The 144,179-nt window shown below is 42.9% G+C and overlaps 1 protein-coding gene across 1 annotated transcript; it reads left to right on the top strand.

The window, feature by feature from the left end:
- Positions 1-3,042: 3,042 nt before the first annotated feature.
- On the top strand, positions 3,043-114,051 carry LOC132832145 (androgen-dependent TFPI-regulating protein-like). The gene is made up of 5 exons (XM_060849890.1): positions 3,043-3,198; positions 51,854-51,970; positions 80,090-80,191; positions 112,790-112,905; positions 113,892-114,051. Exons 1-5 carry the CDS (start codon positions 3,043-3,045, stop codon positions 114,049-114,051), a joined length of 651 nt encoding a protein of 216 aa, XP_060705873.1.
- Positions 114,052-144,179: the final 30,128 nt, after the last annotated feature.

Consider the following 144,179-nt stretch of genomic DNA (forward strand, 5'->3'; position numbering starts at 1 on the left):
GTATGCACCCCTCGGGGGCTCCAGTGGTGAGTGTTAGTGAGGATGAAATATTGTCCCCAAACTTCACTGATTGTGACCTGTGGGTCAGGAAACTGAGGATCCAGTTGCAGAGAATGGGGCTTAGTTTGAGATCACTAAGTTTAGTAATCAGTCTCGAGGGGATAATAGTGTCGAAGGCTGAACTGTAGTCAACGAGTAGGATTCTTACGTAGCTGTTCTTGGTGTCAAGATGTTCTCGGGAGGAGTAAAGAGCAACAAATGGCATCTGACATGAATCTGTTGGTCCGATAGGCAAATTGAAGTGGTTCAAGAGTAGTGGGGAGGCTGAAGTTGATTAATGCCTTTCAGAGCACGTTATGGTTACTGAAATTAGGGCCATTGAGCGGTAGTCAGCTCCCTCAAAGTTGTCCACAAGGGAAAGCTTGAATTGCCGGAACACCTGACCGATTCAAATAGATTAAAGGAATTTAGAACAAAGTGTTGTATTTATTTCAATAATGTTGTGAGGAACATTGACACCTGTTCACCCAAAGTGACTTAAACGTTGTGTAATCTTTCTTGGTACCATTCCAGCTGACAGACCTCAGCTTGAGGAAGCCTGTTGAGTACTTTATTAACTTATCTTGGATGACTTTATCTTCTGGTAGTCAGGGGCATAGAGGGATCTAGCAGAGGTTGCAGACACAATCTCTTCAGCCTGACCTGATGCAGGCATTTTGGTCCATTGCAGAGGGGAGGCGGTGTGACAACAACCCCCAGCTTATTGTAAGGTAACAACCACTTGGTGACCAAGTCACTCCTCCACCTTGTCAAAGTACAAAGGTATCTTCCTAATCCCTTGTGGGGATGGAGCATTTTGAGAGTGCAAAATGTTCCTGGGATCCCTCTTACCTAACCATTGAATGAATGCATACGTTACCTGCACAATGGAGTGAAAGTCCCTGCACATATCGAGCAGACACAGATCATTCTGCTGGACCTAGTTCTCCATTGTAGGTGTCCCCGTTCATTCCATAAAGGCAGCTATGCCCTTACATGATGGAGCTGCAATATCAGACAAACTCTGGTCTGATTCCTCTTCCTTTCACCACAGTCTGCACATGATCTCTGATTGCTTCTGTACCTCTGGCAGCTCATTAGCGGCAAGTCTGGGGGTTCATCATCATCTGTATTAGGCTCACAGGAGCATGTTGTCCAGCAGTCCTCCGAGAGTCAGAGGCCTGTTTCTTCCTCCTTTAACTGTGGGTCTTTGTTAGTGCTGTGCTCACCAGGATGTGAACCGGATCCCATTCTAGATCCATGACCCAGTAGAGTGAATGTCTGCACTAGTGGAGAGTTGAGAGGAAGGCCTGAACTCTGGAGGCTACATGTAAAAATGTACCAATTTATTCATGTTGTGAAATGCTTTATCAAAGGTTTTATTTCAAAATTAATGTATGGAGTGCAGCTGGAAATAGTTGCTTTGTAACTTGGTCACTCTATTGTTGTAAATATTCAATCTCCCTTTGAGTAGGCACATGTCCTTAGTCAACTGCCAGCTCAGTGGTCTGCTCCTTGAAGTCCGTTGGAAGCCTTTTGTCAGCCTCCCTGCTTTCTCAATGCACACTCATCCTTATTATTCTCTTGCAGAAAAAGAGAAGCATTGAGAAATATTAGCATAGATAAGAAGCACTGAATTGCTCAACACAGACACAGATGTGAACCCCTGATCCATTTGTATTAATTGTGAGAAAAACGTGGAATGGAAGACATTAGGAATTAAATTGCTCTAAGTGAAAAGCAATTCAGTATCTTAAAAGAACCAAAGTTGATACAAATCACTAAAGCTTGGTATGATGCATGTGCCTGAGATCCCTGTAACGTGTTCATCCTGGGGACACTTCTTGTATTTGTGACCTTATTATATTCAAGTCTTTGATGAAAATCTATCAGCTGTGTGCAGTTCTTAGTTTGGAAGAAAGGTCACGAGCTGCTGAACATTATAGTTCTGTTTACTCATTGTTCATAAAGCATTGAATAGACTCAATATGGTGACACTTCCCCTGGCAATGTCCAGCGGATTACCAGTGCAGAACCATTCTTGGCATGGATCCAGTCTCTCTTGATGCTCTTAAGGGTGCTGCCCTCCTGATGGGGAGCTACCTTATTCCAGGTTACATTGGTAACTAGGGACGACCTGTTGCAGCCATCCCTTGGAAACAATATAAGCCTTCTCTCCTGGATGGCCTACAGAAGAACTTCTAGGGAGGTATCACTAGTTTCTTTTGTTGGTCACTGACATCTCCAATGGTGTCTCGGTGTGACGATAAGATGTTGAATGACTGCAGAGATGAAGTGTTGTCTCGATGCCTTTTAAATATGACACCAAAGTTTCAAATCCAGAAGGTCCTGGCAACGGCAGACTTTCCGCCCATGCACCCATAACGTTTGGAATTATTTCCATGTACAAATATGCAATGAGGTGAGTAGAATATAATTATGTGGGAAAATTTGACTCGCCTGCTTTTGAATCCTGCTTTTACATCCCCTCCAGATATAATCACAAAAAGAACCTTGCAAGCATTGTGTAGTTTCATTTTGTGCTAAATACCAACTATTAAGCAAGTTGTTATTCAACTTCCACAGTGCAGGCTTTCAGGTTGTTAAAAGCTTTACCTTACATTCGGAAACATTACAAAGAGTGCCACTGTATGAATAACAAACAAATGGCCTTTTGTATCCTATGTCCACTGATTTATACTGCATTAGCACTGAACTTAAAAAAATGTGTTGACTGTTCTATTTATAATAGTGAGTAATGTTCACATTTGAGCACTCTCAATATTTAACTGACGTGCAACTGATTTCACTGTTGTTTGGAGAAATGGGAAAACCAGAGATTTTAGAGAGGGGCTGATGATTTTCCTTTGTGAGAATTGAAATATATGTTATTTGTTCAAATGTCAGATTAGTCTCACCTGTGCCTGGTGGTAAATGGTAGGATCCAATGAGCTTATAAGATTAGCATCTTGCTCATGCTATCACTTCACCATAGGCACAAACATGCTTCCAACAATAGTTTCTAGAGTGTATCACATCACCACTTTTGTGTGGTACCTTTTGCTCATTTATTTGCTTCTCAACACTCAGTACAGCCACCCGCTTCCAGGAGTATTCTTATATGCTGGTCAGTGGAAGTATCTCACATTCCTCAATTTGGTAAGTGATTCTTTGGTTTTATATGTTTGCTTTAATCAAGTAACTGTGAACCAAGTAAGAGAAAATTATGGAAATTGCTCAGTTCTAGTTGAGATGGACGTAAACAAAATACTTTTTGAAAATGGAGTGTACCTGCTAGGAGTTCCTGTTGGGAATTTAGGCACAGGATCCAGTGATGTTTCACTCACCCACATTGTCACAATGAACAGGACTTCTCGAAACAATTACACTTTCTACATCATTGTTTTCTTTTGACCTGCTAATTTCAAGAGATTTAATGTAAACTGCACTTTAAACCATTCATTTTAATTCATTTTTCCAAAAGATACAAACACCATATTTTGAAGAAATCTGCAAATCTTATGAAATATGTAATTGATTATTCCAATGGTGTCTCGGTGTGATGATAAGATGTTGAATGACTGCAGAGATGAAGTGTTATCTCGATGCCTTTTAAATATGACACCGAGACACCATTGGAGCTAGAAATAACCTTATGGGAATTACTAACCTTTGGAAAGGTTTGATATTTCCGCTGGGTCAGTATATTTATTTGCCTCTAGGTGACATAGTTTGAGAATTTGAGCCCCCAAAATTAACACATTATCTGGGCATACACTTCAGTGCAGTTTTGAAGAATGCATCCATTGTTAGAAATATCACCTTTCAGGTGAGCCATTAAATCAAGGAAGTGCCTCTGTGAACTATTATTTCTGATAAATTAGAAATTCTCCTGGTCGATGTATACCTCTCAACTGACAGCACTTTGTTTCTCCTTTAATCATCTTTGCCTCTCGTCAATACACGTGAGGCAAAAAGCGTCATTCTCGGTACATAAATGTATCAGAAGCAATGCATTCAAATACAACAGCCGAAAAGCAAGTAATTGACTTTTAAAAATGTATCCCAATTATTCAATGAGTTATATCACATTTATATTTCATTTCATTTAATGATGTATGTCTAGCAATGTAAAAAAAATTATAATGGTTTTTGCAAAAGGACAATACTAGCAAGACCACAATTAATATCTGATTAAAGTGAGAAACATTTTTTGTAAACTTACACTTGACATGTGCTGGCTGAGCCAGTATTTACTGTCCATCCCCAGTTGCCCTTCAGGAGGTGATGTAGAGCTACCTTCTTAAACTGCTGTTGAATGTTAAGAGGTGATGGTTAGATTCTCCCTTATTGGAGCTGGTCATTGGTTGACATTTTTGTTGTAGTGGTTCTGTTCGCCGAGCTGGAAGTTTTAGTTGCAAACGTTTCGACCCCTGGCTAGGAGACATCATCAGTGCTCTGGAGCCTCCTGCGAAGCGCTTCTTTGATGTTTCTTCCGGCATTTATAGTGGTCTGTCCTTGCCGCTTCCGGGTGTCAGTTTCAGCTGTCCGCTGTAGTGATTTGTATATTGGGTCCAGGTCGATGTGTCTGTTGATGGAGTTTGTGGATGAATGCCATGCCTCTAGGAATTCCCTGACTGTTCTCTGTCTGGCTTGCCCTATGATAGTAGTGTTTTCCCAGTCGAATTCATGTTGCTTGTTGTCTGAGTGTGTGGCTACTAGGGATAGCTGGTCGTGTCGTTTCGTGGCTAGTTGGTGTTCATGTATGCGGATTGTTAGCTGTCTTCCTGTTTGTCCTATATAGTGTTTTGTGCAGTCCTTGCATGGTATTTTATAAACTACATTAGTTTTGCTCATGTTGGGTATTGGCTCCTTTGTTCTAGTAAGTTGTTGTCTGAGCGTGGCTGTTGGTTTGTGTGCTGTTATGAGTCCTCGGGGTCGCAGTAGTCTGGCTGTCAGTTCTGAAACGCTCCTGATGTATGGTAGTGTGGCTAGTCCTTTTGGTTGTGGCATGTCCTCGTTCCGTGGTCTATCTCTTAGGCATCTGTTGATAAAGTTGCGCGGGTATCCGTTTTTGGCGAATACCTTGTATAGGTGTTCCTCTTCCTCTTTTCGCAGTTCTGGTGTACTGCAGTGTGTTGTAGCTCTTTTGAATAGTGTCCTGATGCAGCTTCGTTTGCGTGTGTTGGGGTGGTTACTTTCATAGTTTAGGACTTGGTCTGTGTGTGTTGTTTTTCTGTGTACCCTTGTGGCGAATTCTCCGTTCGGTGTTCTCTGTACTATCACATCTAGGAATGGGAGTTGGCTATCCTTTTCTACTTCTCTCGTGAATCGGATGCCTGTGAGTGTGGCGTTGATGATCCGGTGTGTTTTTTCTATTTCCGTGTTTTTGATGATTACGAAAGTGTCATCGACATATCTGACCCAGAGTTTGGGTTGAATTTGTGGTAGGGCTGTTTGTTCTAACCTTTGCATAACTGCCTCTGCTATGAGTCCCGAGATTGGTGATCCCATGGGTGTTCCGTTGATTTGTTCGTATATCTGATTGTTGAATGTAAAGTGTGTAGTGAGGCATAAGTCCAGTAGTTTAAGTATGCCGTCTTTGTTGATAGGTTCCACCTCCTGTTTTCTGTTATGTATGTCCAGTAGGTTGGCTATTGTTTCTCTGGCTAGGGTTTTGTCAATCGAAGTGAACAGTGCCGTCACGTCGAAATGAAGGATTCGGACTCCACACCACAACTCACCAATAGAATAAATAACACTCTAAGGAATCTACAAAACAACGGACAGATAACCAAAGCGGACCTACGAAGAATGAAACCGGAAAGCAACAACACCCCCAGATTCTATGGACTACCCAAAGTACACAAACCAGACATCCCACTCAGACCCATAGTATCACTACCAGGGACACCAGCATACAAACTGGCCAAAGAACTACAACAGAAACTGAAACACCTGGTCAGCGGATCCAAACACTCCATACAATCAACACAGGAATTCTTGGACGCCATCAGGAATACACACATAGACAAAGAAGAAACCATGATCTCATTCGACGTGACGGCACTGTTCACTTCGATTGACAAAACCCTAGCCAGAGAAACAATAGCCAACCTACTGGACATACATAACAGAAAACAGGAGGCGGAACCTATCAACAAAGACGGCATACTTAAACTACTGGACTTAAGCCTCATTACACACTTTACATTCAACAATCAGATATACGAACAAATCAACGGAACACCCATGGGATCACCAATCTCGGGACTCATAGCAGAGGCAGTTATGCAAAGGTTAGAACAAACAGCCCTACCACAAATTCAACCCAAACTCTGGGTCAGATATGTCGATGACACTTTCGTAATCATCAAAAACACGGAAATAGAAAAAACACACTGGATCATCAACGCCACATACACAGGCATCCGATTCACGAGAGAAGTAGAAAAGGATAGCCAACACCCATTCCTAGATGTGATAGTACAGAGAACACCGAACGGAGAATTCGCCACAAGGGTACACAGAAAAACAACACACACAGACCAAGTCCTAAACTATGAAAGTAACCACCCCAACACACGCAAACGAAGCTGCATCAGGACACTATTCAAAAGAGCTACAACACACTGCAGTACACCAGAACTGCGAAAAGAGGAAGAGGAACACCTATACAAGGTATTCGCCAAAAACGGATACCCGCGCAACTTTATCAACAGATGCCTAAGAGATAGACCACGGAACGAGGACATGCCACAACCAAAAGGACTAGCCACACTACCATACATCAGGAGCGTTTCAGAACTGACAGCCAGACTACTGCGACCCCTAGGACTCATAACAGCACACAAACCAACAGCCACGCTCAGACAACAACTTACTAGAACAAAGGAGCCAATACCCAACATGAGCAAAACTAATGTAGTTTATAAAATACCATGCAAGGACTGCACAAAACACTATATAGGACAAACAGGAAGACAGCTAACAATCCGCATACATGAACACCAACTAGCCACGAAACGACACGACCAGCTATCCCTAGTAGCCACACACTCAGACAACAAGCAACATGAATTCGACTGGGAAAACACTACTATCATAGGGCAAGCCAGACAGAGAACAGTCAGGGAATTCCTAGAGGCATGGCATTCATCCACAAACTCCATCAACAGACACATCGACCTGGACCCAATATACAAATCACTACAGCGGACAGCTGAAACTGACACCCGGAAGCGGCAAGGACAGACCACTATAAATGCCGGAAGAAACATCAAAGAAGCGCTTCGCAGGAGGCTCCAGAGCACTGATGATGTCTCCTAGCCAGGGGTCGAAACGTTTGCAACTAAAACTTCCAGCTCGGCGAACAGAACCACTACAACAAGCACCCGAGCTACAAATCTTTGCACAAACTTTGACATTTTTGTAGCATGAATATTAATGCTGCTAGGGATGGAGTTCCAGGATTTTGTCCCAGTGGTGATATATTTCCAAATCAGGATGGTGAGTGTTTTGGAGGGGAACTTTCAGATTGTGAAATATAAATACCAAACTTTGTCCCTTGAGATGATGGTGGTCATGAGTTGGATGGTGCTCTCTAAGGATCTTTTGTGAATTTCTCAAGTGGTATACACTGATGCTACTGAGAGCTGTTGGTGGAGGGAATGGATGTTCTTTTGATGTGGTACCAATCAAGCAGGCTGCTTTGTTTTGGATGGTGTCAAGCTTCTTGTGTTGTTAGAGGTGTACTCACCCAGGCAAGTGGAAAGTGTTCCATCATACTCGTGACTTGTGTCTTGTAGATGGTGGACAAGCTTTTGAGTAAATTGCTGTAATACTGCTAGCCTCTAATATGCTCTTCTAGCCATTGTGTTTATGTGGAGAGTCCTGTTGAGTTTCTGGTCAATGATAACCTCTGAGGATTTAATGAAGGTAATGCTATTGAATGTTAAGAAGTGATGGTTAGATTCTCTCTTAATCGAGCGGGTCATTGTTTGACATTTTTGTGGCATGAATATTAATTGCCATTTGTCAGCCCAAACCAGATTATTGTCCAGGTCCTGCTGTATTTGGACATTGACTGCTTCAATATTTGAGGAGTCGTGAATGGTGCTGAGCATTGTGCAACCATTGGTGAACATCCCTACCTCTGACCTTATGATGGACAAAAGGTCATTGATGAAACAACTAAAGTTGGTTCAGCCAAGGAGATTATCCTGAGGAGCTCTACAGAGATGTCCTGGAGCTGAGATAACTGACCTCCAATAACTACCACTGTCTTTCTATGTGCCAGGTATGACTCCAAACAATGGACACATTTTCCCCTGATTCGTATTGACTCCAGTTTTGCTGGGCTCCTCGATGCCACTCTCAATCAAATGTGACCTTGATGTCGAGGACAGTCACTTTCCTTTTACCTTTGATCTGTTTTGCTTGATGATTGACCTTAATGATAAAGAATAATCTTGGGTAAGAGGTACAGATGATGAAAACAATTCAATTTTCATTAGCTATCGGGTAGAAACTGCACTTCAAGGATGAATAACATTTTCAACTTTATACTAATCTTTGGTCTGCTAACATGGTATTTGTGTTCTCATCTCTGATCTGTTTTGTAGCCACAGTTCATCTATATGATTGTCTACTTCAGTTTTTTGTCAATGCTAACCCTGGGTATGTTAATAGTGGGTTATTCATGTATAGTATTCATTGAATTCAAGAGCAATGGTTGATTTTTCCCTTGTTAGAGATGCTTATTACTTTGCACTTGTGTAGCACACATGTTACTTGTAACCTACCAGTCCAAGTTAATTGATTCTTGCTAAATATGGACAAAGACTGCTTCACAATTTGAGGAGTTATAAATGCTACTCAACATTAATCATCAGTAAATGTCCCCACTTGTGAACTTGAATGGGGAGAAGACCATTGAAGCAGCTGAAAATGTTTGAGCCTACTATACAACCATGAGGAACTCCTGCAGAGGTGTACTGGACCTTCAACAACTATCAATATTCCAAACTATTATCTTTATGCTAGGTATGGTTCCAATTAGTAGATTTTTTTCCCCTAATTCTAATTGATTGATGCCATACTCAGTCATATGTTGCCTAGATGGCAAAGACAATCACTTACTCCTAACCTCTGAATTAAATTCAGATGCCTAGGTGTTTGCAGCAGAGAAGAGGCCATTTGGCTTATTGTGTTTATGGCAGTCAATGAAAATCTGATTACATAATCTCATTATTCATCTTTTATCCTGTAGCCCTAGAGGTTATGGCAATGCAAGTGAATATCTAATTACTGCTTAAACATTACAAAAATTTCTGGCTTAACTACCTTTCAGGCAATGAGTTTGACTCCCAACACCCTTTGTGTGAAATAACTTCTCCACAAGTGTCCCCACAGACCTCTTACCTTTAAATCTATGCATCCAGTTATTGACCCCTCTATTAATTAAAAAGTATCTTCCTATCCAACCTATCAATGCTCTTTATATTCTTATACACCTCTGACAGGTCCCCAGTCAACTTCCACTGTTTCAAGGAAAACAACTCCAGCATATTCAATCTTTCCTCAGCACTCAGATTCATAGGAAACACCCTCTGCACAATCTCTAGTGCTATTCTTCCTGTAATGTGATGATCAGAACTTCACACAGTAGTCCAGTTGTAGCCTAAACAGCATTTTCAACATAATCTCCTTGATCTTGTATTTTATGTCTCAGCAAATAAAAGTAAATATCATCATATGCTTCTTGAATCACCTTATCTACAGGGATATACAAACGAAAGTCTCTCTGACATTCAGTGCTTACGAGGATCCTATTATTCTTTCTGTAATCCCATTCCTTGTTAGCCCTCATCAAGTGCATTACCTCAATTTATCCAAGTTTGAATTCTTTAGTCACTTGACTGTCTTGCAGTTTCTCACTATTTACCAACCTGCCAATTTTAGTGTCATCCATGAAATTTTAGATCATAATGATCAAAATCATTTAAGTCCAAGTCACCAGTGTTTACCACAAACGAAAAGGGTCCCAACATGGACTCCTGCAGAGCCCCACTGGGAACAGGTGTCCCATCAGAGAAACATCTTTCTGCCATTATCTTGTGCGATCTGCCTCTCAGCCAGTTTTGGATTCAATATGCCACTTTTCCTTGGATCCCAACGGCTCTTACTTTCCTGACCAGTCTACCATGAGAGACCTGATCAAACATTTGGCTAAAGCTATGTTGACCACATTAAATGCAGTACCTTCATCATCACGCCTGGTTGCTGACTCAAAAAAATTGATTTCACATTCCTTTAACAAGTCCATGCTGACTATTCCTGATTAATCCATAATCTCTCTAAGTGTAGATGTTTTAAGTCCCTGAGAATCCTTTCTAAGATGCTCCACGCCATGAGGTTAGATTCATTGGCCTGTAATTTCTTGAACTCTTGTTTCCTCACTTTTTAAAATAATTGTCCAAGTTTGCAGTGCTCTAGTTGTCTGGCAACTCACTTTTGGCCACAGATGATTGAAAGTTGCTGTCATTACCCTTGGCATCCCCTCCTTTGCCATCCCTAACAATCTGGGGTACATTTCATCCAGGCCTTCAGATCTATCCACTTTTCAGGCTGCTAAACCTGATAGAGGGCGAGGAGCTACTATGTTCTTCCAATTTTCCACAGCTCTGACGTCCATACTTACATCATCCTTTTTCATTGTGAAGCCGGACACAAAGATTCACTGTACCAACATCTTCAGGGATCATAGGCCCTCCTGTTTCCCAATTTGTTCTCTTCCGTCTTACAGGAAAAACCAAAATTTTTTTTAAAAAATTCTACCTGCCAATGCTTTCTCATGTCCTCTCTTTGCTTTGCTAAATTCCTTTTCAAGCTCCCTCCTGCAGTTTTGTAGGAACCTTGCCATATCGGGCTCTCACTATGTGCCATAACCTCATCTTTTCTTCTTAATCTTAACTTTAATTTCCCTTGACATCCAGGATTCTCCGCTCTTGGGCCCAACTGTTGTCTCTTTGGGAACATATTTGCCTGTACTCTTGGTATTTTCTCCCAACTTATCTGTCACACATCATACTACCCAACTACTACACCACCTTTCCACCATCCTACTTAGCTACCACACTAACAAGCTGTCACCCACCCTCTTAAACACTTGCCTCATCCATCCTACATTCTAGAATGTGAGTATTCATTGAAGCAGTATGTGACATAACAGTTTTAGAGGGGGTTTCAAGGCAATGCCTTTCAAATTTGAAGAAACATAATTCCTTGTGAAGTTTTAATAAGATTTGGTGACCCACAGTAGCATTAACATCTGGAGGAAATTGCTGAGCAATCCATGGAATCTGTTTGATGTTTTCTATGGGATATTTGAACATAATTTGTTTGTTACCCATATTTGCCTCATTCTAAGGATGTTAAAATGTAAGTAGTTTTAATCTTTGCATAGATGAAGCTTTATTTTGTCTAAAATCTTTAGATAGTCATACAGCACGGAAATAGATCATTCGGTCCAACCAGTCCATGAATAATATAATCCCAAATCAAACTAGTCCCACCTGCCTGCTCATGGCCCATATCCCACCAAACGTTTCCTATTCATATAACCATCCAAATGTCTTTTAAACATTGCAATTGTACCCATATCCACCACTTCCTCAGGAAGTTCATTTCACACGCGAACCATAGAGTCATAGAATCCTATAGCATGGAGATAAGGCCTTTGGTCTAAACTGGTCCATGCCAACCAAAATGTCCATTAACACTAACCCCATTTCCCTGCACTTGGTCCATATCCTTCAAAACCTTTTCTATCCATGTATTTGTCCAAAAGCTTTGTAAATGTTGCTAATGTAGCTGCCTCAACCACTTCCCCTGGCAGCTCATTCCACATGTCTACCATCTGTGTGTAAAAAAAGTTGCCCCTCGGGCTCCCCTCTAACCTTAAACTGATGACTTCTAGTCCTTGATTCCCCAACTCTGGGAAAAACACTGAGTACATTCGTCCAATCATGCCTCTCATGATCTTATGCACTTCTATAAGATCCCCCTTGGTCTCCTAAACTCTAAAGAAAAAGGTCCTGGTTTGTCCAACATTTCCTTTTACTCAGGCCCTTGAGTCCTGGCAACAGCATTGTAAATTTCTTTTGCATTCTTTCCAGTTTAATAACATCCTTCCTTTAGCAAGGTGACTAAAACTGAACACAATACACCGAGTGCGGCCTCACCAACATCCTATACAGCTGCAACATAACTTCCCAACTTCTACACTCAATGCCCTGACTGATGAAGGCCAGTGTGCCAAAAGCCTTCTTCACTGCCCTGTGACTCCATTTTGAGAGAACTGTGCAGCTGAACTGCAAGGTCCCTCTGTTCCACTACACTCCTTAAGGCCCTCTCATTCACCATGAAATCCTACCTTGATTTGACTTTCCAAAATGCAAGATTCACACTTATCTATAATAAACTCCATTTGCCATTTCTGAGCCCACTTCCCCAGCTGATCAAATCCTGCTGCAATTTTTGATAATTTTCCACACTGTCCATGATACCTCCTTTTTTAGCATAATCTTTTTAGAATTATCATGCCTTGTCCATTCTCATCCAAATCATTGATATTGATCATGAATAGCAATGGGCCCAGCACCGACCTCCAATCCAATAAGCATGCTTCCACTATTACCCATTACATCCTACCATCAAGCCAATTATGTATCCAATTTGCCAGCTTCCCCTGGATTCCATGTGATCTAACTTTCCAGAGCAGCCTACCATGTGCAACCTTAACAAAAGCCTTTCAGAAATCCATACAGACTAAGTCTACCACCCTGCCTTCAGTAACCTTCCTGGTCAGATCATCAAAGCACTTTAACAAATTTGAGATATGATCTCCCACACACAAAACCATGCTGACTATTTCTAATCAAACCTTATCTTTCCAAATGCATGTATATCTTATCTCAGAATCTTTTCGGGTAACTTATCCAGCACAGATGTTAGACTTGCTAATCTATAGTTCCCAGGTTTTTCTGTGCAGCCTTTCTTGAGTAAGGGCACAACGTTCACTACCGTCTGGTAAACAATTTGCCTCTTATGTCTTTATTAAATCTCTCTCCTATCACCTTAAACCTGTGCCCCTCGTCTTGAAATTCCCCATCTTAGGGAGAAAAACAACTATCATCAACTCTATCTATACCTCTCTTTTTTTTATAAACTTCTATCAGGTCACTTCTAGACCTCCTGCATTACAATGAGAAAAGTCCCAGCCTGTCCAGCCTTTCTTTATAATTAAACCTTCCATCCCCAGCTGTTTGTTTCATATTTTATTTGAAATAAACTAATTATTCTTTGAAAGAAACCTAGCTGAATTGTTTCTAATGGTGTTTATTCCTCCATATCTTTCCCACTAGCTGGTGGTCTATACAGAGGAACCTCGATTATCCACAGGCAGGGAGTATTTCGTTCAGATAATCAAATGCTGGATAACATAGTTATCAGAAACTTGCTATCTTGCCGGATAATCTGATATTCGGATAATCGAATTCTGGATAATCGAGGTTCCTCTGTATATTACCCCAAGTAATGCAGAGTGTAGGTCTGTGTAAAAGCAGGTGTGTACAAGGAACTTTGTGTGAGAAATGGTGTTCATATCTGCATTAGAACATGTGCTGGTGCTGAGTTGGGCATAGGACCTATAAATGGCAAGGGTGGTCCAGAAACATATCTTATGGGGATGCTGTGGAGATAACAGGAGGTTCATACAGAGACAAAGGTTGGCATGGATGGACCATGGGGAGTGTGTCAGGGTGGAGAGAATTGAGGGTGATGGCTGGAGAAATGTTTTATTTTTAATATTTATGTTTGAATGTCAGATAAGTTGCCTGAACTCAGATGCAGGTATTCCACCCATCCTGCCTATTCATGGGTGTCCTCCTCAGTATTCTTGAGTGTCTAGCTCACTCCCAGTGTCAGGTTTCCATTAACTCAGTCTCCACTATCAATTCATACCGACAGCATTGTGTACCATCTACAAGATGTTATACAACAACTTACCAAGGTTCCTGAGGTAGCACCTTCCAAACCCATGACCACTGGCACCAGAAAATACAAGGGCAGCCGATAGATGGGAAATTAACCACCTGCACGTTCCTGTCCAATTCACACAATGAACTTGTCATTCTTTCACTCATTATCATCATCATTGGCGGTACCTCACAGACAAGGGATGACACTCTTCCACTCCCAGGGTGAGTCCGTAGGTGGCTGTACAGACTGATGTGACTACTGCAGGCTCTGTTACACTTGGGGCAGAAGGTAGTCACGGGAAAGGGTGGGTGAGTCGTTGATGTGGCAGCATGCTCATTTCACTATTTTCGCTTGGCTTCTGCTTTTGCCTGAAGGCAAGTTTCAAGATGGTCAATGCCTTCCCGGATAATTCTCCTTCACTTTGGACAGTCTTGGGATTCCCAGGTGTCTGTGAGAATGCCACATTTTGCCAGTGAGGCCTTGAGGTTATTACTGAAGTTCTTCCTCTGTCTACCCAAGGCTCGCCTGTCATTTGAAATCTAGGAGTAGGGCACCTGCTTGGGGATTCTCGTGTCAGTCATGCTGAGCCCACATAACCGATCAAGGGTGGTCAGTGCTTCAGCCTGGTTGAGGACACTGGTGTTGGTGCATCTTTCTTCCCAGTGAATCTGCAGGATCTTGTGTCGGTAGTACTGTTCCAGGACAGTGAGGTACCTGCTTTAGACAATCCAAGTCTGAGGGCAATAGAGAATGGAAGCCACCATAGTTCTGTAAACCATGAGCTTGGTGTCAGATCTAATGTTGTTGTCCTTGAACAACCTTTTCCTTAGGCAGCCAAAGGCTGTGCTAGCATACTGGAGACAGTGCTGGATCTCTTCTTCAATAGCTGCTTAGGCTGACAGAACACTCCCAAGGCATTGGAAGGAGTTAACATTCTCTAAGGCTTCCCTGTGGACTTTGATGACTGCACGAGCTCCACAATTCCAGGCCAAGTTGGTGGAGGACTTCATCTTCTGGATGTTCAGGGTGAGACCCAAGCTCCAAAATGCCTCTGTAAAGGTGCTGACGATGGACTGGAGTACATCCTCTGAAATTGCACATATGCAAGCACCATCTGCATACTGCAGCTCAATGGCACTGGTTGGGGTAACTATGGTTTTTGCTTGAAAGCAAAAGTCTCAATAATTTCCTGTGAGGTCTGCAGATTAGCTTCACTCCAGCGGAGAGCTGATCAGCAGTGCAGTGAAGCATTGCAGCGAGGTAGATCAAGAATAGTGTTGAGGTGATAATGCAGCCCTGTTTCACACCAGTCCGAAAGGGAAAGGGCCAGTCATGAAGCCATTTATCATTTTCATGACTTCTAAGTCATCTGAGCATGTGAAGAAAGGTGACAAACTTCATGGTGCAATCAAAGCAGAGAAGGATGCTCCATTATGCTCCCCAATTGACAGTGTCAAAGGCCTTTGTAGGTCAAAGAAAGCTATGTACTTTTCTTTTCTCGAAATTTCTCCTGCAGCTGTTGCATGGTGAAAATCAAGCCCGTTGTACCCTTTCATGGCCAGTAGCACACTAAAACTCAGGGAAGAATTCCTCCGTCACAGGGAAGAGACAGTTGAGGAGGACCTTGGCGATGAATTTTCCAATGGTCAACAGCAGGGAGATTCCCCTGTAGTTACCACAATCGGACTTGTTCCCTTTCTGAAAATGCTCATGACTGACCTCTCAGAGTTCTCCTCCTTCCTGATCAGACAAACAAAAGTGTGTAGCTACAGCAAGAGCAATCTTTGCCTCCACAGTGCCTCAGTGAGGATACTGTTCCAGCAGCCTTGTTGCTTCTAAGTTAGTGGATGGTTTCTCTACTTGGTGCAGGCCTGAGATTTTGCTGAGCTCTTGGCATGTACCATACTATAGGATGCATTCAAGGACGCTTGGATCGATAACAGAGCCCTGGTTGAGGAGATCTCTGAAGTGCTTCCCCCAGTGTTGTTTGATGGATTCTTTATCTTTGTGTTGACAGTCACTGTGTCCTTGGCCAGCCATGGGGTCAGATCTTGGGTGTTTTGTCTGTATGTGGTCTTGACAGCACAGAAGAAACTATGCGTATCATGGTGGTCAGCATTCATTGACCTCCACTCTTTTCTCAACTCATCATCCGTTCTTTATGTCACGGATTGTTGTTGGACCTTGGCCTTCAATCACCTATAGGCTTGCCTTTTCTTTTCCGAGTATGGTTGTTGTTTTACGCTCAGAAATACCATGCATGTCCGGCTTAACAGTTCTTGGGCTGTCACAATTCTTTTAGTATCACACTTTCCTCAGATCCCAAGGAACTCCCTTCCCAACAGAAGTGTGCAATTACTCCACATGCTTAACAACAGCTCAAGAGGGCTGCTCACTTTCTCAAAGATGTGGAGGAGCCAATGTTGGACTAGGGTGGACAACGTAACACCAGGATATAGTCCGGCAGGTTTATTTGGAAGCACTAGCTTTCAGAGCGCTGCTCCTTCGTCAGGTAGTTGTGGAGCAAGACCAAAGGCACAGAATTTATCGCAAAAGATCACAGTGTCATTGAAGACTTAAAAGAAATTCTGGGATTTACATATTAACAAACCAAAACCTGCAACCTATTCTAGAAGATGAAAGACTTAACAGCAATCTAGGTTTATTCAATATAACGTTTCAGTTGTGTGACACTGTAATCTTTTGCTTTAAATTCTGTGCCTTAGGTCCTACTCCACAATTTCCACAATTACCTGATGAAGAAGCAGCTCTCCAAAAGCTAGTGCTTCCAAATAAACCTGTAATACTTTTTCTCAAAGGCAGTTAACAATGGGAAGAACAGTAGGCCTAGACACCCAGATCCTGTGAATTAATTTTTTAAAACTCTCCTAAACTCAACAGTGGATGCCCCGACTTCCCTGGTCACTGGAACTTGGGACTTAGTTTGTTAATCTCTAGCTTTTGTTTCTTAAATAAAAAGGCAACAAAGATTGTATTAATTAGCTCTTCTGCTTGTTACTTTTTAATGAACATCTTTAATAATGACTCATTATTACAAATTACCAACGTAATCATCTGCCATTTTTTGCCCAAATTATTTACGCTTTCTTCATACGTAACTCCTCCTTTTGAAATTTGTATGTAATATGTGTCAGACCTTGTCTTTCTAAGTATGCATATCAGCCCCTTAAGTGAGAAACGAGGAACTGTGACTCCTTACACAAAGCTTGGATAGCCCTGGATTAGAATATATTCTCTCCTTCTTTGAAGCAGACAATTCCAAAGATTTCATTGAGTGAAGAATTTTCTGCTCATCTCAGTTCTATACTTTAGTGTGGCTGAAGGTAACAAGCCCAATCAATCAGGAAAGGCCTGGCTGACCAATATAATTGGAGATTTAGAATCTCCTCAGTTTAGGGGATTGACTCTGTGCTGGCTGGGTCACAGTACGTGTGTTACTGTTGCTGCTGTTGGTTTCTGCTTTTCTGGGGGAAACCTGATGCCTGAACTGGCTGAATTATTTAGCCAATTTGTTAACTGGTATTCCTTCTTTATTGAGGACTGAATTTTAAACTGCCTGATCCACACAGTCAATGTGTTTCAGGTATTCCTCAGTTCTTGTTAGAGGAATTGTTGTTTCACTGACTGCTTACAGCCTGTGTGTTACTGTTTTCTCAATGTTGATTTTGTGGCAGGGCTTAGCCCTTTGACTCTAGTTTTCTTGTTTTTGTATGTGTCTTCACTGTTTTTTGTTGTTTTGGACTGAGCCTTTGTGAGAAAATACAACTTTCCAGATGAGCTGTTACTGTGGGTAGGCCTGACCCTAGGACTAGGCCTCTGCAAATTCTGAACACCGAGAGTGTGCTGGGAGTTAAGCAATTGCTGCATCATGGAGTGGTTTCTGCATCCTGGAATGGACCAAACCCCTGTGAGTTAACTGCACCTTTACAATGTACTTGTTTCTGTGAGTTGGCCTGGTCCTTTGGATGGACCAGGCCTCTGTGGGTGGCACAGTGGTTAGCCCTGCTGCCTCACAGCGCCAGAGACCCAGGTTCAATTCCCGGCTCAGGCGTATCTCTGTGTGGAGTTTGCACATTCTCCCCGTGTCTGCGTGCGTTTCCTCCGGGTGCTCTGGTTTCCTCCCACAGTCCAAAAATGTGCAGGTTAGGTGAATTGGCTGTGCTAAATTGCCCGTAGTGTTAGGTGAAGGGGTAAATGTAGGGGAATGGGTCTGGGTGGGTTGCGCTTTGGAGGGTCGGTGTGGACATGTTGGGCTGAAGGGCCTGTTTCCACACTGTTAGTAATCTAATCTAATGTAATCTAACCGGTGTGTGCTATGGGGTGTGCATTTGCTGCCTTAGGGAGTGGATGCTGCCTTGTTACTGGAAACTATACTGTGAGGATTTTGGGAATTCTGTTAATGCATGTGGATTTTGTAATTAATTGTGTTTGAGTGTGGGCCAGAGTGGGCTAGTTAGTACATGGGGCAACCACGGGTCTGTTAGTACGCAGGGGGGCTGAAGACTAGGCAGCCAACAACGTGCCCATAGGAAAGCTGGTCAGGGGAGGGGTAGCCAGTATGCATGGTGGCTGGGGCCGGAGGGTCCTGTAAGTACTCAGGGTGGGCGGAGCCAGGCAACTGATAGCGTCCTTGCAGGAGATCTGGTATAGGGCAGGCCGGTCAGTACATGGGGAGGCTGAGCCTGGCAGCTGACAGCAGCCCATAGGAAGGCTGACCGGGGGAGTGGCAGTCAGTACACAGGGAGACTGAGAGCTGGACAGCTGATGGCTGGTCTGTCAGAACGCCGGCCAGGAGTAAGGGTCAGACAATATGTGAAGCGGCCGGGTGCTTGAAGGCTGACAGCCCGATGGTAGGAGAGTGGATTGGGGGTGGTTTGGTTAGTATGTGGGGTGACCGAGAGCCGGTGGCTGATGTCCGCCCCGGAGGAAAGCAGGCTTGGGGAGGGTCAGTCAATACACGGAGTGGTCAGAGACTGTAAGACCGACAGCCAGCTCATAGGAAAGCAGCCTGGGATGGTCCAGTCAGTACACGGGGCGATTGGGAGCTGGGTGGTCGACGACCAGCCTAGAGGAATGTGGGGCTGGGGAGGATCAGTCAGTACACAGGGCAGCTGGAGACCAGAAGGCTGACAACATTCCTGCAGGCAAGCTAGCCAAGGATGGTCTGAGGATTGGTATAAGGTGTCTTTTTTATTATGTAGCTATATTGGGTCTGTGTTTTATGCACTGTTGCTCATTTGATTGCACTGTCTTATCTGTTTGTTACTGTTACCATTGACTGAAAATGGGACTTGAGGTTAGTCCTCATCTCCCTGGAAACTGGTTGAACAGTGAGGTTTGGGATTTGGCTTTTCTTCCCCTTCCCCTGCATATAATGTATTTTTTGTGAACTGCTGTTTTCTGTTTACTGTCAACTGTATTTTGTCCTGGTTATTTTAATAAACAGTAGAAAGCAAATCTTAGCGGGACTTACACACTTAATGGTAAGGTCCTAGGGAATGTTGTGGAACAAAGAGACCTTAGAGTGCAGGTTCATAACTCCTTGAAAGTGGAGTCGCAGGAAGATAGGATAGTGAAGAAGGCATTTGGTATGCTTTCCTTTATTGGTCAGATTATTGAGTCCAGGAGTTGGGAGGTCATGTTGCAGCTGCACAGGACATTGGTTAGGCCTCTATTGGAATATTGCGTGCAATTCTGGTCTCCTTCCCATTGGAAGGATGTTGTGAAACTTGAAAGAGTTCAGAAAAGATTTATAAGGATGTTGCCAGGGTTGATGGGTTTGAGCCATAAAGAGACGTTGAATAGGGTAGGGCTGTTTTCCCTGGAGCATTAGAGGCTGAGGGGTGACCTTATGGAGGTTTATAAAATCATGAGGGGCATGGATAGGATAAATAGACAAAGTCTTTTCCATGGCATTGGGGAGTCCAGAACTAGAGGGCATGTGCTTCCTTTGTCTGTTATTCTCCCTTTTTAAAACTGCTGTTGTTTTGACTTTTTTTTCCCCCCAAAGTTCCAAAACAATGCAACAGCATATAAAACCGTAATTGCTGCTCCTGGAATTCAAGGAAATCACCTCCAACACCTAAAATACTTCAATAAGGGAGCAGCTGTTACAGCCAGAAATTTTTCTCGTTCTTCATCTTGTATTTCCCAGAATCTAATGAATGATTTGATGATCAGAGACCAGCCTCTATGCAGTTATTTCATGGATGATCAATCCTTTTCTCTCAGCCAGCCAGCTCTAATTCTGGACTCCTGAGTCAAGGTAAATATTTACCCAACATAAACACTGTCAAGCTTCTTAAGAATTTTAAATATTTCAATGAGATCATGTCTGCCAACTGATGGGACAACTTCTTCACAAGCTTTCAGAGCTTGGAAACTTCACAAATTGAAACCCTTATCGGGTGAAACTGTTCTCTTGAACTGCAACTTGATTCCGAACTGAGTTCAAATCACTGGCTCCTGGTCTCTTTTTTCTCTTGTCTGTCATAAAAAATCCACCGTTGTAAACATTTCATCACTTAAAGCACAAGCATCCAGCTAGGCCTGAAGTGATATATTTTCTTGGATATGGTGCAGTTAATGGTATAGTTCAATGACTTTCTGTCCTTTTTCTAAAAGAAAATATATTTATTTTCACAGAAGTGAAACCAAAAGTCTAATTTACCTTTACTTAAAACTTCAAGTTTCAAATGTTAAAAATATATTATGCTTCTTTCTCACACTAGTCTGTTTGATCTTTTCTCAGAAGATAAAGCCCTCATTCCTGGAATCTTAAATTAGGTTAGCTTCTCTACAGTGTGGAAACAGGCCCTTCAGCCCAACATCAACCCTCCAAAGAGTAACCCACCCAGACTATCCGATATTTACCCCTGACTAATCCATCAAACACTATGGGCAATTCAGCATGACCAATTCACCTGACCTGCACATCTTTGGATTGTGGGAGGAAACTGGAGCACCCGGAGGAAACCCACGCAGACACAGGGTGACATGCAAACTCCACACAGACAGTCACCCGAGGCAGGAGTTGAACCTGGGTCCCTGGCGCTGTGAGACAGCAGTGCTAACCACTGAGCCACCATGCCACTTTGTTGCCAACTCAGTTTGGTTAATCTAGAATGTGGCTCTACTCTTCTCATTGAACCAGGGCTGTTCTGCTGGCTTGAGGAGAATGTTAAAGTGAGAGCTGTGAAGTGTCATGAGGTTTCAGATTGTAATTGACATAATTCTGTTGTTGCAGAATTTATTTCAAGCTTATGACTAGGTTATTCATTTATTGTCACATTGTGCAACACTAGATCTAAAATGACTTGTTACTTAATGGTTATTTAGCATTCTGATCTAGAAAAGTCTCATGAATATGTTCCAATAACTACTGCCAATTTTGGTTTTCCCCTTCCATACAATATAATTGAAGTTGTCCATCAGTACTACATTAAATTATGTAGGAGGAGAAAGTGAGGTCTGCAGATACTTAAATTATATAAACCTCTAAGTTCCTATTTATGCTCTGCTAAAATTACTGTTTGGTCCTTTCAACTATTCTTCAAGCTTGTCCTTTTCATTTTAAGGTGTTTTCTGGTGGAGCTTCTTCCTGTTGAAAATTAACTAGGTATTAGCATGGGAGATAGAAGTTGGAAATTTGCAAGTGATAGTGTGGAGGAGAACAAAAAGCTTCAGTAGCCCATCATGCTATATTTTACTGAGTTAGAAATATAGCCAGTATTGTAGGTATCCAGCTCTGGTGTGGTCCCACCACCTCATTTTACTGTGGTGCTGGCTTTCTTCTGAGCCAATGATCTCCAGGTCCATCCTGTACCATTGGGTGCAGTGATATGGCAAAATAAAAGCAAGAAAACAGCACCTCCCTCACCTTCCTGTCAAGGTGAAGTGTGGGACCAGCAAGTCAAGGAAACCTGGATATCACTGGACATACAGGATTTGTTCTAGAATAAAGGAAGGTTATGATAGATGCCTAAGGTTAAAAACAGTGGTTGCTTGAGAGGAATACAGAAAATGCAGGGGATTGCTGAGAAAGGAAGTTAGCAGAGCAAAGAGGGAACAGGAGAAAACACCAGCAGGTAACAGTAAAGAAAATCCAAAGGGATTTAAAGCATACAGAGGAATCTTGATTATCCAAATATCGGTTTAGCCGGCTAAATCCTAATAATTAGCTAAACTATGATATCCAGCAATGATCATCCGAAAATCAATTAATCAAACAAAATACTCCCCACCCATGTCCTTCGGATAGTTGATGTTCCTCTGTAACAGGGTGAGAGAATAAGCATGGAAAAAATACAATGTATTAGGGACCAATGTGTCAATCAATGTGTGCAGGTAGAAGACAGAGCTGCAGTTTTACATGAGTTCTTTGCATCTAAATTCCTTGGAGAGAAGTATAATGTAGGTACAGAAATCAGAAAGGATCCGTGATATAATTGAATAAATAAGCATTGAGAGAGAAGGTGTTAATGATTTTAGCAGGTTTGAAAATGAATAAATGTCCAGATCCAGATGAAATGAAATTCAGGATGCTGTGGGAGGCAAGGGAGGAAATTGCAGAGACTCTGATGTTAATTTTCAAATTCTCTCCGGTCAGAGGACTGGAGGATAGCCAATGTGCTACCATTATTCAAGAAGGGTACTATGGATAAACTGGAAATTATAAGCCAATGAGTAAACTGTAGTCACCCATGATCAGGAAACAATTGGGAAAACATTTTTCAAGGACAGAATTAATTTCCATTCAGAATGTCAAGGAATAATCAGGGATAGTCAGCATGGCTTTGTGAGGAAGTATCATGTACAACAAATTTTGAATTTTTCATGCAGGTGTGTAGAAGAGGATAATGCAGTTAATGTCCACATGTAATGTGATAAGATGTTTGACAAGGTAATGCATGGCAAACTGGTTAAGAAGCTAAGAGCCCATGAGATCCAGGGCAATTTGGCAATTTGGATCCAAAACTGGTTTAATAGCAAGAACCAGAGAGTAATGGTCAGAGGATGGTTTTGTCTGGAAGCCTGTGTTTAATGGCTTGTCACAGGGCTCAATGCTGGATCTTTTGCAGTTTGTTGTACGCATTGATGATCTAGGTGTATATAAGAGACGTATGATCAGTAAGTTTGCAGATGACACAAAAATTAATAATGTGTTGAGTAGTGAGGAGGAATGCTTTGTAATACAGACAATATAGATGGGCTGGCTCGACAGGCTGAACAGTGGCAAATAGAACTTAATCCTGAAAAGCGAGGTGATGCATTTTGGGAGGACTAACATGGCAAAGAAGCTATATGGGATATTTGCCTTTATTAGTCAAGGTATTGAATACAAGAGCAAGGCAGTTATGATGGAGTCATCTACAGTAGTAGACAGACCACAGCTGTGCTGCTGTGTGCAGTTCTTGTTGCCACACTATAGGAAGGATATGCTTGTGCTGGAGAGGGTGCAGAAAGAATTCAACAGGATATTGTGGTGGACAGATTCGTGTATGAAAATCAAAAAGGTCAGGGTTATTTTCCTTACAACAGAAAAGGCTAAGAGGTGGATCAAACTGAGGTGATCAAAGTTTTGAGGAGCATAAACAGTAGAGAGGGAGAAACTTTTCCCTTTTGCAAAGGGGTCAATAACTAAGATGCAAATTTTAAGGCAAAGAGTAGAAGGTTTCGAGGGGATTTAAGCAAACATTCTTTTTACCCGGGGTTTTATGTATATGGAACCCTGTGCCTAGAAGAGTGGTGGAGGCAGGAACCTTCAAGACTGTAAGAAGTATCACATGAGCACTTGAAATGCCTGAGCTGCAAGACTATAGACTAAGTGCTGAGAAAATTTAAATAAGACCATAAGACATAAGAACAGAGAAATTAGACCATTCGTCCTATTGAGTCTGCTCTGCCATTCAGTCAGGGCTGATAACTTTCTCAACCTTCCTTCCACCATAACCCTTGATCCCCTTGACAAACAAGAACCTATGTATCTCCACCTTTGAATATATTCAATGACCTGGCCTCCACAACCTTCTGTGGCAGTGAATTCCATAGATTCCCCACTCTCTGTCTGAAGACGCTGCTCCTTAGTCAGGTCCTAGTCTCTCCTACCAATCGAACTCATAATTTGAAGATGCCGGTGTTGGACTGGGGTGAACAAAGTTAAAAATCTCAAGGTTATCGTCCAACAGGTTTATTTGGAGGCACTAGCTTTCAAAGCAATGCTTTCTCATCAGGTGGTTCATCAACCCCCTGATGACGAAGCAGCACTTCAAGAGCTAGTGCCTAGAAATAAACCTGTTGGACTATAACCTAGTGTTGTGATTTTTAACTTTGTCGTACTAATGGAAACATTGTCCCAACATCCACTCTGTCCAAACCATTCAGTATTCCGTAAGTTTCCAATAGATCGTCCCTCATCCTTCTAAACTCCATCGAGTATAGACCCAGAGTCCTCAAATGTTCATGTGTTAAGATTTTCATTCCTGGGACCATGCAAGTGAACCTCCTCTGAACATGCTCCAGGGCCAGTACATCCTTCCTGAGATATGGGGCCCAAAGCTACACCCAATACTCCAAACCTGGTCTGACCACAGCCTTATACAGCCTCAGAAGTACCTCACTGCTTTTATATTGAAGTCCTTTCAAAACAAATGTCATTGTTGCATTTGCCTTTCTAACTGCCACCTGAACTTGCATGTCAACCTTAAGAGAATTCTGAACGAGGACTCCTCATTCCCTTTGTGTTTCAGATTTTCAAAGTTTTTCCCTATTTTAAAAAATAACTCATGCCTCTATTCTTCCAACTGAAGTGCATGATCTCACACTTGCCCATGTTGTACTCCATCTGTCACTTCTTTGCCCACTCTCCTAACCTGTCCAAATCATTCTGCAGCCTCCCCACCTCCTCAATGCTACTTATCCCTCTACCTAGCTTTGTAATGTTTCATGCAGAGCAATTAGTATGCCAATATAGATCCTCAGAATTGACTTCCAGTTCCAGCAATTGCTGCCACAAACATCTGACATCTGCACAGAAGAAAAATGACTTAGGACACAGAGGCATGGATACATTAAGTGGCATTTTCAAGACCATAGCTCTAATGAAGCCATGAAACCACCTCCTCCATTGCAGTGAGGTCTTGGGTTGTTACGCAACTTACTTTATCCCACTCATCTCTCCACCTGTTTCTCTTAGACCTTATAAGCACCTTTACATGTTGTGTGGATGTGATCCCCCTTTCCCTTCGCTTAACTAAATACTTAATAAAAACTGCAATGAGATAGGAGAAAATCATGATGCTGATTTTCTAAGCATCCAAAGTATTTACAAGACTTTTTGGTTTGAGGTATTTTGGTTTGGTTCCAGGCATTGTGGTGTTTAAACTCTGTGGTCTTGTCCTCAAGGATTTACCCACCATGAGGACTGGATGTTGGATAACTGTACTGCACTCTTGAGGCGGGTCCACTTAGCTAGGCTGTCCATACTCTGAATCTACCGCATCTCAGTTTCGGTCTTACCTCAGTATGACTATTAGGTGGATTTGCCATGCTAAATTTCCTGTAGTGTGCAGGGATGAGCAGACTAGGTATGTTAGCTATGTTAACTGCTGGGTTACAGGGAAAAGTTAGGAGATGGGTCTGGGAGGTATGCTCTTTGGAGGGTCACTGTGGATTTGATGGGCTGAATGGCCTGCTTCCACACCGTAGGAATTCTATGATTCTATTGTCCAACTCTCAGGAATTCTGAAAAACTCTTATATCAATGTGCACATTGCAAATTCATCAAAATTACTGAGTACGTTACTTCCATACCTCTCTTCCATACTTCTCTACCTCACTCCTAAGTGATTGCTGATATCAGAGTTTCATTGTCATGTCTATCATCAACACTAACATATTAATTGACATTATAAGACATTTTGTGAAAAAAGTAAGCAGTGAATGAAAGCAAGGAATGTAACCTGACTTATATTGACACTTCTGCCAAAGATTGTGCCTGGAACAAGACATTGTCCAATATATTTTAATAACTCCTGGAGTTAAACGGCTGCTTACTCAGTGTAATGAAACCTCCAGCAGGTGATAATATTGAGGAAGGCTATTGAACGTGGCAACTGGAGCAGTTGAACAGTGGGGAAAAGAGGCCTTGTGGGTAGAAAGGTCAGACAGTGAAAATTTCCACAATCAGATGTAAACCACAGGTACAATTTCTTGCATAAACTGTAACTTTCTTGTTTAACCTTACTTTTCCTTCATGTTTGAATTACTTGATGCCAGTGGAACTAAGAATTCCTGTTTTAATAAACTTTGGGTTATCCATGTGTTTAAATCTCATGTTATACCACCTTAGCATTACAAATACCTTTATCAACTCCTCATTTGCAAATAATTTCATCAGTCATGTATAATGTTTGCTTTCACTTCTCTGACTCTCTTCTCAAGAAAGTAGTTTTTTCACTGTCTTCTAAGATTGCATGGGTTTTAAGTTTTATGTCTATATTGTAATTGAAGTAATATCTGGCTGAGTCCCAGACCTGTTGCATCCCACTTCTCCATCAGCCCTCTGTTCTTGTAGGATAACTTCTACCAAATCAATAGCTCATCAATAATATTTTCAACTTGGTCTTGAGTAACCTACTGTGTATAAATTGAGTCTGTTTCAACTTCATTGTGAATGTGCTCAAGTCTTGTTTTAATATGAAAGCAGAGCATTATTGATTTTAAGTTTTTGGTTGAATTAATAATGCTTTATTCTGTACATTAATCAACAAAGTAGGTCTTTGCCCAAAATAGACTTTACATGATTAACAATGCTACAGACAGGAAGATTCAGTGGTCAAGACTGCTCTGCTGGTATCCATCCCCACCCCCAGAAAGCATGAGAGGAATCTATGAAACAGCTGGAAGAACATTTTTGCTGGAAAATGTTTGGGCCTGTTCAAATTTTTTTTTAAGAAAAGTTCGTCTGCTAGTGAGATTCCCTATAACATATTTTGAAGTTCCTTCAAGCTGTTTTTCCTTAATTTTTGCAAAAACAAACTGAGGTGTGTCCATCTTCTTAAACCATTGTGTGCTTGTCTGTATGTCTGTGTAAGTGAAGTGAGAAAGTGGCTAAGAAAAGACAGACTACTGATTATTGCCCATTCTAAGACCTTCATGAAGAAGATAGCAGTTGGTTTGAATGTGATGAGAAGTGTGTGACTTATATATGTTTAAGTTTTTTTCAGTGTTTAGATTTCAAGCTAGTGCCTTTGGGTGTTGGTATTTTTTTGTAAAAGGTTTAAAAATTAATTAGTCTTTCCAGAACCATGACTTTTAAACTAGTATGTCTCAAGATGCAGGTGACTACATGTCTCCTGGAGTATAGATAGCAGTTTATTTATATTACGTGGATTTCCAACAGGAAAGAATAAAATTCTAAAGATATTAGATTGCTTTTGGGTTTAAAGGATTGATTTTATCTTAGGAAAACTTTTGGACAGTTTGAAGCAAACCTGACTGTATCCAAATGCAAGTATAATTTCTCCTACTATCAAAAAATAGTTACTTGATGCTAATGAAATTGTCCCTGAAGCTTATCAATTAAAATTTAGGATACAAGAAAAAAACCCAATTTGTAATTTGTGCAATTTGCAAAGGAAAACAAAATACAATGGTATCATTGGTTTTGATTACTAAGCCAGTAGAATAGTTTTGGCAATGTGAGGGAAATTATGGATGTGAATCTTAGCTTTTTTATATGGGATATGAGCATCATTACCTGGGCTACCATTTGCCCCTAATTACCATTTGAGTGGCTTATTAAGGCATTTCAGAATCAATCATATTGCTGTGAGTTTGGAGACACATGGACCAAACTGCGTAAGGATAGTGGATTTCCTTCCCTAAGGGACACTAATAAACTAGATATGTTTTTTTTTAAAAATACAATTGATAATGGTTACTAGATTTTTATTGACTTCAAAGGCTGAATTGTATGATATTTTTGGCTAAATGTAAGTTTGGTTGAATGCTTAGAAATGAGTTTACCCACCACTTCTTGTTGAACTCATTGTCATAATTAGTGGTTTAGCCCTTGTACATACCACGTCTGATTTCAACCTCACCTTATCTGGCGCTGATCCTGGAGCAACTTGGCACTTACCAGAGGTCCCAGAATTGACCGACATTCCCAGTGCCAACACCATTTTTCAAAGGCCACTTTGCAGCTGACAAGCACCGTCAATCTGGAGCTGTCCTGCTAGTTGTGGACCTTCGCCCAGGAAATTGCAGACTGGGAAAATTGTTACCTCATTGTGAAGAAAGTGAGGACTGCAGATGTTGGAGAGTCAGTCAGAAAGTATGGTGCTGGAAAAGCACAGCAGGTCAGGCAGCAACCGAGGAGCAGGATCGTCAATGTTTCGGGCATAAGATGAAGGGCTTATGCCTGAAACGTTGGCTGTCTTGCTACTTGCATGCTTCCTGGGCTGCTGTGCTTTTCCAGCACCACACCTCCTATTGTGGGCCATGGTTCTAGAGCTTCTACTGGAAGAGGAGGTGTGCAGTTGACACTTCATCCTCTCCCAGGACTAACAGTGGTGGCTGTGACACTAGACTCACGCTCTACCACCCACATGAATGAATAAAACGTTTTCCCGTTTGCCCTCATCCACCTGAAATTGCAGCACCACTGACCCTGCCACCCTCTGCATTGCCTGCTCACTCATTTGGGAAACTTCCACACCAGACCATTAGTAATAACTCTGCTATCCATTTTTGTCTGTTGTAATACTTGCCTCTCATTCCTTGAGGAAAACTGCCCACAATGGGTGGAAAAAAAGTCACGATGGGTGGCACTTCATTTGGCTCCTTATCACTCTTCAACAGAGGATCCTGTGAGGGATCTGTGGTATTTAACTATTCCTCTTGACTTGGCCAAGGTTTACTGATAACTATGACAAACATCCTGGCTATATGACTGTGTTAATTGACATGGTAAGACAGTAGTAATATTAGCCTGATCCATCTGGCTGAAGATCCAATGTGTAAAAAGGTAGGTTTTGCACAGTGTCCTTGCAGTAGTTTTACAATGCATTTTTAGTGCAGCACTGAGGTTGTAGAATCGCCATGTTTGTGCATTAAAGATGTACAATGAATGGTGTTGAGGTCTGGCATATTTTGGATGCCAATGTCCATTGATATAAGATGCGTATGGACAGTGGCCATGGAACATAACCTGAGATGTTGATGCCCAGTTTTCAACGTGGATGTATCTGGAGCAAGTGGAAATCGGAATCAGCCAGGTGCTCACTCTGGTTTCCTTGTCAGATTTTCCTAAAGTTGAGCTTGTTGTGTGAATTTGGAAGTAAAAAATGAGGTCTGCAGATGCTGGAGATCACAGCTGCAAATGTGTTGCTGGTCAAAGCACAGCAGGTTAGGCAGCATCTCAGGAATAGAGAATTCGACGTTTCGAGCATAAGCCCTTCATCAGGAATAAGAGAGAGAGAGCCAAGCAGGCTGAGATAAAAGGTAGGGAGGAGGGACTAGGGGGAGGAGCGATGGAGGTGGGATAGGTGGAAGGAGGTCAAGGTGAGGGTGATAGGCCGGAGTGGGGTGGGGGCGGAGAGGTCAGGAAGAGGATTGCAGGTTAGGAGGGCGGTGCTGAGTTGAGGGAACCGACTGAGACAAGGTGGGGGGAGGGGAAATGAGGAAGCTGGAGAAATCTGAATTCATACCTTGTGGTTGGAGGGTTCCCAGGCGGAAGATGAGGCGCTCCTCCTCCAGCCGTCGTGTAGTTGTGTTCTGCCGGTGGAGGAGTCCAAGGACCTGCATGTCCTCGGTGGAGTGGGAGGGGGAGTTAAAGTGTTGAGCCACGGGGTGATTGGGTTGGTTGGTTCGGGCGGCCCAGAGGTGTTCTCTGAAGCGTTCCGCAAGTAAGCGGCCTGTCTCACCAATATAGAGGAGGCCACATCGGGTGCAGCGGATGCAATAGATGATGTGTGTGGAGGTACAGGTGAACTTGTGGCGGATATGGAAGGATCCCTTGGGGCCTTGGAGGGAAGTGAGTGTGGAGGTGTGGGCGCAAGTTTTACATTTCCTGCGGTTGCAGGGGAAGGTGCCGGGGGTGGAGGTTGGGTTGGTGGGGGGTGTGGATCTGACAAGGGAGTCACGAAGGGAGTGGTCCTTGCGGAACGCTGATAGGGGAGGGGAGGGAAATATATCCTTGGTGGTGGGGTCCGTTTGGAGGTGGCGGAAATGGCGGCGGATAATACGTTGTATGCGCAGGTTGGTGGGGTGGTAGGTGAGAACCAGTGGGGTTCTGTCTTGGTGGCGGTTGGAGGAGTGGGGCTCAAGGGCGGAGGAGCGGGAAGTGGAGGAGATGCGGTGGAGGGCATCGTCGATCACGTCTGGGGGGAATCTGCGGTCCTTGAAGAAGGAGGCCATCTGGGTTGTGCGGTGTTGGAATTGGTCCTCCTGGGAGCAGATGCGGCGGAGACGAAGGAATTGGGAATATGGGATGGCGTTTTTACAGGGGGCAGGGTGGGAGGAGGTGTAGTCCAGGTAGCTGTGGGAGTCAGTCGGTTTATAATAGATGTCTGTGTTGAGTCGGTCGCCCGAGATAGAAATGGAAAGGTCTAGGAAGGGGAGGGAGGAGTCTGAGACAGTCCAGGTGAATTTCAGGTCGGGATGGAAGGTGTTAGTAAAGTTGATGAACTGTTCAACCTCCTCGTGGGAGCACGAGGCAGCGCCGATACAGTCATCGATGTAGCGGAGGAAAAGGTGGGGGGTGGTGCCAGTGTAGTTGCGGAAGATGGACTGTTCCACGTATCCTACGAAGAGGCAGGCATAGCTGGGGCCCATGCGGGTGCCCATGGCAACTCCTTTAGTTTGGAGGAAGTGGGAGGATTGAAAAGAGAAGTTATTCAGGGTGAGGACCAGTTCAGTCAGTCGAAGGAGGGTGTCAGTGGAAGGGTACTGGTTAGTGCGGCGGGAAAGGAAGAAGCGGAGGGCTTTGAGTCCTTCGTGATGGGGGATGGAGGTGTACAGGGACTGGATGTCCATAGTGAAAATAAGGCGTTGGGGACCGGGGAAGCGAAAATCCTGGAGGAGGTGGAGTGCGTGGGTGGTGTCCCGAACGTAGGTGGGGAGTTCTTGGACTAAAGGGGACAGGACCGTGTCGAGGTATTGGGAGATGAGTTCGGTGGGGCAGGAGCAGGCTGAGACAATGGGTCGGCCGGGGCAGGCAGGTTTGTGGATTTTGGGCAGGAGGTAGAAACGGGCGGTGCGGGGTTGTGGGACTATGAGGTTGGAGGCGGTGGATGGGAGATCCCCTGAGGTGATGAGGTCCTGGATGGTCTGGGAGATGATGGTTTGGTGGTGGGAGGTGGGGTCGTGGTCAAGGGGGCGATAGGAGGAGGCGTCCGCGAGCTGGCGTTTGGCTTCAGCGGTGTACAGGTCAGTGCGCCAAACTACCACCGCGCCTCCCTTGTCTGCGGGTTTGATGGTGAGGTTGGGATTGGAGCGGAGGGAGTGGAGGGCTGCACGTTCTGAGGGTGAGAGGTTGGAGTGGGTGAGAGGGGTGGACAGGTTGAGTCGGTTGATGTCACGGCGGCAGTTGGCTATAAAGAGGTCGAGGGCGGGTAGGAGGCCTGCACGTCTCTCTCTTATTCCTGATGAAGGGCTTATGCTCGAAACGTTGAATTCTCTATTCCTGAGATGCTGCCTAACCTGCTGTGCTTTGACCAGCAACACATTTGCAGGTGTGAATTTGGAAGATGTGAGACTGAGTATTACTGAGTAGTTTTTTGTTACCAAAGCACTTAACCAGTGTTGATCCCCTTCAGTTGTTGTTTTGCCCATGCCCTATGAGAATCTTGGCACATGGCTTGTGCAAAGCATGAAACATGGAGAGACAGGATCCTGCCTCATCCATTGTTACCATCAAATTCTGCTACACATCTTGTCATAGCCCATGTCGCTTAGAGCCCTATAAGAATTTGCATCATTCTAAAGTGAACGAAGCTAGGAAGTGATTATTCTAGGGAATACAACATGTTGAATAGACGATCAGAATTGGAAAGTAAAAGTAGCCCTGATAGTAAATGATATAAGGAACATTGGTTCATTAAAAATGCATCAATCTATGCAAGGAAGTTATGGGTAGTATTAGACTTTCAAAAGTATTTTGCAAAGGTAGGAAGTTGGAGAATTAGTAATATTGTAAAAATCAACAAAATCCAAACACCTGAAAAATATTATAAAATGAGAGTACCAATCCAGAACTAGGGAAACAGTTTGTAGGTGATCTTAGAAGTATTTGCAAATATGGATGTAGCTGCAAATGTGTTGCTGGTCAAAGCACAGCAGGTTAGGCAGCATCTCAGGAATAGAGAATTCGACGTTTCGAGCATAAGCCCTTCATCAGGAATAAGAGAGAGAGAGCCAAGCCGGCTGAGATAAAAGGTAGGGAGGAGGGACTAGGGGGAGGGGCGATGGAGGTGGGATAGGTGGAAGGAGGTCAAGGTGAGGGTGATAGGCCGGAGTGGGGTGGGGGCGGAGAGGTCAGGAAGAGGATTGCAGGTTAGGAGGGCGGTGCTGAGTTGAGGGAACCGACTGAGACAAGGTGGGGGGAGGGGAAATGAGGAAGCTGGAGAAATCTGAATTCATACCTTGTGGTTGGAGGGTTCCCAGGCGGAAGATGAGGCGCTCCTCCTCCAGCCGTCGTGTAGTTGTGTTCTGCCGGTGGAGGAGTCCAAGGACCTGCATGTCCTCGGTGGAGTGGGAGGGGGAGTTAAAGTGTTGAGCCACGGGGTGATTGGGTTGGTTGGTTCGGGCGGCCCAGAGGTGTTCTCTGAAGCGTTCCGCAAGTAAGCGGCCTGTCTCACCAATATAGAGGAGGCCACATCGGGTGCAGCGGATGCAATAGATGATGTGTGTGGAGGTACAGGTGAACTTGTGGCGGATATGGAAGGATCCCTTGGGGCCTTGGAGGGAAGTGAGTGTGGAGGTGTGGGCGCAAGTTTTACATTTCCTGCGGTTGCAGGGGAAGGTGCCGGGGGTGGAGGTTGGGTTGGTGGGGGGTGTGGATCTGACAAGGGAGTCACGAAGGGAGTGGTCCTTGCGGAACGCTGATAGGGGAGGGGAGGGAAATATATCCTTGGTGGTGGGGTCCGTTTGGAGGTGGCGGAAATGGCGGCACCTTCCATCCCGACCTGAAATTCACCTGGACTGTCTCAGACTCCTCCCTCCCCTTCCTAGACCTTTCCATTTCTATCTCGGGCGACCGACTCAACACAGACATCTATTATAAACCGACTGACTCCCACAGCTACCTGGACTACACCTCCTCCCACCCTGCCCCCTGTAAAAACGCCATCCCATATTCCCAATTCCTTCGTCTCCGCCGCATCTGCTCCCAGGAGGACCAATTCCAACACCGCACAACCCAGATGGCCTCCTTCTTCAAGGACCGCAGATTCCCCCCAGACGTGATCGACGATGCCCTCCACCGCATCTCCTCCACTTCCCGCTCCTCCGCCCTTGAGCCCCACTCCTCCAACCGCCACCAAGACAGAACCCCACTGGTTCTCACCTACCACCCCACCAACCTGCGCATACAACGTATTATCCGCCGCCATTTCCGCCACCTCCAAACGGACCCCACCACCAAGGATATATTTCCCTCCCCTCCCCTATCAGCGTTCCGCAAGGACCACTCCCTTCGTGACTCCCTTGTCAGATCCACACCCCCCACCAACCCAACCTCCACCCCCGGCACCTTCCCCTGCAACCGCAGGAAATGTAAAACTTGCGCCCACACCTCCACACTCACTTCCCTCCAAGGCCCCAAGGGATCCTTCCATATCCGCCACAAGTTCACCTGTACCTCCACACACATCATCTATTGCATCCGCTGCACCCGATGTGGCCTCCTCTATATTGGTGAGACAGGCCGCTTACTTGCGGAACGCTTCAGAGAACACCTCTGGGCCGCCCGAACCAACCAACCCAATCACCCCGTGGCTCAACACTTTAACTCCCCCTCCCACTCCACCGAGGACATGCAGGTCCTTGGACTCCTCCACCGGCAGAACACAACTACACGACGGCTGGAGGAGGAGCGCCTCATCTTCCGCCTGGGAACCCTCCAACCACAAGGTATGAATTCAGATTTCTCCAGCTTCCTCATTTCCCCTCCCCCCACCTTGTCTCAGTCGGTTCCCTCAACTCAGCACCGCCCTCCTAACCTGCAATCCTCTTCCTGACCTCTCCGCCCCCACCCCACTCCGGCCTATCACCCTCACCTTGACCTCCTTCCACCTATCCCACCTCCATCGCCCCTCCCCCTAGTCCCTCCTCCCTACCTTTTATCTCAGCCGGCTTGGCTCTCTCTCTCCTATTCCTGATGAAGGGCTTATGCTCGAAACGTCGAATTCTCTATTCCTGAGATGCTGCCTAACCTGCTGTGCTTTGACCAGCAACACATTTGCAGCTGTGATCTCCAGCATCTGCAGACCTCATTTTTTACTCGAAAATATGGATGTAGCTCAGTAAAGATTGATCTATTAAAAGGCAGTGACAGAAGTTATCATAAAGAATGAGTCGGTGCTGGGTGGGAAGGAAGGAAGATGGACAGGTAGGACCTGTCAAGGGTGCCGAGTTGGAGACTTGGGACTGGGATAAGTTTGGGGGAGGAGAAATGAGGAAACTGGTGAAATCCACATTGATCCCGTGTGGTTGAAGTGTCCCAAGGTTGGAGGATGAGGTGTTCTTTCTCCAGGGATCGGGTGGTAAGGGTTTGGCGATGGAGGAGGCCCAGGACCTGCATGTCCTTGGTGGAGTGGGAGAGGGAGTTAAGTGTTCAGCCACAGGCCATTGGGGTTGGTGGGTGTGGGCGTCCCAGAGATGTTCTCTGAAACGATCCACAGGAAGGCGTCCTGTCTCCCCGATGCAGAGGAGACCACACCGGGTGCAACAGATACGGTGGATAATGTATGTGGAAGTACAGTTAAATTTGTCAGATGTGGAAATATCCTTTTGGGGCCTTGGACAGTGGTGAGGGGAGAAGTGTGGGCGCAGGTTTTGCACATCCTGTGGTGGCAGGGGAATGTGCCGGGGGTAGGGTGTTTGGGGATGTTATGGATCTGACAAGGGAGTCGCAGAGGGAATGGTCTCTCCAGGAAGCTGATAGGGGTGGGGAGAGAAATATATCCGTAGTGGTGGGGTTTGTTTACAGTTGATGGATGATGTGACCTATGTAGAGGATGATGTGATGTATGTGGAGGTTGGTGGGGTGGAAGGTAGGGGACTTCTATCCCTGTTACGATTGGAGGGGCGGGGTTCAAGGGCAGAGGAGCGGGAAGCCCGAAACTTTGATTCTCCTGATCTTTGGATACTGCCTGACCTGCTGTGCTTTTCCAGCACCACACTATCAACTCTGAACTCTAGCACCTGCAGGCCTCACTTTCTCTCAGTATTCACCATAGGCAGATTTGCAGATTTATTTTCTTTAAGAAAACACATTCATAAAGACAATCATTTGATGTAATTTCCTTTAACAGCAGAAATCCTTATAACTGTTGCTGTTAATTTGAAGTGTATTATCCTGTATAAAGCATTTGAAATGGTCCTCAGCCAAAATGGATGATCTATCGTGGCCTCCATCAGAGATTCCCAGCATCACTAATGCCAGTCTTCAGCCAATTTGAATCACTCCACGTGATATCAAAAAACAGTTGGAGGCACTGGATACTGCAAAGGCTATAGATCCTGACAACATGTCAACAATGTTACGAAGGACATTTGCACCAATATTTGCCATGCCTGTAGCCCGCCTATTCCAGTACAGCTACAAACCTGATCTCCATGTGATAATGTGGCAAAATGGCCAGGCATTCCTGCACATGAAAAGCAGGACAATCTAACCAAGCCAATAGCTATCAGTCATCAGTAAAGTGATAGCACTGTTGATGAGACTTTCCATCATGCACACTGCCTAAGCAACAACCTGTTCACTGGTGTCCAGATTAAGTTCCATTGTGGCCACTTCACTCCTGACCTCAACACAGCCTTGGTTCAAACATGGATAAAAGGGCACAATTCCAGAGATGAGGTGACTAAGTTTGCAGATGACACCAAATTGGAGGTGTAGCAGACAGCAAAGAGGGTTACCTCAGATTACAACAGGATCTGGACCAGATGGGCCAATGGGCTGCGAAGTTGCAGATGGAGTTTAATTCAGATAAATGCGAGGTGCTGCATTTTGGGAAAGCAAATCTTAGCAGGATTTATACACTTAATGGTAATGTCTTAGAGAGTGTTGCTGAACAAAGAGACCTTGGAGTGCAGGTTCATAGCTCCTTGAAAGTGGAGTCGCAGGTAGATAGGATAGTGAAGAAGGCATTTGGAATGCTTTCCTTTATTGGTCAGAGTATTGAGTACAGGAGTTGGGAGGTCATGTTGCAGCTGTACAGGACATTGGTTATGCCACTGTTGGAATATTGCATGCAATTCTGGTCACCTTCCTATTGGAAAAATGTTGTGAAACTTGAAAGGGTTCAGAAAAGATTTACAAGGATGTTGCCAGGGTTGGAGGATCTGAGCTATAGGGAGAGGCTGAACAGGTTAGAGCTGTTTTCCCTGGAGCGTCGGAGGCTGAGGGGTGACCTTATAGAGGTTTATAAAATGGAGGGGCATGGATAGGATAAATAGACAAAGTCTTTTCCCTGGCTGGGGGAGTCCAGAACTAGAGGACATAGGTTTAGGGTGAGAGGAGAAAGATATAAAAGAGACCTAAGGGGCAACGTTTTCACGCAGAGGGTGGTACGTGTATGGAATGAGCTGCCAGAGGATGTGGTGGAGGCTGGTACAATTGCAACATTTAAGAGGCATTTGGATGGGTATATGAATAGGAAGGGTTTGGAGGGATATGGGCCGGGCACTGTCAGGTGGGACTAGATTGGATTGGGATATCTGGTCGGCATGGATGGGTTGGACTGGAGGTCCTGTTTCCATGCTGTACATCTCTATGACTCTATGACTCTGAGTATGATAGTCCTTGATATTTCACCAGCTTTGGCTGAGTTATCAGGTGTCCGAGCTACACAATTCAATGGGAGTTGGAAGAATACTCCCTGCTGATTGGAGTCATACCTGACACAAAGGAGGATGGTCATAGTTGTTGGAAGTTTGTCATCTCAGCTTCAGGACATGTCTGCAGGAGTTCCTCCAGGTAGAGCCTGAAGCCCAACTGTCTTCAGCTGCTACCACGAGTTTTCCTTCAACATAAAGTCAGAATTAGCATGTACTTATACTGAACATCATTCAGTGCTATTTGTGACTCCTCAGGTACTGAAGCTGTTCAGGTCCAAATGCAGCATGACCTGGACAACATCCTGGTTTGCATTTACTGGTGGCAAGGAATATGTCTGTGTGGAGTTTGCACATTCTCCCTGTGTCTGTGTGGATTTCTTCTGGTGCTCCATTTTCTTCCCACAGTCCAAAGATGAGCACGTTAGGTGGATTAGCTTAGCTAAATTGTCCATAGTGTGCAGGAATGTGCAAGCTTGGTGAATTAGCCATGGCAAATGCAGGGTTACAGGGATAAGATAGGGGGTGCATTTGGGTTGGGATGCTCTTTAGGAGGGTCTATGTGAATTCAATGGACTGGCCTGATCCCACATTGTAAGGATTCTATGATTTGTTCCACACAAGCACCAGACAATGACTCTCTCCAGTAAGAGACAATCTAACAATGATCCCAAAGACAGACATTCCATGGTGCTACCATCGCTGAACCATCACTGTCAACATCCTGCGATTATTGTTTATCAGAAACTGAGTTGGACTAGACGTATGAATACAACGGCTACAAGAGCAAGCTAGGAGGACTCCTGCATTGGGGAACTCAGTTCTGAGGGTCACTGAACCCAAACGTTAACTCTAATTTCTCTTCACAGATGCTGCCAGATCCACTGAGCTTCAGCAATTTCTGTTTTTGTTTTTCATTCACAGCATCCGCATCTTTCAACTTAGTATTTAATTCACTCCAACATCTCTTCTAGGCATGCATACCTTCAAGATGTTCTGGTCCTCCCTCTGACAGGATTTTCATTTTAATCCTTTTTTCTTGTCCACCAGCATTAATTTCACTATCGCTCCTAGTGTCTGACCAGATATTTGTTAAATCTTGTTTCCACAGCCACATCACATTCCAGCTCAGACTCTCCACGTGGATTCCAAGTGAAGTTTCATCCCTTGTGCTTTGAATCTACGCAGGATCACCACATTCTGAGATTAACACCCAGTGCCATGTGGTATCACATACACGCTCTCAATCTCTCTCTAGCAGCAATGTGTCACACTGGCTCAAGGCTGCATACTCTATAGTTCCACTTCATTCTGCAGCTCATTCATTGTGCTACAAGCATTAAGGCAGACAAGATGCAACAACTTAGAGATACCATCACCCTTTGGAAACTTCCTCCCCTTCCCTTCCCTCTAGCTCCATCCCCTCCCACAGCTCCACCTCCTGTCAGGTATCCACCTTCCCTCCTAACCTTGCTGTCTCCGAGGCTGTACTTAGCAAAGGTCTCAGCTTTATCCCTCTGCATCCCCACCTTAATGAATTTGGGGCATGATATGATGTTGAACTCTTCTGTTGTCTTCACCATTGTGCCCATTTAATTGGTCAAGAGTCCTCTCCCCATCACATAGAACCAGTTGCCCAGCTCCAACACTCTCCCTCCACCTGGATCCTCTTCCTTCACTTAAGCATGCCCTCACAGCCATATGGTGCCTTTCCCTGCAACCGCTGAAGATGTAACACCTGTCCATTTACCTCCTCCCTCCAGTATCCAAGGACCCAAACGTACCTTCCAGGTGTAGCAGCACTTTACCTGCACTTCACTCAATTTAGTCTATTGTATCCATTGCTGACAATATGATCGCATCTACATTGGAGAAATAAATTATTCTGCCAGGAAAAAAGACCCTGAGCTTCCAGTTGCCTGCCACTTTAACATACCACCCTGTTCCCTTGCCAACATCTGTCTCAGGCTTACTGAAATGCTACATTGAGGGCCACAGCAAGCTGGAAGAATAACATCTCATTTTCCTTTGCCCTCTAGTTCTTGACTCCCCACCCTATTCATGCCCCTCATAATTTTATAAACTCAGTCACCCCTTAGCCTCTGATGCTCCAGGGAAAATAGCCCCAGCTTATTCAGTCTCTCCCTATAGCTCAAACCCTTCAACCCTGGCAACATCCTTGTAAATCTTTCCTAAACACTTTTCAAATTTCACAACATCGTTCCAGTAGGAGGGAGATCAGAATTGCACACAGTATTCCAAAACCAATGCTCTGTGCAGCCACAATATGACCTCCCAACTTCTATATTCAATGCTCTGACCAAAAAAAAAAGCATATTGAATGTCATTTTCACGATCCTATCTATTGGCCACTCCACTTTCAAGGAACTATAGACCTGCATTCCAAGGACGTTTTGTTCAGCAACATTCCCTAGAACCTTACCATTAAATGTATAATTCCTGCCCTGATTTGCCTTTCTAAATCATGCACCTCACATTTATCTAAATTAAACTCCATCTGCCATTCCTTGGCCCATCTGATTAAGATCACATCGTAATCTGAGGTAACCTTCTTCGCTGTCAACTAATCCTCCAATTTTGGCGTCATCTGCAAACTTACTAACTACACTTCCTATGTTTACATCCAGGTCATTTGGGTAAATGACAAAAAGCAGTGGATCCAACACTGATCCTTGTGGCACACCACTGGTCACAGGCCTCCAGTCCGAAAAGCAACCCTTGACCACTACCCTTTGTCTTCTAACTTTGAGCCAAATGGCTAGTTCTCTCTGTATCCCTTGTGATTTAACCTTGCTAATCAGTCTACCTTGAGGATCCCTGTTGAATGTCTTAGTGAAGTTTAAATAGGTCATGTCTACTGCTCTTCCTTCATCAATGCTCTTTACTACTTCAAAAAAAAATCAATCAGGTTCGTGAGACATGATTTCCCACGCACAAAGCCATGTTGGCTATCCCTAATCAGTCCTTGCCTTTCCAAATACATGTTCATCCTGTCCCTCAGAATTCCCTCCAACAACTTGCCCACCACCGACATCAGGCTCACCAGTCTATGGTTCCCTGGCTTTTCCTTACCACCTTTCTTAAATAGTGGCACCATGTTAGTGGCTCCAGTCTATCGGCACCTCACCTATGATTATCGATGATACAAATATCTCAGCAAACAGGCCCAGTAATCACTTCTCTATCTTCCCACAGAGTTGTGGGGTACACCTGATCAGGTCCTGGGGATTTATCCATCTTTTATGCATTTTAAAACATTTAGCTCCTCCTCCTCCTCTGTAATATGGACATTTTCAAGATGTCATCATCTATTTGCCCACATTTTATATCCTCCATGCCTTTCTTTCATAGTAAAGACTGATGCAAAATATTTGTTCAGTGTTTCCTCCATCTCCTGCTGTTCGACACATAGGGTGCCTTGCTGATCTTTGAGGGGCCCTATTCTCTCCCTAGTTACCCTTTTGTCCCTAATGTATTTATAAAATCCCTTTAGAGTCTCCTACATCCTATTTGCCAAAGCTATCTCTTCTACTCTACTAAGGATTCACTCGAGCTCTGTTGTCGATACCTGACATTTGCTTCCTCCTTCTTCTTGATCAAAACCTCAATTTTTCTAATCAGCCAGCATTCCCTACACCTACCAGCCTTTCCTTTCACCCGAACAGGAATGTACTGTCTCTGGATTCTCGTTATCTCATTTTTGAAGGCGTCCCATTTTCCAACTATCCCTTTACGTGCGAACATCTGCCCCCAATCAACTTTTGAAAATTCTTGCCTAATACCATCAAAGTTAACCTTCTTCCAATTTAGAACTTCAATTTTTAGATCTGGTCTATCCTTTTCCATCACTATTTTAAAACTAATAGAATTATGGTCACTGGTCCAAAGTGCTCCCCGAATGATATCTCAGTCACTTGCCCTGCCTGATTTCCCAAGAGTAGGTCAGGTTTTGTACCTTCTCTAGTAGGTATATCCACATTCTGAATCAGAAAATTTCCTTGTATACGTTTAACAAATCCCTTTCCATCTAAACCTTTTAATAGTATGGCAGTCCCAATCTATGTTTGGAAAGTTAAAATTTCTCTCCCATAACCACCCTATTATTCTTAGAGATAACTGATATCTCCTTACAAATATATTTTTCGATTTCCTGCTCACTACTGTGGGGTCTCTAGTACTAGAAGAAAATGAGGACTACAGATGCTGGAGATCAGAGTCAAAAAGTGTGGTGCTGGAAAACACAACAGATTAGAAGCATCTGAGAAGCAGAAGAATTTACTTTTCAGGGGTAACCCCTTCATTAGGAATGTGGGTGAGGGCGGAGGGAAGGGGGCTGAGTGATTAAATAGGAATGTGGGGTTGAAATATATCTCTGCTGGGGTCCGATTGTAACTGGCAGAAGTGGTGGAGAATGATACAATGCTTACGAAGGTTGGTGAGGTGGAAGAGAAGGACCAGGAGGGTTAGATCCTTGTTGTGGTTGGAGGGGTGAGGTTCAAAGGTGGAGGTGCAGGAACTGGAACAGATGCGCTGGAGAGAATCGTTGATTACACGGGAAGGGAAATTGCAGTCCTTGAAATAGGAGGCCACCTGGGATGTCCTGGAGCAGAATTTCTCCTCCTGGGAGCAGATGCAGCAGAGGCACAAGAGTTTGGGAGTTAGGGATAGTGTTTTTTTTAAACAGGAGGGGGTGTTGGGAGGAAGTGTAGTCCAAGTAGATGTGGGAATTGGTGAGTTTAAAGTAGATGTCTATGTTGAGTTGGTCTCCGGAAATGGGGACGGAGAAGTCCAGGAAGGGGAGGGAAGTGTCCGAGATGGTCTAGGTGAACTCAATGTCAGGATGGAAAGTGTTACTGAAGTTGATGAACTGTTCAACCTCCTCATGGGAGCTTGAGGTGGCGTTGATACAATCATCAGTGCAATGAAAGAAAAGGTGGGGAATGGTGCCAGTGTGGCTGCAGAAGATGAACTGTACAAAGTATCCAATGAAGAGGCAGGCATAGCTGGCGGAAATGAGGGCTGAGGCTACCCCTTCAGCCTTAAGGAAGTAGGAGGATTCAAAGGCAAAGTTGTTGAGGGTGAGGACCAGTTCCACCAATCAAATGCGTGTCAGTGGAGGGATACTGTGCCAATCAAATGAGTCTATATTACAATCCCAATATGGTGACCATCCCTTTCTTATTTCTCCGTTCCATCCAAATAACTTCCCTGGATGTATTCCCAGGAATGTCCTCCCTAAGTACAGCCAAAATGTTATGCCTTATTAAAAATGCCATTCCTCCTCCTCTCTTGCCCCTCTTTTGATCCTTCCTGTAGCATCTATACCCTAGAACATTTATTTGCCAATCCTGTTCATCCCTGAGCCACGTCTCTGTAATTGCTATGATACTCCAGTCCTAATTTCCTAACCATGCCCTCAGTTCATTTGCCTTCCCTGTTAGGCCTTTTGCATTGAAATAAATGCAGTTTAACTTATCAGTCCTACCTTGTTCTCTGCTTTGTCCCTGCCTGCCCTGACTGTTTGACTTGCTCCTTTTCCCAACTGTACCAGTCTCAGACTGATCTCTTTCCTCACTAACTCCCTGAGTCCCAACCTTCCACCTTACTAGTTGAAATCCTCCCGAGCAGCTCCAGCAAACTTCCCTACCAGTGTATTAGTCCCTTTCCAATTTAGGTGCAATCCATCTTTCTTGTACAGGTCACATCTACCTCAGAAGAAATTCCAATGATCCAAAAATGTGATTCCTTCTCCAATATACCAGCTCCTCAACCATGTATTCATCTACTCTATTCTCATATTCCCACCCTCACTAGCTCGTAGCACCAGGAGTAATCCAGATATTACTACCCTTAAGGACCTTCTTTTTAAATTCCTGCCTAACTTCCTATATTTTCCCTTTGGAATCTCATCCTTTTCCCTTCCTACATCATTAGTTCCAATGTATACAATGACCTTCTGCTGATCCTTCTCCCCTTTGGCAATATTCTGCAAACTTTCTGAGATATCCTTGATCCTGGCACCTGGGCAGGGATGTGTCAAGAAATATATTTTCTCATCAAGAGGAGTGGAAATCTGAACTATTCTACACAAAGCAGTTGAAGCTGTGTCAATTGAATCTTTCAAAGTTTTTTTTCATTAAACAGGGAAATGAAAACTAGGTAGACATTATAAAGTTGAGATATAGATGAGCTATTAAAGACCTATCTTCTCATTCTGCTGTATATTTGGCTGTGGACTGAATGTGAAAAAGAACTGTTTATTTAAAAAAAAATGATTGAAGTAATTGTTGCATGTTTTAAAAACAAGTAGCTGAAACGTTTTGTAATTGATGTTTAACCTGTTATATTCAAGCATTGGGAGAGGCTGCCTACAGATGGGCTGATACACTGGGATGTACAAAGTGAGATTCGTCCAGTAACAAGCAACTGATTAGTTTCTGGAGTAGTGACCAGTTATTCATTGAAAAAAGCCATTAGATTAAAAGGAAATGATTTGCCCCTGAGTAGCTGAACAGCTTGTAGGTCTGAACAAGCTTTGTTCAGACCTACAAGCCTTTGGTACTCTGGAAAGAGAGGATGGTGTTTCTCTCCCTACAGTGGCAAATAACTGAAGCTTAAAGAAAGTCACTTAATTTTCCTTACCTTGCTGTAAGCTATTATTTTTATCCAATAAATCAGAGATGTTATAATATGTAAAGCAGTCACACTATGTCTGCTGCAAGGCCGTGGTAGGTACCTGGAGAGGAGAAATTGAAGAACAGCAAGTCCTGGCAAGCGAAAAGAGCATTTTAGTGAACCGTGTGGACAGGGGTCATTGAACTACATTCCTAGTTTTTCCCTCCAGCCATAGCACCAATGTTTTTTTTTGTCTATGTATGCATAGGGAGAGTTTCATAATTTGGGGTTGCAGTTGTAACTGGTATAGTTAGTGGTCGGCAGTTCATTATTGTTTACCTGTAGCTAGAATGTATTTATTTTAATAAATAAAAATTAATGTTAAGAACAGAAATCTGGTCTGTTTTCTGTTCATCTAGGTCTTAAACAAATAAATTGGGGAAATGTTACAAAATTTGTAATCTTTAATTGCTGCCGAGCAAGATTTATTGCCAGCTTCCCAGAGAATCTCTCTCTCTGGGAAGTCAGGGAGGAGATTGCAAAGCCTTTGGCTTTGATCTTTGTTGTCATTGCCTACAGGAATAGTGCCAGAAGACTGAAGGATAGCAAATGTTGTTCCCTTGTTCAAGGGAAGTAGAGACAACCCTGGTAATTACAGTCCAGTGAGTCTTAGTTCAGTTGTAGATAAAATGTTGGAAAAGGTTGTAAGAGATAGGATTTATAATCATCAAGAAAGGAATAAGTTGATTAGGGATGGTCAACAAGGTTTTGTGAAGGGTAGGTAATTCCCCATAAACCTTAATAAGTTCTTTGAGATGGTGACCAAACCTTAAGTTCTTTGAGATGGATAAGGATAAAGCAATTGACATGGTTTATATGAATTTCAGTAAGGCATTTAATAAGGTTCCCATGATAGGCTATTGCACAAAATACAGAGGCATGGCATTGATGGTGATTTAGCAGATTGGATCAGAAATTGGCTAGCTGAAAAAGTCAGTGTGGTAGTTAATGGGAAATGTTCATCCTGGAGTACAGTTATTACTGGTGTAACGCAAGGAACTGTTTTGGGGCCAGTGCTGTTTCACATTTTTATATGTGACCTGGATAAGGGCATGGAAGGATGTGTTTATGAATTTGCAGATGACACTAAGGTCAGTGGAGTTGTGAATTGTGCTGAAGGGTTTTGCAAGTTACAGAGGGACATAGATAAACTAAAGAGTTGGGCTGAGAGGTGGTAAATGGAGTTTAATGAGGGAACGTGAGGTGATTCACTTTGGAAGGTGGAACAGGAATGCACAGTACTGGATTAATGGTAAGATTCTTGGTAGTGTAGATGAACAGAGAGATCTGTGTCCATGTACACAGATCCCTGGAAGTTGCCACCCAGGTTGATAGGTTTGTTAAGAAGGCATACGGTGGAGGAATTGAGTTTCTGAGCCATGAGGTCATGTTACAGCTGTACAAAACTCTGGGCTGGTTGCACTTGGAGTATTGTATGCAGTTCTCATCACTGCATTACAGGAACAGGAAGCTTTGGAAAGGGTTCAGAGGCGATTAACTAAGACGTTATCTGTTATGGAGGGAAGGTCTTACCAGGAAAGGCTGAGGGACTAAGGCTGTTTTCAATAGAGGTTGAAAGGTGACTTAATTGAGACATAAGGTAGAGAGTTAGATCAGGTGGACAGTGAGAGCCTTTTTCCTTGAATGATGATGGCTTGCACAAAGTGACATGGCTTTAAATTGAGGGGTGATAGATGTAGGACAGTTGTCCGAGGTAGTTTCTTTACTCGGAGTGTAGTAGGGGTGTGGAATGCTGCAACAGTAGTAGAATCGCCAACTTTAAGGGCACTTAAATGATCATTGGATAAACATACGGATGAAAATGGAATAGTGTAGCATAGATAGGCTTCAGATTTGTTCCACAGGTTGGTGCAACATAGACGGCCGAAGTGCCTGTACTGCGCTGTCATGTTTAATGTTCTATTTGTGATAACTCTGGGAACAGCAGTGCTTGACTTCCAAGTGTTACCCCAGCGAGGCGTGAGAAGCCACATTTACTTGAATGGTGACATAAGCTATTCCTGATCCCATATTCCTAATTTGTCATTGGATTTTGTTGAGCAAGAATATCATTGTTTCTTTGTTAAATGTTACCTCTTTAGTCTGTCACACTCTTTTCATTTTAGTTACTATAGTAACATGAATCATACCACTGCTCATTATGTTGTAAGGGAAATTGCTGCCACTGTTCTCTGTCCAGGTAGAGATCTACAAGGCCTGATTGGTCTAGTGGTGTTGAGGAAAATCACCTGGTGGTCCAAAGAGAAGAGACATTTCCTTTAAATTAGATGTAGTTCATTGCATGATAGCAACCAGGTGCAATACTAAGATAGACATTGATAATGAGACGAAAGGGAGACCTTGATGTTAGATCTTATTCCTTCAAGATCCACAGCTGTTTCTCTTCCCAAATCCATTTGACATTAACAATTCTAAAAGCATTCCTCAGCATAATCTTCATACAACAGTTACATTTTTGAGGGAAGCTGAGAGCTACTTTTAACTTTTTTTTAATTCATGCCTTTGGCAACATATCTTCAAATATGTGTCCCAGTACTATATTAGCTATTGTTGACATGTGAGATTAATCCATATAATTACAACTGACACCCAAGATGAATTTGGTGCTACAATTTTTTTCATAGTAATAGAAAACATTGAGCTTGGTCACACTCACAGGAAATGCACACGGTTGGAAATATTTTTAAAGACTTTTTGAAATCAGCGATAAGCCTTTAGGGATAAGAGTGACCTAGTTTTAACTAAAAAAGCCATGCTGTATTTCAATGCAGTCTTTGTTTGTTTGAAGGAGAAGGATCAGTTCAGTCATGTGGTTATTTTTGGTTTTGTGAGCTTGTTGGAAAATGTACATTTTGATTCTCCGAGTTGATGTATCGGTTCTCAAGGTAGGTACCTTTCTAAGCAATGCTGTGAAAAAGTGAGAATGAAATGAAGCAGAAAGCTCAGGTATAATATTAACAGTCCAAACAATTTAATTGTATTCAACATCTTGAGTGCTTGTCGCCTATATTCTGTTGTTCACAAGACAAACATGCCACATTAAAATTCCATTTCGCGAGCAATCCTACCCATTTACACATACAGACATTGTAATTATTTTAAGCAACCTGTTTAATCATGCTATGACACATATGTGAGACAAATAATCTTGAATAGTTGCAGATAATAACTCAGTTTCAATCTGGTGCATTCTCTCAACCAATCACTATCAACTTGACACTTTTAAACTTATTTAAATGCTTTGGAGTAAGTGTTCCTTGTGCATTCTCCGTGGCACACACCAACCAATTGGTCATCTTGCCAATGAAGCAGCACCTGCTCACTTATGAAGCATAAATTATTGTTTCCCCTGAAATGTGGTATTCTTGTATTTATCCTGATGAGTGCAAAATGAAAAGCTTTGACAGCATGTCTCCTTTATCAGCAAAGGCCTGGTTTGGGAGTCCTGGTCTTTCCTCCTTTATTTGTTTTGCCCTTCTACTGAGAATTATTTGCTGCCATGTCATTACGTTACCACATATTTTGGACTCTGAAATTCCTCTCCTCCCTCACCAATAATGAGTTGCTTTCCCTTCCTGCTGAGCAAGATAATGAATCATTCTAGCCTGGGCAGCATGGTGGCTCAGTGAGTAGCACTGCTGCCTCACAGCACCAGGAATCTGGGAAGGAAATTTTCCAGGTTTATCTTGCCTATATGTGACTCCAGACTTACAGCAATGTGGCTGGCTCTTAAACTCCCTCAGAAATCTCTAGCAAACTCAATGGCAAGCATAGATGCGAAACTTCTGGCCTACCAGTGATGCCCACATCCCATAAAAGAATAAAAATGTATTGAATATACGTGTTGTGGTTTTACAAAGAAGTGTAAACCTTAAAACATGCATAGGGCTGGAATGATACAGTTCATTGGATGTGAGAAGGTGGAAGGTGGTGAGGAAGAAAAGGCACCCTGGTCATATGGGGGTTGATGAAGTCCAGCTCAGGAGTCAAAGCTGTCAGCAAGATGGATTCAAGGTCTGCAATATGTGACTCAGCCATGTTTCAGTCTTTGACCAGCAAAATTCCATTCTCTGAAGTCTCTTTGAGCAATTTTATGAAACTATTTCTTGAAGTATGGATTGATCTACTCTTAAACCCATTGCTAATGTCTTGTGTAGATCTCTCCAGCAATATCTCTGTCTCACTGGCACCATTCAACACCCATTGTTTCCCTTCATCACTTCATACTCTCTTCAAAGTGTTTTGGCTCTAAAGAATGGAAGCTCCCATGCCTGGGCTCATGTCAAAATTTACAGTCAACAACAAGTTTTAATATGAAAATGAACAAATTAAAGAAACCTCAGTGAATCACCTAAGGTTCTGACTGGCGTAGTGGTCTCTGCTTATGGCCAATTGTTTCAGTGCTTCCTTTGTCTCCTCAGATGAGTGGGAGACAGCCTTTGTATCTGTGTATACCAATGAGGGCATCTCCCTCCAGAGGCTGCTTCAGTAGCATCAATACAGTGGCTCTCAGTGGCCTGTCATCATGTGCCAGAGCAAAGAAGGCAATTACATTGCTAACGGCACGATAGCCTGTTTCTCTGATCACATTGTCAGCTATTCATTAAATCTATGATGAAGAAACCTGCTTTGTTGGCTTGGTGAGCTACTCCTTCCAACCTTTGCAACAGCATCTTATGCATCTCTCTCTCTCCCTCACAGCTTCCAGCAGCACCCCAAGGTTTGCAGTTGGAAAGAATAGGCTGGCCTTGTCCCTCATGCCCATCTTTTGCCTGCTCCTCTTGATGAGTTCCAGATCAGGTGCATCCAGATCCAAAATGGCTGTCAGTGATGACTGGCAGGATGCCTGAAGTGGGCAGTCCTCATCCCTCCGGCAGATGTCATCATGAAGTGGCTGCCAGATCTACCTTCCGGCTAACTCGTAGCTGGGAAAATTGAGGGCGATGACACCTGCTTCGTCCATCCACAGTGAGATTGCAATCTGGGAATAGTTCAAAAATTATTAAATTCGTGACTCCAGAGGTAGAATCCTGCATGGATGTTAGATGGAAGCCTTCAGTGCCAGGGAATACAGTTGGGTGAACATACTTTCATCAATATGAACCCTCAATGGTGAGTTGAGAGTGACTGCCCTTGACATCAAGGTGGCAGTTGACTGAGTCTGGCAACAAGAAGCCCTAGCAAAACTAGAATCGAAGGGAATTGGGGAAATCTTGGCTCTGTTTGTAATCATTCCTGTCATAAAGGAAGATAATTGTGGCTGTTGGAGGTCCGTCATGTCAGCTACAGAACATCCCTGTTGGAATTCCTTCGTATAGTGCCCAAGGTCCAACCATCTTCAGCTGCTTCATTTAGGATCTTCTCTACATCATAACGTCGGAATTGGGGATGTGTGCTAATTATGCAACGTTCAGCACCGTTCATGACCCTTCACATAATAAAGTCCATGTATAAATGCAACAAGACTTGGACAATATCCAGATTTGGGCTGACAAATCGCAAGTTACATTTATGCCACACATCCTGCTAACGACCATCTTCAACAAGAGCGAATCTAACCACCATCCCTTTGCATTAATGGCATTATCTTCACTGAATTCTCCATTATCAACATCCTAAGGGTTACCATTGACCAGAAACAGAACTGGATCTGCCATATAAATACTGTGATAACAAGAGCAAGTCAGAGGCTAAGCATCCTATACCATAGCTCCTGCCCGCCGAAAGCCTGTCTACCATTTACAAATCACAGGTGAGGAGTGAATTACCTGGAGTGAACAACACTTGAAGCTTAACATCATCCAGGCCAAAACAGCCTGGTTGATTTGGGATGGCATCCACAAACATTCACTCCCTCCCACCATTGCTGCACAGTAGCAGCAGTATGTAAAATCCAAAAGATGTACTTCAAAAATTCAACAAGGGTCTGAAGACAGCACCCTCCAAATCCATAGACCATTATCATGAAACATAAAGTCAGAGACATGGGAACACCAACCCCTTGTAAATTCTGCCCTGGTGAGATGGGAACCCATGTGCCCAAAATATTTTGTAAGTTTTGGATTGCTAGACATTACCACTATGCCACCAGCTCCCTAACATACAGGTCATTCATAAACATTGAAAAATATGACTTTTCTAGAACAGCACTATGAACCAAACCCTATCTTAAAAGCCTCTGCTCTCTGTTATTGAGCCATTAAGCCACTATTGCCCTAAATCCACAGAGTTCTATCTTTTTAACAAGTCTTCTGTGTAGCAATACAAGCAGAAAGCACTGCAGGGGTTGAATTGTGAATACTATTGGAAGTGAGTTTGCCTTTGTTAGCCAGCTCACTCCACAACCATTCAGTAGTCATCGGGCCATAAATGTGACTGACTCAGGACTTCAGACCCTCATCTGAGAATTTCTGGCTAATCAAATAGTTTACGATTCCCTTTTCCAGCAATACCACCAGATGTGACGGATCTACAGATCCATGAGTTGCCATGGATCAGTACAAAGTTAAGCCTGGGGTGTGGCTAGGGCCAGATTGGCAGACCTTAGTGAGCAGGTCAAAACCTTGCCTTGGGGAGGGAAGAATGAATTGGTTGCAACAGACACTGAGCCTGAATAGAAGGTATCCTCCCTTGTTCTGCCAGGTTTCACCTACATGGGCAAAATCTCGGCAGTGACCAAAGGAAGCCCTAAACTTCCCATTAATGACTCATAGCTGAATGAACCACCAGATGTGTCTTTGTTGTCCGTTGAATGGCAGTGGGCTGGGTGGTTGGTGAACATGGTGCCATAGTCTTGGCATCCAATTTTATGGCCTCCATGCCTGATATGGGGTCTGTAACATTCCAGGCCAGATACTGTAAATCTGAATTATTCAGAACCTGTAATGTTTCAGGTCAATGATGACTCTTCATTAGAATGCACTTAGTCAAAGGCCCTCTGAAATTATACATCTACAATATTTATTGAACTACTTTGACTAATACTCTGAAGTCACTGATGTATAACATCAATTCGCTGAGACCCAATTTACTCTCAGCAAATTCCTGCTATTTCTTCTTAATCAACTCAATCTTTTCCAAATGAAAGTTTATTTTGCATCTTTATGTTTTCTAATATTGCCCCAACACAGGTGTTAGCACGGTTGAGTGGTACCTTTCTTGATTTACCCCCCTCCCCCGCCCTTTCGTGAATAGTCTTAGTGTTAGCAAACCTCTACTTCTCTGACTCTATTCTGTACATAGTGAGGATTGAAAGATTGTGATCAATGTCTCTGTTATTTCTAACTCTGCATCTTTCCATTATTTTGGATGCATTCTATCTGAAGCAGATGGTTTCCCTTTTAAGTCCCTCTAATATGTCTTCCATATCTATTGAGATTTTCTCTAGAATCTCTTTCCTTTTTGTCTTAGTGTAATCTTACCACACCCTTCCTTACTCTAACAGTGTAAGAGTAGGAGATGAAAAAGACCCTGGAATGTTTTGAACTGCTCTGCCATCTAATGAGATTAAAGCTGTTCCTTGACCTCAACTTCATTTCCCACCTAATTCTTGATTCCCTTAGAGTTCATGCAAATGCTTTTCCACTGACCTATCTTTCTTGTCACTCAAACTTTTTTCTAGTCCTTACTTCATCAACCTCTTCCCTTCCCTTCCAATTCCCACGTTACCTATCTTCTTGTTAGCCCCTTTCTCAGCTCCTTCTCTTTCTCTCATCCTTTCTCTCCCATTTCCCCAGCTTCACTCACCAAACTTTTTTTTGTTCCCCAACCTTTTTACTTCCCATCTTCCTCTTCTGCTCTGCTTCCCATACAGTTAGACCTGAAAGCCTCGGTCTCCACACCTTGTATGTAACATCAGGAGAGATAACATAACTAACTGGATAAAGTGGGTCTTGGGAGCCTGCACTGTACCTTGGCAACAATGCTGTTTATGTACTGCACTTAAATTTTCTGATTATTTTTCTAGTTTCTGCAGACATTTTTCAATGGGTTGAGTATCCTGGTAGATATATTGGGACCTGTGATGTGGATTCGGTCACTAAGAGATCTCTTTTTCTCAGTTCTGGCGTTTCCTGTTGGCACTGTAAGTAGAAATTATACTAATTGTTCTGGAAATCTATATGTTTTTGCAAGAAAAGAGGAACAAAAGTGTTTTTTTTTATGTTAATCTACTGTACTTTGAAATTCAAAGTCTGGAAACATGTGTTTCCCAGATTTTGGTGGGTTAGGAGGTAATGTACTTTACTGGTATACATTTGGCTGGCTAGTTCAGTTTTGGGTCAATGGTAACCCCCTGGATTTTGAGATTCAGCAATTGTCATTTCATTGATCATCAAGGGTCAATGGTTGGATTCCCTTTTACTGGAACAGATCATTGCCTTACACATATATAGCACAAATGTTACTTGCCTGGGTACTGTTCAGATCTTGTTGCATATAGATACAGACATCTTCCATATCGGAGGAGTTGTGACTTGTATTGAGCATTGTGCAATCACCAGCAAGCACCTCAACTTATGATCTTTTGTTGAAGGTTTCATTGATGGCCAGGCCTATGACATTACTCTGACAAATTGCTGCAGTGTTGTTCTGGGCCCGAGAGGATTGAGCTACAGTCATCCTCTGCTCTAAACAACCAAGGGTTTACCCCTAATTTCTATTGACTTTGGTTTCTCTGAGGCTTCTTGATTACACTCTTTGTCAAATGCTGTCCCAATGTCAAAGGCAGTTATTCTTGCCTCTCTGCTGAAATTCAGCTGTTTCTATCCATGTTTTGACCAAGTCTGGAATTTGGTCAGGAACTGAATGGCCATAGTGGAGCCCAAGCAGGTACGTGTATAGATTATTCCTTTGTAAAAGCCACTTCATAACACTGTTGATGACCTCTTCCACCACTTTGTTGATGATTTAGAGTAGACTCATAGGTGGTAACTTGTCAATTGAGATTTGTTCTGCTTGTTGTAGATAAGTCAATCCTGGGCGATTTTTCATATAACTGGGTAGATACCCAGTTCGGGAGGCAGAGGAGGTCATAGATCGGAGCTTTAGGCAAGTAGTTACTCCGAAAGTTCAAGATAGATGGGTGACAGTGAGGGGGAGTGGGAGGAGGAAGCCAGTGCAGGGACCCCCTGCGGTCATTCCCCTCAAGAACAAGTATACCGTTTTGGATACTTGTGGGGGGGATGACTTACCAGGGGCAAGCAACGAGGTTCAGGCCTCTGGCACGGAGCCTGGCCCCGTTGCTCAGAAGGGTAGGGTGGAGAAAGGTAGAGCAATAGTTCTTGGGGACTCGATAGTGAGGGGTACAGACAGACGGTTTTGTGGGGGCGACAGGGACTCACGTTTGGTATGTTGCCTCCCAGGTGCAAGGGTACGTGATGTCGCTGATCGTGTTTTCCGGGTCCTTAAGGGGGAGGGGGAGCAGCCCCAGATCGTGGTCCACGTTGGCACCAACGATATAGGTAGGAAGAAGGGTGAGGATGTCAGACAGGCTTTCAGGGAGCTAGGTTGGAAGCTCAGAGTTAGAACAAACAGAGTTGTAGTCTCTGGTTTGTTACCCATGCCACGTGATAGAGAGTCGAGGAATAGGGAGAGAGAGCAGTTAAATGCGTGGCTACAGGGATGGTGCAGGAGGGAGGGATTCCGGTTTCTGGACAACTGGGGTCCTTTCTGGGGAAGGTGGGACCTCTATAAAAAGGATGGGCTACACCTGAACCTGAGGGGCACCAGTATCCTTGGGGGGAGGTTTGCTAGTGCTCTTTGGGAGGGTTTAAACTAACTCCGTGGGGGCATGGGAACCAGGACTGTAGCTTTAGGGTACAGGACCTTGAGTGTAGGGAGGTTAGGAATAATGCAGTGATCTCTAAGGAGGGTGCCTGTAACCAGAAGGGTGGATTGAAGTGTGTATACTTCAATGCCAGAAGTATAAGGAATAAGGTAGGTGAACTTGCAGCGTGGGTTGGTACCTGGGACTTCGATGTTGTGGCCATTACAGAGACGTGGGTAGAACAGGGACAAGAATGGCTGTTGCACGTTCCAGGGTTCAAATGTTTTAGTAGGATCAGACATGGGGGTAAAAAAGGGGGAGGCGTGGCATTACTTGTCAAAGATAGTATCACAGCAGTGGAATGGACGATGGAAGAGGACTTGCCATCTGAGGTAGTTTGGGCTGAGGTTAGAAATAGGAAAGGTGAGGTCACCCTGTTAGGTGTTTTCTACAGGCCTCCTAATAGTCCTAGAGAAGTAGAGGATAATATTGCGAGGATGATTCAGGAAAAGAGTGAAGGTAGCAGGGTGGTTGTTATGGGGGACTTTAACTTCCCAGATATTGACTGGGAGAGCTATAGCTCGAGTTCATTAGATGGGTCGGTGTTTGTACAATGTGTGCAGGAGGGTTTCCTGACACAATATGTCGACAGGCCAACAAGAGGGGAGGCTATATTGGATTTGGTTCTAGGTAATGAACCAGGCCAGGTGTTAGACTTGGAGGTAGGTGAGCACTTCGGGGACAGTGACCACAACTCGGTGACTTTTACTTTAGTGATGGAGAGGGATAATCGTGCGTCGCAGGGCAAGAGTTATAGCTGGGGGCAGGGAAATTATGATGCAGTGAGGCATGACTTAGGATGTGTGGATTGGAAAAACAGGCTTCAAGAGAAGAACACTAATGAGATGTGGGGATTGTTCAAGGAGCAGCTACTGCGTGTCCTCGATAGGTATGTACCAGTCAGGCATGGTGTAAAGGGCCTTGTGAGGCAGCCGTGGTTTAGTAAGGAATTGGAGTCCCTTGTGAAAGGGAAGAAGGCGGCATATGTAAAGATGAGGCGTGAAGGTTCAGTAGGGGCGATTGAGAGTTATAAGGTAGCCAGGAAGGAGCTAAAGAGGGAGCTAAGAGAAGTGAGAAGGGGACATGAAAAGTCTTTAGCTGGTAGGATTAGGGAAAACCCAAAGGCTTTCTATAGGTATGTCAAGAATAAAAGGATGACTAGGGTAGGTATCGGTCCAGTCAAGGATAGTAGTGGGAAGTTGTGTGTGGAGGCGGAGGAGATTGGAGAGACATTAAATCAGTACTTTTCATCAGTATTCACTCTGGAACAGGACACTGTTGCTGATGTGAATATGGAATCACAAATAATTAGAATGGATGCCCTGGAAATATGCAGGGAAGAGGTTTTGGGAATATTGGAAAGGATGAATATAGATAAGTCTCCTGGGCCTGATGGCATTTACCCCAGGATCCTATGGGAAGCTAGGGAGGAGATAGCAGAGCCATTGGCCTGGATTTTTATGTCGTCATTGTCAACGGGAATAGTACCAGAGGACTGGAGGATAGCGAATGTGGTCCCATTGTTCAAGAAAGGGAGTAGGGATAGCCCTAGTAACTATAGGCCAGTGAGTCTGACTTCAGTGGTGGGCAAAGTCTTAGAGAGAATGGTAAGGGATAAGATTTATGAACATCTGGGTAGGAATAACGTGATCAGGGATAGCCAGCGTGGTTTTGTGAAGGGCAGGTCATGCCTCACAAACCTTATTGAGTTCTTTGAGAAGGTGACTAAGGAAGTGGACGAGGGTAAAGCAGTAGATGTTGTGTATATGGATTTTAGTAAGGCGTTCGATAAGGTTCCCCATGGTAGGCTAATGCTAAAACTACGGAGGTATGGCATTGAGGATACATTAGAGGTTTGGATTAGGAATTGGCTGGCTGGAAGGAGACAGAGGGTAGTAGTTGATGGATTATGTTCATCTTGGAGCGCAGTTACTAGCGGTGTACCACAAGGATCTGTTTTGGGACCATTGCTTTTTGTTATCTTTATAAATGATCTAGAGGAAGGACTTGAAAGCTGGGTAAGCAAGTTTGCGGATGACACAAAAGTCGGTGGAGTTGTGGATAGTGAGGAAGGAAGTGGTAGGTTACAGCGGGATATAGATAAGTTGCAGAGCTGGGCGGAAATGTGGCAAATGGAATTCAATGTAGCTAAGTGCGAAGTCGTTCACTTTGGTAGGAATAACAAGATGATGGATTACTGGGCTAATGGTAGGCTACTTGGTAGTGTGGATGAGCAGAGGGATCTTGGTGTCCATGTACACAGATCTCTGAAAGTTGCCACCCAGGTAAATAGTGCTGTGAGGAAGGCATATGGTGTACTGGGCTTTATTGGCAGAGGAATTGAGTTCCGGAGTCCTGAGGTCATGTTGCAGTTGTATAAGACTCTGGTGAGGCCTCATCTGGAGTATTGTGTGCAGTTTTGGTCGCCATACTATAGGAAGGATGTGGAAGCTTTAGAACGAGTGCAGAGGAGGTTTACCAGGATGTTGCCTGGAATGGTAGGAAAATCTTATGAGGAAAGGCTGAGGCACTTGGGGCTGTTCTCATTGGAGAAGAGAAGGTTTAGGGGAGATCTGATAGAAGTGTATAAGATGATTAGGGGTTTAGATAGGGTAGATACTAAGAACCTTTTACCGCTAATGGAGTCAGGTGTTACTAGGGGACATAGCTTTAAATTAAGGGGTGGTAGGTATAGGACAGATGTTAGGGGTAGATTCTTCACACAGCGGGTTGTGAGTTCATGGAATGCCCTGCCCGTATCAGTGGTGAACTCTCCTTCTTTATGGTCATTTAAGCGGGCATTGGATAGGCATTTGGAAGTTATTGGGCTAGTATAGGTTAGGTAGGATTCGGTCGGCGCAACATCGAGGGCCGAAGGGCCTGTACTGCGCTGTATCCTTCTATGTTCTATGTTCTATACCATTGTTGAACCTGGAACAGCTTTTCCAGGGACATAGCTATGTCTTCTTCAGTACTCTTGCTGGAATGTTGTCAAATCTCCTAGTCTTTGAAGTATCCAGTGCCTTTAGTCATGTTTTGATGTCACTTAGGGTGAATTTAAATAGTTTAAAACTAGTGTCCCTGCTGCTGGGAACTTCAGGAAGAACCTGAGATGAATCATTCACTTGACACTTCTGACTGAGGATTGAAGCAAATTCTTCAACCTTGCTATTGGTTCTGAAGAAAGGTCACTGGATTTGAGATATTAACTCTGGTGTTTCTGCATAGATGCTGCCAGGCCAACACTTTCTCTTTGTGTGTGTTTCAAAAAGCTTTGGTTCTGGAAACACATGTAGGACAGGAGGTATCTTCCATTAGATGCATTGTGTTCTGAACTGGAGGAGAAATAGTGGATAGCATAGAAGCACAGAGCCATAGAAATGAAACAGCACCATAAGGGATCACTCAGTCCATCTTGTCCATGCTAACCCAAAGACACCCAGATGCCCTTTCTAATGCCATTTTCCTGCACATGTCTGATAGCCGTGCAGCTTACAGCATTTAAGGTGTTGGTCCAGGTACATTTTGAAAGAGTTTTGGGTCTCTGCCACCACCACCTACTCAGCCAGCAAATTCCAGACACCCACCACCCTATACGTAAAAATGTTTTTCCTCCCATACCCTCTAATCCTTCTGCCACTTAACTCGAATTTATGACTCCTAGTTTTTGAACTTTCAGCCAAGGGAAAAAGGTTCCCCCTGCCTACCCCTCATAATTTTGTATACCTCAATCATGTCACTTCTTAGCCTTCTCTGTATTCCAAGATAAACAACCCCACCTTCTCCTCATGGCTACAATTCTCTAGCCCTGACAACATTCTAACAAATCTCCAGAGCAATGTCCTCCTTCCTGCAGAGTGGTGACCAGAACTGCACACAATATTCAAGTTGTGGCCTTACCAATGCGTTATACAAATTCAGATCATGCTATGGTACGATTTGAACCCACAATTAGCTTGGAGATGTTGACTACTAATCTCGTGACATGACCACTGTGCCATCATCTCCCCAGTCAATGTCCCCAGATTGAAGAACTCATAGATTTTGAAAAAATGCAGATGTAGAAAGGTTGTTGTTATGGGTGATTTCAACTTTCCCAATATCAATTGGAACCTCCTTAGTGCAGATGGTTTAGATGAAGCCGTTTTTGTCAGGTGTGTTCAGGAGGGTTTCCTTACTCAGTGTGTAGACAGATTGACGAGGGGAGAGGCCATTTTGGATTTGGTGCTCAACAATGAGTAAGGACAGGTGTCAGATCTCCTTGTAGGACAGTACTTTGTTGACAGTGATCACAACTGTCTCACATTTACCATAATTTGGAGATGCCGATGTTGGACTGGGGTGTACGATGTTAAAAATCACACCACCGGGTTATAGTCCAACAGGAGTAATTGGAAGCACTAGCTTTTGGAGCGCTGCTCCTTCATCAGGTGGTTGAAGGAGCAGCGCTCCGAAAGCTAGTGCTTCCAATTAATCCTGTTGGACTATAATCTGGTTTGTGTGATTTTTAACATTTACCATAGCCTTGTGGAGGGAAAGGAGCATTTACTGAGGGAAGATATTTAATTGGGGAAAAGGAAATTATGACACTATCAGACAGGAGTTGGGAAGAACAGATTGGGAGTAATTGTTCCACAGAAAGGGCACAGCAGACATGTGGAGACTGTTTAAGGTGCAGTTGTTGGGAGTGATGCACGAATTTGTTCCTCTGGGACAGATAAGAAGGGCTATGATTAAGGAACCTTGGATGACGAGAACAGAGGAGCTTCTCGTCAAAAGGAAGAAGGCAGCTTACATAAGGTGAAGAAAGCAAGGATCTAGCACAGCTTTAGAGGATTACAGGCTTGCTAGAAAGGAGCTTAGAAATGGACTGAGGAGAGCCAGGAGGGGGCACGAGAAAGGCTTGGCAAGAAGGATCAGCGAGAGCCCATAGGCATTTTACTCCTACGTGAGGAATAAAAGAATGATCAGGGAAAAGGTAGGGCCAGTCAGGGATAGCGTAGGAAACTTGTGCATGGAGTCTGAGCAGATAGGGGAAGCCCTATATGAGTTTTTTTGCTTCAGTTTTCACTAAGGAAAGGGACCTTGTTGTGAATGACAACTTTGAGAAGCTGGGATATAAGCTTGACCAGATCAAGATTGATGAAGTTGATGTGCTGGTAATTTTGGCAAATATTAAGATTAATAAGTCCCCCGGGCCAGACCAGATTTATCCTAGGTTACTCTGGAAAGCGAGAAAGGAGGTTGCTAAGCCGCTGGCGAGGATCTTTGCCTCCTCACCCTCCATAGGAGTCAAACCAGAGGATTGGAATGAGGTGAATGTTGTTCCTCTTTTCAAGAAAGATAATAGGGAAGTCCCTGGTAATTACAGACCAGTTAGTCTTATGTTTGTGGTCAGCAGGGCTTGGAAAGAATTCTGAGGGGTAGGATTTATGACCATTTGGAAAAGCGTAGCATGATTGAAGGCAGTCAGCATGGCTTTATGAGGGGCAGGTCATGCTTCGCAAATCTTTTGAGTTCTTTGAGGAGGTGACAAGACAGATCGTTGAAGGTTAGGCAGTGGATGTGGTGTATATGGACTTCAGCAAGGCATTTGATAAGGTACCCCATGGTAGGCCCATTCATAAAACCAGGGAGCATAGGATACAGGGAGATTTGGCTATCTGGATTCAGAATTGGTTGGCTGACAGAAGGCAGAGAATGGTTGTAGATGGAAAGTATTCTGCCTGGAGGTCAGAGTTGAGAGGGGTCCCACGGGGCTGATTAGGGATAATCGACATGGCTTTGTGCATGGGAAAACATGTCTCTCAAACGTAATTGAGTTTTTTGAAGAAGTAACAAAGAGGACTGATGACAGCAAGCAATAGATGTGATCTATAGGGACTTCAGTAAGGTGTTCAACAAGGTTTCCCATGGGAGACTGGTTAGCAAGGCTAGATCTCACTGAATAAAGGAAGAACTATCCATTTGCATACAGAACTGGCTCAAAGGTAGAAGACAGAGGATGGTGGTGGAGGGTTGTTTTTCAGACTGGAGGCCTGTGACCCATTGCAGTGCTACAAGGATCGGTGCTGAGTCCTCTACTTTTTGCCATTTACATAAATGATTTGGATGCAAGCATAAGAGGTACAGTTAGTAAGTTTGCAGATGAAACCAAAAGTGTAGGTGGAGAAGAAGGTTACCTCAGATTACAACAGGATCTGGACCAGCTGGGCCAATTGGCTGAGAAGTGGCAGATGGAGTTTAATTCAGATAAATGCGAGGTGCTGCATTTTGGAAAAGCAAATCCTAACAGGACGTATACACTTAATGGTAAGGTCCTAGAGTGTGTTGCTGAACAAAGAGGCCTTGGAGTGCAGGTTCATAGCTCCTTGAAAGTGGAGTCGCCGGTAGATAGAATAGTGAAGAAGGTGTTTGGTATGCTTTCTTTTATTGGTCAGAGTATTGAGCACAGGAGTTGGGAGGTCATTTTGCAGTTGTACAGGACATTGGTTAGGCCACTGTTGGAATATTGTGTGCAATTCTGGTCTCCTTTCTATCGGAAAGATATTATGAAACTTGAAAGGGCTCAGAAAAGATTTACAAGGATGTTGCCAGTGTTGGAAGATTTGAGCTACAGGGAGAGGCTGAACATAGAACATAGAACATAGAAGGATACAGCGCAGTACAGGCCCTTTGGCCCTCGATGTTGCGCCGACCGAGTCCTACCTAACCTATACTAGCCCAATAACTTCCAAATGCCTATCCAATGCCCGCTTAAATGAACATAAAGAAGGAGAGTTCACCACTGATACGGGCAGGGCATTCCATGAACTCACAACCCGCTGTGTGAAGAATCTACCCCTAACATCTGTCCTATACCTACCACCCCTTAATTTAAAGCTATGTCCCCTAGTAACACCTGACTCCATTAGCGGTAAACCTGACTCCATTAGCGGTAAAGCCTGACTCCATTAGCGGTAAAACCTGACTCCATTAGCGGTAAAACAGGCTGGGACTGTTTTCCTTAGAGTGTCGGAGGCTGAGGGGGTGACCTTTATAGAGGCTTATAAAATCATGAGGGGCATGGATAGGATAGGGAGTCCAGAACGAGAGGGCATAGCCTTAAGGTGAAAGGGGAAAAATATAAAAGAGACCTACGGGGCAACGTTTTCACACAGGGTGGTACGTGTATGGAATGGGCTGCCAGAGGAAGTGGCGGAGGCTGGTACAATTGCAACATTTAAAAGGCATCTGGATGGGTATATGAATAGGAAGGGTTTGGAGGGATATGGGCCGGGTGATGGCAGGTGGGACTAGATTGGGTTGGGATATCTGGTCGGCATGGACAGGTTGGACCAAAGGGTCTGTTTCTATGCTGTATATTTCTATGACTCTGTCTTGGGCCCCTGCTCTTTGTATTTTTTATAAATGACTCAAACGAGGAGGTTGAGGGCTGGGTTAGTAAATTTGCAGATGACACAAAAGTTGGAGCTGCCTTTGATAATATTGAGGGCTTTTGCAGGCTGCAGCGCGACATAGACAGGATGCAGAGCTGGGCTGAGAAATGGCAGGTGGAATTCAACCTGGATAAATGCGAAGTGGTGCATTTTGGAAGGTTGAACCCGAATGCTGAATATAGGATTAAAGACAGGATTCTTGGCAGTGCGGAGGAACAGAGAGATCTAGGTGTGCAAGTACATCGATCCCTCAAAGTTGCCACTCAAGTGGATAGGGTTGTTAAGAAAGCCTATGGTGTTTCGGCTTTCATTAACAGGGGGATAGAGTTTAAGAGCCGTGGGGTTTTGCTACAGCTCTACAAGTTCCTGGTGAGATAACACTTGGAATATTGTGTCCAGTTCTAGTCGCCTTACTATAGGAAAGATACAGAGGCTTTGGAGACAGTGCAAAGAAGGTTTAACAGGATGCTGCCTGGACTGGAGGGCTTGCCTTATGAAAAGAAGTTGACTAAGATCGGACGTTTCTCTCTGGAGAGACCGAGGAAGACGGGAGACTTGATCGAGGTATACAAGATAATGAGAGGCATGGATAGAGTCAATAGCCACAGACTTTTCCCCAGGATAGGAATGACTGGCACGAGGGGTCATAGTTTTAAGATATTAGGAGAAAGGTATAGAAGAGATATCAGAGGTAAGTTCTTTATGCAGAGAGTTGTGAATGCATGGAATGCATTGCCAGCAGTGGTGGTGGAATCATTGGGGACATTTAAGTGACTGCTGGACATGCACATGGATAACAGAGAATTGAGGGATGCATAGGTTAAGTTATTTTATTTTACATTAGGATTAAGTCTCGGCATAACATCGTGGCCCAAAGGGCCTGTTCTGTGCTGTACTTTTCTATGTTCTATTACATATTAGTTGGTAAGTTGAAGCACGTCTGTGCTGTTTCGAAGAATTCAACTATTAACTTAAAAAAAGTGAGGTTTAAATATTTTTTTTGCTAATACTTCATCAAGATATTTACAATTTTGTGGTCACCAGTTTATGCTGAACAGTGATTTTTGCCAAGAAACCCTGAATGACCATGATAGATATTTGATTTGTAAGACAACGTTGCATTCTTTACTTTCAAGTTGAGTTACCCACATACATTTCACAGAACAATCACAGCCTGTAAAGAGAAGGGCTCAACAAATCAGCTCTTAACTCTTTTATCATACCATATCCAGTTGTGAATAGTGGTAGATAATTAAATAACTCTCTGGAGGATGATGATGTACCATCCTCAATGATGGAGTGCCCAGTATGGTAGCGCAAAAGATAGGACTGAACCTTCCACAACAACCTTCAGTTGGAAGTGCCGAGTGGCTGATTCAATTTAGCCTCCTCCCCAGCCTTGCAGTGTTCAACCAATTTAATTGACACCAGGTGATATCAAGAAATGATTGGAGCCACTGAATTCTGCAAAGGCTATGGGCCCTGACAATATGCCAATATTTGTAGTGAAGAGCTGTGCTCCAAAATGTGCTGTACATGCACCAAGTTGTTCCATACAGTCACAACACTGGCATCTACCCAACAATGTGGAAAATTGCCCAGGTATGTCCTGCACAGAAAAACTAGGACAAATGTATCTAGCCAATTACTGCTCCAACAGTCTATTCTCAGTCATCAGTAAAGCAATGGGAAGTGTCATCAGCAGATTATCAATCAGCATTTGCTCAGCAATAACCTGTTCACTGTTGCCCAGTTTGGGTTTAACCAGGTCAATTTGGCTCCTAACCTCAGTACAGTCATGATTCAAGCATGAACAAAACAGCTGAATTCCAGAAATGAGAGGGAAGTAACTGCCCTTGACATCAAGGCCACATTTGATCCAGTGTGGCATCAAAGAACCCCACCAAAACTGGGCCCAATGGAAATCCAGAGAAAACTCTCCACTGGTTGGAGCCATACCAATACACGGGAAGATGGTTATGGTGGTTGGATGTCAATCATTTCAGCTCCAGGCCACCTCTACAGGAGTTCCTCAGAGTAGTGTCCTCATTTCAACCAAATTTAACTTCTTCATCAACAACCTCCATTATGAGGTTAGAATTGGGGATGTTTGCCAATGATTGATTACATACTGCTCAGCCCTCCTCAGATTGTAAAGCAGTTCATGTCCAATGTAACAAACCTGGAAAACAATCAGACTTGGGCTAAAGAGTGTAAATAACATTTCAGTTGGAAAACGTGACTGAAAGTAATCATATTGCTAGTGCTAAAACTGACAAAATGATGTTCAGGGTTCATAAATTAAGATTGTGTGGATTTTACTTCATTAAACAAAAGAATTAGAAAAGAAATCCCTCGTTTTTTTGTCAGGTGACAATAGTTTGGCAACATTTTTAAAAAACTGAATGTAGACAGTGAACTCTGGCAGATGGTCTTGGATCAACAGTCAAGATTGAATACATTTATTACAATTTAGATGTTATTACTTCTGCTGTTTGGGATGGCCTCCACATCAGAAATTTTCCAAAAGGCAACATTTAAAATCCGGGAAAAGAATGAAAGCCTAATACATGGTAAAATGAAGAAAGCACATGATCAGTGTGTCAGGGACATGTTAGAGGCAGTACAGAATATAAGTCCAGGAATGAAAATCTTAACATACAAGGAAGGTTTGAGGACTCTGGGTCGATACTTGATAGAGTTTAGAAGGATGAAGCAGAATCTAATAGAATACTGAATGGCCTGGACAGAGTGGATGTTGAGAAGATGTTTCCATTGGTAGGAGAAACTAAGACATGAGGGGATAGTCTTAGAGTAAAGGGAAGACCTTTTAGAATGAAGATGTGGAGAAATGTCTTTAGACAGAGAGTGGGGATTCTATGGAATCCACTGCCACAGAAGTCTGTGGAGGCCAGATCATTGAATATATTCAAGACGTCCACATCCTACACCTCCACCCTCAGACCCCACCCCTCCAATCGTAACAAGGACAGAATGCCCCTGGTGCTCACCTTCCACCCTCCCAACCTTCGCATAAACCAAATCATCCGCCGACATTTCCACCACCTCCAAGAAGACCCCATCACCAGGGATATATTTCCCTCCCCACCCCTTTCCGCCTTCCGCAAAGACCGTTCCTTCCGTGACTACCTGGTCAGGTTCACGCCCCCCCTACAATCCACCCTCCCATCCTGGCACCTTCCCCAGCCACCGCAGGAACTGTAAAACCTGTGCCCAAACCTCTTCCCTCACCTCTATCCAAGGCCCAAAAGGAGCCTTCCACATCCATCAAAGTTTTACCTGCACATCCACTAATATCATTTACTGCATCCGTTGCTCCTGATGCAGTCTCCTCTACATTGGGGAGACTGGGCACCTCCTAGCAGAGCACTTTAGGGAACATCCCCGGGACACCCGCACCCATCAACCACACTGCCCCGTGGCCCAACATTTCAACTCCCTCTCCCACTCTGCCGAGGGCATGGAGGTCCTGGGCCTCCTTCACTGCTGCTCCCTCACCACCAGACGCCTGGAGGAAGAACGCCTCATCTTCCGCCTCAGAACACTTCAACCCCAGGGCATCAATGTGGACTTCAACAGTTTCCTCATTTCCCCTTCCTCCACCTCACCCTAGTTCCAAATTTCCAGCTCAGCACTGTCCCCATGACTTGTCTGGACTTGTCCTACCTGCCTATCTCCTTTTCCACCTATCCACTCCACCCTCTCCTCCCTGACCTATCACCTTCATCCCCTCCCCCACTCACCTATTGTACTTTATGCTACTTTCTCCCCACCCCCACCCTCCTCTAGCTTATCTCTCCACACTTCAGGCTCACTGCCTTTATTCCTGATGAAGGGCTTTTGCCTGAAATGTCAATTTTGCTGCTCCTTGGATGCTGCCTGAACTGGTGTGCTCTTCCAGCACCACTAATCCTGAAATAGGTTCTTGAATATAAAGGGTTACGGGGAGAAAGCAGGAGAATGGGGTTGAGAAACGTTTCAGCCATGATTGAATGGTGAAGCAGACTCGATGGGCTGAATGGCCTAATTTCTGCTCCTATGTCTTATGGTCTTTGTAAGTCTTACACTAAATGTTTCTGAAACACCAATGCATTTTTAGGGTTTACAATCCAAAGGACACGAAATCATGGTGAAATAAAATGCCAACAATGGTCTTGTAGTCAGTGCTGTGGAGGTGCCATTATTGGACTGGGGTGGATAAAGACAGACTCTAACCTCACACCTTTAATGCATTGCCTGAGCTGACATAACACCTTTTTTTTTGTAAAACTTTACATTATCTCAAGAATGTGATTTGAAAGAAGTTCTGGAATTTACATACTAATGAACCAAAACCTGCATTTTAAAAGATGGAAGACTTAACAGCACTCTAAGTTTGTTCAATATATCATTTCAGCTGCATGACACTATGATCTTTTGCTATAAATTCTGTGTCTTACAATCCTGCTCCATTGCTACCTGATGAAAGAGCAGCGCTCCGAAAGCTAGTGCTTCCAAATGAACCTCTTGGACCATAACCTGGTGCTGTGTGATTTTTAACCTTATTGTCAACAGCAGACTGCTGCTTTTGAAAAGATTACAGCAAAGCTACTTTCTACTGATGTTTCAGCAGGTTTATTCACACTAGCAATGACAGATGCCTCATGAGAAGGAGCAATTCTCAGTCAAGTGCAAACTGATGGAATGTGAAACCTGTTCCATTTTATGTTGATAGCTTTGACAGAGATTGAACAGCTGAAAACCAGGGAAGTGTTACTAGTTACACAGAGCTTTGAAAGATTCACAGACTATCTCACGGAACTTCAATTCCAAGTTGAACCTTTACCAACATTATTAGGACCCAAAAAAAGTCTTTAAAAAAAATCTTCTATTCATACAAGAATTCAGACTTGGCTGAAGCCATTTGACCAGACAAGACCCCAAGTAACAGCAGATTTACTATTGAGAGGAGCAAAGGATCAAATTGATAAAGACCTTATGTTTGTAGAAGAAATATAGAGTCTTAATGCATGGCTGTAACCAACATTTTATCATCAACAGAGGATAAGTTTATTGATTTGTGTAGTTTCAAAGTCTGACAAAAATATACACAAAATCAGACAACTCTACTTGCCAGAGTATTGAAATGTAGTCCAGAAGACTGAGTGCTGAAAACACTCTTGAAATTAGTGGAAGATTTATTGGTTTACGATCAAAGAATGATTATACCAAAGTCACTGTGATGAGAAATGTTAGATACTCCATGGGGGTATCTAGGCATCACAAAATGCAGAGTATAAACCCAGATATCAGTTTGGCACCCAGTCATTTTGAAAGATGTTTAGGATAACATTTCATCATACCTGACATGTGTTATACATAGGCAGAAGTGGGTACTGCAGATGCTGGAGATAAGAGTAAAAAGTGAGGTCTGCAGATGCTGGAGATCAGAGCTGAAAATGTGTTGCTGGTTAAAGCGCAGCAGGTCAGGCAGCATCCAAGGAACAGGAAATTCGACGTTTTGAGGAAAAGCCCTTCATCGGGAATGAGGGACACACTTTCCTCATTCCTGATGAAGGGCTTTTGCCCGAAATGTCGAATTTCCTGTTCCTTGGAAGCTGCCTGACCTGCTGCGCTTTGACCAGCAACACATTTTCAGCTGCTGGAGATAAGAGTCAAAATTAGAGTGGTGCTGAAAAAGCACAGTAGGTCAGGCAGCATCCAAGGAGCAGGAAACTCGACAACTCAAAAGCCCTTCATCAGGAATGAGGCCGAGAGCATCGGGGGTGGAAAGATAAATGGGAGGGGGTTGGGGCTGAGGGGAAGGTAGCTGACAGTGCAATGGGTGGATGGAAGTGCGGGTAAAGATGATAAATCAGAGAGGAGGATGGAGTGGATAGGTGGGAATGAAGATTGATGGGTGGGGAAGGTCATGAGGGCAGCACTGAGCTGGAAGGTTGGAACTGGGATAAGGTGGGGGGAGAGGAAATGAGGAAACTGGTGATATCCACATTGATACCATGGGATTGAAGGGTTCCGAGGTGGAAGATGAAGTGTTCTTCCTCCAGGCATCAAGTAGTAAGGGAGTGGCGATGGAGGAGGCCCAGGACCTGCAGGAGAGCATAAGCCCTTTATCAGGAATGACAAGACAGAACACAGGAAGGGATAGAGTGCTTTGTGAAAACACTACAATCTCTCAATGTCAGCGAAACCAAAGAGCTGGTCATTGACTTCAGGAAGCGAGGAGGAGGGAATGTGCCCCACCCTTCCACCCATTTACGGAGCTGAGGTAGAGAGGGTTGAGCAATCTGTCCTGGGCCATGCACGTTGATGGGACGGTCAAGAAGGCACAACTTCGCCTCTTCTTCCTCTGGAGGCCCTGGAAATTCAGCCTGTCCACGAGGACCCTCACCCACTTTTACAGATCCACCAGAGAAAATGTTCTGTCTGGATGAATCATGGCTTAGAGTCTTGCAGCATGAAGACAGGCCCTTTGGCCCAAACAGGTCCGTGATGACCGAAATGTCCATCCACACTAACCCCACTTCCCCGCACTTAGTCCATATCCTTCTAGACCTTGAGGTGTCAACCGTTCTGCCCAGGACTACGGTAAGAGACTACAGAGAGTTGTGGACACAGCCCAGACCATCCCACAAGCCACAGACTCCATCCACACTTTCTGCTGCCTCAGAAAGCAGCCAACATCATCAAAGATTCCTCCCATCCCGGTTATAACCTCTTCCAACTTTTTCCATCAGGCAGAAGATACAACAGCTTAAATGCATGTCCCAACAAGTTCAGGAACAGCTTCTTCCCCACTGTTATCCAACTTCGGAATGGACCTCCCATAATCTAATGTTGATCTCCCCATGGCTGAACACTTTAACTCCCCTCCCTTTCCGCCAAGGACATGCAGGTCCTTGGCCTCCTCCACCGCTAGACCCTGGCCACATGACGCCTGGAGGAAGAGCGCCTCATCTTCCGCCTAGGAACCCTCCAACCACACGGGATGAATGTAGATTTCTCCAGCTTCCTCATTTCCCCTCCCCCATCTTATTTCAGTCCCTACCCCCGGATTCAGCACTGCCCTCTTGACCTGCAATCTTCTTCCCGATCTCTCCGGCCTATCAGCCTCGCCCTCACCTCCTTCTACCTATCGTATTCCCAGCCAAACCTTTTATCTCAGCCTGCTTGGCACACCACCCTCATTCCTGAAGAAAGGCTTATGTCTGAAACGTCAATTCTCCTGCTTCTTGGATGCTGCCTGGCCTGCTGTGCTTTTCCAGCAACACACTTCAACTCTGGTCTCCAGCATCTGCAGTCCTCACTTTCTCCTATTCGTAACCTATGCCCGCTGGGCTAATGGTTTCATGACTGTTTCCAAAGGCTAAATTTTAGAGGGACGATGTATTTAATTCTAATCAACTAATATTCAAGATTCAAGTGGCAAATCTAATTCCAGCACTGCAGACTCCGTTATCTGAGCTCTGTAAAGGATCTCTGTGATAAGTGGTTTTCCTGAAAGAACTAGTATTAGACAATAGACATCAATTTGTGATTAAAGTTTTCAACACATTCACTTTGGTGACAGGGATTAGCTGGGTGAAAAGTTCTCCATTGCATTCTCAGTTGAATAGGGAGGCAGATGAACCAGTCAAGTTACTGATGCGGAAGAACTCAGGAACAATGTTGAAAAATGGGAACATGTCAGCAAAATTGTAAATGGGAAAGAAGTATTGGTTTTAGAACACAGTATCGCACTAATCATAATGTTTCAAAATCAGGAGCAAGTAAAACAATTGAGAAAATCCATGGCAAAAAGCAACAGAGGGGGCACAACTCTGCAAAAAACACTGGTTCACCATCAAACCCGCTGACTAAGGCGGGATGATGCTAGACTGAAGAATGAACCTCTATATCACAGAGGCCAAACACCAACTCTCCGACACCACATCCTACCTCCCTCTTGCTCACAACCCAACCGCGACCCATCAGACCCAAATCCAAGACCCCATCAATGCCCTCATTGCCTCTGGTGATCTTTTCTCCACTGCCTCCAAACTCATAGTCCCCCAGCCTTGAACTGCCCAGTTCTACCTGATCCCCAAGATCCACAAGTCTGACTACCCTGGCCTACCCATCGTCTCGGCATGGTCCTGCCCAACTGAACTCACTTCGTCCTACCTTGATTCCATCCTCTCCCCATTAGTTCAGGCACTATGGCACTAACCATGCCCTCCATATCCTCAAAAACTTCCAGTTCCCTGGTCCACCGCGCTTTCTCTTCATTATGGATGTGCAGTATTTATACATGTCCATACCCCAAAAGAATGGCCTCCAGGCTCTCTGTTTCTTCCTCCCCAATAGTCCCATCCAGTCTCCCTCCACCAATACCCTTTTCCACCTCACCCAACTGGTCCTCACCCTCAATAACTTTTCCTTTAACTCCTCCCATTTCCTCCAAATCTGGGGGTGGCCATGGGTACCTGGATGGGCCCAGCTACACCTGCCTCTTTGTCGGCTATATTGAATAATCCCTCTTCAGTACCTACACAGGCACTGTACCCCAATTCTTCTGCTGTTACATCAATGACTGCATTGGTGCAGTGTCCTGCACTCAGGCTGAACTGGACCAGTTCATCGACTTCACCCACAACTTCCATCCTACCCTCAAGTTCACTTGGTCTATCTCAGACACCTCCCTCCCCTTTCTTGACCTCACCATTTCCATCTCCGGTTACAGTTTCCAGATGGATGTCTACTACAAACCTACAGACTTCCATAACTACCTGGATTACACCACCTCCCGCCCAGTATCCTGCAAGAATTCAACCCATACTTCCTCCATTTCTGCCGCATCTGCTCAGACAGGGAGACATTCCACTCCCAAGTATCCCAGATGTCCACCTATTTTGAACAACGTGCCTTTCCTCCCTCTGTATTTCCAGACAGCTCTCTACTGCACCACCTCCATTCCCCGTTCCACTGCCCTAGCCTCCGCCCATGCAATAAAGACAGAGTCCCCTTTGTCCTCACCTACCACCCCACCAGTCTCCACACCCAACACAGCATCCTCAAACACGTTCATCAATTCCAAATAGACCCCACCACCAGGAACATTTTCCCCTCCCCATTCCTCTCTGCCTTCTGCAAGGACCGTTCCCTTTGCCAATCCTTGGTTTGCGCCACTCTCCCCACCGAGCCCCCGAAACCCCAGGTACCCTCCCCTGCAAATGGAAAAGATGCAAAACCTGCTGGTACACAACCCCCCCCTCCTCTCCAACCAAGGCCCCCAAACAGACCTTCCAGGTGAGACACAGGTTCACTTTCCTCTCTTCCAACCTAGTTTACTGCATCAGGTGCTCCCAATGTGGTCTTCTCTACATCGGGGAGACTAAACGTAAACTAAGGGACATTTCACTGAGCATCTCAGCCAGGCCTGCTGGGGCCGACCTGACCTCCCAGTCACCACCCATTTCAATTCCCCCAACCACTCCCTTTCCAACCTGACCGTAATTGGCTTCTTCCATTGCCAAAACAAACCACAGTTCCTACTGAAGGAACAACACCTTATCTTCCACTTGGGCTCCCTAAGCCTGGAGGACACAACATTGAGTTCTCCAATTTCAAATAACTTCCCTCCCCATTCCCTGACTCCCTTCCCAGTACTTTCCTCCCCCTTCCACTTCTTCCAGCCACCTACTGAACCAACCAGGTCATACCGTCTACTTGCCTTCACCTGTCCCCATTTCACCACCCTATCCTTGCTACCCCCTTTATCTGTAGCTCCCCCCCAAATCCACCCCTAGTCCTGAAGAAAGATACACCCGAAACATTGACTTCTCCACCTCCTGATGCTGCCTGGCCTCCTGCCTGTCTACTAAAGTACCAGATAAAGCATAGGTGTTCAATTCTTCTGGTATTTTGTCAGTTTAGCATCTAATCCATTTTTGTCATTATTTCAGGTGAAAATAATGCCTGTCCATATATTTGTTATTACTCCTTTATGTAGGCTTATTTCTAGTCTTGCCTATATTGCATTAAGAGAGTGACTCTGTTTGCTCATGTGGATGGTGCACCTTAATTACCCTGTTGTATCTTGAATACAGAATTTTGCCAATTAGCAGGCTTTCCTCTCATGCAGGATACATTGCACCATTTTGCCATACAAAACTTCGCCAACTAAATATCCTTCCGCCAACTCCATGTTCCAGGTGTTTTGTAATCATAACAATGTTTTCCTTCAAGTGTGTGCAAGATTCCCTAGTAGCTGCTGTTGTTTCTTAATACTTAAGCATTTTTAAATCTCTAAGCTATTTCAGCCACTTTCACAGACACACAGTTGGATTCTTGGGAATGAAGGATGCTTCTTAAGAACTTAATGACCACCTTTTGGAGCCCTCAATTTGAAATTGTGCATAACTATAACAGCAGCCATGTTGTCCAGGGAAAAGCGCTCCAGCCTATTCAGCCTCTCCATATAACTCAAATCCTCCAACCCTGGCAACATGCTTGTAAGTCTTTTCTGAACCCTTTCAAGTTTCACATCATTCTTCCTATAGCAAGGAGACCAGAATTGCATGCAGTATTCCAAAAATGTCCTGTACAGCCACAACATGACCTCCCAATTGCTATACTCAATGCTCTGACCAATAAAGGCAAGCAAACCAAACGCCACTTCACTATCCTGTCTACCTGTGACTCAACGTTCAAAGAACTATGAACTGAACAAGGTTTCTTCGTTCAGCAACACTCCCAGGACCTTACCATTAAGTGTATAAGTCCTGCTCTGATTTGACTTTCCAAAATGCAGCACCTCGCATTTATCTAAATTAAACTCCATCTGCCACTTCTCAGCCCGTTGTCCCATCTGAGGTAACCCTTTCGTTGTCCACTATACCTCCAATTTTGGTGTTATCTACAAACGTGCGAACATAGGAGGTATAGTTAGTATCTAAATAATTTATGTAAATGGTGAAAAGCAGTTGACCTAGCATGAATCCTTGTGGCACACCACTGGTCACAGGCCTCCGGTCTGAAAAGCAACCCTTCACCACCACCCTTTGTCCTCTACCTTCAAATCAATTCTGTATCTAAATGGCTAGTTGTCCCTGTATTTCATGTGATGTAACCAAGTCTATCATGAGGAACCTTGTCAAATGCCTTACTGAAGTCCATATTGAATACATTCACCACTCTGCCCCACCAGTCCACTTCATTACTTCCTCAAAAAACTCAATCATGTTAGTGAGATATGATTTCCCACACACAATGCTGTGTTATTTATCCCTAATCAGCCTTTCAAAACATGTGATTTGAGTTACCCAGTTGTCACATGATTGCCAATTTCTGTACTCAATCCTGACTGATGGAGAGGCATGTCATATGCCTTTTTTACTACCTTACATTGCGCTTTTCAGGCAGTTTTCCTCTATATCAGTGCTCATTCAGGTCTGATTGTGTACAGTTTTGTAGTGATTGGAGCAAGGTGGACCTTGTTAACTACAAGGTTCTTGATTGGGAATGTTAACCTGGGCGAACCAAGAAAGCCTTGACTGATCAATATTACCAGGAAATTAGAATCTCCTCAGTTGAGGACTGACTCTAAGCTGGCTAGAGTGTATCATCAGTCAATACATCCAGTGCATTTTAGTTTCCTTTTAGAGAGTATGTATCTCTTGGCTATGTTGAGCCACTACCATTACTAGTACTATTACTGCTGCTACTACTACAACTGTTGCTGCCCGGGCTATCCAGTTCTTCTGCTGCTGGAGCCTGGGCCTCCCTGGATCCTCTGCTGGCTGGCCTAGTTCTGCTGCTGCTGCCTGGACCTATGAGCTCTGCTGCTGCACTGGCCAGGGCAGCCCTGAGCTTATTACTGCTACCCAGACCTCGCTCAGCTGATGCTGCTGACTGAGCCCCTGATTATGCTGCTTTTGATGCCGTTGCCTAGGCCTTGCTAACTACTACCACTGCCTGGGACTCCCACCTCTGTTGCTGCTGTCTGGGCCCAGCCTCAGGCTCCATCCAAGGACTGTTGTTGTTGCCTTGTGCCTTCCTGTAACCTGTTCACCTGAGAACTGTTGCTGCTCCCCAGCAGTTGACTTTCTGCAGCATTAGTCTTCCCCCACCTCACTCCCTCCCCTGGTGACATGGCTAGCCTCAAGGTAGGAGGGCCTAGCCATACCTATGCTGGGTCAGCCATGACCTTCGGCCTGGCTCCTTCAGCCTCAGCTGTGACCCATCCCCTTTAGGCCCCTTACAAAAGGCCTAAGAGTTAAGGCCTATCCCCATCCGATAGGACCATTGAGACCTGCAGCAGGGTCATGGTTGGCATTATTGGTCCACTAGCCATTGTTGCTGCAGCCAAAAAGTATGGGAAGGCCAATTACATTCTGTGGTCTGAGCAGTCAGTACCCCTGCCCATGAAGAGGAGCCCCACTGGGGGTGGTACATTTCTGTCTGTTGATCCTCTGGAGGTCACAGCCCAGAGGATTGTGATTTTCAATGTCCTGCCCTTTCTTGAGAGTGAGCCTCTCCTCCCCCACCTGGGTCAAATCTGGTCAGGTGTCAGACCGCTCCCGCTTGGACTAAAGGACCCTGCTCTTAAGTACGTCTCCTCTTCCAGTGCCAGGTGTTAATTTGCTTGGCCTGGAAGAAGGTGACCAAGGCACCGTGATCCATGAGGGTGCATCCCACCACATCTTCTGGTCGGCAGACAGTGAGCGATGACACCGATGCTGAGAGGTAGAACATGTAAGGGGGAACTGCCCCACAATGAAGACTGCCCAGCAGCCATGTTGACACTGCCTCACATGCACCTCTTTCCCCCAAAGCAACACAGGGTACTCCACATTGGAGCCCAAGCAGAGTTTGCCATCACTGTGGCCTCTGATGGGGAGGGGAGTGGGCATCCGGCTGGAAAGAAAGTGCAGGAGAAAGGTGTGTAGAGATTACCCCGTGGATGTGCCTGCCAACACCCCGATCACATTTACCCCATTACTCCCTCCCTCAAGGTCAGAACTGCAGGCCACCCCACTCTGGTGTGATAATGCTGTGCCAGCATTGTCCTGGCATGGGAACCCCCGACTTCAAAAACCCCAACACTGTGCCCGAACACCCTCGCCCTTGGGAGCTTCATGCCCGACCCTGACCCAATTCCCCAGACCTCAGGAGCTCCACTGCTGGCCCCCATCTCCAGGCACATGCTTGTGAAAAATAGATCCACTTTAGATCATTTGTGACAACAAAGCTAACTTCATTCAATTCAATTCAATTCAATTCACCTGCCAATAGTCAACTCCTGGTTAAAAGTTTCCAAGTAAATCAGGATATTGCAGACATACACAGGGAGAAGACCAACGGTGTTTAGCTTTTTTTTTTAGCTTACTTACAGTGTGGAAACAGGCCCTTTAGCCCAACAAGTCCACACCGACCCGCTGAAGTGCAACCCACCCATACCCCTACATTTACCCCTTACCTAACACTACGGGCAATTTAGCATGGCCAATTCACCTGACCTGCACATCTTTGGATTGTGGGAGGAAACTGGAGCACCCGGAGGAAACCCACGCAGACACGGGGAGAACGTGCAAACTCCACACAGTCAGTCGCCTGAGGCTGTACATTGTAAACGGGCAGCAATGATGACAATTTGTTTCTGATTGGGAAGACGAGCGATCACACTTCTTTTCCACAGTCCGTTAACACACGTAGAGAGTTTCCACTCAGCTGACAGGTCAATGACCTCTCCTCAAAACACAGGGACCTCACCCTATCTGACCTAAATCTCAAAAGGGCCTTTCTAAACATTCACTTTTCACATGAGTCCGAGTCACCTGCCTCAACCGTTAATTTGACATGATTCATTATTGTCATATATATCTAAGCACAGAGAAAAGTTTTGTTTTGTGTGCAGTAAAGGCAGATCATAGGTGTTTAGACAGAGGGCGGCACACAGGATTATAGCTGCACAGGAGGGGCACAAAAACAAGATCAACATTAGATTTGAATTTAAGTCCATTCCACAGTCTAATCACAGCAGGGAAGAAGCTGTCCTTGAACCTGTTGGTGTCTGTGTTTAAGCTTCTGTATTTTCTACCTGATGAAAGAGAACACAGCCTGGCCTCAGTCTGAAAACCAGATGCCACATTTAAAGAAGTTAGGTTCATGGAGTTAAGACTTCTCCCAACTCTCTGCACTCGAAATGAGGATGAAGATCCAGGCATAATATTTAATTGTTGGCACTTCATCAATAGAAATAATGATGCTAGTTTTGGTTTGCTACAAGCTTTCCAGCCCTGATGGGCAGAATCACAATCAAAGTTATTTCTGACTCTGAGTTCACCCAAAATATTCTGTCGAGACTTTCTTAAGAAGTTACATTGTGATTAACACTTATTACATTTAATGGCTATCACTCCCAGAAAATCAACATTTCAATGTTTGATGTAAGATCACTTCAACTTTTTTTTAAGTTTGATCACTAGGTTATGAGCACGGTTTAATTTTATTCCATGTTCCAAGCTTCTTTGAGCAATTTTTTTCTCAACTGAGTGGAATGTGTTACATACCTTGAAGTTGACTTTTAATGACAAAGAAATGTTGATTAACCAATTCAGAAATCTGTTGGTTATATTTTACCAGTACCCATCATTTCAAGGCAACCAAGTAATTTTAAACATAAAGAAGAGCTAGGTTTCTTCCCAAGTGGTGTGTTAGCTTCTGGATGGGAAAAGATGAAAAATGATGGCTGTACTATACTGAAGGTTTACAATTAAACCTTTGTTGAATTCTGACAGTCAACATGGTCGCAGAAGATTAAACTCATTTCTTCAGGAGGTAAGATAAAAACGTAATACCTGTTTCTGGCAGATGCCAAGTTTCCAGCGGCCTTTAAAAGTGAAATTGCTGAGACACGCTGCAGGACCACGAATTGAGTGTTCATCTTTTGTTTAGAATTGGAGCTGTTTGAGCATTGGGGAGAACGAGGTGGAGGTGTGTTCAGTCCGTCTCGAAACAAGAAAAAACAAAATATGATGTTAGCTTTCTGCTTACTAGAAAGGAATAGAATTAGAGACTAGGTGTAACAGATCTAAATACTGTAGAGATGTTGAAGATTCTATTACAATTTATGAACAGGGTTTACAAAAAGATATCTTGTTTGAAGCATACAAGGTATTGTCAATATTTGATCAATTGAATATGGTAGATAATTAGCCCATGGAGGTATTTATCATGTAATTTGAGAGGTTCTGTAAAACTAAAGAAATTTGATTTAGAAGTTCTGGAGTAAGTACTAGTATTTAAACTATTAGATTGTGCTCAAATCTCACTCACAGACCTTTGGGTTTGGCCTGTGTTCAAATTCATTGTTCTGACTTTCCTCTTGAACAAGTGTCTGCTGCCCTAAAAAAATGAGGGGCAATAATTTCCATCCACCTATCAAGGACAGTTTGGGGGTTCTGCACCAATGCAGAGAATGAAAGACTCTCAAATTCAAATGTTACTTTGTTGTAAACGTCCATATAAGATTTGAATTGCTGAAAGACATTTTGCAAAGGTGTCATACCTTTAACAGATTTCTGAATCAAGGAAAAATGAAGGATTCGGGTGATAGCCAACAATAAGTGGCATCCATGGGAAATAGAAAATGGATGTTTCCAGTGTGACTCTACATATCACAATGTCAAAAATTGTCCAAAGTTAAAGAGTCAAGTATTTAAAGGAATTCATGAAACATACAGTTCTGAGGGTGAATATGATAAGGATAAATAAAGGGGCAAGGCTTAAGATTTCAAACTAGAAAAAACCTGAGCGGGGAGAACTGGCCACTTCCTTGCCATTGTTAAACTAGATACTTTGACACCTATGCCTTTATGACGTCTCTTGAAACATATCAAAATCAAAATAACCTTGTTAAAGTGACAGCATTGTCACCTAATCCCTCAGGACATATCCTGCATGTGATAGTGAGATGAACAAGTTTATGTGACATGGGTGTATGGTGACAGAGTTAGACTCTATGATGCCCTGATGAGTCTGAGGTTACAGTGAGAAGATGGTGGCACCTACCCTTGCAGAGTTGAAGAGATTGTTCATTTTCAGTTTCTTTCACATTTGCATGTATTACTGACTCCTCAGGTTGCCTAAGACAGACTTCTTTCAGCCATCACGAAGGAAGACTCCCGATCTGACCAAATTGACCTGCAACATGACGCATCATTAAAGTATGCAGTCATCTTTTGTCAAATTGGAGAAATCTCTGGGAATGGGTGAGAAATGCAAGTGGTTTGGGACTGATGACTATAAGTGGCTGACGTGTTGTATTGAGAGAAGAGATGCCTAGATGACTTTTAAATATGGTGCCAGAGCCTTCAACAGGTCCTTGTAGAGGCAAGGATTTGTGCCCATCAGTTACATGTGATTCTCTATTTAACTCTATTGTTTGCATACAAAATTATCTGAAACTCAATTGATTGCATGAGGAAGTGCACTATGGACCATGGCAGAATTGAAGGCACCAAGTAGCAATTGCCATGTTTTAACTCCAAAATGAAAAATCCTGGACGGTTAGGATGGATGTGAGACCCTATCTGCTGAGCTCCCATTTAACTCCCATGATCTCTATCCTACTGAGCCATTGTACCACCCCATTACACATCTCACTCTCTTTTCCAAATCCTTCCAAGTGATTACTGCTGTAACAGTTTTACCAGTCTACTTACCAGGATCCCAGCTCTTTGTAATTTGAGGAGAATGCGATTTTAAATCCTCCACAGAAGCTTTTGGATTCTGTTGGACAGAATGAGAATTGTCTGATCATTCAGTTCTTTATTCAGGCTGTCATTTTGATCTGCAATCTCTGGTCAGCCAAACACTGTTGATGGTTGCTTCTTCAGTATAGAAGGTTGTTCTGATATTTAATCCATGGGTGTGGCATTAGTCTAAGCACTTGATCATGACAAGCTTGATCATGAATTCACACTGGATCAAGGTCTGGTTTTCTACGTGTTCTGTGGTGCTTGTTGGGGCGTCACCTTTGATTAGAACAGGACCATTCATGTTATTCCCTCACCTTGTTCACGCCCTCTGTTTGTAGATGCAACTTGAGTGCATGTGGGAGAATGGAAATAGAGATTTCAACTTCCTTCCCATTTGGAGCAAACTATTTTGAAGTGGGGTTGCATAGCGATCGAAGCGTGCAAGATAAAGGTCATTGCTCTCTGAGAAAACACCTTGATCATTTGCAGTCTGGTTTCAGCTTCACTATCAGCCTGTGGATATCTTGGTGAACTAGTAATCTGGTGAAAATCAATATGATACTGTGAATTCCGTGAAATGCTTGACAGCAAATTATGGCTCCTTTTGTTAAATGACAAGGACTGGGATTCCTTTTGTGTGAATGTTTCTTTCAGTAATGTTCCAGGCAGGTGATTACAAGTGACCCTATAGGTCCTAATAGGGAGCTGTGGATTGCAGGAGGAAGGGACTGCAGGAGTGAATGGAAGCTATGATAATGGGGAGGCTCACCATGGTCCTTAATTAGCCATTTAAGTGCTGCAAATGAAGTCAGGTCAACTATGGGACAGTGATGGGTATAAGGTAAGCCACCACCTAATTCAATGACCTTCCCCCTGGCAGTTTGTACCAGCCCTTCTTTTTTCCTAATTGCAGCATCTAATTTGTAACACCAAAATTCAATATTATGGGTTCAGGTAAGGAACACACATAGCAGGTTCACGTAGGAACTAGAAGGACATTCCTGATAAACAGCTTAAGCTCGAAACATCGATTTTCCTGCTTCTCGGATGCTGCCTGACCTGCTGTGCTTTTCCAGAGCTGTACGTTTTGACTCTGATCTTCAACATCTGCAGTCCTCACTTTCTCCTTTATATGACAGGTATCTCTGAATATCTGAAAATGTTTCTAAATTAATTAATTACTTTTGAAGTGAAGTGACTTTTGTTGTTGAGCAAATGGGAATGATACCTTTCTGATTAGATTAGATTAGATTTAGATTAGATTAGATTAGATTTACAGTGTGGAAACAGGCCCTTCGGCCCAACAAGTCCACACCGACCCGCCGAAGCGCAACCCACCCATACCCCTACATTTACCCCTTACCTAACACTATGGGCAATTTAGCTTGGCCAATTCACCTGACCCGCACATCTTTGGACTGTGGGAGGAAACCGGAGCACCCGGAGGAAACCCACGCAGACACGGGGAGAACGTGCAAACTCCACACAGTCAGTCGCCTGAGTCGGGAATTGAACCCGGGTCTACAGGCGCTGTGAGGCAGCAGTGCTAACCACTGTGCCACCGTGCCGCCCACTGTCGGTAAAGGACAAATAACTGAACAGTCAAATAGGCTGCTTTCGATTGGTGTTGGACTGTGCACCTGGAAGACTAAGAGAACTCTGCCATTAGTACTTCTATAGCTGGTATTCATAGAATCTCTACATTGTGGATACAGGCCATTCAACCCAACAAGTGCGCACTAACCCTCTGAAGAGTAACCCACCCAGATCCATTCCCTTACCCGAATACTCTACATTTATCCCTGACTAACGCACCTAACCTATACATTCCTGAACACTATGCGCAATTTCCCATGGCCAATTCACCTACCCTGCTGAGGTTGGAATTGAACCCAGGTCCTTTGCATTATGAGGCAACAGTGCTAACCACTGAGCCGCTGTACCGCCCAAGCTGTAAGAAGCCACAGATCAGTGTAATGTATGTACACTTTTATCTTAGACTTAATTCTAATTTTAATTCTACTTCTTAATTTGCATTTCTAAAAATCCAATTGAATAGTTAAATGAATCAATTGCAACTTCTAATTGAATAGCTTCTGGTTTAACTGAATTTATGTTAGCAACTATTATAACTTGGCTTCTGTATTGTTAATTTTTAATGTGACCTTTTTCAGTTCGTTGTCACATCCTTTTGGCTTTTGTTCACGTATGACAGAGCACTGGTATACCCTGAAGATCTTGATGCATTCATTCCTCTATGGCTGAACCATGCTGTGGTAAGTGCACAAATATTCACAATTCAAGTCCCTCAGGATAGATAGAAAAATTAGAGCACATGGGCTAGGTGGTACTATATTGTTTGGATTAATAAATGACTAGTAGAAAACAGTAGGAATAAATGGGTCATTCTCTCGTTGCCAGACTGTGACTAATGGGATATAACAAGGATCACTACTTGGGCCACAAGCTGTTCACAATATATTTGAAGTTGGGGATCGAAAATAATAGTTTCACATTTGGGGGTGATACAAGGTTAAGTTGGAATGGATGTTGTGGGGAAGCGATAAAATGGCTTCAGGAGGATTTGAACAGGCTTAGTGAATGAGTAAGAATGTGACAGATGGAATATAACATTGAAAAATGTGAGGCTAACTACTTCAGTGTGAGAAACAGACGTGCAGAATATTTCTTAAATGGTAAGAGGTTGGAAAGTGTGAATGTACAAAGAGACCTAGGTGTTCTTGTTGACAAGCCATTGAAGGCTAACATGAAAGTACAGAAAGCTATTAGGAAGGCTAATGGAATCTTTATCTTTATTGGAAGAGGATTTGAGTACAGGAGCTTCATTAGACTTAATCTGGAGTAGTGTGTGCAATTTTGATCTCATTATTTAAGGAAAGATATTATTGCCATAGAGGCAGTGCAACAAAGCTTCATCAGACTCTTTTCCAGGTTGGTGGGACTCCATTAAGAAAAGAGATTGGACAAACTTGACCTGTAATCCCTTGAGCTGTGAAGAATGATCTCGTTGATGCCAAGAAAATATATAAAAGGGCAGACATAATAGATACATATAAAATGTTCCCCTGATTGAGGAGGCTAGAACCAGGTGCACAATTTAAAAGTAAGGAGTCTCAAATGAGGAGAATGTTTTTAATCAGAGGTTTGTAAATCTTTGGAATTCTCTACCACAGATAGGTCATACAATTTCTATAGTATAGGAATAGGCCATTCAGCCCAACGAGTCCACACCAATCCTCCAAAGAACATCCCAACCAGACCCATAGTCCCACTTCGTTTCCTTTGGCTAATCCACCTAATGTGCACATCCTAGGACACAATGGGTTGTTTAGCATGGCCAGTCCACCTAACCTACATAACTTTGGACTATGGGAGGAAACCAGAGCACCTGGAGGAACCCCACACAGACACTGGGAGAATGTGCAAAATTCACACAGACAGTTGTCTGAGGTGAGAATTGAACCTGGGTCCCTAGTGCTGTGAGGCAGCAGTGCTAGCCACTGAGCCACTGTGCCACCATTGTAATGAACCACTAGATATTTATTTATTTTATCTGTAGACAGGCAATGAGTGTTATTAATCCATGTGTTTAAGTTTTACATGATAGAAACAGGCAATACTCAGTAGGTCAGCCACTAGTTGTAGAAGAAGAGTTAACAGGCCAGACGTTTGCAAAGTGTCAAGACCTACACACATTTTATATTCTGGACTCTGCAAACACGTCTCCATTATGGAATTCCCTGTCTGCCTCTTCCCAGCTGGGTGGATGAGTGCAGGCATGAGTCAAGAAATTGCCAGCTCTGGAGGCAGGGTGAGAGCAGAAATGGAGCTGTGTAAGACCTGTAAGCTAGAGATCCGAATTCTATTTACTGGGGCACTGCTAGATGCAATCATGGCCAAACCCTCACTTCCTCTCACACACACATGCATACCTGTACTCCCTTATATCCCTTATTCCCCTTCCATGCCATCATCTATCCTCATCACCTAATGTCCTCTTTATACAGAACAGGCATAATACTCTTTTCTAGGAATCCCCTTGAGGGTCACTAATAGTTTTTGGTGATTACTTTTACATTCTCACTAACTTCTTTATAAGGCACTGCAGTTGTGTAGTAATATTATTTTCTGTATTTGTGTTGTTGCATGAGACATTTAAACTTACAAAGAAGTAGAATAAGATCACATTAATATCCTCAATAATTAACCATTTAAATTTAAAGCTACAACACAAGGAAAGCATTTATTTCCTAGGCACCACATTCGAATTGGCACAATATAATATGTATAATTTAGCAACAATTTTTTGTTTCCAAAATCATTAACATGCATGTCTACACACAAAAAGCTAACAGCTTAGACACTCATTGGAGATTAGTGTGGTCACAGCTAATGTGCTTTCATTGCCTATTTGCAAAGTTGGAACATTTTAACCAGGCAATTATTCCTATTTCTTTTAACTGCACCTCAGACCTTAACCTCTGATTTAAATTTAACTATTGACACAGTGTGCATTAGAATAACATGTACTGTATTTTTTCCCACACAGTAGTTCCTGAAACATTAAGCTAGGCATATCATGTCCATTTGCAAAAGTTCATTATCTTAGTGATTTAAAACTTTCCTAGTACCTAATTAGCTAAATATTCCTTTGTTGCTAGGTTTGAAACTGTTCTCTCTTATTGAAATCTCTCTCTCTCTCTCTCTCTCTCTCTCTCTCTTTCTCTCTCTCTCTCTCTCACTCACGCTCTCTCTCTCTCTCTCTCTCACTTCCCTTGCTGCCTACTTCTCTATCTTCCTCTCTCTTTCATCATACTTACTACCACTCCCCCTGTCTTTTGCTATTGCTGCCTCTCTCTCTGCCTCCCCCCCCCCCACCTCTCTCTTCCCCCTTCTATATCTTTTCCATCCATGTCTCTGTCTCTATCTCTCTCTGTCTACACCAAGGCTTCTTCATCTTCCATTGCCTACTGCCAACTTTGCAGCCTTACTATAACACCCTTTACTTCCTTGTTTACCTGCAGCCTTCCTGTCTCCCACCTGGCTCTTTGAGGCCCCCACTGTCTCCCACCAATCTCAGTGTAGAAGGCCTTGCATCCTACCTGCCTCTCCCAACCACTTTGGTCCCCCTGTCTCTGCACAGAGAGAATGTGTATGAGAGAAGGTCTGCGTGAGTGTGTGCGTGCGTGTGTGTGTGTGTAAGTGTAATGGGGTCACCTGTATTGTGACACAAACCCAAGGTCCCAGTTGAGGCCATCCTCATGGGTACCAAACTTGGCTATCAGCCTCTGCTCAGCCACTCTGTGTTGTTGCATACTCAACTGGTACTCAACAGGGATCTTGGGTTCATGTCACACTACAGGTGACCCACTATACTATACACTCTCACACACACAAACAAGCACACATACGCACACCCTTACATACTCACACACTCAGGCAGACCCTCTCTCATACACAAATATATACACCCCGACACTCTCACCCATCCTCTCACAGACTTATACTCTGTCACACTCACACGCACACTTTGCCAAACATGCACACAAGCAAACACACACACTCTCTCTTGCACACTCACATGCTTACACTCTGTAACTTTCTCATGCACACACACACAGATACATCTATATTTTGATGTATCTACATCTATATTGACACAGATATATCTATGGGGTAAATTTGTATTTGCAGAATTGTATTTACAGATACATTCTATTTTGCTCAACAAGCACACACCCTGCAGGCAGTCAATGCAGACAGTCCATCCATAAAATAGTTTGTAAATTCCACTTTGGAGATAGGACCAGTCTGTCTCAAAATTAGGATACAAACAGACTCTAACCTCACACCTTGTTTTTTTAATAAAACCTTAAGTTATCTCGAGAATGTGACATAAAATTTGTCCTAGGATTTACATATTAATGAACTGAAATCTGCAACCCATTCTAAAAGATGAAAAATTTAACAGCAATGTAGGTTTGTTCAATATATCATTTCTATGCATGACACTGTAATCTTTTGCTATAAATCCTGTGTCTTATGGTCCTGCTCCACAGCTACCTGATGAAGGAGCAGCGTTCCAAAAGCTAGTGCTTCTAAATAAACCTGTTGGACTGTAACCTGGTGTTATATGATTTTTGACTTTGGTTCAGTGATAGCACACTATAATTTCTGAGTCATATGGTTGTGATTCGACTAGACTCCAGAGACTTCATAACCTATGGTTATACTTCAGTGTAATACTGAGGAAATGGTTTACTGTTAAGGACTCTGGGCTAGAAATCATTGCTCTGATTTTGGATGTGTAAACTTTGATTCCCAACTTTCTGTACTTGTTCAGATCAAGGTGTAAAAGAAATAATTTGTCTACCCACCTCTTGTGAATTTTAGTGATGCTCCCCAGCAGGCACCCAAAGTTGCCTGGTAATGAGGACTCAGCAATGTTTTTTGTAAGTTGTGTGGTACAGGTATCCTGTGTTTCTGAAAGAAAGACTATGTTTAGAGGGAAGACAAAAAAAAATGTGGTTACAATGCAACTTTTTGGAAATTGAACACCAGGCAGACAAAGAGATCCAGCCTGGCAAGTAGAGTACTGAGATACATTAATGGTGCAGGTGGGTAGGAGAGTGGACACCACAGGCTTACAGGAGGTCATGAGAGCCTTAAGGACCACCCTAAGGAGAGAATAGGCCGAAGTAGCCAGAAAGGTCACATTCTAGAGGGCCTAGCAGGAGGATCAGAAGGGGCTTTATGATTTTGCACAGATGATCAGTGTCAGTGAATATGCCTTCACATGAATTCTATCCAGCATACCTCTCAAGCTATTCAATGAACTATTTTTCATTTCATTTGCATAACAACACGTCCTGGAACTCAGGACTTGGATCTACCAAGCTTATATTTCACTTCATCTTCTCTCACTTACCAATACTGAGAACCTCACCTTTATCTTTCACTCCTTCCATTTACTTTCAGCTGTTCAGCCTTGGTAGACACTTCACCCAAAAACTGGCATTTTGCCTTATGGCTATTACATAACAAAAGGGAACAGTACAGAGTCAGCAGGGACTTCCATTTCCTCAGACCCACAGAGGAGACACTTCTCTGAATCACTGTGCTAATTGAAACATAACATTTAATATCACTGAGACGAAGATGGTACTTTCTTGCTTTATGCTCTTTCTCAATTCAATGTCATCCTTCTGCAATTTTCCAAATGTATGTAAGCTGCTGTTGATGTGAACAGAAACCACCTGCTGCCTTCACATCCCTCTCCTGATTTTCAGTTTTTTGACACCAAGGTGCTGTCACTTGCTCATCCCTAAGCCCTGGGAGAATAAAAGAGTCCAACAGCATAGCACTTAAAAAAAAAGAACAAAGAATAATACACGCCCGGAACAGGCCCTTCGGCCCTCCAGGCCTGCGATGACACATTTTGCCTTTCCATATTAAAACTGTCTTCACTGATAGGATCCATCTCCCTCTATTCCCTTCTTATTCATGCATTCTTCCGGATGCTTCTTGAATGCTACCAATGTGTCTACATTTTCTGGCAGCACATTCCATGCACTCTTTGGGTGAACAATGTGTTTTTTTTTAAATTAGATTAGATTACTTACAGTGTGGAAACAGGCCCTTCAGCCCAACAAGTCCACACTGACCCGCAACCCACCCATACATTTACCCCTTACCTAACACTACGGGCAATTTAGCATGGCCAATTCACATGGCCTGCACATCTTTGGACTGTGGGAGGAAACCGGAGCAAACACGGGGAAAACGTGCAAACTCCACACAGTCAGTCGCCTGAGGTGGGAATTGAACCCAGATCTCTGGCACTGTGAGGCAGCAGTGCTAACAACTGTGCCACCGTGTCTTGTACATCTCTTTTAAATATCCACCCTTTTGCATATTGAACTTGTGTCACCTAGTAATTTACCCCTCCACCCTGGGAAAATGCCTCATACTTTCCACCTTATCCATGCCATTTACAATCTTATAAACTTCCATCAGGTCACTCCTCAACCTCTTGTGTTCCAGTGAAAACAAACCCAGCCTATCCAACCATTTTTCATCGTTAAAATCCTCCATACCAGGCAACATCTTGCTAAACCATTTCTGTACCCTCTTCAAAGCACCCACATCCTTCTGGTAGTGTGGTGAACAGAACTGTATGCAATATTCCACGTATGACCTAATTAAAGCTCTATAAAGCTGTAGCATATCTTGCCTACCCTTATACTGAATGCCCCTTCCAATGGGAGAATATTTTAACCTACTGCAAATCCTCTTACAAGGATGCTTTCCTTGAAGAAGCTCACTTCCTCCCTCTACAAGGATTTCAGTGAGTCCCTCTCTCACTGCACCCCCAGGTCATCTCCTCTGCACAGAAGCTCTTCAGCCACATTCTCAAACAGACTTGCTGCCACAGCCATATCTCCTTCCTCAGCACCTGCCTACGGAACCGACTGACCCCGCATGGACTCCGGACTACGTTCAGACCAACAAAATTTGGACCCAACCAGGACAACCGGTACCTAAAACAAATCCGAAGCCTCCAGCAACAGACCTCTCTCCAGATCCTCCACTCCACGCATGCAGCCATGTGCCACTACCTACATTCCCTGCAGTTAGCCCTACCCCAGCTCAGGACAACACTCTCTCACAGACTTGCAAAGGACCTCCACTGTTCTTCATCCACAGAAGAATCCATACCCTAAACAAACAGTTCTTCCTAGCCATATCGGAAATTAAAGACAGTAAGTACCAAAAACTTTCATGTACTTACCCCCACACATCGCGTTCCTCAACTGTTCCAGAATCTTCCATCGGCCAAAGGATCCTTCCATATCCGCCATAAATTCACCTGCACCTCCACACACATCATTTACTGCATCTGCTGCACTCGATGTGGCCTCCTCTATATTGGGGAGACAGGCCGCCTACTTGCAGAACTTTTCAGAGAACACCTCTGGGACACCCGGACCAACCAACCCAACCACCCCGTGGTTCAACACTTCAACTCCCCCTCTCACTCCACCAAGGACATGCAGGTCCTCAGACTCCTCCATCGCCAGACCATAGCAACATGACGGCTGGAGGAAGAGCGCCTCATCTTCCGCCTAGGAACCCTTCAACCACAAAGGATGAACTCAGATTTCTCCAGTTTCCTCATTTCCCCTCCCCTCATCTTGTCTCAGTCCCAATCCTCGAACTCAGCACCACCTTCCTAACTTGCAATCATCTTCCTAACCTCTCCGCCCCCACCCCCACTCCGGCCTATCACCCTCACCTTATCACCCTCACCTTAACCTCCTTCCACCTATCGCATTTCAAATGCCCCTCCCCCAAGTTCCTCCTCCCTAGCTTTTATCTTAGCCTACTTGGCATACTTTCCTCATTCCTGAAGAAAGGCTCATGCCCGAAACATCAATTCTCCTGCTCCTTGGATGCTGCCTGACCTGCTGCACTTTTCCAGCAACACATTTTCAGCCCCTTCCAATGGGCCTTGTTTACTAGCTTATCTACTTACACTGCCACCATCAACAATTAGTGGACCTACACACCTAGATCTCTTTGCATATCAATACTCCCAAGGGTTCTGCTATTCATTGTATAATTGGCACCTGTATTTGACCTTCCAAAATGCATCACCTCACACTTGTCCAGATTACACTCCATTTGCTGTTTTTCTGCTCATGCCTCCACTTGATCTATACAATGCTGTATTTTCTGACATACCACCTCACTATCAACATCTCCAATCTTTGTAAGGTCAGCAAACGTACTAATTAGACCAGCCACTTATGAAATGGCCCCTGAAAAGTCTTCATTCTTCTATTTCTGTCCCATTTTAATCTCAATATCTTGAGTGATTGGGCAGGTTGTTATTTTGGCTGACTCTACTTTCACTTCATAATTGAAAGACAAAAGAGAGCGGTGCCTGTAATGTAACAGTTGCCACTTATTTTCAAGAAAGCAGTGCCTCATTGTTCTCATGCTGTTTTTATAAAGTTAAGCAGCAAAACAAGTCTGGACTTAAAATACTTGACTTTAAGCACAATACTGCACTAGATACAGTTCCTAAATACTAGATTATGATCACTGTCAAGTGTGTAGATTAATCATTCACAGATGACATTCTTCCTCTCTATATGGGATATCTGGGGGTTTGATTCATGATCAGTTTCAATTGTTAATGTTATCATTTTAAAGAACAATTTACAGACAATATTAATGAAGCATTTAACAATTAATTAGGCTTTATGTTGAGATTTTCTCCTTGCTGACAAGTTTAGAGCCAGGCATCATGTATGTCAAAGATAAGGAAAAGGTTCTTCATTCAGATTTGTGAATTTTGTAATTCAGTATCCCAGACAACTATGAGTTCTTGGTCTTTTGGAATTTTCAGGACAGAGATAAACAGATGAAGGGAATTAAGAAAAATATTGATGGCGCATGGAGATGGAATTAAGATAGATTTTTATTTATTCGTTTGCAGGATGTACATGGATGTGCTAGCATACCTTAGTCTTATCTAACTGCCATGAGAAGGTAATGAAGAGCTATCTGGGGTGTTTGGGGTGAGATGATGAAACATGTTTGTAGTGCTGTTAAGAAGGGAGTCTCATGACTTTGACCTAACAACTATAAATGGATGATGAAATGATTTCAAGTCAGGATAGTGTGATGCTTTGGAGGGGAGTTTGCAAATGGTGATTTCTGCTGTCCTTATCTTTTTATGTAGTAGAACTAGTAGGTTTGGAAGTTACTGTTGAAGTTGAGGAGTTACTGCAATGTATCTTGTGGATGGTACACATTGCTGCCCTGTACATTGTTGAAAGAAGTGAATGTTGAATGTGGTAGATTGGATACTAAACCAACATGCTTTGTCCTGAAGAAGGGTCACTGGATCCAAAATGTTAACTCTTTCTCTCCACAGGTGCTGCCAGACCTGCTGAGTTTTCCCAGTAATTTCAGATTTTGTTTCTGCCTTGTCCTGGATGCTATTGAGTGTTGTTGTACTCATCAAGCCATCTGGGGAGTATTCCATGACACTCCTGACTTGTGTCTTGTAGGTGATTGACAGGATTTGTCCTACGTAGGACAAACAGGAAGACAGCTAACAACCCGCATCCACGAACATCAACTAGCCACGAAACGACATGACCAGCTATCCCTAGTAGCCATACACTCAGATGACAAACAACATGAATTTGATTGGGACAACACCACCATTATAGGACAGGCCAAACAGAGAACAGCCTGGGAATTCCTAGAAACATGGCACTCATCCACGAATTCTATCAACAGACACATCGACCTAGACCATATATACCAGCCACTGCAACGGACAGCAACTGACAACCGGAAGCGGCAGATTCAAACCAGTATAAATGCCGGAGGAATCAGCACAGAAGCGCTTCACAGGCGGCTCCCAAGCACTGAATATGTCACCTAGAAAGGGGACGAAACGTTTGCTAGAAAAACTCCCAGCTCGGTGAACAGAACCACAACAACGAGCACCCGAGCTACAAATCTTCTCACAAACGTTGTTCATCCATAGTCCCCAGCCCCTCCACAAATCCCATCCCCTAGCCATTATGATGATTCCTCTTCCTGCAATGTTCTGAGGCTGGACTGAACCATTTTTGGCCTTGGCACCATATTTCTCCCTGAAATGATCATTCATCAAAATGATCACTCAGACCATCTATTTTATCCTCCATGATATCATCCAACTCTGTCTTTGCATCAGCTTATATGCTGCTGGAACCCTCATCCATGTCATTATTATCTCTATACTTAACTATCCGAAATACTCTAGCCTTGTCTCTCACATTCCATCTCTGTAAATTCGAGGGCACTCAAAAATCTGCTGCCCATGTCCTAATTTGCATCACATTCCATCAGCAGTCTGCTTATTAATTTACACAGGCTCCTGGTTAATAACCAAAGCCTTGATTTAAAAATTTTCACCTTTTTAAAAGGATCACCTTGTTTTCACTTTCCTTATGGCTTTGTCCCTCCTTATCTCTATAAACTTCTTCAACCACATAACATTCCATCGTCCTCAAATCCTAACCTCTTGAGCCTTCCTAATGTTAATATCTTCACCATTACTGACCATTACTTCAGCTGCCAAGGGGCTAAGGTCTGGAATTTTCTCCCCAGCTTTCTCCATCTCTCTACTTTGTATTTTCTTTTAAGGTGCTCATTAAAATTGACTACTTTGAGCAATGTTTTAGTCATCTACTCTAATACAGGTTGTGAATCCTTTATTCAAAAATGTTGGAACCAACTGTATTGTGCGTAAAGGATGTTTTCAGTTTGTGGACACTTTGGAAAAAAAACTTTGCTTAACCCGAACTGGCCTAAAAGCAAATGTTTTTTCCATAGAGCATGAATGGACCTGTTGACACGCTGAGCTCAGCCCTTTAGAAAGAAAACTGACTGTTAGGTCCATTTGGGTTTGTTCAGGCTGAGCAAAGTTTTCTTTTTCCCAAAAGGTCTGAAATCAGTGTGTCTGCAGGTCCACTCAGGCACGCTTCTGAACAGACCTTCAGGACTACAGGTCCACTCAGGTACGCTTCTGGCCAGACCTTCAGGACTACAGGTCCACTCAGGCACGCATCTAAAGAGACCTTCAGTGTTTAGGTCTTTTTGCTTTTTAGACACCTGACCTTTATCAGTGTTTGGTGTCAAATCTGTTTGGTACGACTCCTGTGAAGTGCCTTGGGATGATTTTAAAGATGCTGTACATGACACCGTTGTGGTCATGCTTTGGTTGGTTGTTTGTATCAGTCTTTGAGAGCCAAACCTCTTGGCAGGACTTCATACCATAGAATCTTAAAGCACAGGAGGAGGCCATTTGCCATTCCTGTCTGTGGCAGCTGTTTGAAAGAATTAATCTAATTAGTTCCACTGCCTGCTCTTTTTTTCTCTGTACTGTTTATCTTTCTTTTCAAGTATATATGCAGTTCTCTTTTTCAGTGTCTCAGTGAAACAATGTGTTTCAACGTGCCTTTCATTTCAGATCTCAGCTACTTGCTGTTTTAAAAAAAACCCAGCATCTTTCCTCTGGCTGTTTTGCCACTTGTTTTAAATCTTTGTTGTCATAGTTACTGATCCTCTGCCTGTGAAAACAGTTCTCATAATTTACTAATTTCATAGCTAACACCTCTATTCAATGTTTCCATAACCTTCTTTGTTCTAATGAGAACAATCCCAGCTCTGCTAGTCTATCCATTTTACAGAAGTTCTTCATGTCATCCTAATAAATCTTCTTTGCACTCTATCTAAGGCCTACAGCCCATCACTGCTAACTGGCCTGACAGTTCAATACAGTGCAATGGGAATACACAGGATGAAATTTTAAACTGAGTTTGAAGATATAGGGAATAGAATTAACTCATGAAGGTAGCTCTTAGCTTGATCATTCCACACAACCATTTATCATCCATTTAAAGTGTTTAGTTCACAACTGTTACCAAAAGATTGTCCCATGAGGTTGTATGACAACTCTGCATAAAAAGATTACAAAGGAGCATCAAACGGGACAGAAACACCTTTTTCTGATAGTTTTAATTTGCATTTTTCAATTTTCTAAAATCAGAGCATGTATAATTTATATGTTAATAGAAAAATAGTCAAGTATTGAAAATAAATCCTTAAGCAAGGGGTAGTAAAGTTATCAGGGTAGGTGAAAATGTGATTTACAGGTTACATGGGCGGCACAGTGGCTCAGTGGTTAGGACTGTTGCCTCACAATGCCAGGGACCTGGGTTCGATTCCAGTCTCCGGTGACTGTCTGTATGGTGTTTGCACATTCTCTCTGTGTCCGCGTGGGTTTCCTCTGGGTGCTCCGGTTTCCTCCCACAATCCAAAGCTGTCCAGGATGGATCAATTGGCGATGCTAAATTGCCAATTGTCAGAGGGAAATGGGACTGGGTGGGTTACTCTTCGGAGGGTCGGTGTGGACTTGTTGGGCCAAATGGCCTGTTTCCACACTGTAAGGAATTTAATCTAATCAGATCAGCCATGTTACCAGAATGGTGGAGCATTCTTGAGTAGCTGAATGGCTCATATATAAATCAGTTATGATAAAGAAAACTCATACAATACATAGTGCCCATGACAGTTAAATATATAAAAGGTGAGAGAGGCAAGAGTGGGCACCAGGACACTGGAAAATGGGGTTGGAGCAGTACTAGGGAAGAAAGAAATGGTGGAGGAACTGAATAGGTACTTTTCACTAGTTTGCACAGTAAAATATACCAGCAACATACTAGAGCCTCAAGAGGTTGAAGGTGCAGAGATGAGAATGTTTTCATTACTAAGGAGAAGATGCTGGGGAAGCTGAAAAGTCTGAAGGCGGATAAATCACCCAAATGGATGGACGACACCCCAGAATTCTGAAGGAGATAGTTAAGGAGATTCTGGAGGATTAATGGTGATCTTTCAGGAATCATTGGAGTCAGGGAAGGTGCCAGAGGAGTTGAAAGTTGCTAACATTATACCACTGTTTAAGAAGGGAGAGAGGCAGAAAACAGGAAGCTATAGGCCAGTTCGCCTGACCTCGACTGTTGGTCAGATGTTAGAGATCATTATAAAGGATGAGGTTGTGCAGTAATTGGAAGTGTACGGTAAAATATGACAAAATAATCCTGATCAGTCAATGAGTATCTTTGATTGGGTATCCCCCAGCCTGCGACCAGCAGCTACACTCTGACAGTTTCCAGGATCACCAGATGTTACCAGACCATCAACAGCTGGGTTAATCTCAGCAGCTGTGAGGATAGGCCAACTAAAGGCCTCAATTAGTGGTAGGACCAGAGGGTCAACCATGGGTTTTCCTGCCAGAATTTCATTCCAGACAAGGTGGAAGGTAGCAATGATCAGAGATGCCACCACCTCACCTATTAAATGCACTGTCTGCTTTCTGCCTTCCTACCTCTGAACCACAGTATTCTACTGCAACTTTACTCTTCAGTGACCTGGCTATGATTTTAAGACTATTGACTTTGTCCTATATGTTGTGTTATGACTTGTGATCATTATGTCAGTTACATCTTTATGAAACATGTTCATAATATCATCACTGTAACATAGGTTGTGACCTGAGGGTATAAAAGACTCATACTCCATATTAGCCTGAATGACTTGATGTATGACGCTCTTCTGGAAGCAAGGTCCACTATTGTAAATCAACAGCTGAAGTTTAGTCCAGACACTTATGTGTCTGACAAATACAATGTTGATACCAAATAATTAGTTGTAATAAATCTCTGGATATTTTAATACGACAATATCCATGGTCAGTTTCAAGGGATAATATGAGTCTTCTGCATCAGAAAAAAAAAGCCCTTATGTAGGCGATGCCACATTCCTAAGCTCCCCCACTATTAGAAAATGTTAGTCCACTTCTCAGCTATCAATTGCATTTAGCATCCTATAATTTTCAATTGATTCACATTTAACTGTCTATATTCCAGGGAGTAAAAGCATTTGTTTATGTAATCTCTCCTAATCTAACATTTACAGCCATTGTGATAGTCAGACATTTCTTCTAATATCAACTTTCCAAGGGGCAGTTTTCAGAATTTAAAAAATGGTATGGTCTAAAATAGAGCTTTTAGAGCTGCAAAAAATCTCTCTTGTTTATATTCCAACTTCATAGTTATAAATGTGAATGTATTAACCCATTCATGTTTGTTTTCCTTGCTGACTACTTGAAAGTGAGCAGAGTTTATAGAGATTAACAGCATGGAAAGAGGCCCTTTGGCCTATCATGTACTTGCTGGGCATGAGACATTATCTATTCTAATTTCACTTTTTCAGCACTTGCCCAGTAGCTTTGTATTCTATGATTTTGGTATTCAAGAAGCAAAAGGACATCATAGATGGTGAGTCTAGAGGGGGCATGTTGATATTCCCAGGCATTTGGATATAAAAATGGAGGTGTTGGGTGTTTGAAATGAATTAAAGTAGACAAATCCCCAGGACCTAATGGGATCCATCCCAGAATGCAGTGGGAGGAAATTGCTGTGGCCCTGCGTGAAATCCTTGTATCCTCTTTAGTCACCAGAGGATGGGAAAATAGCCAATATTGCTTCTTTGTTCAAGAAGGGCAACAGGGATAATCTGAAAATTTCAGGCTGGTGCATTTTATATTACTGGTAGGGAAATTATTGGAGAGGATACTAAGAGGCAGGATTTACTCACATTTGGAAAATTATGGGCTTATAAGCCATAGACAGCATGGTTTTGTACTGGAAGTTTATGTCTAACAAACTTGATTGTGTTTTTGAGGAGGTGACAAAGATGATTGATGAGGGCTGGGCGGTGGATGTTGTCTACATGGACTTTAGCAAGGCTTTTGAGAGGGTCCCTCAAAGCACGCAGAAACAGAAGTTGAAGTCACATGGGATCTGTGGTGAGCTGGTAAGATAGATACAGAACTGACTTAGTCATAGAAGACAGAGTAATGGTGGCAGGATGTTTTTCTGACTGGAGATCTGTGACCAGTGCTGTTTACAGGGATCAGTATTGGAACTCCTGTTGTTTGTAAAATAATTGTGATGAGAATCTAAGTGGTCTGATTAGATCAGGGGAGCTGTAGATAGTGAGAAGGATTGCCAGAGGATACAGCAGGATGTAGATAGGCTGGAGGCTCGGGCAGAGAAATGGCAGATGGAATTTAATCTGGATTAATGCGAGCTGATGCATTTTGGAAGGTCTAATGCAGTAAATGGCAGAACCCTTCGAAGTATTAACGCATGGGGACCTTGGCGTACAGGTTCACAATTCCCTGAAAGTGGCAATTCAAGTGGATAAGGTGGTCAAGGAAGTGTATGGCAAGTTTGCCCTGGCCAGTCAGGTATAAACATAAAAATTGACAAGTTGCAGCTGGAGAGAACTTTAATCAGGTTACATTTGGAATATTGTGTGCAGTTCTGGTTGCCACACTATCTGAAGGATGTGAAGACTTTGGAGAGCATACGGAAAAGGTTTACCAGGATTTTGTCTGGTTTGGAGGGGAAAGCTAAGAGGAGAGATTGGATAAAATTGGTTCGTTTTGATTTGAATATTGAAGGATGAGCGGCGACCTGATCGAAGTTTACATTGACAGATACAATGTTTAGGCAGGGAACGTTTTTTCATTTACAAAGGGATCATGTGTCAGTGCACGCTTGGTGAGCCAAAGAGCCTGTTCCTGTGCTATCCTGTCCTTTGTTTAAGTGCTCATCCCAATTTTTTTTAAATGTCTTGAGAGTTATCACCCCTCTTTCACCCTTTCAGACAGAGTGCCTAATACCCATCACCCTTTATGTGAAAAAAGTGTTTCCTTAAATCCCCTCTAAACCTCTTGCTTCTTACCTTAAAAATATGCATCCTGGTTATTAAACCGTCTGTTAAGGAGAAATGTTTTTCCCAACCTACCCTATCTATTGTCCTCATAACTTTGAATATCTCAATCAGGCACCCTCTCATCATCATCTGTTCTGTGGAAAACAACTGTAGCCTATCTAGTTTCTCTTCACAGCTAAATCACTCCAGCCCAGGCAACACCCTGGTGAATCTTATCTGCACCCTCTCCAAGGCAATCACAGTCTCCTTATAATGTAGTTAGAACTGCTCATATCACTTCAGTGGCCCAATTAATGTTAAATGCAGGTCCGTCATTATCTCCTTGCACTTGTATTCAATGCTTTATTTAACAAAGGCAAGTATCCCAAACGTCTTCTCGACCACCTTTTCTATTTTTACTTCTGCATTCAAGGATCTATGGACATGCACATAAAGGTCCCTCTGATGTTCTGTACTTCCTAGGGTGCTGTCATTCAATGTGTACTCCCCTACCATGTTACTCTTCCTGAAATACACCACCTCACACTTCACAGGAATAAAATCACTGCCACTGTTTAGTCCATTTTGCCAGCCCATCTATATCATTCTACATTGTAAGGTTTTCCGACTCACTCCTTTCATGTAATTTGCTAAATTACTGACCATGCCTTCTCTATTCATGTTGAGATGATTAATGTACAGTGCAAGCAGCAAGGGATCCAGCACTGACCCTTGTGGTTTACACTGGACACATGCTTCCAATCACAAAAAAAATCCTTCACCTATCACCTTCTGCTCCCTGTCAGTAAACCAATTTTGGATCCAATTTGCCAAATTGTTCTATGTCTCATGGACTCTTAGTTTCTTAACCAGTCTGCCACGGGACCACCAACCTTGTCAAAAGCTGACAGAAGTCCACATAAACTACATCAACTGCCCCACTCTCAGCTATACACCTCATCAACTCCTCAAAAAATTCATTCAAGTTTGTTAGATGTGATCTCTCTGGCAAAACATGCTGACTATCCTGATTAATCCTTACTTCCCCAAGTGGAGATCAATTTTGTTTCTCAGATTTTTTTCCTACAGTTTTCCTACCACTGACATTGGACTCACTGGACTGAAGTTTCCAGGTTTCTCCCTAACTCTGTTCTTGAATAATAATCCCCAGCTATCCCCAGTCCTCTGAAATCTGTCCTTTGGCCAGAGAGAATTTGAAAATTAATTTCAGATCCCCTGCAAACTCCTCCCTTGCCTCCTACACAGCCTGGGATATATCTCATCTGGGTCTGTGTATTTATCCAATTCCAAGCCTATTAAAACTGTGAATATCTTCTCTGTCTCAATGGTAATTTATTCTGTCACAGTCCCCCTCATGGATTTCTATACCAACTTCCTTCTCTGTAGTGAACACATATGGAATGTACTCATTTAAAACATTAGCTGTGTCTCATGGCCCCAAACACAGGTTGCTACTTTGGTCCCTAGTGGGCTTTACTCCTTCCTTGATTATTCTCTTCTCCCTAATATACTCAAAAAATGCCTTTGGATTTTGCACACCGGTGCTTTTTAAGTCTGTTCTCGCTTTCCTAATTTCTTTCTTAAGCAAGCCCTGCATGCATGTCTAAAGCATCCTTAGAGCCTTTGGTATCATAAGCTTTCCATATCCAATCATGTAATATCTTGACTTCCAGGGTCCTTTGGACTTGTAATAGAGTCATTGAGTCATACAGTATGGAAACAGATCCTTCAGTCCAACCAGTCCATGCCAACCATAACCCCAAACTAAACTAGTCCCACATATCTGCACTTGGACCGTATCCCTCTCAATATTTCCTATTCCTTATCTAAATGTCTCTTTAACATTGTAACGGCACCTGCATCCACCACTTCCTCTGGAAGTTCATTTTATACATGAACCACACTTCATGCAAAATATTAACCTTTGTGTGCTTTATAAATCTTTCTCCTCTCAGCTTACAAATATGCCGCCTAGTCTTGAAATCCCCCACTCTAAGGAAAAGACACCTGCCCTTCACCTTATCTATACCCATCATGATTTTATAAACCTTTATAAGATCACCCCATAATAGCCTATGCTCCAGTGAAAAAAGTCCCAGCCTATCCAGCTCTCCTTATAACTCAAGCCTTCCATTCCTCCACTCCTACCTTTCACCTTTATGGTACTCTCACGCTTGCCCTTTTGAACGTTTCCCACTTTTCTGATGTGGATCTTCTTGCAAGTAGCTGCTCCCAGTTCAGTTTTGTCAGATCTTGTCTTATCATATTAAAATTGCCCTTCCCCAATTCAAACTTTTTCTTTCCTGTCCACCTGTATACTAATTAATTATTTCCTTAAACGTTACTGAATCATGGTCACCATCACGGAAATGCTCGTTCATTGTCACTTCTACAATTTATCTGGCTTCATTCAATAAAACTAAGTCCAACACTGTCCACTCTGTGCTGTCTTAAAAGTGTTCCTTGGACACATTTTACAAATTTCGCCACCTCTAAGATTTTCATACTTTTTCTATCCCAGGTAGTATTGGGGAAGTTGATATCCCTCCTATTATTACCCTTATATTTTTACACTTTTGAGATTTTCCTATATATTTTTCCATTGCTTCCTGACTCTTTGGAATGTATAGTACACCTGCAGTGAAGTGATTGCCCCCCGCCTTTTGTTTTTAAGTAATATCCAGACGATCTAACTTGAGGAATCTTCTAAGGTGTCATCCTCCTTACTGCAGTAATTGATTCAATTGAAGCTTCTGTACCCAGAATATTGAGCTTCCAGACCTGTCCCTCCTTCAACCCCATGTTCCTTTGATAACACTCATATCACATCTCCATGCATTAATCAACACTCTCAACTCTCCTGCACTGCTTGCAAGATTCCATGCATTGGAGTAAATGCCTTCCAACCTTGCGTTGTTCCCGTATGCCTCAACCTAACTATTATCCTAAAGCCTTAGTTATTTTTCTATACTTGTCTGTGCATCAAACATGTACATGTATCCCAGTTCAATTGATATTATTGGATCATAGCTGGGAAGGTTGGAAGATGACTTAACCTAAGGGTCTAATAGCTTTCTCTGGTGTTTTATCAGCAGTGGTGGGGAGAAGACAGACAAAGAAGGTGTGCCTTCTGTCTTATGTAGAGATTGTCCAGTGAAACTAGTTGATCTCCCACTTGGTTATATGATGGTGAATGTTTCCTGTGTGCCCTTTGTGAAGATTACATGGACAGCAATAGCTTCAACCCACAACATTGGCACTGCATGTCCTCACTGATCTTCATAGCTTTTGAGGGTGTGCCTGACAGGCTCCTGTGATCACCAGACAGCTGTTTCCTGGGTTTCAGTGTGCTGGGAAGCTATACAAGCACTTCCTTAGCTGCAGCCATGGCAGTGCCCTGATAGTGACTCTGAGGCTAATCAACTGCTGACTCTCAAATTCAGCTGGCAGCAGTAGAGGGCTTTGGCTGCTTCTTCATAGTTGGAGTGGGACTCCTATCTTGTTTGCATTCTCCCAGCCATAGTGTGAACAGTGGAGCATTTTAGAAAGCGATTAGTTTGAATTTTAAGGCCCCAAAGAGGGGCAGGCAGCATATGGGATGTGTGGAACTTTGTATTGGGGGGGGCCATTTTTCACAAGGTGAATTTGGTAGCAGCCAATTTATGGCCACCTTTGGCTATAGCCAGAGGCCAACCTGGATTTTCCAGTTGGCTTCCAAATCCCCCCACAGTGGGGATAGTTTAGATGCCTGAAGGTGGCTCTCTAGTAACAAGTCAGAGAGACCAGTACTTCAGACAGGCTTCAAGGCCTTACCTGCCTGCTTTAGCTGCAGCCACTGGCTATTTTGTAGAGGGGACCCCCTCACTATGGTGGCCTGGTCACAAAGGTCTTTCTATTGAAAATTTTGAAGGTTAGAGAGAGTACCTCCCATCTTTTCATACTTCTCCCTCACTACAGTTGGCCTTTCAGCTTTCAGGGTCTATCAGGATGGTCAGCCGTCCCTTTTTCCATTTGTTTGCCAATTGGGTGTAAATGATTGTGAATAATTGTCACGTACAATGCAGACGTCTAGCCCCGATATGAGCCTGATTGAGGAGTCCTAAAACCTGAAAGAAAATCCTGCCCAAAGTCAAGCAGTGGGGTGCATAAGAGATTTGGCTGGTTATTAAACGAATATGTTATGTTTTTAAACCACAGAAAAGACCACTGTGAAGACGTTGAATGACTGAGTTTAGGCTATGACAATCTACAGGTTGATATAGTTCAGCAAATAGCTTTGTTTAGTTCTAGGCTGGAATTAGTTAAGTGTTAAGTAAAATTTTCACTGCCATATCCCCTACATGATGAAGAAAATCAGAAAACATTTCTTGGGCTGGCTCCCATGGGCATTAAGTTTCATTAGCGTATACTATGAAGTTGTCTATTGCATTTTCTCTCATTTAGGTTAATGGAAAGGAAATCTGACAAATTGTTTGGCATGAATTAATGCCTACTAACTTTTCAATATCTTCTGCATTCAGCTGGTCCAATACCCAGAAAAAGTTCTCTGCTCAGTTGTCTGTGTCAGTCTTCTGACATGATCTGCTGGCAGGCAAGCAGAATAATCTCAGACTGATTATTTGAAATATATATTCCAATACTTATCTCAGATGTTAAGAAATGTTGATAGTTTACTTTACAAAGAGTCATTCTTTATCTTCATAATTTATTTTCCTATCCATTATTTTAATCGATAACCCCCAGTGGAGAGCATCACCCATTGAGAATGGATGCTGGAGAATTATCTATACAATTCAGCTTCCACTTGTCAGGCTGTGGTCCTTTTTGAAGTATAAATTATTAGCCTTTAAAAGAAACTAAAATGCCTGAATTCTGGCAGTTCCTTTAGGCATGTGTGTGTGATGTGCAAATCACACAACAATGATTTAACCATTTGCTTTAAGTTATCAGGTTATTAACTTTCACAATTATCAGGGTTTAAAATTGTGCTACAGTAGTTGGAAGAAATATTAGGTGTATACTACTTGATCATCAACCATTCCCTATGATGATTATCTTATTCCTCCCGTTTTCCAGTTGTATGAGCTGACGTTGCAGTGCAGCTTCTGCCAACTTCTCCTCAGTTACTTTTTGTTAAGACATGTGACATTTACAGTGACTCTGATTAGATTTTATCTGCTTCATTTATCAATAGCTTTCTGCTTGTTAAATTGATCAGATCTGATCCCTCAATCTCTACTGTTGTGATTGATAGATTCACATGAGCAGTTTGAATCAGGCAACCTGAAAAAGGCAAATAGGAAATCAATTAGGTTCAGACCAGGGGTAACAGGGAGTTCTTGGGGTTGGTGCTGATGCTGGGAATGCAATTACCTGTATCTTGCTGTCAAGGAAAGGAAGTTGTGAATGTCAGGCTACACTTTAAAGTGCAGCTCTGGTTGTATTTCAAATTGAAATTTAAAATCATGTTTTTTATTTGCTAATATTTCTTCCTTTTGTCTGATCATTATGAATTGTTGTATTTCGTTCTATTTTTCAATGTCAACTGTCATATTGTTGGTGCCTCCTCTGGCTACTTCTATAGAGTGAGCTTCTGAATCCTCTTCCACAGATCATTAATTCCATCTAAACTTGCATTGACATCATGTACTTTAACTGACCTTTGGGTATCATGTGATAAAGGTCATAATAGGAATGTTAAAGGACAACAAAGCAAAGCACAGGGCAAAGAAAGGATGGAAAAAAATGAGTAGAGTCTCACCTGAGTTTCTGACTTGTATTATTGTTAGTCTAGACACTGCACTAGGGAACCAAAGGCTGGAAAATTGATTTTTTCTGAGCTCTTATTCCCTAATATTGGTTGAAATTATTTCAAAGTTTTGAAACAGCCCCTTCAAAGAAGTCCAAAGATGTGCAGGATAGATGGATTGGCTGTAATAAATTGACCATAGTGTCCAGGGATGTGCAGGTTAGTTGGATTAGCCATGGGAAACGTAAGGTTATCAGGATAGGTGGGTCCGGGTGGAATGCTTTTTGAAGGGTCGGTGTGGGCTCAAAGGGCCATGGAGATTCTATGACTCAGTTTCAGCATGGAGCAACATTGAACAAAATTTTACACTTTCATTTTACACTTTCAATCCCCTCCATGGCCAATAGTTCACAGCCTCTCTGAGGAGATGTGAATCATACCCCAGACTGGAAAACCTTTCGGGAAGTAAGTTCAAACAACCTTAGCCAGATCCACAGTATCAATTCATGCCCATCAATTATCCCAACGGCCCCTCATGCCTTCCATTCTTATCCACATTACTGCCAATACCAATACATCCAGTATACACTTCAAGTAGAGTCAATGAACTCTGTACTAACAATGATTTTGTGTAAAGCTGCTTAAAAAAAGTCTTAACTATCCCTTTTCAAAATAATTACTGTTACTAAACCAGTACAAAAGTATGAATCAATTAGTTCTTTACCGTAATAGTTATGGGCAGCATGGTGACACAGTGGTGAGCACAGCTGCCTCACTGCGCCAGGGACACGGGTTCGATTCCAGCTTCGGGCGACTGTCTTTGTGGAGTTTGCACATTCTCCCCGTGTCTGCATGGGCTTCCTTTGAGTGCTCCGGTTTCCTGCCACGGTCCAAAGATGTGCAGGTCAGGTGAATTGACCATATTAAATTGCCCGTAGTGTTGGGTGCATTAGTCAGGGGTAAGTGGAGAGGAATGGGTCTGGGTGGTTTACTCTTCGGAGAGTCAATGTGGACTTGTTAGGCCAAACTGTAGAGAATCTAATCTAATGAGTAAGAGAAATTATAAGCAATTAGCATGTCTTTATCTTGTGCAAATTAACATGGAGCCACTGAAAAGAGAGAGCACAGAAGAGTGCATTACTTCAGAAGATTCAGACAAGGTTTTCAGTTCTCTGTGCTTGTGTTCAACATTTTATAAGAACATTGCAACTGGAATGGCCAATCAGCTCATTGAGTTTGACCTGCTATTCACCACAATCTTAGCTGATCAAGTGCTTCAATGCCTTTTACCAATACCATCCCCATTTATGGCATTTATAATCAAATTTATCAACTTCTACTGTAACAATGCTCAATGACTGAACTTGGAATTCTCTACCTCAGAGAACTCTAAAGAGTCACCATGCTGTGAATAGGATAAATTTCTCCTTATTTCAGTCCTAAATGGCATTCTCCCCTATTTTTAAGTTGTGCCCCTGGTTTTAGGCTCCCCCTACTGGGGAAATATATTACTTGCGTTGAGATTGAGCAGTATATGTGGAGAGAGAGCAAAGTCACCATTTCAAATCCAGTGACTTCATCAGAACTGGTAGCAGCAAGGAAAAAGTGGCATTTATGCTTATGCCAAAGTTGGGGGAGGGTGAGATGAGAGGGTAGACCGAGATGGAGCCCAGAGAGATAGTGATAGAAAGGGATAGGTAAACATGGAGATAAGGGTAACAGGGCAGGATGAAGAGTCACCAGACTTGAAACATTAACTCTGCTTTCATCCCACAGATGCTACCAGACCTGCTGAGTTTCTCCAGCAATTTCTATTTTGTTTCAGATCTCCAGCATCTGCATTTTTTGTTTTAATTACTAGCTACAGGAAATCCAAATTATCAGCATTTCCTGTAGCATGAGGGCAAGTAAATAAATAAAATAATGTTTTCTTCTCCACACAAATACCAAGCTTTCTCTAATTGAGATCAATTCAATATTGGGGTTGTCTAATAAAGAGAAAACACAAATTGCACCAGTATGTGAATTACCATATCTTTATACATCTCTGTCTTAATTAGACCACGTTTATAAGAATGGAAGTAAATGGCATCTGACAGCCTATTGAGGGTCTATGTTTGTGATGTCCAGACTACAGAATTTTCCCTGATTCAACACTAATAACAATATTATTTTATGAAGTTGCATTTCAGTTGTCTGCTGAGAGGATATCAATCTTCTCTTGTGGGGAAACTACACTTCAAAGGATTACCAGTCAGAGATAAGACCTCACTGAGAGCTGTTCCCCCATCCACCCTCAGTCCTGTTTTGCTCTCTGAATAGATGATAGAACATGGGGAGCATGCAGCTAAATTCTTGTAAGCACTCCCAGTGGGTGAAGTTATGTGCATGGAGTGAAAATTCATCAAATTTACCTTTTGCAAGTTCACCTTATTAGAAATTGTGCCCAGTGTGAAAATAAGAACAAATCGTTTAAACCAGGGCCAAGTGCACAATCTGTAACTGGAATTTCAACCAATGTTTCTGAATCTGTCTCACTATGAGCAATCTGCTTTGTGATCATTTACTGTTAACAGTTGAGGTTATGAATCAACATCTTACACATGGTCCAGCCATAGATCAGCTCAGATGTAGTTCATAACCTGAATAAACTAAGTGCTGAATTTTATAAATGATGTAAGCAGTGGTATAGAGTAGGCGTTGACAGGTTTGCTTTCGGGAAATAGGTTCTCACAAGCAGCTTACTTTAAGATAATTAGTTACAGAAAGTTCTTGAGAGGTTTCAGTAGAAAATGACCTTTTTAAGCACAGTGCAAATTTGGAGACCTACCTCCAACCTACAATTAAATAAATAAGCACGAAAAGAAAAGAAAATCAATATAGCAAGCAATTGATTATTGACTGATACTCAAACAAATTATTTTTCTTAAGGGATATATATACAAGATATATTCATTCCTGATGAAGGGCTTTTGCTCGAAACGTCGATTCTCCTGTTCCTCGGACGCTTTTCCAGCACCACTCTCTCAACTCTAATTTCCAGCATCTGCAGTCCTCACTTTCACCTACATGTTAGCGCAGTCTTATCAGGCTGATTTATCTAGTCCATAATAAGATGTTGAACAGAGTTCTGGTGTCCAGAAAATAGAAGGAGATGGACAACCTCAGAAGGCATTGCTGAGATGGCAGCAAGAAAAGCAAGGTTTTCCCTGTGTTTCGGTAACCGTCCCTTGAGATATTCTACAAGCAGTCTTTAAAAGGAGAAGGTCCTTTTAACCACAAGGCAGGGTAGGAGGCCATTTGTCATAAACAGAAAGGCATGGATGAATGTAACTGAAGTGATAAGCAGTTGATGGGCTAGATCCTGGGTTCGGGGGGTCTAGAAAGATAATAGTTGGTATCTGGAAGCTCAACATTCAATGAAAGCTTCCCATGAAGTGGAGGCCAAGCAGTGAACCTATACACTTTTGAAATCAAGCATTCATATTTACATTCAGGTGTCTGGTAATACTGTACCATAGGCCAATTCATGAAAGCTGCATTGAGATGGATGAATGGCTTCCTCACCATGTCATACCATTAACATAGTACTGAACAATATTAAATAGCCTAAGGTTAAACAGCATATAGATGCCATGGGACAGTACTGACATTGTCCATGTTCATGTTTGTAGAACAAGCACAGTCAGAATGCCAGGGAGTACCAAAGATGGCTTAGCCATTATTGCTGAGTTTCCACTGATGGAGGAATAGGTAATGGAAATTGGACTAGCTGGCCAGCCTGAGGGTGAGGCAGGCAAAACAGGTATGGAGAGTTCCTAAAGGTTCTCCATTTTATCCAACATTTCCCGGACTGCGTATGACCTGAGACTCCTATGAGGACCTTCAAAACCAATGTAAGGTCCTCTCTAGTTAGAGGATGTAGGCATCAAGGACTAGCTATTGCGTATCAATATTGTACCTCTACCAGGTCCAGCATCTGGTGAGGGACAGTAAAGTGATGCACACCTTCAGAAGACACAATATCACTTTGTTTCTATGCACCAGCACAAAAAACTCATGTTGTATGTGCTATATTGCACGTTCAGCACAGTTGACACTATCTGATGAGCAATATGTGCAAGAGAGGATAGCAGCAGCAGTGGCAGCTGTGGTCACTTCCTCTCAGAGTAGCAAGGACAAGTAGGTTAGGTGAATTGGCCATGCTAAATTTGCCCATAATGTTAGATGAAGGGGTAAATGTAGGGGAATGGATCTGGGTAAGGTGGCTCTTCGGAGGGTCGGTGTGGACTAGTTGGGCCAAAGGGCCTGTTTCCACACTGTAAGTAATCTAATCTAATCTAATCATTGCTCCTTCATCAGCAACCTGATGAATGAGCAGTCATACGAAAGCTAGTGCTTCCAAATATCCCTGCTGGATTGTAACCTGGTGTTGTGATTTTTAACTTTGTCCACCCCAGTCCAACACCGGCTCCTCCACATCATGGCTACTCAAAGGCTGAACATTGAACTGATGAATCAGTCAGCCCCAACACAGATGCAGGTGAACCCATAAGTACTGAGTCTTAGTAGTATTAATAATGTCTGTAATGGTTTAGATCAGGAAAGTAGCAGACTCAACATTTGCTAACTCAAGTTGCAAGGAGAACAAAGAACAATACAACACAGGAACAGACCCCTCAGCGCAACAAGGCTGCGCCAACATTTTGATAGCTTTCTAAACTAGCAGATTTTCGCCACGGTGCAATCTGTATCTCTATTTCCTGCCTATTCATGTCTCTGTTGAGATGTGTCTTAAATGTCACTATTGTATCTACCACCTTGTCTGGGAATACAATCCAGATACTTTCCATCCTCTGTGTCAAAAAATGATTTGTTTCTCAGATCTCCTTCAAACTTACCCCTTTTATCTTAAACTATGTCCCCTAGGAATTGACATTTCCACCTTGGGAAAAACACTCTATCCATTCTATCCATTTTGTAAACTTTTGTCAGATTGTTCTTCATCCTTTAATATTCAAGTGAAAACAAACCATGTTTGTCTAATCTCTCCTCATAATTAATACCCTCCAAACCAGGCAACATTCTGTACCCTCTCCAACACTTCTATATCCTGGACAATATCCCATAGAAATTTCTATAAGTGTGTGCTTAAAACATGGATTAGTTTTCTGAGCAATGTTAATTTTTCACATACTGTTTGAATTTGGATTATTTAAAGGGAATTCTGTTGAATCACTAACTGATAAATGATTTGTACAATTATTTTCATACAGTGTTTGATATTGATTCATAGTATGTACTTCAAAGATAAGCTATTTGACAACATCTGTTCTAATGATTGCCTTTGCACATTGCAACCACAGAAACATATAGATGATGGGGTCTCTTATTACAGCCCAGTAAAATAAGTCTCTGGGAAGGAATGTATTAGCTCAACATCTCCTCCCCTTGTTCTCAAGGAACATACTTGTGAGTGAAATGATTGTGTAACTCCTTGCTACATGTCGTAGCTTCCTGACTTCCTTCTCTGATTGGTCACCTATTCAGATACATCATGATCAGAGGGTTTGGCTCATTCGGTCTCTTCGTCCATCTCCAGTACCACTCCTCTCTGGAGCTCCAGATTGCATAATGCACAGCAGATAACAATGATATGACATACCCCTGAGAGTTCATATTGTAGGCTTCCTCTAAATCTATCAAATCACTATAATCTAATTTCAACATATCAATAGCATGCTTAGTAATGTTCCTACATTCATATGAGAGGGTTATTTGCCTTCATCCTTTATGTCAAGTTGTTTGCAGGAGTCAAACGCCACAGTGCTGATACTCCTTATTCTCCAGGATCTAGCCAAAAGAATGCCTAGGTGAGTTGAAGGCTATTGTAACCATCCAAGGATGAAGAAGCCAAGACAGCATTCTGGGAGCCTTGTTTACATCTGTAAGAAGTACTTATTGCAGTCGCACACAAAACCTGTATGGATGAAACACTTCTGTATTCACAAAGGCATCTGGTTGTTGTGAGGGAGCCTTGATTGTCACATGAGTACAGCCTGGGGAAGTCAGCCTGACAGCCTTCTCGGCTTGACTGACCTGATGTGTTGTGAACTTGATGTATTGGCATTCCTGAAGGTAGGTAGCATCTGTGACGTCTTTCATGCAGTGACCTGCTTCTGAATGATTTGCACCACAGAGTTCTCCACATGGTTCCTGGACTAAGCCACTGATGAAAAGTTTAAGTGCCAATTTTCAACACCACTGGTTGTTTGCAAGTGATTTTAGTTCCTGTTCTATTGTGCCATATAGCTCCACCAACATCTCACTTTATTGCAGCAGCAACTATCTTTAGGCCTTTCCTGTGCAGAGCCACCCAACCTGATACTCCTGCTATTGCTGACTGATTTATTACCTTGTTTCACTTGCTGAGTCGCTAATCCTCTGTGTTTCTCAGTGTCCCTGAAGAGATTACAAATGCCTGGTAAAATTTGGTACTACTGGCTCTTTAATAATATAAAATTTGTTAATAATGTGAAGTTGCTTCCCATCCCAGTTCAGTTTGTCATTGATACGCCACATTGGCTACCTCTGGAAAAATTGGCCTATAGTCGAGATCTTGCCTAACACCAGCTCCTGCCATTTTATCCACTCACCTCCATTCCTGCATTCATGTTGTTAATAAAATTCTGCCCAATCTCCAAACACATTTTACCCCTTTACAGGTGCCCTTTACAGATTCCAGAGATGTCAGGACTGATGTATGAAGAGAACTGGGATCAGTTCAAACTATATTCACTGGAGTTTAGCAGAATGTGGCACGATCTCACAGAAACATTTAAAATTTTCGCAGGACTAGATTGGGAACATCCTTCAGGCATTTATCCTATGATCAAGCATTCCAGAACTAGGGGTCACAGTCCAAAGACACTGTGTTTTGGACCAGACCAAACCTCCTGCAAATATATCAATGAGGTAGCCTAGGCTATAACTTTTTTTTAAGTGCAAGTGTAAGATGCTGTGTTCCAGATGTAATTTGATTGGTCAAGGTACTCGGCTTTCAGCAAAACACACATTGTTCTTACTTCCAGTTAAATACAATCAGAAGAAGGAAGAATGATTATAAATTTAACTCTATTGGAAACTTTAACAGAATAATAGATTATTGAACAACTTAATGACAACTATTCTAACCCAGTAACATCCCATAAACATACTCTTGGCAAAGGCAAATTCAGTAACACAAATTCTCTCAAGTGCAATGTTTCTCCAGTCCAGGAAGAAAGAACATCAAGAGAAAATTCTGGCCGGCAGAGAGAACTCAAGCTTTTAACTGCAGCTGAGAGAGGTGGAGAGCAACTTCAAAACCCCAACAACAATTGAAAGCTAAATTAAAACCCTGTTCTGTGGGAGCTTAACTCCACCCATTCATGCTGCTTCTGTTGTTCCAACTTTTAAAAAAAATCTCTAAGGCCTCACAAGGTGTTTACTTTATTGGCTTGGAACAAAACATACTGCTCATAACCTCTGGCTCAACTTCTCTTCACAAAAAAAAACCCAGAACAAAATACATTTCTTTAAAGCCATAGTATTGTCACAATGGGACAGGCAGCCTGGATGGGGAGAAATATCTTCACCCAGACAGCACTGAGCCTTTGGAATTTTCTGCATACAGAAAATGGTTGAGGCCAAAACAGGGAATGTTTTCCAAAAGGAGTTAGATATAGTTCTAAGGCTAAAAAGATCAAAGTGTATGGAGAGAAAACAGACTCAGTGTTCTGAGGTGGATGATCCATCATCCTCATACAGAACAGTGGACAAAGGGCTGAATGGCCCACTCCTGTTCCTATTTTCTATGTTTCTATCTATTTTGGCCTTTTATTTTAGCATCAGGATACTATGCTTTGATTTCAAATTTTTATTCTTACTATTATAAATGATGTCATGATTTAACAAGTTTTCCAATGTTGTCAGGAAAATTTACTTGTTGTTGCAGCAATAAATATTATTGTCATCTTAGATCTTGTACCACTGGCTACATGTTGTACATGGGGCATCTTATTGGCCTCAAATAGCGATTAAATTGGAGTAGTGCAGAATCACACAGATTTTGCTGAATATTGCAAAAAATGTGCACCACATTCAGTTCATGCTACTGGCCATATGCTTTATTTTCAGAATCTGCTTAAAAAGATTTGAGCAAGATCTAGACTGGTGCTTGAGACAGTGTTGAGGGAGTGTTGTAATTTTGATGGTGCTTTCAATTAAGATACTATGCCCAAGGCACTGTCCAAATTCTCAGGAAGTTGTAAATTATCCCATAATCTCATTTGGTTTCTGCAATTGTCCAATAGGTTTGAGGTTCTCTCAGACTGTTTAGGTGAAAGCAGCAACTGCAGAGTGTACATCCAATGGCACCATGGTACAAGAAGCCATTCAAGTGGAGGGAATGATAAAGAATGTTGTAGTCAAGAATAGTATAGTGAAGGACATTTCCATTACTCTCTAAATCAAAGAGTGAGAGTCCAGAGCATTGTGTAGCCTGCTCAGTGACAGGGACAACTCTTCAGGGCCAGAAAGGAACTTGAAATGAAAGGTGGAGGATCCAGTGGTAATGGTCCATGGAGGTACTAATGACATAGGTAGAACTAGGAAACAGGTTCTGCATACAGAATATGAGGAATCAGGCACAAAATTTTTAAAAAACACTACTACAAAGGTTATTATCTTAGGATTCTTACCTTAGTTGTGTGTGAATTGGCATAGGGTACATAATATTAGAGAAATGAATATGTGACTTCAAGGCTGGTGTGGTAGAAATGGGTTTCCGATCATGGGACATTGACACCAGTACTGGAAATGTGGGGGCTGTGCCCTTGGGATGGCCCACAACTGAACTGTATTGGGACCAGGGTTCCTGTGAACCACATAATTATACAAATAGAGAGGAAAATAGTCATATAGGAAAAGAGGAGTTTTTATATTATTCATCCACGGGATGTGGGCATCACTGGCTAGGCTAATGTCTTGTTCCCCAGCCCAAATTGCCCAGAGGATAGTTAAGAGTCGACCACATTGCTGTGCGTCATCAGTCACATGGAGACCAAACAAGGTAAGCACAGCAGATTTCCTTCACTAAAAGACTTTTGCCTTTTATCCCCACAAAAAATTCACAGTCATCATTAGACTCTCAATTTCAGATTTTTCTTTATTTAATTCAAATCCCAACATTTGCTTTGGCAGGATTTGTTTCCAGATACCCAGAACATGACCTGAGTCTTTGGATTAATAGTCTAGATGTAATACCACTATGCCATCACCTTCCGTTGGTCAAAAAGGGACAGACAGAGATAAATCTAGGAAAACACTAACCATCAGTACTGGATGTTATGAAGATGACAGTAGGAGAAAGTTAAAAGCTCTATATCTGTATGTGTCTAACATTCATAACAAAATAAATGAGTGGATTCTTATAATAGTCTGAGCGATGTGGGTTATACAGGATTTGTGGTAGATTCAGAAGAGAAGACCAGTGAAGCCCCCCCCCTTGATACTGGAAGTAACTTGCACCCTTTTTCACAAGTGATGTGGTAACTGCTGACAGGCAGCAGTGAGTTGCTAATTAAGGAGGAATTATAGATTGTTGAACAATTTGGTAATTCTCCATCAATATTTAACAATCTCACCAAACAAGCTAGATGTTGAGAAAACTCGACATGGTAATGAGAATGGGTCCTGGTGGATTCAGCTTGAAACTTGGTCCAAATGGCCTCCGTGTTGCGTTGAATCAAACTGTTGCTCAGGGCATGATACCCCAAGTACCAGCCGTGTGTGGATCAGTGGGCATTGGCAGCTGGCATTCATTCATTCAGCCCCTCATGATTATAACATCTCATTGATACACTTGCAGGCTACTTGGGAAGCACAGACTTGTATTGCAGGATGCACCAGAAACTAGCATTCAAAGGCTGCAGCAAAGACACTTTGTGTGTATAGATAGGGACCCACCCCACAAACTGAACAATGCTGCATCTCAGAGCTGACCACTTACTCTCTTAATGTTCACTCACTTAGCATCTATTTGCATCACCTTGCCATGCCATAGCTGCTAGCTCACTGGTATTTCAGCCTGAGTCACAGGCTGTCAATACTGTTATATCAAAGTGCTCTTTCCTGCAAGTACACAGATAGGTCTCTCATCATGTTTGTAAGAAGGAATGTTTCTTAGAGGTGATGAATGCACATTGTGACACCAATCTAGTACCTCCAGCTGTGCTAGCTGCCTGCATCACAAACACACTGTATATTCATGCAACCAAATGGCCATGTCAGAAACCATTGGGGATTGAGTTCTCAGTCCAGTCCAGGAGAGGGGTGAAGGCACATTGCTTGTCAGGGGAAGTTGGTACTATCACTCATAGGCATAGTCTATGCACAGATCAAATGTTTCACCATGGTCAGTCATCAGTTTGGGTTACTCACGGTCAGGGGTCTGTCCCAGTACAGTCCAGGAGTGTTCAGTGGTCAGTCCTGCAGAGCCAGCACAAACAGGGGAATTGTGGAAGCTGCATATATAGACTGCAGCTCAGGTGGAGGAAGCTTCTTGTACAATGGATCCCATTAGCCTTGGTGAAGTGACTCAGTGGAATTTTGGTCTGGAGGCCCAGATTTGCTGAATGTGTCCTGCCCAGAGACAAGTGCACTTTCCTTGGCTTGACCTCCCACAGCCCCGAGAGAAGTAGAGTTAGAAATCCAGCCACCTTTGGACTATCCTTGAGTGAGTTCAGGGTCCCACATCTCCTGTTACTTTGCTGCTGAACTAGAGTGATGCAATACAGATCTGTAGCCTGATCCGGCAAACACTGAGTGTACTGGACCCGGCACTCCACAGCACCAACTTGTTCATCGAAGCAGCCAGAACTCACATGCCTGAGGCAGCACCATGCTACTGCAGTCCTCCAACCTTTTGTGTTAGATTGCTCAAAAGCCCCCAACAAACCTCTCTGTTTCTGCTTGGAGGATTTGAGTTTAGAAGAGGTATGTCTTACTACAATTTTACAGGGCCTTGGTGAGACCACACCTGGAGTATTATGTGCAGTTTTGGCCTATCTATACTTGCCATACAGGGCCTGCCGCAGAGATTCGCCTGTTTGATGCAGAGACGGCAGGAATTTCGTATGAGGAAAGATTGGTTTGACTGAGCCTGTATTCACTGATGTTTAGAAGTTGGGAGGGAATCTGACTGAAACATAAAATTCCAACAGGATGGACAGACTAGATGCAGAGAGGATCTTTTCCCTAGCTGAGGGGTCTAGAACCAGGAAACGCAGTCTCAGGATACGTGGCAGATCATTTAGGACTGGGATGAGGTGAAATCCAGAGAGTGGTGAGCCTGTGGAATTTGCTACCACAGAAATCGGTCAAGACTAAAATATTGTATAAGATCAAAAGATTGCTAAGTATAACATTTTCAACTTAAGGGACCTAAGGATATAGGGGAAAAGTGGGAGCTGGTACAGAATTGGATGATCTGCCATGATCATAATAAATGATAGACCAAAGGGTTAAATGTCCTACTCCTGCTCCTATTGTGTATATTTCTAGTAGCCATGGATCCTACATTATAACAGTGACTTCCTTTCAAACACACTTCATTGACTGTAAAATCTTTGAGACATCATGATGTCATGAAATGAAATGTAATAATACACTGTTTTCTTTCCCATCACAGCATACTGTAGTATTGCCACTGATCTTGCTGGAATTGTTCAATACACCACACCAATATCCAAAACGAAGAACAGGGCTTCTCATCCTGGGACTTGTTTCCGTTTCCTACCTGCTGTGGTAAGAACTATACACCAATGTGCGAACATGAACAAAGGAAGAAACATCCATTACATTTTGAAAATTTTTTTCTAAAAGTTTCATCATTAAAGCCTTAATGCATTTTTAACTTTTCAACTAACATCAGCAACAACTTCAGTCCGTTTCGAGACCTTTGTTATGTTGGCTGAAGGCATATGTTTCTTTTCAGCTAGGTTCAATAAGATTAGTTATTATGATACATTTTCTGTTTTGAACTTTTGCCTCTGGAAATGTCTATCAGGAAGGAATGCTTGGAAAGGCTTATATTTTTGCTGCATATCATGCATGTCATGCATATAACTTACAGAGTAAAGCTGCTGATGACTGGGCACTGCATTGGGAGCACAAATGCAGTGAATTGATGTGGAAATAATGTGAAAGGAAAGCTTTGCTCAATTTTCAAATTGATCCTCCTGCCAATCATGAATGTTGGGCTGATTGGGCTTTCCTAGCCTGATGAGGGACAGAACTAATTAATCTTTTAAATGAACTCATTGGTACCCCATCCCTTGGTGTTATCAAACTCCTTCTTAAATGATTAGACAATGTTTTTGCCTCCACTTATGTAATCAGGAGATTATTTCAAATACGATGAATTCTTGATCCTGAAATAAATAAAGTAAGTAGCTTGATCAGCTTGTAGCGATGTTGACCTTGTCCTAAACTACGGTTCAGTTTGAAACCATGTTCCGATCTAATATAACTAGTATCTGTAGCTTTGACAAAATATAAAAATCATTCTTCCCAATTCAAACAATGGTTTTTAATCTGTAACTTTACTGATGGAACATAGCAGTCTTTATTTTAATGAGAGCACAAGTGTCAGAATTGATATCACATAAATTTCTAATCTAACCACAATGACTGTTCTTTTTCAATTGCTCTCTATGGTACAGAAATTACAATCAGTTACAACTTACCAATAATTTACTTGAGTATAATGGAATGTATTCTGTTTGACATAGGGTTCTGTGGATTTACTATGCAGCTGGTGCATGGGTCTACCCACTATTGGGTCAATTTAATCGACTAGGCCTGGTGTTGTTTTTCTCAGTGAGTCTTCTGTTGGTGATGCTCTTATATCTGCTGGGGGAGAAGCTCACTACGTTAATCTGGGGTAAGTAAATAGTCTTCTCTAGCACTCACATGACTACAGGTTACAGAGGTGTAGAACTTCAGCTTTTGCTGAAGTTCGTAGTTCAAGATTCATTGCCTCAGCAGAGCAAGAATTTTCAGTTAACGAATGAGACTGAGTGAATGCTGACATATAAAAAAAACTACCATCCTTTACAGATGGGTGGCACGGTGGCACAGTGGTTAGCACTGCTGCCTCACAGCACCAGGAACCAGGGTTCAATTCCCGCCTCAGGCAACTGTCTGTGTGGAGTTTGCACATTCTCCCTGTGTCTGTGTGGGTTTCCTCCGGGTGCTCCGGTTTCCTCCCACAGTCCAAAAAGGTGCAGGTTAGGTGAATTGGCCATGCTAAATTGCCCATAGTGTTTGGGGCAGGGGTAAATGTAAGGGAATGGGTCTGGGTGGGTTGCGCTTCAGAGGGTCAGTGTGAACTTGTTGGGCTGAAGGACCTATTTCCATACTGTAAGTAATCTAAGATAGTTATGCTGTCTCTGGAGTAGAGTGGTGTTGGAAAAGTGGTGAGGGTGCGGCGATGAAGGAGGCCCAGGACCTCCATGTCGTTGGTAGAGTGGGAGGGGGAGTTGAAATGTTGGGCCACAGGGCGGTGTGGTTGATTGGTGCGGGTTTCCCAGAGATGTTCCCTAAAGTGTGCTGCTAGAAGGCGTCCAGTCTCCCCAATGTAAAGGAGACCACATTGGGAGCAACATATACAATAAATGATACCTCACCACCCAACGCCTGGAGGAAGAACGCCTGACCTTCCTCCTCGGAACACTTCAACGCCAGCGCATCAATGTGGACTTCACCAGTTTCCTCATTTCCCCTTCCCCCACCTCACCCAAGTTCCAAACTTCCAGCTCAGCACCATCCCCATGACCTGTCCTACCTGCCTATCTTCTTTTCCACCTGTCCACTCCACCCTCCTCTCTGACCTTTCACCTTCATTCCCACCCCAACTCACCTATTGTACTCTATGCTACTTTCTTCCCACCCCCACCCTCCTCTCATTTATCTCTCCACCTTTCAGGCACTCTTCCTGTATTCCTGATGAAGGGCTTTTGCCCAAAACGTCAGACTTTCCTGCTCCTCGAATGCTGCCTGAACTGCTGTGCTTTTTTCAGCACCACTGTACTCCAGAATCTGGTTTCCAGCATCTGCAGTCACTGTTTTTAACCTAGTTATGCTGCCTGTCTGGGTTTGGGGCATTTGCTCAGGTCTGGAAAGGGGCTTCCAATGGTATGGTTCATATAGGTATGAATGACATAGGTAGAATTAGGAAAGAGAGTATGATGAGCTTTGCACTAAATTAAACAGACTGTTAAAAAGGTTGTTATCGCAGGATTCATACTTTGGGTACATGTGAATTAACATTTGTTACATAACATTAGAATAGGTGGTTCAAAGGCTGGTGTGGGAGAGGTGGGTTCTGATTCATGTGGCACTGACACTAGTATTGGGGGAAAGTGAGGGCTGGATCAGAGGATAGCTTAGACCATGCTGGGTCCAGTATTCTCTTGCAAACTATGTAATTAAGGAAATAGAGAGAGTTAAAACAAAAAGAAATCAAATGTGGAAAGATGTAGGATATTAAAAACAAGAGACAAAATAAGAGAGGAAAATAGCAATAATAGTACTTTGTAAATTGAAGGTCAGAGAATAACAAGAATGGATAGAACTGAAAAACACCTAAGAATTCACCAACAATAATGACTAGATATTGCAAAGATATTAAAAATACGTGATTTAATACTTGGAATCTGAATGAGTGCTACATCCATTATAGTGTGAATGCTTTGATGGTAAAATATAAGCCAATAAATATGATTTGGTCATATCTGATCATGAGACGTGTTTGCAGAATGACAAGGATTAGGTGCTGAGTATTCAGGGATGTATGACATTCAAATACAACGGAATGCTAGGTAAAGTTGGAGGCATATGGCATAAATGTAATATTTAAATCTTTTTAGGAGGTCAGGATGTAGAATTGTTTTATGTGAAGATGAGTACTAGGAGGGGAAGGAGGTCACTGATGGGTGTGACTACAGTAAGGGGCAAACTATACAAGAAGTTTTATAGGGGGCTGTTATGGTGTAGTGGTAGTGTCCCTACTTCTGATTTAGAAGGCCCAGGTTCTAGTCACACCTGCTCTGAAGGTGTGTATAAAAAATATTTACAACATTTATCAGATTTTTCTGATGCTGTACTTGCATTTTCAAGTACAAGGGCTCTCAAAATTATCTGTATCTATTTAAATAATATTATGCTTTTCTACTCTTCCCACCAAAGTAGACAATCTCAAATTTTCAACCATTACACTCCACCTGCCACATTTTTGTGTACTCACTTAAACTATTTAAATGCCTTTGCAGCCCCTTTGTATCCTTCTCACAACTTACTTTCCCAACTAGACAAACAGGAGCCGAGAAGGACACAGCAAGCCAAGCAGCATCGTGAGGTTGAGAGTTAAAATTTCAGTTATTAACCCTTCTTCATGACAAGTCATGAGGGCAGGGGAGCTACAGATAAAGTGGGGAGGGGTGGTGGTGTGGAGAGTAGGGGAATGGTGAGGTAGTGATAGGTGGACACTGGTCGTGGCTAAGTCCTGATTGGTCAATGGAAGGGATGAATCCAGTTAGTAGCTTGAAAGAAGAATCAGTAGGTGAAATGGCCTAACTATCTTGTGTCATCAGCAGTTGGCTCCAATATAGTTGGTCCCTTCATAAAAATTATTAATATAGTTTGTGTCTGCAATGCTGCATCCGTTGCAGTTTGCCAATCTGAAATTGATCTTTGTCCTGACCATCTGTTTCCTATTCACCATCCTCTATCCCTGCTCATATATCAGCTCCAATACAATGAGATTTTATCTTGTGCATGTTGCACATTATCAAATGCCTTTTAGAAATCCAGAAACATTACTCATTTCTTTTTACTCACCCAGTTTGTTTCATCTTCAAAAAACTCTATTAAATTTGAAAAACGTGATTTCCCTTTTCCAAAACCAATCTGCTCGATTACAGAGGAACTTCAATTTTCCCAAGGACAGGGCGGGGAGTATTTCATTCAGCTACTTGAAGGCTGGATGATTAAATGCCCAATAACATAGTTAGCCAAGCCTGAGGACCTTGCGATCTTGTTCGGATAATCCGAAATTCAGTTAATCGAATGTTGGATAGTTGAAGTTCCTCTGTATGTTTGTTTTATTTCAATTTTCTAGGTGACTTGCTAACCAATCTTGCATTTTCAAAATGACAGGTTTTAGACTAACTGGCCTATAGATTTCCACTTTCTTCCTCCCACTTCCCTTAAATAATAGTTTTGTAATTCACTGGGACAATTCCAGAATCAAGGCAATTTTGCAAGATTACATCCACAATCTCTGCACATAATTCCTTTCAGACTCTAGGATGCAGGTCAGCAGATTCAGGAGACTTGTCAGCATCTAGCCCCATTATCTTCCTAGAACATTTTCTCGAATGATCATAATTGTTCAAATTTCATGCTCCTTCTTGCCTCTCTCCCTCTCTGGACCTCCATGTACTCTATTTACTGCAACCTCCCCAACATGATTTTGTCATGTTGTTGGACTGGGGTGGATAACGTCACACAATCACATGACACCAGATTATAGTCCAACAGGTTTATGTGGAAGTACTAGCTTTCAGAGCACTGCTCCTTCATCAGGTAACCAGTGAGGCAGGATCATAAGACACAGAATTTATAGCAAAAGATCACAGTATCATGCAATTAAAACATTTAAAACATAAATCTGTTGGGCTATAGTCCGGTGTCGTGTGAATTTAACTTCTTAATTTTGTGTTATTATTGGCCATAGTTTTTGAAGTCTCTGCCTTTTCATTTTCAACCATTATGAATTCCTCAGTCTCATCACTAAGGGACCAATGTTTACTGCGGTCACTTTTTTTCTTTTGAATATACTTGTAGAAGACGTTATTGTCTGTTTTAATATTTCTAACAAATTTCCTCTCACGCTCTCATTTCTTTCTCTTTAATTTTTTGTCAGTAATCCTTTGCTGGTTTCTAAAATTTTCCCAGTCTTCTGGCCTGCCAATAATCTTCACAGAATTGGACTGCTTTTCTTTCAGTTAGTTACTATCCTTAACCTTTTTAGTTACCCCAAGTGCTGCATTCTTCTCATAGTTTCTTCCTTTAGTAATAGAATATATCTTTATTGAGAATTATGAAGAATCCCCTAAATGTTTAACCACTGATTCATTACCATCTGACATTACAAATTGTTTGTCCAGCTTACTTTAGAAAAAGTGCACCTTATACCTTTGTAATTGCCTTTAATAAAGTTTTAAACAGTAGCTTAAGATCACATTTCTTGCTCTCAAATAAATGTAAAAATTCTATAACATTATGATCACTCTGACCTTGAAGACTCTACATTGAATCATTAATAGTCCTGTCTCATTTCAAATTAAAAGGCCTAAAATCACCTGTTCACTGTCAGAGTTTCTTTTTCCATTCACTGAATATAGATATCATTGGTTAAGCCAACAATTATTGCCCATCCCTATTTGCCCTTGAGAAGATGGTGGTAAGGTGCCTTTTTGAACTGCTGCAGGTTATGTGATGTTGGTCAACCCATAGTCCTGTTACGGAGGCAGTTCCAGGATTTTGTCCCAGTGATACTGGAAGAGTAGTGAAGGAGATATTGATCCAAGTAAAGATAATGAGTGGCTCAGAGGAAATGTGCAAGTGGTGTTCCCATGTAACTGCTGTTGTTGTCCTTCTAAGTGATTGAGGTCAGAGGTTTGGAAGGTACTGTCTAAGAAGTAATATTGAATTGCTGCAGTGCATCTTTTAAGTGGTGGACACTATTGCTACTGAGTAATGAAGTGGAGGGAGTTAATTTTGAAGGTGTTAGATTAGCTGGAAATCCAATGAAACAAAAACTGAAAATGCTGGAGAAACTGAACAGGTCTGGCAGCATCCAGAGAGATAAAAACAGAGTCCAGTGACGCGTTATCAGAACTGGAAATAGCTGGGAAAGGGTGTTATTTGTGCTGATGATGGGGTTGGGGAGGTTGCAGTAAATAGAGTACATGGAGGTCCAGAGAGAGAGAGAGAGAGAGAGAGAGAAAGGATAAACAAACAAAGATATTGCAGATGATAAGCCAAGAGAGATAAATGCTGGATAGAATGCTAACGAGAAATGTAAATGGTTAAAATTGATTTGGCCGTGCTGACAGCAGCACATACAAAGCAGGAGGTGGAGGTAATGGGTGAAGGTAAGAAATAATGGAAGTTGTCAATTCCATTAGATGCTTTATCTTGGATGGTGTTGAATTTTGTGAATGTTGTTGGAGCTGCACTCATCCAGGTAAGTGGGGAATATTTCACCACACCCCTGACACACCTTGAGGATTCAGGAGATGAGTTACTCACTGTAGGCCTTTTCTGATCTGCTTTTGGCCTACTTTGTGGCTGATCCTGTTCAGTTTCTGGTAAGTAATAACTCCCAGGATGTTGTTGCAGGGCCTTCAGAAGTGGTAATGCCATTAAACATCAGGGGGTGTTGGTTAGATTCTCTCTTGTTGGAAATAGCCATTGCCTGGAGATGGTATGACATGATGATTTGCCACTGAAAGCCAAGCCTGAATGCTATCCAGGCTTACTGCATATGAACAAGGACACCTTCCGAATCTGAGGAATCATGAATGGCACTGAGCATTGTGCATTCATCGGTGAATATCCCAGGTTCTGACCTGATGATAGAGGGATGGCCATTGAAAAAGAAGCTGAAAATGGTTTGGCCTAGGACAGTATCCTGAGGAATTCCCTGAGTTTCTCAGAGATCCTACAGCTGATTAATTGATCTTCAACAGTGCAACCATCCTCCTTTGTGCTCTGTATGACTCCAGCCAGCAGAGAGTTAGCCTCATCGGATCTACGTTTCCTCTCTCTCCCTAGGGAGCTAAAGGAGAGTCTATAAACATGTGCTGTACTTGGATATCCAGAAGACATTTGAGAAGGTACCATATCAAAGATTATTTTGGAAAATAAAAGCTGATGGTGCAGCGGGTAATATATTACTATGTATGGAAGATTAATGACAGAAAACTGAGGACTGATTCTGTTTTGTTTTGGCCAGCTCAGGGTTGTGTCAATTTTTTTGATTGATTATTTACTATGAGACCTAGAGAGTTTTCTCACACTACCTCACCTAACTCGTCACATTAACTACATACCCTACCTCTATGGTATCGCTCATGTCCAGTTTCTGCCTCATTTTACTACTTGTCATTCCCAGAAAGCCTTGCCACTCAGCAAATGTCTGCCCAAAGACTGACATCTCCTATACTTGTGCCATCTTTGAAAGGTTATTGTGCCTTTGGAGAAGCATTGGCAATCCGGTATTGTCCTTCACCAGTAATGCCTTGGTATAGCAGCCACAAAGCTTGTGCTGTCCATGGCTCATAGCCAGCACGGCTGACACTCCCTCACACATACAATCCCATTCTTCATCCTCATCACTGCTTAACCCACCACACCTGATGCTTTAGCAGTACTGAGCCATATCCCGTCTGAACACCCTTTAAACTGAGCACTACCCTGTCCCCGGTGTCCACTTGCCACCTATATCTTGTCATTCTGCTTCCTCACTCTCTAGGGGAGTGGAAGGAGATGAATGTTGTCCCACTTTTCAAGAAAGGTAATAGGGAAATCCCTGGCAATTACAGACCAGTCAGTCTTATGTCTGTGGTCAGCAAGGCTTTGGAAAGAATTCTGAGGGATAGGATTTATGACTATTTGGAAAAGCATGATTAAAAGCAGTCAGCATGGCTTTGTGAGGAGCAGGTCATGCCTCGCAAATCTTATTGAGTTCTTTGAGGTGGTGACAAGATAGGTCGATGAAGGTCAAGCAGTGGATGTGGTGAATATGGACTTTCGCAAGGCATTTGATAAGGTTCCTCATGGTAGCCTCATTCATAAAGTCAGGAGGTATGGGTTACAGGGAGTTTTGGCTATCTGGATTCAGAAGTGGCTGGCTGACAGAAGGCAGAGAGTGGTTGTAGGTAGAAAGTATTCTGCCTGGAGGTCAGTGTTAAGTGGTGTCCCACAGGGCTCTGTTCTTGGGCCTCTGTTCTTTGTAGTTTTTTTCTAAATGACTTGGATGAGAAGGTTGAGGGGTGGGTTAGTAACTTTGCAGATGACACAAAGGTTGGAGGTGCCTTTGATAGTATCGAGGGCTATTGCAGGTTGCAGCGTGACTTGGACAGGATGCAGAGCTGGGCTGAGAAATGGCAGATGGAGTTCAACCTGGATAAATGTGAAGTGATGCATTTTGGAAGGTCGGACTCGAATGCTGAATATAGGATTAAAGTCAGGATTCTTGGCAGTGTGGAGGAACAGAGGGATCTTGGTGTGCAAGTACATTGATCCCTCAAAGTTGCCACCCAAGTGGATAAGGTTGTTAAAAAAGCATATGGTGTTTTGGATTTCATTAACTGGGGGATAGAGTTTAAGAGCCGAGAGGTTTTGCTACAGCTCTACAAGTCCCTGGTGAGACCACACTTGGAATATTGTGTCCAGTTCTGGTCGCCCTACTATAGGAAAGATACAGAGGCTTTGGAGACTGTGCAAAGAAGGTTTACCAGGATGCTGCCTGGACTGGAGGGCTTGCCTTATGAATAGAGGTTGACTAAGCTCTCTCTGGGAGAAGGAGGAAGAGAGGAGACCTGATCAAGGTATACAAGGTAATGAGAGGCACGGATAGAGTCAATAGCTGAGTCCTTTGCCCAGGGCAGGATTGACTGGCAGAAGGGGTCATAGTTATAAGATATTAGGAGAAAGATATAGAGGAGACGTCAGAGGAAGGTTCTTTACGCAGAGAGTTGTTTTTGCATGGAATGTATTGCCAGCGGTGGTGGTGGAAGCAGAGTCATTAGGGATATTTAAGTGAGTGCTAGACATACACATGGACAGTAGTGAATTGAGGGGTGCACAGGTTAGGTTATTATATTTTACATCAAGATTAATCCTCCGTACAATATCGTGGGCTGAAGGGCCTGTTCTGTGCTGTATTTGTCTATGTTCTATTGTCCAGTTAGGGAACATCACATACAGGCAAGTAATCAGACAATTACAAACACAAATATCAGCTTTTATCTACAGATATGGAAAGGGAACAGAAATGAAGCCATCAGAGTCTAAACTTCACTCCCATAATGCTAACTGGTTTCAGAATCATGATTAAAAAAAAATTACAGACCCACAATGTTCTGTGAGACTCAGCTCTCTTCTTTGGAACTGGATGTCACTGAAATTTTGTCTATTGAGTAGTGCCCTGAGCTCCGACATGGAAAATGTCCTCTTCTGCAGAAGACTGCTTCTGTCTCACAGTTCCTCAGCATCCATCTCCGGTTATGTAGGGCAAGCATCCCAAAATGATGCAGCACACCCTGTCCAGTCTACATTGAAGCCCCCCCACCTCCAAGACTGTCCATCTTCAACAGCCCTGTACTCTGTTCCACCATGACCCTGGGGGATGGGTGGCATTGTCTGCATTAGTCACAAGGTTACACAATGGTGTCATGAGCCATAGTCACAGTTGGTAGTCCTTAACCTCCAAGTCCCTGAAATGCACCATGTACACAAGAGTGGTCCAGAAAGTAAGAGCTGTTCTGGACCACTGGTTTGTGTACCTGGTACATTTCAGGCAGCTGTACGGGTAGAGGACTCACCCAGCCAGGAATTGATAATAGTGATCACAGATTACCTGAATATTGAAGGAGCAGAACCCCTTTCTGGTGATGAATTTCAGGCCATTATGATACTCCATGAATGTCATGGCTACACCACCCATGACACCCTACAGCTGGGGGAGGCCAGTGTTCCTGGATCCTACTGCCAAGGGCACAGCCTGACCTCATCACAAGACTGAGGTAAACCAGAATGACCAGGCAAGACCTTGCACAGTTATTATCCAGTTGAATTTGTGGGAGCATGACTAAGCAAACCCACACAGATCACCCATAAGTACTGTCATGATCTTCACAGTCACTGAGAGAGGATGGCCTCCCATTCCTACAATGCTGAGTCTTAATGCAGCGTCCAGCACAGTTCTGTCACTGTTTCCCAGGACATACAGAGCCTGCACAGCACAGCACCTCCCTTATTCCAAGGAAAGTAAGTCCAAGCCGGAAAACTCTTGGCCACCTACACAACTACGTGCTTTCTGAGGACCCCTGCAGCTGCAAGCTCTTCCTGAGCTGGGAAAGGCTCATCCCACTGCATGATTCCTTACTTGCCGTCATTCCTGCTTCATCTGCATCCATGTTTGCCTTCTTAAGTCAGCAGCCACAGCAAATAACCTGCCACCAGTGACAGGGCCCAATATTCTCAGTAGAAAGGACCTCAGTTGGGCACAGAAGGAGCACGTGTTCCTTGGACCTCAGAACCATAATTATTGGTGCATCCTGCAGATGAGGGTTTGGTACACTTTGCCACGCAGTGACAGATACTGGAGGTTGGTAATGGGGAATATATGTGCATTTGACATCAACATTTTACCTCATTATCACTATTGACTGAACTGGCCTACTCTTGGCTACCTCAGGAATGGTAATGGATCATTGCCACTAATGTATGACTGGGTCAGGCTGTTGTTTGACTTGTCGTGGGACAGCTGTCTCAATTTTGGCACGAGTCCCAAAATATTAGTGAGGAGGATTTTGCAGTGTTGGTTGTCTCCAGTGTTTAGGTGCTGTTTGCTCATCCATCCAATCTTATTGTTGTTCAGCCTTTGTTTTGCAGTTTGACACCATTAAGTGTCTTGTTAAGTCAACCATATTGGTGTCGGTCGTTTTGTCAGGTAGACTGGACTAGTTAAGGACAGAAGATTTCCTTTCTTAATGGGCTTTAGTGAACACATGGGTCTATATGTCAATCTGGTAGTTTTATGGGCATCATTACTGAGATCAGTTGGTTAATCCATTTTGATTAATTCATCGAATTTAGATACCTTCAGCTGCTGTGCTGGGATATGAACTCATGTCTCTGAAACATTAGCCTGTAATTCTAAATCACAAGTCTTGAAGTCTCATCTTAATGCTACTGCTCAGATTGCTCATATGTTCATTATTGTTGGTTTTCTCGTATTTAAGAAAACATAGAATTTCAATTTCATATAAAATGCTGGGGCTATGGAGGAAGAAGAGGTTTCCTAGTCAATATACAGAGATCAGCAAAAAAAGAGTGAACAAGTATAAAAAATACTTTAAAAGATTGATCAAATGATGGACCTGTTTGGTTGGATAATGGGATGCAAAAATGTATATAAACTTTGGTTAGCCATCATCTGTATTCAGCATTTTGTTCTGCTCACCACCCCACAGGGGTGAATGGGATGTCCTTGGAGGGGATTGAGTGTGATTCACAAAAGCTAAAAGGGTTAAATTATGAGGTGTTGAAAAAATTAGAATTGTATTCCTGGTATATTCAGGATTCAGAAGATTCAGGGGCAAGTTGATTTGAGATGAAGAAGGAGATTAAAGGCTTTGATAAGATAGTTGGAAGTTTCTGCTAGTGATTTCGGAACTGAAGGGTACAGCCTTACGTTTACAGCTAGGCCATTCAGAATGATATGAGGAAACACCACTCACATGTAGAGATGTAGACATCCAGAACACACTCCTCCCAAAAACTGTTGAGGCAAGGTTAATTGAAAATTTCCAAACTGAGTTTGAAAGATTACTTTGTTAAATATAGATTCTGGAATCAAGAGAGGCAAATGGTGTCAGGGTAGAAGTCGAGTGGAGTTGGTTAAAAGGGAGAATGGCCTACTCCTGTTTTTAAATTCTAAAAGAATAACCATGCATTTATGTCTGTTTATTTTCAGGTTTAGCTGATAAAACAAAGAAACATAAATGAGATGAAAGTCTGACACCCACATTGAGGAATTTGGGTATCTTAAAAACCATGGATCACCCTGCCACAGCTTTCTTTCCTGTATTCCTTAACAGCCTTTCTACACAAAGCAGGTCTTTTCCAGCCTGACAATTGTGCTACTGTTTGTATTCAATCAGGTTGGCCCTTCTCTCAATACACACAACTTTCTCAAAACTTAAGATCCATAGATGAATGAGGAAGTATTTGAAATCAACCAGCAATATTGGCATCCAAAAAATAAACTGAGCCAGAAGGGTGAAAATCATGGAGCTGAAATTTTGAGCAAGGCATGATGGAAAATTATTTGAACAGTGTCTCTGCTATTTATTTAGGAGGTACAGCTAACCCCTTTGGAATGTCAGGGCTGATGTGTTGAGCCATGTAATATGTGGCATAGTGTAGACCAAAATACAAATGTTATGTGCAGTAAGGCAATTTTTGCATTAAGATCCATTTAAGTGATGGAACAGAGGTGAAGCATGGTCCTCCATTGTTTATAAAGCATCAGATCAAATTAATAGGATTTGTTTTACATATGCATTGTTTTACTCTAATCATTCCACAAACCAAACATTTACAACTGACTGTGGTTAAGAGCAATTCGAGCAAGAAAACATCAGAGCGCCATGATCAGCTATCATCAATGAAACACTGAAATTGCACAAAATTATGACTAATCTAACATTAATGTTTTTGTCATCTGTTGTAAATTACGCAGAAATCAAATAAAATTGGTAGAAATAATGGGTGTGGAGCTTAAAAACTGGTTATTAGTCGACATGTTAATTTACAGAAAACTTTTCGTTAGATGAATCCTCCACAGCTCAGAGACTCACCATACCTGCTCTGACTCTTTGGCAGAACTATACTTCTCTTTCCTCATTGACCCACAAATGGTTGGTCTTTTTGTACTTACAAAATTCGCTTCAGACCGTTATTGAATTTGCTTTAAACAACATTCCAGGCAGGGTATTCCAGATTCACTGCATATTTCTTTGGTTATTGATACTTCTGTCACTATCTCCTCTGGGGATATTATGCAAATTTATGACTGGAGAAAATAACTAAGTTCCCCAAGAACTTTGAGCTGCATTTGTAAACGGTGACTCTTTGACTTTCAAAGCTAACAGAGTCCTGGATTTTCCTATCTCTATTATTCAAGATTGGACATATTTAAAAGATTCATGTCAGGAAGTCCCAGCCTAATTTTTTTATTGCAAAAATATACTTTATACATAAATATATATAAAATTCCTAAAACTATCCTGTACAGTCTTTGTGGAGAAAAATCAAACAATACATTGGAATTTGACATTCCTCGAAGCTTCCCCACATTTGCAAAAATAAAGGCATTTTTTACTTGTACAGGAAACTATTTCAATACATTATGAGAAACGAGGAACTCTGGGAACTTAACAGACCTTTGTTATACTTTAGCAGATGCTGGTCTTACCCTACTGTGCCTTAGTGGCAGTTGCCTCAAGTTTTAATGCATTCCTTGGCACGTGGTCCTGGATGTTAGAATTTGCCAATTTGCAACACTCAGTCTAGGTCAAGACTTTAAACTGGAAGACCAACAAGTTTCAGGGAAACCAAAGAGCATATTTCACTGAGCTGATAGTCCTCCGGGTGCAGCTGCTGTTTGTCTCCATGTATGTTCCAGGGAACAGCCCATAGAACACAAAATTGCATATCATGGAGACGTTTAGGACGGAAAAGCAAACCTTCATTTCTCTCCAGATCTTCTTTTCAAAGGCACATTCCAGAAGAAGATGTATAACCATATCCTTCCCCCCCACTCCCCGCAGTTGCTTTGAGGGCAGCATACAGTGATGGAGGGAGGGAGTCCAGGTCTAAATGAAGGATCTGACAGGCAGTATCCTTTCCACCATTGAGAGTGTGGAGCTGGAAGAGCACAGCTGTTCATGCATCAGCCGAAGAGCAGGAGAGTTGACATTTCAAATATAAGCTCAGGAAGTGTCAATTCTCCTGCTCCTCTGATGCTGCCTGACCAGCTGTGCTTTTCCAGCTCCACACTCTTTGACTCTGATCTCTAGCATTGGCAGTGCTCACTCTCTCCCAGTATCCTTTTCACCACCAGCCAAGTTCCATCTTGGTGCTTGTTGGAAAGTTGAGATATTCTGCCAAATTACTTTGACAGTCTGCTCAGGAAACCACTTGACAGGAACTACCTTCTCCTTTTACTGTAGGATCTTGAGGACATTTTATGCTGACTACTGCCTGATGGACTTGTAGTCAAGAGTGTTTCCCTTTGCAATGTTTTCCATGAGGCACAGATGATATAGAATGGTTTAACTATTTGGAACAGTCCACCACAATCCATCCACACAATCCATCCTTCACAACACTTGGGACAGGTAGAACCTCAGTGTGTCGTAACACTTGGTACTCATGCACACAGCTTGATGTAAAAAGTGAGGTCTGCAGATGCTGGAGATCAGAGCTGAAAATGTGTTGCTGGTTAAAGCGCAGCAGGTCAGGCAGCATCCAAGGAACAGGAAATTTGACGTTTCGGGCAAAAGCCCTTCATCAGGAATGTTCCTTGGATGCTGCCTGACCTGCTGCGCTTTAACCAGCAACACATTTTCACTCCACACAGCTTGATGCAGCAGTACACAAAGGTAGCCATCAGGTTGAGGGTGGTTTTGGTTATGGCCTTCCTCCCTTTATCTCAACATTTTATACATGGTATCCCTATGGACAGATTCCATCTTTGACCATCAGATGAAATGGAAGATGGCTCAGGTAACTACAGTGGTGCAGGCTCAGGGAATAACTAACATCCAACAACATCTAGAGTACTTCATACATAACTCCAGAAATTTGACTACATGTAGAAAGCACAGACTTATGAGATTACCTTTCAGAATCAAGTCTGCTTTGGAAGTGTTTCAGAGAACAGTATTCAATACCTTAGTGGGCGGCACGGTGGCACGGTGGTTAGCACTGCTACCTCACAGCGCCTGAGACCCGGGTTCAATTCCCGACTCAGGCGACTGACTGTGTGGAGTTTGCACGTTCTCCCCGTGTCTGCGTGGGTTTCCTCCGGGTGCTCCGGTTTCCTCCCACAGTCCAAAGATGTGCAGGTCAGGTGAATTGGCCATGCTAAATTGCCCGTAGTGTTCGGTAGGGGTAAATGTAGGGGTACGGGTGGGTTGCGCTTCGGCGGGTCAGTGTGGACTTGTTGGGCCGAAGGGCCTGTTTCCATACTGTAAATCTAATCTAAAACCTTACAAGATTTGAAGGTGTGATATGCCACATGAGCAACTTACCGATTGGTGAATCCACAAAAGACAAACATAACTATGGATTCAAAATAGTGATGCATGTTCTATATAATTAAGATTTTTAACACGAACTGAGAATGCGATATTGCAAAACCCAACATAGAATTTTTCTGACACACCATTCAAGCTAATAAAATCATAGTTGATCATCAACCTTGAGATGGCTAAACAATCAGACAAGTTTTACTGAACTTGGCAGAAGGTAATAAGCATCTCAGACAGCTTTTAAGACAGAGTCAACAATGCTGGAACATGCCAAGAAAGTGTATGAAAACAAAATTGAACAATTCTAGTTATCTTCAGAAATTTTGAGATATTTTGACTCATATTTACTGACTGTAGCAGCAGCCGATGTATTTTCTACAGTATTGAGATTGGTGTTTTTTCAGGTGCTGGGAAATGGAAGGATAGGCCAATCTACTCTGGGAGTAGGTCACCAACAGAAGCAGAACACCATGACTAAGAGAGAGGCTTTAGCAGTAACATGGCTATCCAAAGAGCGAGATTAGGAGATGGAACTACCTTTCAAAATTAAAACTGGCCACAAACTTAAAGTCATAGTGTCATAGAGATGTACAACATGGAAACAGACCCTTCGGTCCAACACGTCCATGCCGACCAGATATCCCAACCCAATCTAGTCCCACCTGCCAGCACCCGGCCCATATCCCTCCAAACCCTTCCTATTCATATACCCATCCAGATGCCTCTTAAATGTTGCAATTGTACCAGCCTCCACCACTTCCTCTGGCAGCTCAGTCCATACACATACCACCCTCTGTGTGAAAATATTGCCCCTTATGTCTCTTTTATATCTTTCCCCTCTCATCCTAAACCTATGCCCTCTAGTTCTGAACTCCCCGACCCCAGAGAAAAGACTTTGTCTATTTATTCTATCCATGCCCCTCATAATTTTGTAAACCTCTATAAGGTCACCCCTCAACCTCCAACGCTCCAGCGAAAACAGCCCCAGCCTGTTCAGCCTCCCACTATAGCTCAGATCCTCCAACCCTGGCAACATCCTTGTAAATCTTTTCTAAACCCTTTCAAGTTTCACAACATCTTTCCGATAGGAAAGAGACCAGAATTGCACGCAATATTCCAACAGTGGCCTAACCAATGTCCCGTACAATCTCATCATGACCTCCCAACTCCTGTACTCAATACTCTGACCAATAAAGAAAAGCATACAAAATGCCTTATTAGCTGTCCTATCTACCTGTGACTCCACTTTCAAGGAGCTATGAACCTGCACTCCAAGATCTCTTTGTTCAGCAACACTCCCTAGGACCTTACCATTAAGTGTATATGTCCTGCTAAGATTTGCTTTCGCAAAATGCAGCACCTTGCATTTATCTGAATTAAACTCCATCTGCCACTTTTCAATCCATTGGCCCATCTGGTCAAGATCCTGTTGTAATCTGAGGTAACCCTCTTCATTGTCCACTACACCTCCAATTTTGGTGTCATCTGCAAACTTACTAACTGTACCTCTTATGCTCGCATCCAAATCATTTCTGTAAATGACAAAAAGTAGAGGACCCAGCACCGATCCTTTTGGCACTCCACTAGTCATAGGCCTCCAGTCTGATAAACAACCCTCCACCACCACCCTCTGTCTTCTACCTTTGAGCCAGTTCTGTATCCAAATGGCTAGTTCTCCCTGCATTCCATGAAATCTAACCTTGCTAATCAGTCTCCCATGGGAAACCTTGTCGAATGCCTTACTGAAGACCATATAGATCACATCGACTGCTCTGCCCTCATCAATCTTCTTTGTTACTTCTTCAGAAAACTCAATCAAGTTTGTGAGACATGATTTCCCACACACAAAGCCATGTTGACTATCTCTAATCAGTCCTTGCCTTTCCAAATACATGTACATCCTGTCCCTCAGGATTCCCTCCAACAGCTTGCCCACCACTGACATCAGGTTCACTGGTCTATAGTTCCCTGGCTTGTCTTTACCGCCCTTCTTAAACAATGGCACCACATTTGCCAACCTCCAGTCTTCCGGCACCTCACCTGTGACTATCGATGATACAAATATCCCAGCAATCATTTCTCTGGCTTCCCACAGAGTTTACGGGTACACCTGATCAGGTCCTGGAGATTTATCTACCTTCCCGTTTCAAGACATCCAGCACTTCCTCCTCTGTAATCTGAACATTTTGCAAGATGTCACCATCTATTTCCCTATATCTTATATCTTCCAGTCAAAGTAGGTTATCAACACCCCACAAAGTAGGTTGTCAACATGAAAGTTCCTGATTAGGGTGAGATTGAGAAAACAGATTATATTTCAGTCTCAGAGAATGGACTCAGCAAAGTAGAACAGTGTGAAGTACAATGAGCCACTAGGCTTGAAATTTCAATAAAAGATACAGAGCACAAGAGTTGTCAGAGCTGAGGGAGAGGGAGAGAGAGAGAGAAAGAGAGAGAGAGAGTGTGTAAGGGCAAGAAAAGAGATGGTAATTTTTAAAAATCCCAATGGAATCATAAATTATTGGAATAGATTATGGAATTATAAGAGAAATATAATTATGAAAATCCATTAGAACTTTGTACTCATTACTCAGAAAGAGGAAGTTGAAAACTTTACCAACACTCAGGAAAAAAGGGAGAATGCCGAACATCCTTGATCTCAGAATGAGCTTAGAACCAGATCAGGGAGATTAAAGTACCACAGAGACTAACTCAATGATTTCTGTTACTTTGAAGGGAAATGCATAATGTTGTAAAGTTGTGTAGAGTAGATTGGGAGGCAGGAATTCAGAATTTGGTGCTTGTAAAATTGTAAAATGGTGATATAGAGAAAGTGTTGCGTGATCCCCTTAAAAGATGGTGCTTTTTCTGTGTTTAGAGATTTAAAATAGATGTCTGTGAATAGCACCTTGAATGTTTCCAAATACACAGAGAGCCCAAACTGAAATATTTATATCGAAATACCATACAGTTAGCAGGCCAAGCAAAGTTTTACTAAGATAACAGGCTTTTGAATTTAACCGATCAATTTGAAGCAGGCACTTAGATACCAAAAACCTACTAAATTTAAGTCTGATGGTTTTGACAACATAGGATCAATCCTATTGTAAGAAATATTGATATAAAGGATATAAAAGAAGGGGCCAGTTGGACAAAGACCCCACAGCAAGTTGCCATCTGCTAGACCTAACAACACTCAGCTCTAGAGAGACAATCCCTGGCTCTCACAGCATCATCTATGTCTTAGAGAAAGCACTATCTTAAATAACAATGGTAGAAACAATGGAGAAAGCATTCCAGGAGGAAGAAATGACAGAGAAGGCGTTCCTGACAGAAGAGTTGATGGAGAAGGCACAGAACATTCTGAAAGATACGTAACCTGACTGTAATTTTGAGAGACTAAATTCTATTTTGTTTTTGTATGAATGAAAGTTGTATATATGTGGAAGTTGTATGGTTAGCACTGCTGCCTCACAGTGCCAGGGACCCAGGTTTGATTCCAGCCTCAGGGACTGTCTATATGGAGTTTGCATATTCTCCCCATGTCTGTGTGGGTTTCCTGTGGGTGCTCCAATTTCAATCCAAATATGTGAAGGCTCGGTGAGTTGGCTATGCTAATCTGCCTATGCTGTTCAGGAATATGTTAGTTAGGGCTAAATGGAGACTAATAGGGTAGGGGAATGGATTTGGGTGTGATACTCTTTGGAGGGTTGGTGTGGACTTGTTGGGCTGAAGGGCCTGTTTCCACATTGTAGCAATTGTAAGATTCTAAGAATATTGGAACAGCATACCATTTGAATCTTGTTTTATTCTGGAATAGTTAGTGGTTAGAAAGGTTTCACTAGGTTTGTTAATAGCTTAATTAATTTGTTCATTGTTAGAGTTAAATAAGTAAATTGTTACTTGTTGATTTTAAAATGAGTGTCAGGGATTTATTTTGTAAAATGCCAGATGTTGCTGAAAAGCAGGTTACATCATTTTTCACAGATTATAGGTGAGGTGTTCCTGTTTGGGTGTTTCAGTTTTAGTTTTCAGAGGGGTGTCAACTTCTGCTTTATACCAATAAAATGTATAAATAATGGAGTTAAAGATTTGGGGGAAACGTAGAGTAATGGGCTTAACATCAGAAGCATACATGGGATGATGGAATAATAGTTTTGTGAGTATAGTGATAAATGGAAGGCCACCTATACTCACTTTTCATGACCATTTTTAGTACAGTACAATCCTTCCCTGATAAGACCCCACACTTGCAGGGCCCCAGTAACCTTCCCTCCCCAGGGCCATTTCCAGTCCACTTTGGCCCATAGTTACTGCTACCCTCCTCCCTTGTGTCAGTTATGTTCCAACCCAACTCAATTATTAACTTTTAATTTAAGACCGCGTAAGGACAAAGCAGCAAGTAGCAGTCAGGTAACTGAAGAGATAGATCTCCTTATTGGGTACTACTTAACTGAGAGTGAACATTTAATTCAGGTGAGTTTGGTTTAATGAGATGAAAATTCATGCAGATGGCTTTTCAACAGTTGCACTTGAGAAGATTGACCTGCCTTTTAAGATCAGAGATCTTAATTCCTAAAGTTCTTCCCACTGTCAAGATTCTGAATTTAGGACTCTTACCAAATTAAACACACCCACCACACTAATCCCTCCACCTCCAATGGGACTCAAGGATTCCACTCCACACCAAAAAGGCACATTCTGGAAAATTCCCATTTCTCAACAAATTCATTGTGCCATTACACGGCAAAACACTGTTGGAGGCAAACTCCCACATGGTGATGATGGAGATGGCAGGACCACATTGGGATCAGCCCCCGACTCCCACGTACAGACTCTCAAAATTACATAGGCACAGAACCAAACCATTAATAATAGATTTCAGTGATTTGTTTAAAGCCAAGTCATGTTGTATATTTAAAATGCCAATTAGTTCGGGGAAAGGTGCTTAAATGCAACAAACCATAAACCTGTAACATTTGAGATTTTATAAAACCTTTACATAGCAGCGCCACCTATTGCTTGAAATATAACATGACAAGGTATGACATGGATTGCCAGCTCAGCTAATTTTGCTTACCTAATCCTGAATATCATGATGCAGAGTGCTGGTATTGGACTGGGGTGGGCAAACTTAAAAATCATACAACACCAGGTTATAGACTTTAATGTGGTTTTGTGTGATTTTTAACTTCTGAATATCAATATTAATCTGTGATTCCCAAAGATGAAAGTCTTCAAAACAGTGTTTTCTCCCTTATTCATGCAGATGTACAATGATAGGCTCTATGGAGGGATTACAACAAAAGCTTGCCAGATTAATTCCATGGATGGTAGGATTGATGAATGAGGAGAGACTGAATTGGTTGGGGCTGAATTTGTTGGAGTTTAGAAGAATAAGCAGGGTTCTCATAGAAAGCTATAACATTCCAACAGGGCTAGACAGGATTTTGCTGATGACCAGGGCATCCAGAATCAAGGGCCACAGTCTAAAGATATAGTGTGACCCATGAGGGTGGCACAGTGGCTCAATGGCTAGAACTGTTGTCTCACAGCATGAGGGACTCAGGTTCAATTCCACCTTTGGGCACTGTCTCTGTGAAGTTTGCATATCTTCCCCATGTCTGCATGAGTTTCTTCCTGCAGTCCAATGACATGCATGTTGGGTGCTAAATTGCCCATAGTGTGCAAGCTAGTTGGATTAGCCATGGAAATGCAAGGGTGTGGGTCTGGGTTGAAAAATGTGTTGCTGTAAAAGCGCAGCAGGTCAGGCAGCATCCAAGGAGCAGGAGAATCAACATTTTGGGCATAAGCCCTTCTCAGGTCTGGGTGCAATGCTATTCAGATGCTTGATGTGGTCTTGATGGGCTATTTCCACAGCAGGAATTCTTATGATTTCAAGCTGAACAGAAATTGCCTATTTCTCAACACTTGGTTTCTCCATTTCCAATGAGTGAAGTAGGTCAATGGTGGCTTCGAGATCTTTCCTGAAAAACCTGGAAAATTAAATAAGATTGAGTGCCAGATTTTCCTGTTTAGGTCGGAATCAGAGAGCAAGACTGATCTTGTGTCATACTCCCAACTCCATCACCAAATGTGAGTTTGCCTCCAACAGCATTTTACTTGCTGCTGCAGTTCATTTGTTGGGGAAGTGGGATTTTCCAGAATGGCACCTAGTTGGCATAGGGTAGCACCTTCAAGTCCCATGGGAGGCAGGAGGAATAGCAAGTTGCATGGACTTGATTTAGTAAACATCCAGAATTCAGAATCTTGATAGTGGGAAGAACTTTAGGAACTAAGATCTCTGATCTTAAAAGGTGACTTTAAAACCTTCTCAAGTGCTACTGTTGAAAAACCATCCACATGGATTTTCATCTCATGTATCCACATGCACTTGAATTAAGTATTGATTCTCAGTTTTGATTAGATTAGATTCCTTACAGTAGGGAAACAGGCCCTTCGGCCCAACAAGTCCACACTGACCTTCCGAAGTGTAACCCATCCAGACCTATTCCCCTACCTTATATAGCCCTGACTAATGTATCTAACACTATGAGCAATTTAGCATGACCAATCCACCTGACCTGCGCATCTTTGGATTGTGAGAGGAAACCGGAGCACCCAGAGGAAACCCATGCACCCACGTGGAGAATGTGCAAATTCCACACAGACAGTTGCCTGAGGCTGGGAATCAAACCCAGATCCCTGGTAAGGCAGCAGTGCTAACAACTGAGCCACTGTGCCACCCTTAAGTTCCTTTGTTCACAAATGTCTCTTAGCAAAGGCATTATACCACCTTTGCTCAACCCGCACTAAATGGTTACATTCACAGAATTATACGCTTCAACCAACATCCCAAACTCCTTCATCACCATCCCTGGGTACATCCTGCCTCACCAGCAGAACAAAACCATCAGAGATGGAATTACAGTGGGTTCATCCCCAGGAGGGATTGGCCTTGAGAATCCTCAATATTCACAGCAGACCACATGGTGAGATAAAACAAGTGTAATAGTTTTTTTTTCACCCAATGTAGTCTCTGGTTCTTTTGCTCATCATCTTGAATCTGCATTCTTTGTTTGCCACTTCTTTTGCCACTGCAGTTTTTTCCATCAGAGTTATTCATGATATTAAACAACTCAGGTCTCCTCTTAACATTTCTGTTCTAAGGAGTACAAACCCAGTTTGTCAAATAAAGTTTCTGATCACTTGTCTCTTTCTGGTGATTTCTTCTGAATGCTTCATAACATCTTTATACTCTATCTAAAATATGGTTCCCAACGTTTTGTAAAGTCTTGTTCCTGTTGGAAACTATTGCATATTTTCACATGTATAGTAAACAGCTCGTGAGGACCAGATGAGGAGGACATGTTGCACTCCCACCCTATTTTGTTTGAAGCCTCCTATTGACTGCAAGCAATATATTTTTTCCAGCATGCAGCTATGTCACACATTGTTTAAACAAAACTTATTAAATCAAAATTGCGTGAGCAAAAGAAAGTGAAATTTTATTACCTACTAACCCCTGAAAAAAAACCAAAAACTTAACAAACACAGATAATAAGAGAAGGGAAGAATAAGGCCGTACAGTTTAAAAGTTCTGAGAGTATTTGAGGTGTTAAGATTTGTAACCTGAGACCATAGTTATTCAATGATTTTCTTATATCCACAGCAGTAGTGGATTCAATAGCTTGCCTTCTCAGTGATAGATTGCCCAAGCAATTTGACGTTTCACTATGTCTGGTCTTCTGAAATGTTAGAGAGGAAATGTGGAGAGAGAGAGAGGGAGAGAGAGAATGGAACTCTTCCAGGTTCTGCTGTCATGAGACCATCATTTCTTTCAGTTCATTTGTATCAATTGCAAATCAAAGAGTGGAGGCAAGGCGCAAGAGATAAGAGTTAACATGGGAAATGATAAATAGATTATGATAAGAGGGAATAGAGGGTACAAGACTAAGATGAAATCAAAAAAGCTGAGAGAATGCAAAAATGATGAAAGGATAGAACTAAAGGCTCTGTATCTGAATACACATTGTACCCAAAACAAAACAGAAGCTAAAAGAGAAATAAATAAATATGATATGATGGCCATTCATAGAGAGTGTCCCAATCCAGCCTTCCCCACACCATGTCACAGAGAGTGTCCTACTCCAGTCTTCCCCACACCATGTCAGAGAGAGTGTCCCACTCCAGGATTTCCCACTCCTTGCTGCAGAGAGTGTCCAGCTCCAAATTTTCCAGCCCAAACCCTGCCACAGAAATGGTGTCCCACTCTGGGCTACACCAGCCTATGCCATGCTACTGAGAGAATGTCCCACTCTGGGCTACACCAGCCCTTGCCACACCACTGATAAGGACCTAGTCCACATGGAAGTAAGAGTTCTGCTCCAGGTATCACAGGCTAACCCACCAGCAATGCAGTCTTTATCAGGTAAGTTTGAGGAAAGCTTCCCACTGGGTCACTGTGCCGTAAGTTGTCCACAGCTTCAATCGTTTCTTTCCAGTTGTGGACGTGATAAACCAATACTTCTTTCTGGCCATCACTTGCAGTATATATGCTCCATGCCCTGATGACGGGAAGAGACATCACCCATAGTTAACTTTAAATAGATCAAGGTAGCATCAAAATGAAAGTAAAAACATATATTTATGAAAAAAAAGGGCAACAGGTTCAAAAATTGGTTAGAATCAAAAATTACTTAAGAGAATTTAAGTTGTATTCAAGGGTATATCTCAAGGGTATATAAACTCTCTGAACACAGTTACATCTTGTTACCTATATGGCTGACATAAACTGGTTTTCTGAAACTTAAATCAGTTGGTTACCTGGGAATATAAAAAGAGGTTTATTTTGGTGCTGTTTTGACTGCACACAGATTGGTGTGCTTCTTGTGTGCACACAGCAGGAGTACAGTGCATAGTAGGAGTTTGGTGAGTGGGGGAGTTCAGTGAATTTGGAACGTAGGAGTTCACTTCTTTTTCCACCTTTTACAGCCTCCATCAATTGGCTGTTACTTTGGCACAGTGGAAGAAGCAGTTTGGTGCATAACTGATAAGTTATTCTACTTATTCTAACAGCAATAAATAGTTTTTAGCAGTATGACAGATCACCTCAAACACATGGAATGTACATCCTGTCGTATTTGGAATGTCATGAACACAACATGACCTGTGTCCTCAGCAAACATACCTCTTGGTCGTGTCACCAGCTACACAAGCTGTCAAGCTTGCAACACTTCGAGCTCACGCAATGGTTAGAGTCAATGTTGTGCATCTGCAAGACAGAGAACAATATGTATAGGCATTTAGGGATCTGCTAACACCACACATTAGGGGTGTACATGCAGGGAAAGAGTGAATGACCGGCAAGCAGTCTAAGGGAGCCAGACTAGCAGTGCAAGGATCACCTGTGTTATTCTTGCTTGCTAATCACTTTTTCATTTTGAATACTCCCCACAGGAGTGCAAAGTCAACCCAGTAGCACCAAGGGTGTCTTATCTGTACTGGAGGGAATGAAGAAGAGTGTATGAACAATAGTCATAGAGGCTTCCATAGTCACAAGATCAGACTGTCATTATAATGACAGTAATGTGATGTGCTGCCTCCCTGATGCCAGGGTCAAGAACAGCACAAAATGACTTCTGGTGAACATGAAAAGCTAGAGGTTGTAGTTCACATTGATCAGAAGGGGCAGGAGGCCTTGAAAGCAGATTCCAGTGTCAAGTGCCCATGCATGCGGCACTCACAATATGGGAAATGATTGAAAGGCATAGATAGAGGTAAATGGAGATGGTTTAATTGCCAGCATTGAAAAGTAGCTTCAGGATTCCTGTTCTATGTGGGAAATGCTCAATGCTCCCAACAGTCTGGATGGCCCTTAACTGTCCATCATTGGGGGTGCTGGATGCACATAGCCTCTTCCAAATAAGGGTGTGAGGTGCCTCAGTATTGGATACACATCTCAATGTTTCCGATTGTCCTAAGGACAACAGTCCATAAACCTATTCAAGGAGAAAGTGAGGTCTGCAGATGCTGGAGATCAGAGCTGAAAATGTGTTGCTGGAAAAGCGCAGCAGGTTAGGCAGCATCCAAGGAGCAGGAGATTCGACGTTTCTGGCAGAAGCCCTTCATCAGGAATGAGGAAAGTGTGTCCAGCAGGCTAAGATAAAAGGTAGGGAGGAGGGACTTGGGGGAGGGGCGATGGAGATGCGATAGGTGGAAGGAGGTCAAGGTGAGGGTGATAGGCCGGAGTGGGGTGGGGGCGGAGAGGTCAGGAAGAAGATTGCAGGTTAGGAAGGCAGTGCTGAGTTTGAGGGATTCGACTGAGACAAGGTGGGGGGAGGGGAAATGAGGAAACTGGAGAAATCTGAGTTCATCCCTTGTGCCTGACCTGCTGCGCTTTTCCAGCAACACATTTTCAGCATAAACCTATTCAATCAAAATTCGGGTGTGTATTATAGGGTCTGCAGCTACTGGGTTTGTTATAAGCTGTCTATTGGTAGCTGCAGCTTGTCTGGGGTCGGCAGTCTGTCTGGGTTCTGTAGCCTGTCTGGGTTCTGCAGCCCATCTGGGTTCTGTAGCCTGTCTGGGTTCTGTAGCCTGTCTGGGTTCAGTAGCGTGTCTGGGTTCTGTAGCGTGTCTGGGTTCTGCAGGATGTCTGGGTTCTGCAGCCTGTCTGGGTTCTGTAGCCTGTCTGGGTTCTGTAGCCTGTCTGGGTTCTGTAGCGTGTCTGGGTTCTGCAGCCCATCTGGGTTCTGCAGCCCATCTGGGTTCTGTAGCCTGTCTGGGTTCTGTAGCCTGTCTGGGTTCTGTAGCGTGTCTGGGTTCTGCAGGATGTCTGGGTTCTGCAGCCCATCTGGGTTCTGTAGCCTGTCTGGGTTCTGTAGCCTGTCTGGGTTCTGTAGCGTGTCTGGGTTCTGCAGGATGTCTGGGTTCTGTAGGATGTCTGAGTTCCACAGCCTGTCTGGGTTCTCCAGGATGTGTGACTTCTGCAGCCCATCTGGGTTCTGCAGCCCGTCTGGGTTCTGCAGCCTGTCTGGGTTCTGAAGTGTGTCTGGGGTCTGCAGCCTGTCTGGGGTCTGCAGCCTGTCTGGGTTCTGAAGTGTGTCTGGGGTCTGCAGCCTGTCTGGGGTCTGCAGCCCCTCTGGGTTCTGCAGCCTGTCTGGGTTCTGCAGTGTGTCTGGGTTCTGCAGTGTGTCTGGGGTCTGCAGCCTGTCTGGGTTCTGCAGTGTGTCTGGGTTCTGCAGTGTGTCTGGGGTCTGCAGCCTGTCTGGGTTCTGCAGCCCCTCTGGGTTCTGCAGCCTGTCTGGGTTCTGCAGTGTGTCTGGGGTCTGCAGCCCCTCTGGGGTCTGCAGCCCGTCTGGGGTCTGCAGCCTGTCTGGGTTCTGCAGGATGGGGATTGATACAGTCACTTTAGTCAGGGCTGGCTTCATTTCCCAGCATGCTTTAGGCTTTGTCCACTTTATCAATTTCATTAAAAATGTATCATTTTGAGCGATCTGTTCGGTCACAAAACTATACAAAATTGAATAAGGTACATTTGAACAGGAATGGGCGAACAACTTCATGGAGATATTTGCTAATGCTGGATGATGGATTTAAATAAGATTGACGGAAGGAGTCAGAGAAGAGAGAAGAGAGAAGTTTTAAAAAGTGGTAAGTCTGGAAGGCTGAGGAAACATAGGTGAGAAACAAAAGAAGTGAGTATAACAAGACTAAATGAAACATATTATAATGCAAGGAGCCTGAGGAGTAAGGTAGAGAGCCAACAGCACAGATAGACATACCATAGAGTCATAGAGGTATAGAGATCTGCAGCACAAATAAAGGCCTTTCAGCCTACTGTAACCATGTTGGCTACCTAACTATACTAATTCCATTGTCGAGCACTTGGCCCATAGCCTTGTATGTTTTGACATTGCAGTGCACATCTAAGTACTTCTTCAATGTTATGAGGGGTTCTTCCTCCACCAGCCTTATAGACAGTGAGAAATAGCTTTTTCTCATATTTACACTAAACTTTCTGCTTCTTATGAATCTTTGCCCCGTTCATTAATCCATCCATCAAGGTGAAAAGTTTCCTCCTGTCTACCCTGTCTGTGCACCTCATAATTTTTTATATCTCAGTCCTCTTCCCTGTCAATCTTCTCTGTTCAAAGGAAAACAACCCCAATCTATCCAACCTCTCTCATAAGCAAACCTCTCCAAGTGAAATTCTCCAGCCCAGGCAGCATCCCAGTAGTTAGTCTCTGCATCATCTTCAGTGCTGTAACATCCCTCCTGTAATGTGGATTCCAGGACAGCACACAAAATTCTATCTGTCGCCTAACTTGTATAAAGTTTTATACATTTCCAGCACCACTTCCCTACTCTTAAACTCTTGCCTTGTCTAATAAAGGCAAGTAAACCATATGCTTTCTTCACCACTTTATCCATCTCTTTTGATATCTTAAGTGACCAGTCTACATGCACACCAAGATCCCTCTGATTCTTGGCACTTCCCAGGGTCCTACCAATCATCATGTATTTTCTTCCCTTGTTTGTCCTGCCAAAGTGCATCACTTCACATTTATCCAGACTGAGTTCCACTTGTCATCAATCAGCACATCTCAGCAGCCCATATACAGAGGAACCTCAATTATCCAGCATTCAATTATCCAAATATCGGATTATCCAGCAAGATTGCAGGTCCTGATGCTTGCCTAAACTATGTTATCCAGCAATCGATTATCCTGAATTTGATTAAGGAATGAAATACTCCATGCTCATATCCTTCGAATAATCAAGGTTCCTCTATATATCCTCCTGTAATCTAAAGCTGTCCTTCTCATTGTTTACCACTCCATCAATTTTCATATCATTTTACAAACTTACTGATCAATTCTCCTATAGTCAAGAATAAATTATTCCTATAACCACGAATGGCAAGGGCCTCAACATTTACCCCTGTGGCATCCCGCTGGACATAGACTTCCAGTCACAAAACTCCCCTCAACTATCAATCTCTGTGTCCTGCCACTTTCTACAAAGATCAAAAGTCTGGAGTCCTGAAGAAGGGCTCATGCCTGAAACATCGATTCTCCTGCTTTTTGGATGCTGCCTGGCCTGCTGCGCTTTGAGTTTACTGGAATGTGACATCCAACATGGTTATTACAAGAGATTTAAAACAAGATAAAGGATATACACAGATAGCTAAAGGTTCATGAGCAATACAAGAGAAGCCATAGCCAAATAAAACAGGTTATTGAATTACGTTAATAAAATCATTCAGTGCAAATCATTGGACTTTATTCAGCCATTTTACAGGTTATTGGTTATCCTGTATCTGGATTATTCTAAGCATTTTTGTCCTCCTTGCCAAGCAAATAATGTACTTGGTCTTGATCTCAATGTAATGGTCTTGGAAAAGGTCTATAGGAGGGCTAGAAGAATGATTCCTAACCAACAGAACCTTGGTTACTCAGGTAGCCTTGCTAACCCAAGTCTACTTCCTTAAGAACTGTGTAGATTTAGTGATAACATTATGTAAAATAATGAAAAGGTTGAACTACACGCCTATTGATCGATTAGTCTTTTGATTTGGGGAGGACCAAGGGAAATATGCAGAAGAAGGAATGGGGGCTCAATGCTGGTTGTTTGCTTTTAGAGTGTAATGAGCTTGAAGAAGTTCTGCCGTTCCCTCCATGAGGATTTCTATTTGTCTAGTGTTCAATTTCATTGCTTTCCATTTCAATACTGATGTTTGACAAGGTGTTTCTATTTTGAAAATCCCACACCTCCCCCCTCCCCACTGAAGCAAGGGACTTGAACATTAATTCTGTTTTGTTCTCCTTAGATGCTGCTAAGACTTGCTGAGTTTCCCAGCACTATCTGAGTTTCTTCAGTACTCTGTGCAAACATGCACCAGTATTGCATGATGGTTGTTTTGTAAAAGGTATTCCTTCCAATTTTATCACATTCAGATCAATGGAAGAGTTCTGCCAGGTTTGGCCTATAAGACTTAGCTGATGCATACCCATATAATGATGGAAGCTGGAGGTCGGATAAGAGGCAAGTTAATGTTTGAGAATGATTTACTGTTGCCCCACTTACTGTTGCTAGGACAACAGTATTTCCCATCATTGGTAATAGCTTTATACTGATACAAATAACTTAGCAGCATGTGTGTACTGTATTACTGCTCTATAAGCCCATTTTCTCCACTTAAAAACTGATTCATTAAACATAAGTATAAAAAATTAGCCAAATATAATTCGATTTATACATGTGTGCTGCTGGCTAGGGCTAGTAGTTCCTGCTGTACATTATTTAAAGAACAAAATATTTTGACACAGTCTCACAATTTCATGATGATAAATTCCAGCTATTTTCGGCAAACTAAATTTCCATAATTTAAATAACCAGATATCGGTAACTGAAAATGTACTACTACAAAACGTGGCACATATCCAACAATTATCATTAATTTTTAGTCCAATATGCACAGTCATTTCACACACAATGAATAAATTGTTCCAACTTAAATAAATAAAAATTCTGCAGTATTAGTTTCTATTGTTTTTGAACACAGTATAACGAGCTGTCCAAATAATTTTGATCTTTCCAGTAAAAGTCTTTTGCATTTTTCTGATAACTCCTGTGTTCAACAAAACAATACTCATTTTGTCGCTGAGATCACCGTTGAGTTTTCCAGTCCATAATTTTCCAAGAACAATGCTGGGCTGTCTGGGCTGGAAGAGATTTGGGATTCTTGTGTCATGTCGAAATACTGATAAAAAGTTGAGTCAGAGCTTGAGTCACTACATTTCTGGAGACACGGACAATGTTTTTGTAGCTGTTTATTAGGCAAGTCCACATCCAGACTGGTGTGATAATACTTCTACCCATTAGGTATAAAATTTAAGGACAGATAATGGTAAAGATTCAATTCAACTTAGGCTTATCTCTCTAAGAAAGAATTTGCATTTTTTTTGTATTATTTGCGAAACATTTAAGAATGTTTAATGGAGTGATGTTGGAAAGACTAAGTGCTGAATATTTATCTCCTAATGCTGAGAAAACCTATGTTGATAAGTGTGAGTTGCATGGAGTTGCATTTTTAAATTTCCCTTCCACTTCCACTTTCCATTGGGTCAGGAATTATGGCAGCTTCTAACTTGACACCCAACCAAGTGATGTCAGGTTTGCCATCTTAACTGCTTATTGCAACATCAAGTTTCCCTTCTTTGTGTATCTAGATGGGTTCCTGAAGTCTGTGGGAATCACCAGGGAGGTGAGTTATTAACCTGAGGGAAAGACATCTATGGAATTGGGAGCCATTTGACAAATAAGTTTTGGGAACTTCAGCTGTCATAACTGTTTTATTGAATTCATTCATTAATAGGATGTAGGTGTTGCTGGCTGGACCAGTATGTATTGCCCATCCTTAATTGTTCTTCATGTTGGTGCGCTGCCTTCCTGAACTGCGATTCTGCATTGGGTTTAGGTAGACCCATAAAGGAGTTCCAGGATTGTGACTCTGAAAAAATGACAATATATTTCCAAGTCAGGATTGAGAGTGGCTTAGAGAGGCCCTTGCAGGCGATGATATTGATGTTCTCAAGCATCTGCTGCCCAATAGATAATAGGGGGTCAAAGGTTGAAATCCTGCCTGAGCTGCTTTGGTGAAGTTAAGCACTGCATCTTATATGGTATACACATGCTGCAAACAAACATTGTTAGTGCAGAGACTGGATATTTTATGAATGCGGTGTCAATCAAGTGGACTGCTTTGTCCAGACATGCTCTTAAGCTTTGTCAGTGTTGTTGGAGCTGCACTCATACAAATGGCGAGCATTGGATGTAGTGTACATGGATTTTAGTAAGGCATTTGATAAGGTTCCCCATGGTAGGCTTATGCGGAAA

This window comes from Hemiscyllium ocellatum, chromosome 34 (assembly GCF_020745735.1).
Source record: "Hemiscyllium ocellatum isolate sHemOce1 chromosome 34, sHemOce1.pat.X.cur, whole genome shotgun sequence".
NCBI lineage: Eukaryota > Metazoa > Chordata > Chondrichthyes > Orectolobiformes > Hemiscylliidae > Hemiscyllium > Hemiscyllium ocellatum.

Excerpts from the sequence above, each read along its gene's own strand:
- LOC132832145 (XM_060849890.1), top strand. The coding sequence starts at position 3,043 with ATGCTTCCAACAATAGTTTCTAGAGTGTATCACATCACCACTTTTGTG. Across the intron at positions 51,971-80,089 it reads TGGCGTTTCCTGTTGGCACT|TTCGTTGTCACATCCTTTTG; the intron begins GTAAGTAGAAAT and ends GACCTTTTTCAG. Across the intron at positions 80,192-112,789 it reads TATGGCTGAACCATGCTGTG|CATACTGTAGTATTGCCACT; the intron begins GTAAGTGCACAA and ends TTCCCATCACAG.